The 139619-nt window shown below is 43.4% G+C and overlaps 6 protein-coding genes and 31 non-coding genes across 37 annotated transcripts; 14 read left to right on the forward strand and 23 right to left on the reverse strand.

Annotated features, from left to right (window-relative positions):
- The first annotated feature begins 1336 nt into the window (after positions 1–1336).
- On the forward strand, positions 1337–1409 carry TRNAV-UAC (transfer RNA valine (anticodon UAC)). The gene has a single exon. It is a non-coding gene; the product is annotated as a tRNA-Val (tRNA).
- Positions 1410–8294: 6885 nt separating this feature from the next.
- TRNAR-ACG (transfer RNA arginine (anticodon ACG)) lies at positions 8295–8367 on the forward strand. Its single transcript has one exon. It is a non-coding gene; the product is annotated as a tRNA-Arg (tRNA).
- A 660-nt stretch (positions 8368–9027) lies between these two features.
- TRNAI-AAU (transfer RNA isoleucine (anticodon AAU)) lies at positions 9028–9101 on the reverse strand. The gene has a single exon. It is a non-coding gene; the product is annotated as a tRNA-Ile (tRNA).
- Positions 9102–10160: 1059 nt separating this feature from the next.
- Positions 10161–10233, forward strand: TRNAV-CAC (transfer RNA valine (anticodon CAC)). The gene has a single exon. It is a non-coding gene; the product is annotated as a tRNA-Val (tRNA).
- A 531-nt stretch (positions 10234–10764) lies between these two features.
- TRNAI-AAU (transfer RNA isoleucine (anticodon AAU)) lies at positions 10765–10838 on the forward strand. The gene has a single exon. It is a non-coding gene; the product is annotated as a tRNA-Ile (tRNA).
- A 3376-nt stretch (positions 10839–14214) lies between these two features.
- TRNAM-CAU (transfer RNA methionine (anticodon CAU)) lies at positions 14215–14286 on the forward strand. The gene has a single exon. It is a non-coding gene; the product is annotated as a tRNA-Met (tRNA).
- A 530-nt stretch (positions 14287–14816) lies between these two features.
- Positions 14817–14898, forward strand: TRNAS-GCU (transfer RNA serine (anticodon GCU)). Its single transcript has one exon. It is a non-coding gene; the product is annotated as a tRNA-Ser (tRNA).
- Positions 14899–15450: 552 nt separating this feature from the next.
- TRNAS-GCU (transfer RNA serine (anticodon GCU)) lies at positions 15451–15532 on the forward strand. Its single transcript has one exon. It is a non-coding gene; the product is annotated as a tRNA-Ser (tRNA).
- A 2171-nt stretch (positions 15533–17703) lies between these two features.
- TRNAS-GCU (transfer RNA serine (anticodon GCU)) lies at positions 17704–17785 on the reverse strand. Its single transcript has one exon. It is a non-coding gene; the product is annotated as a tRNA-Ser (tRNA).
- A 551-nt stretch (positions 17786–18336) lies between these two features.
- Positions 18337–18418, reverse strand: TRNAS-GCU (transfer RNA serine (anticodon GCU)). Its single transcript has one exon. It is a non-coding gene; the product is annotated as a tRNA-Ser (tRNA).
- A 530-nt stretch (positions 18419–18948) lies between these two features.
- TRNAM-CAU (transfer RNA methionine (anticodon CAU)) lies at positions 18949–19020 on the reverse strand. The gene has a single exon. It is a non-coding gene; the product is annotated as a tRNA-Met (tRNA).
- A 3377-nt stretch (positions 19021–22397) lies between these two features.
- TRNAI-AAU (transfer RNA isoleucine (anticodon AAU)) lies at positions 22398–22471 on the reverse strand. Its single transcript has one exon. It is a non-coding gene; the product is annotated as a tRNA-Ile (tRNA).
- A 531-nt stretch (positions 22472–23002) lies between these two features.
- TRNAV-CAC (transfer RNA valine (anticodon CAC)) lies at positions 23003–23075 on the reverse strand. The gene has a single exon. It is a non-coding gene; the product is annotated as a tRNA-Val (tRNA).
- Positions 23076–24134: 1059 nt separating this feature from the next.
- Positions 24135–24208, forward strand: TRNAI-AAU (transfer RNA isoleucine (anticodon AAU)). The gene has a single exon. It is a non-coding gene; the product is annotated as a tRNA-Ile (tRNA).
- A 661-nt stretch (positions 24209–24869) lies between these two features.
- Positions 24870–24942, reverse strand: TRNAR-ACG (transfer RNA arginine (anticodon ACG)). The gene has a single exon. It is a non-coding gene; the product is annotated as a tRNA-Arg (tRNA).
- A 6884-nt stretch (positions 24943–31826) lies between these two features.
- Positions 31827–31899, reverse strand: TRNAV-UAC (transfer RNA valine (anticodon UAC)). The gene has a single exon. It is a non-coding gene; the product is annotated as a tRNA-Val (tRNA).
- A 2385-nt stretch (positions 31900–34284) lies between these two features.
- TRNAT-AGU (transfer RNA threonine (anticodon AGU)) lies at positions 34285–34358 on the reverse strand. The gene has a single exon. It is a non-coding gene; the product is annotated as a tRNA-Thr (tRNA).
- A 3087-nt stretch (positions 34359–37445) lies between these two features.
- TRNAI-AAU (transfer RNA isoleucine (anticodon AAU)) lies at positions 37446–37519 on the reverse strand. The gene has a single exon. It is a non-coding gene; the product is annotated as a tRNA-Ile (tRNA).
- A 2196-nt stretch (positions 37520–39715) lies between these two features.
- On the reverse strand, positions 39716–45998 carry LOC138097979 (thymus-specific serine protease-like). Its single transcript, XM_068994190.1, has 12 exons — positions 45929–45998; positions 45691–45851; positions 44767–44866; positions 44496–44625; positions 42828–42951; positions 42500–42577; positions 42365–42412; positions 41606–41908; positions 40625–40766; positions 40127–40306; positions 39902–40047; positions 39716–39784 (listed from the first exon to the last, which is right to left on the reverse strand). The coding sequence occupies exons 1-12, from the start codon at positions 45996–45998 to the stop codon at positions 39716–39718; spliced, it is 1551 nt and encodes a 516-aa protein (XP_068850291.1).
- A 5106-nt stretch (positions 45999–51104) lies between these two features.
- On the forward strand, positions 51105–51187 carry TRNAL-UAA (transfer RNA leucine (anticodon UAA)). Its single transcript has one exon. It is a non-coding gene; the product is annotated as a tRNA-Leu (tRNA).
- Positions 51188–57136: 5949 nt separating this feature from the next.
- On the reverse strand, positions 57137–57209 carry TRNAR-ACG (transfer RNA arginine (anticodon ACG)). Its single transcript has one exon. It is a non-coding gene; the product is annotated as a tRNA-Arg (tRNA).
- A 1163-nt stretch (positions 57210–58372) lies between these two features.
- Positions 58373–58454, reverse strand: TRNAS-CGA (transfer RNA serine (anticodon CGA)). Its single transcript has one exon. It is a non-coding gene; the product is annotated as a tRNA-Ser (tRNA).
- A 4700-nt stretch (positions 58455–63154) lies between these two features.
- TRNAV-CAC (transfer RNA valine (anticodon CAC)) lies at positions 63155–63227 on the reverse strand. Its single transcript has one exon. It is a non-coding gene; the product is annotated as a tRNA-Val (tRNA).
- A 5543-nt stretch (positions 63228–68770) lies between these two features.
- On the forward strand, positions 68771–68844 carry TRNAI-AAU (transfer RNA isoleucine (anticodon AAU)). Its single transcript has one exon. It is a non-coding gene; the product is annotated as a tRNA-Ile (tRNA).
- Positions 68845–73148: 4304 nt separating this feature from the next.
- TRNAT-AGU (transfer RNA threonine (anticodon AGU)) lies at positions 73149–73222 on the reverse strand. Its single transcript has one exon. It is a non-coding gene; the product is annotated as a tRNA-Thr (tRNA).
- A 3462-nt stretch (positions 73223–76684) lies between these two features.
- TRNAV-UAC (transfer RNA valine (anticodon UAC)) lies at positions 76685–76757 on the forward strand. The gene has a single exon. It is a non-coding gene; the product is annotated as a tRNA-Val (tRNA).
- Positions 76758–77196: 439 nt separating this feature from the next.
- On the reverse strand, positions 77197–77268 carry TRNAH-GUG (transfer RNA histidin (anticodon GUG)). Its single transcript has one exon. It is a non-coding gene; the product is annotated as a tRNA-His (tRNA).
- Positions 77269–82829: 5561 nt separating this feature from the next.
- On the reverse strand, positions 82830–83216 carry LOC138069243 (histone H2A type 1-H). The gene has a single exon (XM_068960468.1). The coding sequence runs from the start codon at positions 83214–83216 to the stop codon at positions 82830–82832; it is 387 nt and encodes a 128-aa protein (XP_068816569.1).
- Positions 83217–83547: 331 nt separating this feature from the next.
- LOC138069257 (histone H2B type 1-K) lies at positions 83548–83928 on the forward strand. Its single transcript, XM_068960480.1, has one exon. The coding sequence runs from the start codon at positions 83548–83550 to the stop codon at positions 83926–83928; it is 381 nt and encodes a 126-aa protein (XP_068816581.1).
- A 235-nt stretch (positions 83929–84163) lies between these two features.
- On the reverse strand, positions 84164–87700 carry LOC138097980 (histone H4-like). The gene is given in 3 exon segments (XM_068994191.1): positions 84164–84410; positions 84412–84531; positions 87684–87700. Coding segments are annotated over 3 exon segments (384 nt in total).
- Positions 87701–92588: 4888 nt separating this feature from the next.
- On the reverse strand, positions 92589–92981 carry LOC138069244 (histone H2A type 1). Its single transcript, XM_068960469.1, has one exon. The coding sequence runs from the start codon at positions 92979–92981 to the stop codon at positions 92589–92591; it is 393 nt and encodes a 130-aa protein (XP_068816570.1).
- Positions 92982–93300: 319 nt separating this feature from the next.
- On the forward strand, positions 93301–93681 carry LOC138069262 (histone H2B type 1-J). Its single transcript, XM_068960493.1, has one exon. The coding sequence runs from the start codon at positions 93301–93303 to the stop codon at positions 93679–93681; it is 381 nt and encodes a 126-aa protein (XP_068816594.1).
- A 10332-nt stretch (positions 93682–104013) lies between these two features.
- On the reverse strand, positions 104014–104095 carry TRNAS-GCU (transfer RNA serine (anticodon GCU)). The gene has a single exon. It is a non-coding gene; the product is annotated as a tRNA-Ser (tRNA).
- A 7221-nt stretch (positions 104096–111316) lies between these two features.
- TRNAP-CGG (transfer RNA proline (anticodon CGG)) lies at positions 111317–111388 on the reverse strand. Its single transcript has one exon. It is a non-coding gene; the product is annotated as a tRNA-Pro (tRNA).
- An 8032-nt stretch (positions 111389–119420) lies between these two features.
- TRNAS-GCU (transfer RNA serine (anticodon GCU)) lies at positions 119421–119502 on the reverse strand. The gene has a single exon. It is a non-coding gene; the product is annotated as a tRNA-Ser (tRNA).
- Positions 119503–124995: 5493 nt separating this feature from the next.
- Positions 124996–125089, reverse strand: TRNAI-UAU (transfer RNA isoleucine (anticodon UAU)). The gene is made up of 2 exons: positions 125052–125089; positions 124996–125031 (listed from the first exon to the last, which is right to left on the reverse strand). It is a non-coding gene; the product is annotated as a tRNA-Ile (tRNA).
- Positions 125090–136144: 11055 nt separating this feature from the next.
- TRNAR-ACG (transfer RNA arginine (anticodon ACG)) lies at positions 136145–136217 on the forward strand. The gene has a single exon. It is a non-coding gene; the product is annotated as a tRNA-Arg (tRNA).
- Positions 136218–139619: the final 3402 nt, after the last annotated feature.

Genomic DNA, 139619 nt, shown 5'->3' on the forward strand with positions numbered 1-139619 from the left:
ATTCTTTGCTTATGAACTTCAACTGTTTAAAAAGTACATTTTTTTGATCTGAAAAGCCTTTGTGCGTTCACGAGTCACATAAGTCAAAGGGCCCTTTGCAACCAGTTGCTTGCATAATTTTTCAGGACATCTGGTAGGGTCAGGATTGGGTACATTGTGGGGCTACTCCTTACTGGCTTAAAAATAAACTTCTAATCAAATTATGGGAAACTAAATCCCAAACTTGCTGATTGGGAAAGACTGTGTCTCTACTCTGTTTCCTGCAACGTTGTGACCAATCCTAGTTTTAGTTTTGCTGAGAGCAGGAGCTTTCAGCGCTGCTATTTGTGAAAGATGCCAACGCAGAGCTGATGCAGAGAAATCCGGAATTTCTCACATGGAATTTAATGAAAGACTACAGTTTCGCTGCTGAGCACCTTCCTGGGGCACGAGGGAAGTGAGGGGAAGAGGGAAAATACAATGAGGAAGGTCAGGTGAAATGAAGAGAAAAACAAAGGAGAGGCAAGGTGGGCATCTGTCGAACAGATTCAGATCGCTCAAAGCACAGTCCTTCCAGGGCAGTGTGAGTGACGCTGGATAATAAGTTGACTGGTGATTCCCACCTCGACTTATTCCGGCGCAAAGTCCAGTCCCATGAATTCCCAAACACTACTCCTTTTGGCACTTCTTTCGGCACTCCTTTCTGAGAGTCAAGAGGGCATAGGCCATCCCAGCCCCGCTCGGCAGTCTCCTCCAGACGAGCCTGGCCCTCTCGGAAGTTCGGTGGTCTTCAGGATTCTGTGCGTTGTGTTCTGGCTCCAACGATGAGGAAGAGAGGTGGAAATCAAAGGCACAGGACAGTATCGGGTTGTCGCTCGTAATCAAATGCCCTTGGAACCTGAGGACACCCTGCCTGATGTTTGGGAAGGTGTTTGGTCTCTGCTCCCTCCTAGCTCAGGCGGTAAAGAATCTGCCTGCAATGCGGGAGACCCGGCTTTGATCCCTGGGTCGGGAACATGCCCCCTCCGGTAGGTTGTTTCCAGATGTCCAGCCTGGAGAATCCCATGCACAGAGGAGCCTGGCAGGCTACAGTCCATGGGGCGGCAAGAGTCGGACACGACTTAGCGACTAAACCACCCCCACTACTGAGTTAGGTTTGGTTATGAGCCATAGAGTTTCGATGTTATTCTTTTAGCAAAAGTTTTTGAAACGGTGGAAAGCGAGTGAAAACATTCTGCAAGAGAAATATTCAAAATTACTAGATCGGGGGCGTGGCCGGGGGGGGGGGCAGTGGGGAGCAACCAGGGAACCGAGTATGCCGTTTTTTGGGACTTGTAATGTCTCTACTGGGCGTGACGTTTCCGTGGTGCAGTGGTTAGCACGTTCGCCTTACACGCGAAAGGTCCCCGGTTCGAAACCGGGCGGAAACAGCCCGATCAGCCGGCTTTTGCTGTCTTATAGACAAGTGCAAAGATTTCCTTCGGATTTTGCTGCCCTGTCCAAGGTTCCCGATTCCAACGTATCCTCAGAGCACCCGTGCCTCTCATCTACGGCCTTTTAAAATACTTACTCTATTTTAACATTTCTTGACGTTCCTCGGACTCCAGCAGCTTTACAATGTGTCAGTTATAATGTTCTCTCCTAGTGCAATTTTGAGGAAAAAGGGGTCGGTTTTTGTGAGGTACGGGGGTAGCTGAATGCTTATGATGTCCTGGACGCTCAGTGCTCCTTCTGTCCTGTCTAACATATAGCCGCTCGTCTCAAATGCATGGAAGTATTTCGCTACATTTTCTTCACCAAGCTTTATTGTTTTCGCTTTCACCGTTAGCCTATGGGCAAATGATTTGAAATGCAACCGACTGGCCGGAAGCAACTGAGGTAGGCCTACAGCAGTACAAGTGAATCAACGAAAGAATGCAATCAGTCAAACAAGAAGCTAAAAACAACAGACGAAAAAAAAGGGGGAGGTTTCCAGATGTCTTCCATCTCCGGCAGTTTGTTTTTCCCCTTACCAGAAATATTTTCGAAAACCTTCGACATGAAATCTGTGTGTGCAGACGGTGGAAAGGAATGGCGGAGGGGATGGAAGCAATGAATCAGAAGTTTCCTGTCCCCAGAAACTACACGGAGATCTTGTACCGGGTGGAGACCGTTGCTTAATCTCACTGTCCTTTCCTTTTTCTCCTAATTCCCCGGGTCCGCGTGCGGATCCCCACCAGTACCCTCAGGGAATTATTCCGTAGTCCGCCTGGACCCGAATCTCTGCTCAAATGTTTCCACCACGCGGTCGACGCCGACTCGCCCCTTTTCTGGGAGCCCAGGCAGCACGCGGTCATCTGCAGCCAGACCCAATTACCCACCCACCTAGGCTCGCCTGGGCGGACTGGTCACATTCGGCCACGGGTTGTCCTTCAATCGCACAGACCCGTCGCTTCCCCGGGTTCAAAAGACAGTTCCATTTAGGCACAGAACAGTACCGGCTGAGATCGGAATGGAGTTGAGGTGCGTTTGTCTGCGTGTGTGTTTCGAGACAGGGCTGTGGGACAGACATACACGGAACGGGGCCTGGCACCCTCGCAGGCAGGGTATCTAGGCCAGCAGCGGCTCTTCTCGGACGGTTCGGGGACTCTGCATCCAGATCAACAGGAAGCGCGCGACGGGCAGGCGGAGAAGGTCCGCGTCGCCCCCGGGAAACCAGAACTGTTCACGGAGTCAGGACCATGAACAGCGCACTCTGGATTTGCCGAGCGGTGAGAGGGATTTCTCAAAAGTGAGAAAGGATAGGGGGAAATGTTTTAATGGTACATTGAGTCGGTGGCGCGTGTGTTTTAGGCACAGACTTAAAAAAAAAAAAAAAAAAAAACCACACATAAAATACCGTACACGGTATTTCCGTTGTTGCTGCTGTTCAGTCGCTAAGTCGTGTCGCACTCTTTGGGACCCCACGGATTGCAGCACGCCAGGTTTCCCCGTCCTTCACTATCTCCCAGAGTTTGCTCAAATTCATGTCCGCTGTGTCGATGATGCCCTCCAACCAGATCGTCTTCTGTCCCCTTTCTCCTCCTACCCTCAATCTTTCCCAACGTCAGGGTCTTTCTTGTCCAGTGAGTCGGCTCTTCACATCAGGTGGCCAAAACATTTGAGCTTCAGCTTCAACATCAGTCCTTCCAATGAATGAATATTCAAGGTTGACTTCCTTTATGATGGATTGGTTTGATCTCCTTGCAGTCCAAGGGACCCTCAAGAGGCTTCTCCAGCACCACAGTTCCAAAGCATCGACAGGTCCACGCTCAGCCTCTTTACGGTCCACTCTCTCATCCCTAAAAGACTGCTGGAAAAACCATAGCTTTGACCAGAGAGAGGGATCATCATTGGCAAAATGCTGTCTCTGCCTTTTAATCCGCTGTCTAGGTATCTCACAGCTTTTCTTCCAAGGAGCAAGCGTCTTTTATTTTTGTGGCTGCAGTCATCATCCGCAGTGATTTTGGAGCCCAAGAAAATAAAATCTCTATTTCTGCTTGATGGTTCTGAGAGAAATGGTCACAGGTTAAGGTATGGGAAAGTCATTCTGGCTTACATATGTTCGTGCCTAATGAAAGGTTAAAAAAAAAAAAAGTCTGTTTTGCAGGATACAGCATGCTTGGGGTTGGTGCATGGGGATGACCCACTGAGATGTTGTGGGGAGGGAGGTGGGAGGGGGGTTCATGTTTGGGAACACATGTAAGAATTAAAGATTTTAAAATTTAAAGAAATAAAATAAAATAAAATAAAATAATAAAATAAAAGGGCAAAAAAAAATTTTAAAAAAAAGTCTGTTTTAAAGGTAAAGCTTAAATGCCTTTTTCCCTGAGAGGTGAATACTAGTAGTATTTCCCAGGTGCCTGGGCTAGACTGATGTGATGTGTACTGGCTGGTCTGCTCTTTTTTTTTTTTTTTTTTTTTTTGAAACCTTTAAGGAATGTGCCATTTCACTTTTGATGTTTTTTGTTCTGACAAGAAATCAGTTCAGCTCACTTGCTCAGTCGAGTCCAACTCTTTGCCACCCCATGAACTGCAGCACGCCAGGCTTCGCTGTCCATCACCAACTCCTGGAGCTTGCCCAAAGTCATGTCCATCGAATTGGTGACCTCATCCTCTGTCGTCCACTTCGCCTCCTGCCTTCAGTCTTACCCAGCATCAGGTTCCTTTCCAATGAGTCAGTTCTTCACATCAGTTCAGTTCAGTCCAGTTCAGTCACTCAGTCAGGTCCGACTCTTTGCGACCCCATGAATCGCAGCACACCAGGCCTCCCTGTCCATCACTAACTCCGGGAGTTCACTCAAACTCACATCCATCGAGTCGGTGATGCCATCCAGCCATCTCATCCTCTGTCGTCCCCTTTTCCTCCTGACCCCAATCCCTCCCAGCATCAAAGTCTTTTCCAATGAGTCAAGTCTTCGCATGAGGTGGCCAAAATATTGGAGCTTCAGCTTTAGCATCAGTCCTTCCAATGAATGTTCAGGACTGATTTCCTTTAGGATAGACTGGTTGGAACTTCTTGCAGTCCAAGGGACTCTCTCTCTCTTTCAAGAATCTTCTCCAACACCACAGTTCCAAAGCATCAGTTCTTTTGTGCCCAGCTTTCATTATAGTCCACCTCTCACATTCATACATGACTACTGGAAAAACCATAGCTTTGACTAGACGGACCTTTGTCAGCAAAGTAACATCTCTGCTTTTAAATATGCTGTCTACGCTGCTCATAGCTTTTCTTCCAAGGAGCAAGCATCTTTCAATTCCATGGCTGCAGTCAGCAACCCATCTGCAGTGATTTTGGAGCCCCTCAAAACAGTGAGAGTGAGCCCCCTCTCACCGTTTCCATTGTTTCCCATCTGTTTCCCAGGAAGTGATGGGACCGGATGCCGTGACCTTAGTTTTTGGAATGTTGAGCTTTAAGCCAACTTTTTCACTCTCCTCTTTCACTGTCATCAAGAGGCTCTTTAGTTCTTTCCCTTCTGCCATGAGGGTGGTATCATCTGCATATTTGAGGTTATTGATATTTCCCCTGGCAATCTTGATTCCAGCTTGTGCTTCATCCAGCCCAGCATTTTGCATGATGTACTCTGCGTGGACCTTAAACACGCAGGGTGACAATATACAGCCTTGACAGACTCTTTTCCCGATTTGGAACCACTCTGTTGTTCCATGTCTGGTTCTAACTGTTGCTTCTTGACCTGCATACAGTTTCTCAGGAGGCGGGTCAGGTGGTCTGGTATTCCCATCTCTTGAAGAATTTCCCACAGTTTCTTGTGCTCCACACAGTCCAAGGCTTTGGCGTAGTCAGTAAAGCAGAAGTAGATGTTTTTTCTAGAATTCTCCTGCTTTTCTCGATGATCCAACAGATGTTGACAATTTGATCTCTGGTTCCTCTGCCTTTTCTAAATCCAGCTTCAACATCTGGGAAGTTCACAGTTCGCGTCCTGTTGAAGCCTGGCTTGGAGAATTTTGAGCATTACATTGAGTGCAATTGTGTGGTAATTTGAATATTCTTTGGCACTGCCTTTCTTTGGGACTGGAATGAAAACTGACCTTTTCCAGTCCTGGGGCCTCTGCTGAGATCTCCACATTTGCTGGCCTATTGGGTGCAACACTTTCGCAGCATCATCTTTTAGGATTTGAAATAGCTCAACTGGAATTCCATCACCTCCACTGGCTTTGTTCATAGTGGTGCTTCCTAAGCCCCACTTGACTTCCCATTCCAGAATGTCTGGTTCTAGGTGAGTGATCACACCATTGTGGTTATCTGGCTCATGAAGACCATTTTTTGTATAGTTCTTCTGTGTATTTTTGCCACCTCTTCTTAATCTCTTCTGCTTCTGTTAGGTCCATACCTAACATTTCTGTCTTTTATTGTGCCCATCTTTGCATGAAATGCTCCCTTGGTATCTCTAACTTTCTCGAAGGGATCTCTAGCCTTTCCCATTCTATTGTTTTCCTCTATTTCTTTGCATTGATCACTGAGGAAGGCTTTCTTACCTCTCCTAAATATTCTTAGGAGCTGTGCATTCAAATGGGTATATCTTTCTTTTTCTCCTTTGTCTTTCACTTCTCTTCTTTTCTCAGCTATTGGTAAGGCCTCCTCGGACAACCATGCTGCCTTTTTGCATTTTTTCCCCCCTTGGGGATGGTCTCGATCACTGGCTCCTGTCCAAGTTCTTCAGGCACTCTATCAGATTCTAATCCCTTGAATCTACTTGTCACTTCCATTGTATAATCGTAAGGGATTTGATTTAGGTCATACCTGAATGGCCTAGTGATTTTCCCTACTTTCTTCAACTTAAGTCTGAAAATTGCAATAAGGAGTTCACGATCCGAGCCACAGTCAGCTCCCGATCTCGCTTTTGCTGACTGTATAGAGCTTCTCCATCTTTGGCTGCAAAGACTATAGTCAACCTATATAAATATGTATAACCAATCTATATAAATAGACAAGGTATAAAATTGCTGAAAACCATGTTTCTCTGGAGCTGTTCTTCAGAATTAGTGAGAGACACTCACATGGGCCTATCGTCCTTAGTTTGGCTCGATTCACACTTTTTCTTCTGTCCCGGGTACAGACTGCTTGTTATTTCCCTTGACACCTGAGTACAGACTGCAAAACGGGGGCTCCCGCGTTCAGGGAAGTGATACCTCGATGTCTGGACTCCCATTGCCTCTGCGCTGGTGGAGCTCAGCACCCGGGGGTGGCAGATCCCTGAAACTGCAATTGAGGGAGTCGGGCGGGTTGGCCGGGCTGTCCACGGGGACCACCGCTGTTGCCCGCTGTGGTCTAAAGGGGGCTGCATGGTTTGAATGCCTGGGAGTTTTCTCCAATATTTGGGGCAATTTTAGCTGACTTTTATTCAGATTAGATCAGACTAGATCTCGGATTCTGTGAACTTTGAGAGGACAAATGGATGAAAGGCAGGAAGCGCTGTTTCTGAAAGGGTCGCCTGCCACCTGAACATCTGAGACCTATTTTATGACATGACCCTTAAGCTTATGGCCTCAAATCTTCTCCATGGCCTCTCCTATGTCTCCAGCTTCATTTCACACTTCACTGCCCCCCTCTCTCCCCACCACCCTGTCCTCTTATGTCCCAGAGATTTGTGAATATGTTATCTGTTCCACCTCTGTTCCTAGTTACTGTCTCCTCAACCTCGAAACTTGCCCTCCATCATCACTCCTTCAGATAAAACTTCCCCAAAGCTTTCTGCCTAAATCTTCACATTTCTGTCAGCTTCTGCACACCGGGTCTTTTATTGCAAAGGCCAGTTAGGCAACAGATGGCAATGCTGGGGTCAGAAAGTGTTGCATTCTGGATTCCAGGTTTGTGCCATCAAGAACATTACTATGCCCTGTCTCTCTCAACATCCAAAATCCTTCTCTCAAGGCAGTTGTATATTTTGAGGTGTTCCTTACGCCCACCTTGAAAACCAGAAGAAACACATAACCACAGTGTCTAGAGAGAGCATGTCTGTCTGTTTAAATTTTATGTGGTATTAAGTCATTTCCTGAATTCCAGCAGTCTCTGCCTAATGTGATTTCTGCACCTTTGAGTATACCTTTCCTGCCTTCTTGCCTCTTTTTGCCTTTACCATTGACTTCTGCATGCTTTTATCCGATGCATGATTTATCATAGAATTTGGCCACGATTCTCCCTCTCAGGGAGTATTAACTACTCTTAACAGTAAGAGGAGAAGAATGTGATTCTTAGGGCCAAATGCACTTCCAAACCAAATAAGTGTACTTTATTTTATAACACTTAGTTAAAGAGCACACAGGGCAGTCAGTAACCGTCCGCAGACACATCATCAGAGCCCCAAAGAAGTATAGAATAGATGAAGGAGGTGGAAGCACGCCAGATTAACAGATAGCAGAAATTAACCAAGAGCACTCACAGCAGAAAACTCGCTTTCAAGGAGTGACTTCTTTCTATCATGTATGGAAAGTCCTAAGGGTTAGATTTGCTTGCAATCCAAAATGGAGACATGGAAAACGACGTTGTGGTACGTACACTAACCCTAAATGAAGTGAATCGGTGGGAGTCGTCAGTTTCGGGGTTATTTCTATCTTCCTAGCAGAACCACGGAGAAAGAAATGGCAATCCACTCCAGTGTTCTTGCCTGGAGAATCCCAGGGACGGGGGAGCCTGGTGGGCTACCGTCCATGGGGTCGCACAGAGTCGGACACGACTGAAGCGACTTAGCAGCAGCAGCAGCAGCAGCAGCAGCAGCAGAACCAGCGGCTTCGGAGGCCTCATTGAAATAGACATGCTTAAGCCCTCTCGTCGCAGGGGGCCAGTGGCGCAATGGATAACGCGTCTGACTACGGATCAGAAGATTCTAGGTTCGACTCCTGGCTGGCTCGAAACCTTTTTGACAACTGATCTTCCTGCACTTGAACCGCACCCAAACTCTCCAAGCTTGGCGCCTCACAAGCGCTCCGAAAAGCTCCCTCAACCTTGCTTCTTGTTACCCCGTGGGGCCCTCCTACCTCTTGTCGCAGTCCGAAGGACCCTTCAAAGGCGATCACTGGAACATCCACAATCAAGCATTTTCTGGTTTCGATCTCCCACAGCAAATACGGAGAAAGGACCACATAGGGACAGCTGAACTGAGTTTCACATCAAAGAGGCTTTAAGAAAAAAGGAGGATGAGGAACAAGAAAGAGAGAGAAAGTAGGAAGGAAAAAGGCTCGGCAAGTGTCTTCACCACTTATTCCCAGTGGGTTCCCCTTCACTTATTCCCAGTGGGTTCCCCTTCACCACCCGCTTCCCCCTTCCTAATAGAAAGACGAGTGGCTTTGACTGAGGAAATGTTAAATCCAAGAAAGCCCAGGGTGTTTCGCACCAGATATCGGAGATGGCCCTGCACCCGGACTTCCAAAAGAGCGCTGGTAGGACAGTTCCAAGAGGGAGGAGTAACACGCTGATTTTTTTTTTTTTTTTTTTCCTAAGCAACCCAAGTTACATACACGTCCAGGGTTCAAACGGTTAACACCTTGAGTGGTAAGGCGCAAAAGGCTCCTTGGCCCGTACGGGGATCGAACCCGCGACCTTGGCGTTATTAGCACCACGCTCTAACCAACTGAGCTAACCGGCCCTGACACGTCTTGCTCCACTACTTAAGGTCTCTACTTGCCGCGGTTACGCTTGTTTTTCGTGGTCCTCAGAGAGCTCCACGTGTAACCCAACAAACATCTGCTTGTGACCTCTGCACACAAAGCCAAACTCGGACAGCAGCCCTTTGGACCAAAGGGCGCCAAGCGAGGGAGCAGGAGACGAGCCTCACGTCCACTCCCTCTTGGTCTTTCAGTTAGCGGTGTTTTGTTGTTGTTGTTGTTGTCTGTCTGTCTGTCTTGTCTGTTTGTTTTAAGCGGAAGACCAAAGAATCTGGGACTGGTCACCGACTCTTGACATTTCAGGATTCAGGATGTTTCCGGTTTACCATTCGCTGCCCTGGTAGTCCATCGCTCGGAGATTCGTTAGCTCAGCTTGCCCCGGAGAAACAAACTGACTTTGGATGTTACTGATGATATCTACAACAGCAGTGTTAGTGCCTTGAGGATGTTACCGACCACAGCAATTCTAGTCTGACTCTGGTTGATTTGTGCTCAACTGGCACAGAATTGAGGTCAGAGGGGACGAGTAAGGAAGGACTGCCTGGCAGACCAGTGGGCATTTGACCCTCTCCGCCCCTCGGTTTCTATCAGCCAAACACTGCCCGTCACAGGATGGGCAGCTGCTAGAGTTCAAGGGCACCGAATCGCGCTTACTTTTCAACCAGGATCATTGAATCATCTTCAGTCACTGCAAGTCCTTTTCTGGCACTCAAGAGATGGTGATCCCAGAACTTCCGAAGGTCACACAAACCCACACAAGACAAAATCGAGCCGTTTTCCGACATCTACTGTACCCGGACGCTGCCTAACACGTCTGCTCTGCCTTTGGCAAGGAATTCTGCGCTTAGAGGCAGTATTTGCTTAGTGTGACTCGTTGACTGTAGCATTGTTGGTCGTGATAGGAGGGCGCACTAACGTCGACCATTTCCTGAAAGAGAAAACCGATTCGGTGTGGCCAGCTTGGGCTAGCCGGGAGTCTCCTTTTTCGCTCGGACACCATCAGGGGGTGAAAAAACATGACCAAGGAGCGGAGAAAGCAAGTTTCCGTAGTGTAGTGGTTATCACGTTCGCCTCACACGCGAAAGGTCCCCGGTTCGAAACCGGGCGGAAACAGTGTTTCTCTTCGGAGCTTGCATTTTGAACCGTTCTCCGGAACCTCTCAGGAAACTTCCGAGAAACTCGGTAGATGAGGAGGCTTCCGAACTCCCACCGAGTCTCACCCGTAAACCTGGGGAAACTATCGACGATCCGACCTATCGGAAGAGTCTTCGGGCACCGTATTCCATCTCGTACGGCAGAGCCTGCACTCTGCCCAGCTTAAGGCGCTTTCTGCGAGCCTTTTACACAAAGAGCAAATTCTTCCATGGATTCCCCGGGCCGTAGGCCGCAGCTTCCTCCGAAAAACTTCGGTTTCCTCGTTCACGTCGAGGAATACGACCGAAACCCAATTGTGCCTTCTTTTCCTTTGGTTTTCTTCTCCGAGAAAGCGTCTCATTCTTTTGACTAAGGATGGAAGGCAACGACAATGACGAAACTCTCTTAAGAGAAGCAACAGTAAGAGTCAGTTGGAACTTGACATTTTGGAGGGGGGAGGCGGGGGCCGTAAGAGGAAAGGAAGAGGAGAAGAGGACTTGCGCAGGCAGGGGCCGGTTAGCTCAGTTGGTTAGAGCGTGGTGCTAATAACGCCAAGGTCGCGGGTTCGATCCCCGTACGGGCCACTGTTCTCTTTGGTCAACGCCTCCAGGAGGCTGCCAGCTGTTTTCCGAGGAAACTTGCCTCTTCACCTGCGTAGAGTCCCCTTGGGCGGTTGTATCTGTTCCGTCGGGACGCCAGGCTGGCTCTTCAGTCTCCAGTCTCCTGGAGGGTGCTGTCTAACCACGTCGTCCTCTGCCGAGGCCTTCTCCTTTTGCCTTCCATCTTTCCCAGGATCAGGGTCTTTTCCAGTGAGCTGGCTCTTCGCATCGGGTGGCCAAAGTGTTGGACCTCCAGCTTCAGCGACCGTCCTTCCAATGAATACTCGCGGTGGGTTTCCTTTAGGATTGACTGCTTTGATCTCCTTGCAGTCCAAGGGACTCTCGAGAGTCTTCTCCAGCGCCACACTTCGAGAGCATGAATTCTTTCGCGCTCAGCCTTCTTTATGGTCCAGCTCTCACATTCGTACATGACTACGGGAAAAACCATAGCTTTGACTGTACGGACCTTTGTTGGCAAAGTTACGTCTCCGCTTTTTAATACGCCGTCTAGGTTGGTCATAGCTTTTCTTCCAAGGAGCAAGCGTCTTTTAATCTCGTGGCTGCAGTCACCGTCCGTATTGATTTTGGAGTTTTCCCCTTCTGTTTGCCATGAAGTGATGGGACCGGATGCCATGATCTTGGTTTTCTGAATGTCGAGGTTTAAGCCAGCTTTTTCACTCTCCGCTTTCACCCTCATCGAGAGGCTCTTCAGTTCCTCTTCGCCTTCTGCCATCGGAGTGGTATCATCTGCGCATCTGAGGTTGCTGATAGTTCTCCTGGCAATCTTGATTCCAGCTCGTGATTCATCCAGCCGGGCCTTTCACATGATGTACCCTGCATAGAAATCTAATAAGCAGGGTGCCGATATACATACAGCTTTGTCCTATGCCTTTCCCAGTTTTGAACCAGTCCGTTGTTCCACGTCCGGTTCTAACTGTTGCTTCTTGACCCGTATACGGGTTTCCCAGGAGACAGGTAAGGAGACAGTTAGAGTCCTCTAACGTGTTCCAAACCCACCACCCTCACATACCTTTTATCCACTCGTTATCCAGTTTAGCTCTCCACTTACCACAAGCCCAACATTTTTCCAGGCAGGCAGGGTTCTCTTTCCTCCGGGACCAATGGATGAGGACAGAGAGCTGGGCAGGGTCAGAGGGTGGCCTAACACGAAAAATTTGGTGGGAGGTGGGGGCGGGGGCAGGGGAAAAGATTCCTGGCAACCTTTTGTCAAAAGTGTATTCGATTTTAAATTGTCTTTCCAAAGTAGTGGCTCAATCAACGCCCTTTCTCAAATCCTCAAGAGATACAAAGTAAGGAGGCATTCTTAAAAGGTGGTTCTTTCCATGTCTCTGAAGACCCTTTAAGATGAACTGACAGCCAAGACTGCCTTGTCAGGAGAGACCGCGCAAGGTGGTGGACTGATTCGGGATACTTCCTCTCCCTACGTGTCTGCAGCACTTTGACCACCTTGAACAAGAAACACAAGACCACAAGACTGACTTTTTTTTTTTTTTTTTTTTTTGAGGCCAGGAATGAAATCTGGACTCTTGTCATCAGTTGACAGCCGTGCATTACCCATGACTGCTTCTGACTTCCAAGGACAATTCAGTATCATGGTCACTTCTCTGATCACTGCGGGGATTCCTTCCCCAGCCTTGTATGGTTTCCCTACCTGTGTGCGCTGACCAGTGTTAAGGTCCATGTGGAGAGCTTCCTGGAGTTTCCTCTTCTCCCGGCTCTCTCCTTTCCGGTGCTCTGTCCTGCCGTCTCCAGCTGTCTTGGTCTCCTGGACTTAATCCGCCCCGACACTTCAACTCAGAGAATCCACCAGCCTCTGCCTGCGCTGGGGCCTGGAAACTCTCTCAAAGCAGTAAAAACTCGGGTGCAATCCTAGATCTCACGTCAGTTCCCAGCAAAATCGCTCACTCATTTCTTTTCTGTCAAAGATTACCATCCTTCTTTGCCTGATGTTTGGTGTCTGGAAAAGTGTTTCTGATCTGTTTTGGTTCTTTCAGGCAGGAGGGTGCGTCTGATCCTTGTGATTTTGTCTTGGCTGGAAACAGGCCTTTCCACTCTTTGGAGGAGGAAGAGGGGGAAGCTGAGGCCTCTTCGGTTTGTGGGTTTCTGCTCTGGGGTTGCAGGCTGCGGGGGAGCAGAGAGGGGCAGGTTGGTTAGTGCAGCAGCCTGTCCTAGGGGCAGTTGGCATCACCTTTCCGGGAGACATGGGGCCTCCTGCTGCTTGTGGCAAGCAGTGTGTGCAGATATTGGGCCCCGGCTCCAGGTTCCAGCGGGGTCAACCTATCTGGAGGGTTCAGGCTACAGGCCCCAACGCCAGTCACATGGTCTTCTCCGTTGTACCAGTGTGAGTGTGTCAGTGTGTGTGTGTGCCAGGGCTGGTTGTGGGAGAGGAGGGCTCTGGTGGGAGAGCAGGGCCTGAGTCCAGGAGTGCCGAGAGGCTGACGTCACCAAAACGGGCATTCGGATCTCTGGCGGGCCGGCAGGCTGAAGATGGGCGCTTTCTGATGAGCGGGCGGGAGCCTTGGAAGATGGGCGATCCGCACACGCTTTCCTCACCGCCGCCTGGCTGTCACCCGCGGGACATCGGAACACCTACCTGCTGCACCAGTGCCTCCCCGCTGGGTCAATTCCAGCCGTCCTCCTTGGTGGCCGGGTGATGATTGCCACTTGGCAGAGCTTCAGAGGCTGGGACTGGATGAACCAGTGGGACCCGCCCAGCACCTGAGTCCCACCCGAGCCACCCCTCTCAGTCCCTTGATACCTCTAGTCCCCTTTCTTTCTCTCTCTCTCTCTCCCTCGTTCTCCTTTCCTTTAGGTTATTACATCTTCGTGGGACCCTTTCCCCAACACTTTATTAAAGGATATTTTAAAATGTAAAGAGCTTACGTGTAAATTGAGCTGGATGAACTTAACCGAGGAATACTACTCCCACGTGACCACCGCCCAGCTCGAGGTTCAGGACACGCCAGTTAGTCCAGAAAATCGCCTTATGCCCCCTTGCCAGTCAATATTGCCTCCTGCAAGCTCATCGCTGTCTGATTTCTAGCGCCGGGTAATGTGCCTTCTCTTGAATTTCGTAGAAGTGGAGTCATATAGCATATCCTGTGGTAAGACTTCTTTTCTTTCTCTCTCTCTCTTTTTTTTTTTTTTCTTGCCTAGGGCAATAGTTCTGAAAGTGATTTGAGTCTTTACACGTACAATAAGTCGTAGAAGTTTGATCTTATTGCTGGGAGGTTTATTCTTCCGATTTTATAAACCAACCAAACTTTATCTGTACAAGGAAATGGGACGTTGCTCATGATACTCATAGTAGGGAAAAAGCAGCCTAGTCAGGCCATCTGTCAGCAGAGTGGCGCAGCGGGAGCGTGCTGGGCCCATAACCCAGAGGTCGATGGATCGAAACCATCCTCTGCTAGGCTTTCTTTTCGTGACACCCATCCGGTTCCTTTCTCGAGCATCACAGGCACAACACAGCTCGTCAGCTTACAGATGCACCGTCTCCTTTCACCACTCCTAGAACCGTTGCCACCGCCTTCCTAATCTTTATAAAACAACGAGCGTTTTCCTTTCCCGTCCTTTTTCTTTTCTTTCTTTCTTTCTTTCTTTCTTCCCCCTAAGTCGAGGGCCCTGGGACCGGGCTGGGGGGAGGGGGTGAGGGTGTAATAGCAAAATCGGCCCTCCTCACTCATTTCCAAAGAGAGGCAAGCCCTTCTTACTTCGGAATAGTTGACAAGTTTACCGTCCATTTCCAATGGATCAGCACTACTTCTTCCAGGGCATAAAATACACACTTGACGCCAGTTAGGGTTTTATATCTTCTTTACACTCGAAAGAAAAAACTTTTCTTGACTGTTTGTTTGTTTTCCTTGATTTCTGCCCGCGGACTGGTCCGAGAGTCTCCTACTGTCTGCCCCTTGTCTTTTCACGACTATTCCCGTGTTGTGCGACGAGGTGGCCGAGTGGTTAAGGCGATGGACTGCTAATCCATTGTGCTCTGCACGCGTGGGTTCGAATCCCATCCTCGTCGGCTGGTTGAGTTTATGGCCTTCTGCTGTGGCTCAGCTGGTGAAGAAACCACCCACCCTCACTGCGGGAGACTTGGGTTCAATCCCTGTGTGGGGAAGATGTCCACTCCGGATGTCTACGCCTCTCTTTTCACTCCTATAGGTCAAATAAACGGGAATTTTTTTTTTTTAATCCTTCTCGAAGGCAATACACGTTGCTATTACTTATGAAGGCTCCAATCGCATGCACTTTGTGGGAAAAACAGAAGGAAAAGGGTTAAGTTCAAAAACGCAGGAGAATCAGATTACAGAAAATAGAGAAAACTTCGCTCTGTGACTGTGAGGCAATGTGAGTACTGAAGAAGAATGAGAATTAAAGCTGGAGACACAGCAGGTTAAAAGACTATCAAAGTGTGACAGGTTCCCCAAGGAAGGAGTAAAGAATCAGTTCTTTGTGCAAATTCTCTGAAAAAGACTGCAGTTTGAAGAATGGTACTGGGCACAGACATGGAACTATAAGGCTTTCCAAACAGTAATATTTTTAAAAAGTTTTCAGAAGTGGCAATTTTCTGTGAGACGAGGTGGCCGAGTGGTTAAGGCGATGGACTGCTAATCCATTGTGCTCTGCACGCGTGGGTTCGAATCCCATCCTCGTCGTCTGGTTGAGTTTATGGCCTTCTGCTGTGGCTCAGCTGGTGAAGAAACCACCCACCCTCACTGCGGGAGACTTGGGTTCAATCCCTGTTTGGGGAAGGTGTCCACTCCAGTATTTTGGCCCTGAGAATTCCATGGACTACAGTCCACCTGTTCACAAAAGTGGGACAGAACTGAGTGACTTTCACTTCTACATGAGTAACTAAATTTAGATCAAGTTAGCTTGAATGTTTTGTAAATCCTCCTTGAAATCAATGCATGTTGCTATTATAAAGACACCAGTCTCATGCACTTTATGGGAAGAATGAGCAAAGGAATTAAGTTTGAAAGGCAGGAAAAAAATGAAATGAATATAGCAAAATAAGTTTCTGCATCACAATTCAACTGGCAAATTCAAAGGAGGGAAACATGCACAGAAATCTTAGGAAAGTTTTCATTTTTTTTGTACAGTACTGTTTAATGAGTCCTTACACTATGACAAAAAAAAAATTCCTTGAAACAGCAAGTGGCATAAATAATGAGAAAAATTTAAAAAAATAAAATGGGAAAATAAAATCTGACGAAGTTGGGAGGATGGTTGGGTGTGTGGGGGGAGTGGAAGGGTGAGGTGAGGTGTGGAGGGACCTGCTCTCCTTTACTTATTGCTTTGAAGATGTTCTTATTTGGAAGCCCACTAAACTAACATACTTCAACCTGTTTTGTCAGGTTACCTTATGTGGATCACAACAAACAGTGGAAAATTCTTCAAGAGGTGGGAATACCAGACCCCCTACCTGCCTTCTGAGAAATCTGTATGCAGGTCAAAAAGCAAAAGTTAGAACTGGACAAGGAACAAGAGAGTGGTTCCAAATCGGGAAAGGAGTATGTCAAGGCTGTATATTGTCACCCTGCTTATTTAACTTATATGCAGCGTACGTCATGAGAAATGCTGGGCTGCATGAAGCACAAGCTGGAATCAAGATTGCTGGCAGAAATATCAGTAACTTCAGATATGTAGATGACACCACCTTAATGGCAGAAAGTTAAGAAGAACTAAAGAGCCTCTTGATGAAAGTGAAAGAGGAGAGTGAAAAAGTTGGCTTAAAGCTCAACATTCAGAAAACTAAGATCATGGCATCCAATCCCATCACTTCATGGCAAATAGATGTGGAAACAGTGAGACTTTTTTTGGGGGGAGGAGCTCCAAAATCACTGCAGATGGTGACTGCAGCCATGAAATTAAAAGATGCTTGCTCCTTGGAAGGAAGTTATGACCAACCTAGACAGCATATCAAAAAGCAGAGACATTACTTTGCCAACAAATGTCTGTCTAGTCAAAGCTATGGTTTTTCCAGTGGTCATGTATGGATGAGAGAGTTGGACTATAAAGCAAGCTGTGTGTCAAAGAATTAATACTTTTGAACTGTGGTGTTAGAGAAGACTCTTGAGAGTCCCTTGGATTGCAAGGGGGTCCAACCAGTCCATCTAAAGGAAACCAGTCCTCAATATTCATTTGAAGGACTTATGCTGAAGCTGAAACTCCAATACTTTGGCCACTTGATGTGAATAACTGACTCCTTGGAAAAGACCCTGATGCTGGGAAAGATTGAAGGCGGGAGGAGAAGGGGAGGACAGAGGATGAGGTGGTTCAATGGCATCACTGACTCAATGGACATCACTGACTCAGGGAGTTGGTGATGGACACGGAGGACTGGCATCCTGCAGTCCATGGGGTCGCAAACAGTCAGACATGACTGAGCGACTCAACTGTACTGAACTGACCCTCTAAATTGTCCAGAGGAGGGAATAGCTGGGTTCTGACCAAAACTTTGGATCTCTTGACCTGCAATTTGCGCCACAACATGATAGATATAAGCCGTATATCATGCCCTAAGAGAGAGCAGTAGAGTACTCAGTCAGGTACGGAAGAGCACTAAACTAAGATCTAAAGTGCGTGGAGAATGAAAAGATGTGAAACGAAGGCAGAAGTTGAGAACTAGAGTGTCACCAATGAGGAACGAGGTTATAGAAAAAGGAGAAAATCGCCACAGTGTGAATATGGGAGTATCCAGGATGGAAATGAAACTGCAAGAACAAAGAAAGTGAGAGGTAGAATGAGGTGAAACAGAAAAGTGTATACAGTTCTTTCGTCAAGATCAAGAGCAAAATTCACCTTTGCCCTCTACCAGAAGACCCGACGAGGATGGGATTCGAACCCACGCGTGCAGAGCACAATGGATTAGCAGTCCATCACCTTAACCACTCGGCCACCTCGTCTCACAGAAAATTGCCACTTCTGAAAACTTTTTAAAAATATTACTGTTTGGAAAGCCTTATAGTTCCATGTCTGTGCCCAGTACCATTCTTCAAACTGCAGTCTTTTTCAGAGAATTTGCACAAAGAACTGATTCTTTACTCCTTCCTTGGGGAACCTGTCACACTTTGATAGTCTTTTAACCTGCTGTGTCTCCAGCTTTAATTCTCATTCTTCTTCAGTACTCACATTGCCTCACAGTCACAGAGCGAAGTTTTCTCTATTTTCTGTAATCTGATTCTCCTGCGTTTTCGAACTTAACCCTTTTCCTTCTGTTTTTCCCACAAAGTGCATGCGATTGGAGCCTTCATAAGTAATAGCAACGTGTATTGCCTTCGAGAAGGATTAAAAAAAAAAATTCCCGTTTATTTGACCTATAGGAGTGAAAAGAGAGGCGTAGACATCCGGAGTGGACATCTTCCCCACACAGGGATTGAACCCAAGTCTCCCGCAGTGAGGGTGGGTGGTTTCTTCACCAGCTGAGCCACAGCAGAAGGCCATAAACTCAACCAGCCGACGAGGATGGGATTCGAACCCACGCGTGCAGAGCACAATGGATTAGCAGTCCATCGCCTTAACCACTCGGCCACCTCGTCGCACAACACGGGAATAGTCGTGAAAAGACAAGGGGCAGACAGTAGGAGACTCTCGGACCAGTCCGCGGGCAGAAATCAAGGAAAACAAACAAACAGTCAAGAAAAGTTTTTTCTTTCGAGTGTAAAGAAGATATAAAACCCTAACTGGCGTCAAGTGTGTATTTTATGCCCTGGAAGAAGTAGTGCTGATCCATTGGAAATGGACGGTAAACTTGTCAACTATTCCGAAGTAAGAAGGGCTTGCCTCTCTTTGGAAATGAGTGAGGAGGGCCGATTTTGCTATTACACCCTCACCCCCTCCCCCCAGCCCGGTCCCAGGGCCCTCGACTTAGGGGGAAGAAAGAAAGAAAGAAAGAAAGAAAAGAAAAAGGACGGGAAAGGAAAACGCTCGTTGTTTTATAAAGATTAGGAAGGCGGTGGCAACGGTTCTAGGAGTGGTGAAAGGAGACGGTGCATCTGTAAGCTGACGAGCTGTGTTGTGCCTGTGATGCTCGAGAAAGGAACCGGATGGGTGTCACGAAAAGAAAGCCTAGCAGAGGATGGTTTCGATCCATCGACCTCTGGGTTATGGGCCCAGCACGCTCCCGCTGCGCCACTCTGCTGACAGATGGCCTGACTAGGCTGCTTTTTCCCTACTATGAGTATCATGAGCAACGTCCCATTTCCTTGTACAGATAAAGTTTGGTTGGTTTATAAAATCGGAAGAATAAACCTCCCAGCAATAAGATCAAACTTCTACGACTTATTGTACGTGTAAAGACTCAAATCACTTTCAGAACTATTGCCCTAGGCAAGAAAAAAAAAAAAAAGAGAGAGAGAGAGAAAGAAAAGAAGTCTTACCATAGGATATGCTATATGACTCCACTTCTACGAAATTCAAGAGAAGGCACATTACCCGGCGCTAGAAATCAGACAGCGATGAGCTTGCAGGAGGCAATATTGACTGGCAAGGGGGCATAAGGCGATTTTCTGGACTAACTGGCGTGTCCTGAACCTCGAGCTGGGCGGTGGTCACGTGGGAGTAGTATTCCTCGGTTAAGTTCATCCAGCTCAATTTACACGTAAGCTCTTTACATTTTAAAATATCCTTTAATAAAGTGTTGGGGAAAGGGTCCCACGAAGATGTAATAACCTAAAGGAAAGGAGAACGAGGGAGAGAGAGAGAGAGAAAGAAAGGGGACTAGAGGTATCAAGGGACTGAGAGGGGTGGCTCGGGTGGGACTCAGGTGCTGGGCGGGTCCCACTGGTTCATCCAGTCCCAGCCTCTGAAGCTCTGCCAAGTGGCAATCATCACCCGGCCACCAAGGAGGACGGCTGGAATTGACCCAGCGGGGAGGCACTGGTGCAGCAGGTAGGTGTTCCGATGTCCCGCGGGTGACAGCCAGGCGGCGGTGAGGAAAGCGTGTGCGGATCGCCCATCTTCCAAGGCTCCCGCCCGCTCATCAGAAAGCGCCCATCTTCAGCCTGCCGGCCCGCCAGAGATCCGAATGCCCGTTTTGGTGACGTCAGCCTCTCGGCACTCCTGGACTCAGGCCCTGCTCTCCCACCAGAGCCCTCCTCTCCCACAACCAGCCCTGGCACACACACACACTGACACACTCACACTGGTACAACGGAGAAGACCATGTGACTGGCGTTGGGGCCTGTAGCCTGAACCCTCCAGATAGGTTGACCCCGCTGGAACCTGGAGCCGGGGCCCAATATCTGCACACACTGCTTGCCACAAGCAGCAGGAGGCCCCATGTCTCCCGGAAAGGTGATGCCAACTGCCCCTAGGACAGGCTGCTGCACTAACCAACCTGCCCCTCTCTGCTCCCCCGCAGCCTGCAACCCCAGAGCAGAAACCCACAAACCGAAGAGGCCTCAGCTTCCCCCTCTTCCTCCTCCAAAGAGTGGAAAGGCCTGTTTCCAGCCAAGACAAAATCACAAGGATCAGACGCACCCTCCTGCCTGAAAGAACCAAAACAGATCAGAAACACTTTTCCAGACACCAAACATCAGGCAAAGAAGGATGGTAATCTTTGACAGAAAAGAAATGAGTGAGCGATTTTGCTGGGAACTGACGTGAGATCTAGGATTGCACCCGAGTTTTTACTGCTTTGAGAGAGTTTCCAGGCCCCAGCGCAGGCAGAGGCTGGTGGATTCTCTGAGTTGAAGTGTCGGGGCGGATTAAGTCCAGGAGACCAAGACAGCTGGAGACGGCAGGACAGAGCACCGGAAAGGAGAGAGCCGGGAGAAGAGGAAACTCCAGGAAGCTCTCCACATGGACCTTAACACTGGTCAGCGCACACAGGTAGGGAAACCATACAAGGCTGGGGAAGGAATCCCCGCAGTGATCAGAGAAGTGACCATGATACTGAATTGTCCTTGGAAGTCAGAAGCAGTCATGGGTAATGCACGGCTGTCAACTGATGACAAGAGTCCAGATTTCATTCCTGGCCTCAAAAAAAAAAAAAAAAAAAAAGTCAGTCTTGTGGTCTTGTGTTTCTTGTTCAAGGTGGTCAAAGTGCTGCAGACACGTAGGGAGAGGAAGTATCCCGAATCAGTCCACCACCTTGCGCGGTCTCTCCTGACAAGGCAGTCTTGGCTGTCAGTTCATCTTAAAGGGTCTTCAGAGACATGGAAAGAACCACCTTTTAAGAATGCCTCCTTACTTTGTATCTCTTGAGGATTTGAGAAAGGGCGTTGATTGAGCCACTACTTTGGAAAGACAATTTAAAATCGAATACACTTTTGACAAAAGGTTGCCAGGAATCTTTTCCCCTGCCCCCGCCCCCACCTCCCACCAAATTTTTCGTGTTAGGCCACCCTCTGACCCTGCCCAGCTCTCTGTCCTCATCCATTGGTCCCGGAGGAAAGAGAACCCTGCCTGCCTGGAAAAATGTTGGGCTTGTGGTAAGTGGAGAGCTAAACTGGATAACGAGTGGATAAAAGGTATGTGAGGGTGGTGGGTTTGGAACACGTTAGAGGACTCTAACTGTCTCCTTACCTGTCTCCTGGGAAACCCGTATACGGGTCAAGAAGCAACAGTTAGAACCGGACGTGGAACAACGGACTGGTTCAAAACTGGGAAAGGCATAGGACAAAGCTGTATGTATATCGGCACCCTGCTTATTAGATTTCTATGCAGGGTACATCATGTGAAAGGCCCGGCTGGATGAATCACGAGCTGGAATCAAGATTGCCAGGAGAACTATCAGCAACCTCAGATGCGCAGATGATACCACTCCGATGGCAGAAGGCGAAGAGGAACTGAAGAGCCTCTCGATGAGGGTGAAAGCGGAGAGTGAAAAAGCTGGCTTAAACCTCGACATTCAGAAAACCAAGATCATGGCATCCGGTCCCATCACTTCATGGCAAACAGAAGGGGAAAACTCCAAAATCAATACGGACGGTGACTGCAGCCACGAGATTAAAAGACGCTTGCTCCTTGGAAGAAAAGCTATGACCAACCTAGACGGCGTATTAAAAAGCGGAGACGTAACTTTGCCAACAAAGGTCCGTACAGTCAAAGCTATGGTTTTTCCCGTAGTCATGTACGAATGTGAGAGCTGGACCATAAAGAAGGCTGAGCGCGAAAGAATTCATGCTCTCGAAGTGTGGCGCTGGAGAAGACTCTCGAGAGTCCCTTGGACTGCAAGGAGATCAAAGCAGTCAATCCTAAAGGAAACCCACCGCGAGTATTCATTGGAAGGACGGTCGCTGAAGCTGGAGGTCCAACACTTTGGCCACCCGATGCGAAGAGCCAGCTCACTGGAAAAGACCCTGATCCTGGGAAAGATGGAAGGCAAAAGGAGAAGGCCTCGGCAGAGGACGACGTGGTTAGACAGCACCCTCCAGGAGACTGGAGACTGAAGAGCCAGCCTGGCGTCCCGACGGAACAGATACAACCGCCCAAGGGGACTCTACGCAGGTGAAGAGGCAAGTTTCCTCGGAAAACAGCTGGCAGCCTCCTGGAGGCGTTGACCAAAGAGAACAGTGGCCCGTACGGGGATCGAACCCGCGACCTTGGCGTTATTAGCACCACGCTCTAACCAACTGAGCTAACCGGCCCCTGCCTGCGCAAGTCCTCTTCTCCTCTTCCTTTCCTCTTACGGCCCCCGCCTCCCCCCTCCAAAATGTCAAGTTCCAACTGACTCTTACTGTTGCTTCTCTTAAGAGAGTTTCGTCATTGTCGTTGCCTTCCATCCTTAGTCAAAAGAATGAGACGCTTTCTCGGAGAAGAAAACCAAAGGAAAAGAAGGCACAATTGGGTTTCGGTCGTATTCCTCGACGTGAACGAGGAAACCGAAGTTTTTCGGAGGAAGCTGCGGCCTACGGCCCGGGGAATCCATGGAAGAATTTGCTCTTTGTGTAAAAGGCTCGCAGAAAGCGCCTTAAGCTGGGCAGAGTGCAGGCTCTGCCGTACGAGATGGAATACGGTGCCCGAAGACTCTTCCGATAGGTCGGATCGTCGATAGTTTCCCCAGGTTTACGGGTGAGACTCGGTGGGAGTTCGGAAGCCTCCTCATCTACCGAGTTTCTCGGAAGTTTCCTGAGAGGTTCCGGAGAACGGTTCAAAATGCAAGCTCCGAAGAGAAACACTGTTTCCGCCCGGTTTCGAACCGGGGACCTTTCGCGTGTGAGGCGAACGTGATAACCACTACACTACGGAAACTTGCTTTCTCCGCTCCTTGGTCATGTTTTTTCACCCCCTGATGGTGTCCGAGCGAAAAAGGAGACTCCCGGCTAGCCCAAGCTGGCCACACCGAATCGGTTTTCTCTTTCAGGAAATGGTCGACGTTAGTGCGCCCTCCTATCACGACCAACAATGCTACAGTCAACGAGTCACACTAAGCAAATACTGCCTCTAAGCGCAGAATTCCTTGCCAAAGGCAGAGCAGACGTGTTAGGCAGCGTCCGGGTACAGTAGATGTCGGAAAACGGCTCGATTTTGTCTTGTGTGGGTTTGTGTGACCTTCGGAAGTTCTGGGATCACCATCTCTTGAGTGCCAGAAAAGGACTTGCAGTGACTGAAGATGATTCAATGATCCTGGTTGAAAAGTAAGCGCGATTCGGTGCCCTTGAACTCTAGCAGCTGCCCATCCTGTGACGGGCAGTGTTTGGCTGATAGAAACCGAGGGGCGGAGAGGGTCAAATGCCCACTGGTCTGCCAGGCAGTCCTTCCTTACTCGTCCCCTCTGACCTCAATTCTGTGCCAGTTGAGCACAAATCAACCAGAGTCAGACTAGAATTGCTGTGGTCGGTAACATCCTCAAGGCACTAACACTGCTGTTGTAGATATCATCAGTAACATCCAAAGTCAGTTTGTTTCTCCGGGGCAAGCTGAGCTAACGAATCTCCGAGCGATGGACTACCAGGGCAGCGAATGGTAAACCGGAAACATCCTGAATCCTGAAATGTCAAGAGTCGGTGACCAGTCCCAGATTCTTTGGTCTTCCGCTTAAAACAAACAGACAAGACAGACAGACAGACAACAACAACAACAACAAAACACCGCTAACTGAAAGACCAAGAGGGAGTGGACGTGAGGCTCGTCTCCTGCTCCCTCGCTTGGCGCCCTTTGGTCCAAAGGGCTGCTGTCCGAGTTTGGCTTTGTGTGCAGAGGTCACAAGCAGATGTTTGTTGGGTTACACGTGGAGCTCTCTGAGGACCACGAAAAACAAGCGTAACCGCGGCAAGTAGAGACCTTAAGTAGTGGAGCAAGACGTGTCAGGGCCGGTTAGCTCAGTTGGTTAGAGCGTGGTGCTAATAACGCCAAGGTCGCGGGTTCGATCCCCGTACGGGCCAAGGAGCCTTTTGCGCCTTACCACTCAAGGTGTTAACCGTTTGAACCCTGGACGTGTATGTAACTTGGGTTGCTTAGGAAAAAAAAAAAAAAAAAAAATCAGCGTGTTACTCCTCCCTCTTGGAACTGTCCTACCAGCGCTCTTTTGGAAGTCCGGGTGCAGGGCCATCTCCGATATCTGGTGCGAAACACCCTGGGCTTTCTTGGATTTAACATTTCCTCAGTCAAAGCCACTCGTCTTTCTATTAGGAAGGGGGAAGCGGGTGGTGAAGGGGAACCCACTGGGAAAAAGTGAAGGGGAACCCACTGGGAATAAGTGGTGAAGACACTTGCCGAGCCTTTTTCCTTCCTACTTTCTCTCTCTTTCTTGTTCCTCATCCTCCTTTTTTCTTAAAGCCTCTTTGATGTGAAACTCAGTTCAGCTGTCCCTATGTGGTCCTTTCTCCGTATTTGCTGTGGGAGATCGAAACCAGAAAATGCTTGATTGTGGATGTTCCAGTGATCGCCTTTGAAGGGTCCTTCGGACTGCGACAAGAGGTAGGAGGGCCCCACGGGGTAACAAGAAGCAAGGTTGAGGGAGCTTTTCGGAGCGCTTGTGAGGCGCCAAGCTTGGAGAGTTTGGGTGCGGTTCAAGTGCAGGAAGATCAGTTGTCAAAAAGGTTTCGAGCCAGCCAGGAGTCGAACCTAGAATCTTCTGATCCGTAGTCAGACGCGTTATCCATTGCGCCACTGGCCCCCTGCGACGAGAGGGCTTAAGCATGTCTATTTCAATGAGGCCTCCGAAGCCGCTGGTTCTGCTGCTGCTGCTGCTGCTGCTGCTGCTGCTAAGTCGCTTCAGTCGTGTCCGACTCTGTGCGACCCCATGGACGGTAGCCCACCAGGCTCCCCCGTCCCTGGGATTCTCCAGGCAAGAACACTGGAGTGGATTGCCATTTCTTTCTCCGTGGTTCTGCTAGGAAGATAGAAATAACCCCGAAACTGACGACTCCCACCGATTCACTTCATTTAGGGTTAGTGTACGTACCACAACGTCGTTTTCCATGTCTCCATTTTGGATTGCAAGCAAATCTAACCCTTAGGACTTTCCATACATGATAGAAAGAAGTCACTCCTTGAAAGCGAGTTTTCTGCTGTGAGTGCTCTTGGTTAATTTCTGCTATCTGTTAATCTGGCGTGCTTCCACCTCCTTCATCTATTCTATACTTCTTTGGGGCTCTGATGATGTGTCTGCGGACGGTTACTGACTGCCCTGTGTGCTCTTTAACTAAGTGTTATAAAATAAAGTACACTTATTTGGTTTGGAAGTGCATTTGGCCCTAAGAATCACATTCTTCTCCTCTTACTGTTAAGAGTAGTTAATACTCCCTGAGAGGGAGAATCGTGGCCAAATTCTATGATAAATCATGCATCGGATAAAAGCATGCAGAAGTCAATGGTAAAGGCAAAAAGAGGCAAGAAGGCAGGAAAGGTATACTCAAAGGTGCAGAAATCACATTAGGCAGAGACTGCTGGAATTCAGGAAATGACTTAATACCACATAAAATTTAAACAGACAGACATGCTCTCTCTAGACACTGTGGTTATGTGTTTCTTCTGGTTTTCAAGGTGGGCGTAAGGAACACCTCAAAATATACAACTGCCTTGAGAGAAGGATTTTGGATGTTGAGAGAGACAGGGCATAGTAATGTTCTTGATGGCACAAACCTGGAATCCAGAATGCAACACTTTCTGACCCCAGCATTGCCATCTGTTGCCTAACTGGCCTTTGCAATAAAAGACCCGGTGTGCAGAAGCTGACAGAAATGTGAAGATTTAGGCAGAAAGCTTTGGGGAAGTTTTATCTGAAGGAGTGATGATGGAGGGCAAGTTTCGAGGTTGAGGAGACAGTAACTAGGAACAGAGGTGGAACAGATAACATATTCACAAATCTCTGGGACATAAGAGGACAGGGTGGTGGGGAGAGAGGGGGGCAGTGAAGTGTGAAATGAAGCTGGAGACATAGGAGAGGCCATGGAGAAGATTTGAGGCCATAAGCTTAAGGGTCATGTCATAAAATAGGTCTCAGATGTTCAGGTGGCAGGCGACCCTTTCAGAAACAGCGCTTCCTGCCTTTCATCCATTTGTCCTCTCAAAGTTCACAGAATCCGAGATCTAGTCTGATCTAATCTGAATAAAAGTCAGCTAAAATTGCCCCAAATATTGGAGAAAACTCCCAGGCATTCAAACCATGCAGCCCCCTTTAGACCACAGCGGGCAACAGCGGTGGTCCCCGTGGACAGCCCGGCCAACCCGCCCGACTCCCTCAATTGCAGTTTCAGGGATCTGCCACCCCCGGGTGCTGAGCTCCACCAGCGCAGAGGCAATGGGAGTCCAGACATCGAGGTATCACTTCCCTGAACGCGGGAGCCCCCGTTTTGCAGTCTGTACTCAGGTGTCAAGGGAAATAACAAGCAGTCTGTACCCGGGACAGAAGAAAAAGTGTGAATCGAGCCAAACTAAGGACGATAGGCCCATGTGAGTGTCTCTCACTAATTCTGAAGAACAGCTCCAGAGAAACATGGTTTTCAGCAATTTTATACCTTGTCTATTTATATAGATTGGTTATACATATTTATATAGGTTGACTATAGTCTTTGCAGCCAAAGATGGAGAAGCTCTATACAGTCAGCAAAAGCGAGATCGGGAGCTGACTGTGGCTCGGATCGTGAACTCCTTATTGCAATTTTCAGACTTAAGTTGAAGAAAGTAGGGAAAATCACTAGGCCATTCAGGTATGACCTAAATCAAATCCCTTACGATTATACAATGGAAGTGACAAGTAGATTCAAGGGATTAGAATCTGATAGAGTGCCTGAAGAACTTGGACAGGAGCCAGTGATCGAGACCATCCCCAAGGGGGGAAAAAATGCAAAAAGGCAGCATGGTTGTCCGAGGAGGCCTTACCAATAGCTGAGAAAAGAAGAGAAGTGAAAGACAAAGGAGAAAAAGAAAGATATACCCATTTGAATGCACAGCTCCTAAGAATATTTAGGAGAGGTAAGAAAGCCTTCCTCAGTGATCAATGCAAAGAAATAGAGGAAAACAATAGAATGGGAAAGGCTAGAGATCCCTTCGAGAAAGTTAGAGATACCAAGGGAGCATTTCATGCAAAGATGGGCACAATAAAAGACAGAAATGTTAGGTATGGACCTAACAGAAGCAGAAGAGATTAAGAAGAGGTGGCAAAAATACACAGAAGAACTATACAAAAAATGGTCTTCATGAGCCAGATAACCACAATGGTGTGATCACTCACCTAGAACCAGACATTCTGGAATGGGAAGTCAAGTGGGGCTTAGGAAGCACCACTATGAACAAAGCCAGTGGAGGTGATGGAATTCCAGTTGAGCTATTTCAAATCCTAAAAGATGATGCTGCGAAAGTGTTGCACCCAATAGGCCAGCAAATGTGGAGATCTCAGCAGAGGCCCCAGGACTGGAAAAGGTCAGTTTTCATTCCAGTCCCAAAGAAAGGCAGTGCCAAAGAATATTCAAACTACCACACAATTGCACTCAATGTAATGCTCAAAATTCTCCAAGCCAGGCTTCAACAGGACGCGAACTGTGAACTTCCCAGATGTTGAAGCTGGATTTAGAAAAGGCAGAGGAACCAGAGATCAAATTGTCAACATCTGTTGGATCATCGAGAAAAGCAGGAGAATTCTAGAAAAAACATCTACTTCTGCTTTACTGACTACGCCAAAGCCTTGGACTGTGTGGAGCACAAGAAACTGTGGGAAATTCTTCAAGAGATGGGAATACCAGACCACCTGACCCGCCTCCTGAGAAACTGTATGCAGGTCAAGAAGCAACAGTTAGAACCAGACATGGAACAACAGAGTGGTTCCAAATCGGGAAAAGAGTCTGTCAAGGCTGTATATTGTCACCCTGCGTGTTTAAGGTCCACGCAGAGTACATCATGCAAAATGCTGGGCTGGATGAAGCACAAGCTGGAATCAAGATTGCCAGGGGAAATATCAATAACCTCAAATATGCAGATGATACCACCCTCATGGCAGAAGGGAAAGAACTAAAGAGCCTCTTGATGACAGTGAAAGAGGAGAGTGAAAAAGTTGGCTTAAAGCTCAACATTCCAAAAACTAAGGTCACGGCATCCGGTCCCATCACTTCCTGGGAAACAGATGGGAAACAATGGAAACGGTGAGAGGGGGCTCACTCTCACTGTTTTGAGGGGCTCCAAAATCACTGCAGATGGGTTGCTGACTGCAGCCATGGAATTGAAAGATGCTTGCTCCTTGGAAGAAAAGCTATGAGCAGCGTAGACAGCATATTTAAAAGCAGAGATGTTACTTTGCTGACAAAGGTCCGTCTAGTCAAAGCTATGGTTTTTCCAGTAGTCATGTATGAATGTGAGAGGTGGACTATAATGAAAGCTGGGCACAAAAGAACTGATGCTTTGGAACTGTGGTGTTGGAGAAGATTCTTGAAAGAGAGAGAGAGTCCCTTGGACTGCAAGAAGTTCCAACCAGTCTATCCTAAAGGAAATCAGTCCTGAACATTCATTGGAAGGACTGATGCTAAAGCTGAAGCTCCAATATTTTGGCCACCTCATGCGAAGACTTGACTCATTGGAAAAGACTTTGATGCTGGGAGGGATTGGGGTCAGGAGGAAAAGGGGACGACAGAGGATGAGATGGCTGGATGGCATCACCGACTCGATGGATGTGAGTTTGAGTGAACTCCCGGAGTTAGTGATGGACAGGGAGGCCTGGTGTGCTGCGATTCATGGGGTCGCAAAGAGTCGGACCTGACTGAGTGACTGAACTGGACTGAACTGAACTGATGTGAAGAACTGACTCATTGGAAAGGAACCTGATGCTGGGTAAGACTGAAGGCAGGAGGCGAAGTGGACGACAGAGGATGAGGTCACCAATTCGATGGACATGACTTTGGGCAAGCTCCAGGAGTTGGTGATGGACAGCGAAGCCTGGCGTGCTGCAGTTCATGGGGTGGCAAAGAGTTGGACTCGACTGAGCAAGTGAGCTGAACTGATTTCTTGTCAGAACAAAAAACATCAAAAGTGAAATGGCACATTCCTTAAAGGTTTCAAAAAAAAAAAAAAAAAAAAAAAGAGCAGACCAGCCAGTACACATCACATCAGTCTAGCCCAGGCACCTGGGAAATACTACTAGTATTCACCTCTCAGGGAAAAAGGCATTTAAGCTTTACCTTTAAAACAGACTTTTTTTTAAAATTTTTTTTTGCCCTTTTATTTTATTATTTTATTTTATTTTATTTTATTTCTTTAAATTTTAAAATCTTTAATTCTTACATGTGTTCCCAAACATGAACCCCCCTCCCACCTCCCTCCCCACAACATCTCAGTGGGTCATCCCCATGCACCAACCCCAAGCATGCTGTATCCTGCAAAACAGACTTTTTTTTTTTTTAACCTTTCATTAGGCACGAACATATGTAAGCCAGAATGACTTTCCCATACCTTAACCTGTGACCATTTCTCTCAGAACCATCAAGCAGAAATAGAGATTTTATTTTCTTGGGCTCCAAAATCACTGCGGATGATGACTGCAGCCACAAAAATAAAAGACGCTTGCTCCTTGGAAGAAAAGCTGTGAGATACCTAGACAGCGGATTAAAAGGCAGAGACAGCATTTTGCCAATGATGATCCCTCTCTCTGGTCAAAGCTATGGTTTTTCCAGCAGTCTTTTAGGGATGAGAGAGTGGACCGTAAAGAGGCTGAGCGTGGACCTGTCGATGCTTTGGAACTGTGGTGCTGGAGAAGCCTCTTGAGGGTCCCTTGGACTGCAAGGAGATCAAACCAATCCATCATAAAGGAAGTCAACCTTGAATATTCATTCATTGGAAGGACTGATGTTGAAGCTGAAGCTCAAATGTTTTGGCCACCTGATGTGAAGAGCCGACTCACTGGACAAGAAAGACCCTGACGTTGGGAAAGATTGAGGGTAGGAGGAGAAAGGGGACAGAAGACGATCTGGTTGGAGGGCATCATCGACACAGCGGACATGAATTTGAGCAAACTCTGGGAGATAGTGAAGGACGGGGAAACCTGGCGTGCTGCAATCCGTGGGGTCCCAAAGAGTGCGACACGACTTAGCGACTGAACAGCAGCAACAACGGAAATACCGTGTACGGTATTTTATGTGTGGTTTTTTTTTTTTTTTTTTTTAAGTCTGTGCCTAAAACACACGCGCCACCGACTCAATGTACCATTAAAACATTTCCCCCTATCCTTTCTCACTTTTGAGAAATCCCTCTCACCGCTCGGCAAATCCAGAGTGCGCTGTTCATGGTCCTGACTCCGTGAACAGTTCTGGTTTCCCGGGGGCGACGCGGACCTTCTCCGCCTGCCCGTCGCGCGCTTCCTGTTGATCTGGATGCAGAGTCCCCGAACCGTCCGAGAAGAGCCGCTGCTGGCCTAGATACCCTGCCTGCGAGGGTGCCAGGCCCCGTTCCGTGTATGTCTGTCCCACAGCCCTGTCTCGAAACACACACGCAGACAAACGCACCTCAACTCCATTCCGATCTCAGCCGGTACTGTTCTGTGCCTAAATGGAACTGTCTTTTGAACCCGGGGAAGCGACGGGTCTGTGCGATTGAAGGACAACCCGTGGCCGAATGTGACCAGTCCGCCCAGGCGAGCCTAGGTGGGTGGGTAATTGGGTCTGGCTGCAGATGACCGCGTGCTGCCTGGGCTCCCAGAAAAGGGGCGAGTCGGCGTCGACCGCGTGGTGGAAACATTTGAGCAGAGATTCGGGTCCAGGCGGACTACGGAATAATTCCCTGAGGGTACTGGTGGGGATCCGCACGCGGACCCGGGGAATTAGGAGAAAAAGGAAAGGACAGTGAGATTAAGCAACGGTCTCCACCCGGTACAAGATCTCCGTGTAGTTTCTGGGGACAGGAAACTTCTGATTCATTGCTTCCATCCCCTCCGCCATTCCTTTCCACCGTCTGCACACACAGATTTCATGTCGAAGGTTTTCGAAAATATTTCTGGTAAGGGGAAAAACAAACTGCCGGAGATGGAAGACATCTGGAAACCTCCCCCTTTTTTTTCGTCTGTTGTTTTTAGCTTCTTGTTTGACTGATTGCATTCTTTCGTTGATTCACTTGTACTGCTGTAGGCCTACCTCAGTTGCTTCCGGCCAGTCGGTTGCATTTCAAATCATTTGCCCATAGGCTAACGGTGAAAGCGAAAACAATAAAGCTTGGTGAAGAAAATGTAGCGAAATACTTCCATGCATTTGAGACGAGCGGCTATATGTTAGACAGGACAGAAGGAGCACTGAGCGTCCAGGACATCATAAGCATTCAGCTACCCCCGTACCTCACAAAAACCGACCCCTTTTTCCTCAAAATTGCACTAGGAGAGAACATTATAACTGACACATTGTAAAGCTGCTGGAGTCCGAGGAACGTCAAGAAATGTTAAAATAGAGTAAGTATTTTAAAAGGCCGTAGATGAGAGGCACGGGTGCTCTGAGGATACGTTGGAATCGGGAACCTTGGACAGGGCAGCAAAATCCGAAGGAAATCTTTGCACTTGTCTATAAGACAGCAAAAGCCGGCTGATCGGGCTGTTTCCGCCCGGTTTCGAACCGGGGACCTTTCGCGTGTAAGGCGAACGTGCTAACCACTGCACCACGGAAACGTCACGCCCAGTAGAGACATTACAAGTCCCAAAAAACGGCATACTCGGTTCCCTGGTTGCTCCCCACTGCCCCCCCCCCCGGCCACGCCCCCGATCTAGTAATTTTGAATATTTCTCTTGCAGAATGTTTTCACTCGCTTTCCACCGTTTCAAAAACTTTTGCTAAAAGAATAACATCGAAACTCTATGGCTCACAACCAAACCTAACTCAGTAGTGGGGGTGGTTTAGTCGCTAAGTCGTGTCCGACTCTTGCCGCCCCATGGACTGTAGCCTGCCAGGCTCCTCTGTGCATGGGATTCTCCAGGCTGGACATCTGGAAACAACCTACCGGAGGGGGCATGTTCCCGACCCAGGGATCAAAGCCGGGTCTCCCGCATTGCAGGCAGATTCTTTACCGCCTGAGCTAGGAGGGAGCAGAGACCAAACACCTTCCCAAACATCAGGCAGGGTGTCCTCAGGTTCCAAGGGCATTTGATTACGAGCGACAACCCGATACTGTCCTGTGCCTTTGATTTCCACCTCTCTTCCTCATCGTTGGAGCCAGAACACAACGCACAGAATCCTGAAGACCACCGAACTTCCGAGAGGGCCAGGCTCGTCTGGAGGAGACTGCCGAGCGGGGCTGGGATGGCCTATGCCCTCTTGACTCTCAGAAAGGAGTGCCGAAAGAAGTGCCAAAAGGAGTAGTGTTTGGGAATTCATGGGACTGGACTTTGCGCCGGAATAAGTCGAGGTGGGAATCACCAGTCAACTTATTATCCAGCGTCACTCACACTGCCCTGGAAGGACTGTGCTTTGAGCGATCTGAATCTGTTCGACAGATGCCCACCTTGCCTCTCCTTTGTTTTTCTCTTCATTTCACCTGACCTTCCTCATTGTATTTTCCCTCTTCCCCTCACTTCCCTCGTGCCCCAGGAAGGTGCTCAGCAGCGAAACTGTAGTCTTTCATTAAATTCCATGTGAGAAATTCCGGATTTCTCTGCATCAGCTCTGCGTTGGCATCTTTCACAAATAGCAGCGCTGAAAGCTCCTGCTCTCAGCAAAACTAAAACTAGGATTGGTCACAACGTTGCAGGAAACAGAGTAGAGACACAGTCTTTCCCAATCAGCAAGTTTGGGATTTAGTTTCCCATAATTTGATTAGAAGTTTATTTTTAAGCCAGTAAGGAGTAGCCCCACAATGTACCCAATCCTGACCCTACCAGATGTCCTGAAAAATTATGCAAGCAACTGGTTGCAAAGGGCCCTTTGACTTATGTGACTCGTGAACGCACAAAGGCTTTTCAGATCAAAAAAATGTACTTTTTAAACAGTTGAAGTTCATAAGCAAAGAATGCTTTAAAAAGTCAGTTTGCCCGCACCTTAAAAAAAAAAAAAAGAAGATAATTTTGTGTATTTTTTTCATTGACTGTTTTTTATCCTCTTTTAGATATAACCTCAGTTCTTCTCCTTCCAAAATTTCCAGTATCGTCGAGTCCATTTCGCATCGAAAAGAGGAAACAGTTACAACACAACTTGATTTACACTACCGTAATTTATATTAGAATGTCTTTCCTCTTCTTTTATTTCTTTTGATTTCATTTCATTTCATTCACTAAGGACAAATGAGTAAAAACAATGCTGGATTACCTAGTGATTCAGGAAGACAGCTGCAACATATGAAAGTGCAGAGCTTGAAAACACACTTGAACTAGACCAGTAAGTCTCTAGCCTTGGTTCATGAAGTATCCTCCATGGAACAGTAGTGTAGAGTCTGAGATGGTAGAAATGCTGACTTTCAGGCCCTTGGTGCAGATGCAGTCATTTAAAACCCTCATTATAATGGACCACACCAGGTCATTCATATGCTCATAAAATTTTGAGAAGCGTGACTGTAAGGCACTCCTAAAGTTGGTGCCAAATCGGGGTGGTGGGAGTTGGTGGGGGAGGGAGTGGCTCTGAAGGGGGAACATGACAATTCAATGATTCCATGAAGAAAAGCAAATGTCTCCATCGTGGTAAAAGTTCTAGGAGGCAAACACAATTGAAGAGATCCCACAAAACCAAACTGGCAACGTCTGAGACCTGATCTAAAATGCAAAGGAAAGACCAAGAGGCAGTTCTAATTCTCATCTCAAGATGTCTGAGATGATTTAAAATGCAAAGGAAAGACCAAGAGGCAGTTCTAATACTCATCTCAAGATATCTGAGAACCACCGTCGTCTTATGGCTATCGGAGACCAAGAGGCAGTTCTAATACTCATCTCAAGATGTCTGAGAACCACCGTCGCCTTATGGCTATCGGGAGAGCATTCGTAGTACTCCGAAGTACTCCGGGGCTTGATGGGAGGTAAACAAATCGCATTTTTTAACTAGTTTTGCTCTATTTAAAACAGTGTTGCCCCAGGCCCCGCTGGGATTTGAACCCAGGATCTCCTGTTTACTAGACAGGCGCTTTCACCAACTAAGCCACGGAGCCAGCTGCGGTAGACTGTTGGTTCCTAACATGATTTGAAGGAGTTTTCGCTTTCCTGGCTCACCAATGCATTTCTCAAGAACTTTAGATCAACACTACAATCTCAGGACTATTTCCTATTTCTCAAAATTTCTATCAAGTCATTTACCCTCTCTTGTCTGAAATATGCACAGAAGTTTACATGCTGAGTCAAGATGAGAAAAACCTTCTGAACCTCTGAACCTTTGAAATCCATAGCCAAATCGTTTGACCTTTGCACCTTCCTATGGGAGATACTAATACTTCTCCCTTTCGAATCTACAAAAGGAAAACGGTGGTGTTTATCAGTCTAGAAACATAACATGAAATGGAGCGCTGGAAAGGACTTCACCACATCTTTTGCTACGCTCACTGTCAAAGAGCAGTATCTTACAAGAGAGGAGTGTGCCTGTTCTTATTTATTTTAGAGCAATGTGGACGGTAAAGGCATGCAAAAGGGAAAGGGAAGGTAAGAATTCAGCAAATGTAAACATGCAAGAATGATGTTTGACACAGAAATACAGACAATTAAAACTTTGGTAGACATGTCTTACATTAAAAATGTCATAAAGTTCTTGACTTGTCTGAGTTCCTGAAATAGACACTTGGTGCATAAATATCAGAGAATAGTCCTCTCCTCTGAGCATGAGGCAGTATGCAATGATGCTTTAGAGCTCAAACTCTGATGTCAGACCCCACTGATTCTTTGTTCCAAATCTGTCATTATACTCGTGACTTTGAGAAAATGTAAAATCTCTATTTATGATTTTTATTTACTCAACTTCTTTGAAGAGGGCTGGCAGGTAGTGTAGATTATTTCTAACCTCAATCTATAAGACTGCTACGAGTGTTCTGTATCTAGGCCGCATAAACAATATTGCTTCCACAGGTGCTAGTGAATAGCGTCAGGAAGCTGCCAGTATCTCTTGCAATAACAGACTTTTGTTTTGTGTTTGTTTTTTTTTTTTTTTCCCAACAACTGTAGCTTCTCGAGTACTTCTGTAAAGGTAGGTCACGTTTTCCATTTATTTCTATTTGAAGAACTCCTTCATTGCAATCACATACTGCTATAGGATTAAAATTTTTCTGCCCAATATGATTCACCTCTCCTATTGTACTTTATCAAGTGTTTTGTGAATTAATGGGAAAACTAAGTTAGGAACCACCCACTGTTAAGCACATCAAAGGCACTTGAGTGCACACACACAAATAAGAATAAAAAAAAAAAGAAAGAAAGAAAAAAGAAAGAAAACAAACCCACCCAACATTAAAGTAACCTTTGATCTCCCAGTTCAAAGAAGAAAGGGTGAGTAATACTGCCTGGGCAAAGTATGATCTCTGGGACAACCCCACGAAAGAACAGTGAACTAGCCATTGTTCTGTCTGACAATCTTGGATTGTGTCATGGGAACGCAGGGCAAGATGTCACAAAGAGCAGTGGTTAAGATGTTTATTGACACAAACGGAAATATTTTAGGGCCAAGCTAGGAAAGAAAACATTTCAGGTGTTATTTGAAACTTTGTGAGAGAAACTCACCAAACTTCAAGTTCAACATACACCATATAGCTCCATTTCAGATGTTTTTACAGGCTGAAGACGAATGTCATTGGTCTGGTTTGCATTTCAGTGTGGGAATGGGACTCTGGGAGAATCATCTGCAGCATGTACCAGCTTGCACAGATCACCATGTAAATATCTCTGCATGTCCTTCACCAAAGAAGACATCAATCACATTCCTTCGGCTTTTAAGAACTGCCTGTCATGGACCTACTGCCCACCAGGCATTTGTCTCAACTCTGATTTAAGTGGTGGGAAGCAGACACGTTTCCTATGCGAATACTGAAACATAACTTTTTATTTTGGAGCATATTTAGAAAAGTTGCAAAAACAATAGCGTTTCTTTGTACCCATTTCAGAGTTTCCTTTCATTAGCTTCTTAGGTTACCATGGAACCTTTATTAAAGCCAAGAAACCAACACTGATATTTTAATAATAACTAAACGCATGTACTTGTGTGTGTCACATCTGTTCTTACACTAATGTCTCCCCTACCCCCCACACACGGCATCCCACATTGCGTTCAGCCTCCTCTGGTCTGTGATTGTTTCTTGGTGTGGATGAATTCTTTCTATCCGGTATTTGTATGACTGTCTTCCAGTCTAGGTTTGTCTGATAGTTTTCACACGAAGGCCTGGGGCTACAGGTTTCTGGACGAGACCACAGAGTACTTGTGCCATCACTTCCTTTCAGATGTGACTTGATAGGAGGATAGCTTACCATTAGTGATGCCAACCTCGATCACTTTTAAGGTAGTGTTTGCCATTTTTCTCCCTGGTGAAGTTTCTTCCTATGTTTTCCTACTTCTTCCTGGATATTTAGAAGCTAGTCGGTCAGGATGGCCCATATTCCAGAAGGGAGAGGTTAAAGCTCCATCTCCTGGTGAGTGGGTGGGGAGTAGTTTCTTACCTTAGCTGGAATGCATCAGTAAGAAAAATACATCCCTTCTCCTGTATTCATTGATTGACTTATTTAATCACTGATTTGTAACAGTATGGACCCATGAATACACATTTTATACTTAGTTTGCATCATTATCTCAAACTATATTATCGGTTGTTCCAAGTGTTTCAGGTTTGGCCATTGACGGCTCTTTCCAGCTCATAAAGAGACAGCTGACAAAACTGTTTCTCTCCTGCTGTGTTTGTATCAATAGAGTTTTTTCACATAGCCTTTGAAAAACCTTGTTTCATCTTTTGCTGATCTAGTTAAGACTCAAGTGTGGAAATGTAGAAAGTGTAGATGGTTTCATCGTCTATTTTAGGAGGGAAATACTCCAGGAAGGTCAGTTTCTTCGCTGGAATCAGTTATCCTGTGGATCAAAATGTGCCAAAGCGACGCTCTATGTCTTGCTGGGTCACTGACTGCTATCCTTTCGTTCTGCAGATGCGAGTCAAACATGAGGAAAGATGTACGATTGATTGCAGTTAAAGTTCTCAGCGAGAGCTTCGTGTCCCAGACATGAACTGGGATATGGCGGTGAGCCTAAAAGGGATAAACCCTCGTCTCAAGCCTGGCCCGTACGGGGATCGAACCCGCGACCTTGGCGTTATTAGCACCACGCTCTAACCAACTGAGCTAACCGGCCAGACACGGTGGTCTGCATTCGTGTTTATGCTATTAAAAGAAAAGGAATCAATACGGCTTTGCCGGGAGCTGGAAAAGGAACACAGTGAACCCAAATGACTACAAACTAATATTCAAAGAAAGAAGAAAGCACATTCTTCCTCTCCCCCGTCGTGGAGTTAGGGGGAAACGAAGAGGAATTCTTAGTATTTGGCGTGAATGAACTCTATTTCCTGAGGACTGAGGTAATCAAAAGTGTGGAATACCTGCCTGAGAGCTAGGCCTAGCACCACAGCCACATTGATAGGGAGACTCTGAGAATACGCGAGGAGACGAGGTAGCCCAGGACCAACCCCAAAGCCATTAAATAATAAATGGAGAAGCTTGCAAATAAGTATCCAGCAAAGTAGGAGGAAAATCAAGAGTAAGTGAAGATTGGAGGGTAGACCTCATTCTTTCATCGCTCGACAGGAATCGAGCACCCATGACTGTCAGACCATGGTGCACACGTTAAATGATGATGGGAATCACTGAGGCTAGACCTCAACATGAGTGGCTGTGGTTCAAGAGCAGCGTTTGTTACAGGGTAGCACCTGTGAGTCGGACACGACTGAGCGACTTCACTTTCACTTTTCACTTTCATGCGCTGGAGAAGGAAATGGCAACCCACTCCAGTGTTCTCGCCTGGAGAATCCCAGGGACGGGGGAGCCTGGTGGCCTGCCGCCCGTGGCGTCGCACAGAGTCGGACACGACTGAAGCGACGTAGCAGCAGCAGCAGCAGCACCACCTGTGACCTGCGCTAGGACTGATCCTCAGAAGAGGCAACAGTGTTACTCTTCAGGGTTTGGAGTCAAGAAAGGCAAGGAAGGACCCCTCACAGAATGGGCTTTATGCCTCTGTTTCCACACTCCTGCCCTTCCCTCCCCTCACCCCACTCCTCTTTACTTTCCCTCCACTTCCCAGCTTCCCAGAGACACTCAGGCCACTTGACTGGCTAACTCCTGGTCCTGGTGAGGGTTGAACCAACCGGTGAACATGTACTGTTGGCAGTGCTAAGGCAGGCTAAGTGGGCCCCCGTGAGACTGGGTCCAATCTCTCAGAGCTTGGAGGTGTCCTCAGCAGGAAGGCTTGATCAGAACCCTAAACCCCTTGGATTGGAAGCTGGACTTGCCCAAGAGTGACATTTGATTATGGGAAAAGATTGGTGAGTGAAAAAGAAGGAAAACTAAAAGACAGACAGAGAAAGACAAGGATGAAGTGACAAGAAGAGCAGTAGAGACAATGAGGAAGAGCCTAAGAGACAGAAACTGAGCCTCACGGAGAAAGCACGATTGAGAAGATCGCAAAGGACAGGGAAAGTCTGAAGAGAGAGGAATAGGGGCAGAGACAGAGAGTGAGAAAGAACGTGACTCACGGGACGCAGAGACCAAAAGTGAGACACAGAAATAGAGCAAGGGAGATAAGTAAGGACAGAGCAAGCAAGAGGGGAGGGAAGTAGAAAGATACTGAGTGAGAGACAAGGGCCGAGACAGAGACGAAGAGAAAGAAAGAGAACCAGACTAAGACACAGAGAGCAACAGAAATGAAGGTATTCAGAGAAACAGGAGCAGATTGAGAGACAATTAGAGACAGAGAGAGTTCAGGCAGGGGGAGACTGAGGGGGAGGGTCCAGTGAGAGGAGCAGTGAGAAGCAGAGACAGGTCAGGGTCTGCTGAAGTCCAGAGACAGACAGGCAGCAAGGCACCCAGCCCAGGACTTGAACAAAATTTGAGCCTGAAGCTGATTTGCAGGGGGAGGAGACGAGGGTATAGAGCCATGTTCATTTGACATTTGACGTTTAAAATAATGATATTCTCATTGAGTTGTGGAGAAGGGAGCAGCTACCCTCTCCAGGGTTCTTCTCTGGGGAATTCCATGGACAGAGGAGCCTAGCAGGCTAGAGTCCATGGGGTCCCGAAGAGTCGGACACGACTTTGTGACTGGACAAAAATGACAGAACATTGAGAATAATCACTTAATTTATAGAACTCTTTGTAACAAAGCACTTTTAGTCAGGAGTGAGGATGTATGCAGACACAAGATGGTTTTATGCAGGACAGTTGCTAAATGTGAATTCCTGGGAATTTCCTGTTTCAGAACAAGCTGCCTTTTCTTGTCCAATAAATGGACACAGCCAGGACTGAGGTGGCTCTTCTGTAGTTGGTGAGGGTGTAGGATTCAGACAGCACCCCTAACCTGGCTCTCCTTTGCCAGCCCAAGCCAGGTCTGCAGCTGCTGGGAGATTTTCTGTAGAGAGGTGGGGAGAATTTGGAAAGGTCAGACTCCAGCACTAGTAGAGAGCAGGAACATGCAAATTAGCATGCAAATGATAACGCAAATCACTGAGAGCTTTTTCTCTCTTACCTGTCGCGCAAGGCGGAGGCCAGGGGAATCTGAGGGTCTCTCAGGTGCCATGTCCAAGCAATGAGAGGCACTAGGGATGAGAAGGGCTGGCTCGGAGGGTCCCAAAGGCTGTGTTACACTTAGCACATGCCAGGGATCTGTATCCCCTGGAAAGAAAGGAGAGGACGGTGTGTTGAGCCACAGCCAGATAGACACTAAGGAGTCAAGTTCTGACGGCACACTCACCATTAACAAACAGCACTTGGGTGGCCCCTGGGGTCTGGCCACCATAATAGGAGTTGGTCTGGGCCACAGCCTGGGCTACAGATGAGGTTGAAAGCCCAAACACCTGTTCACATAGCTCAAGCTCGGAGGGCAGAGCTGGGAGCTGGGAGAAAGGGCACCCGGGGACCTCACAGGTGACGTCTGTGGAGAGAGGGATTCACCAATGTGGAGTATATAGCCAGCCCCCTACCTCTTTAATAATCGTGTACAGAGCTCTCCCCAGTGATGACTGAGACAGTTCCAGACCCTCCCTTCAGTGAGTTCACGGTCCTCTCAGAGACGCACTCAGCCCAAGACACTGATGGCCTAGAATGATCAGGGCTGTGATAGAATAATGTCTGGAGTGAGGTTGGGAGTGTCTCAGAAGGAGCATAATGAGCCTGGACCACCTTGAGATGGCTTGTCTGGGCACAGCAGAGACCGTACGTTTTGGAGGTGAGAGTTGGGCCAGTCACTCACAGTAGCCGAACTCGGTACAAGTTTGGTACAACCACTGCCGGTCACCCACGCTGGACACTTGGAGTTCTGTGACCCTCAGCTGTGCCACTGTCTCTGCCCGAGAAATGCTTAAACACCTCTGACCCAGGCCGTGTGTGACAACCTAAAGGACAATACACATACATATATGCAGACATACATTTCTTGCCCCCCCTCCCCGCTGCCCCCCGCCCCCACCCTGGCCATCAAGCCAGGGCAGGGCCTGGAGCCATTGGTCCCTACAGGTCAAAGGTCAGAAGTCAGAAGAGTGAGTTTCTGAGTTTTCCTGGGGTCACTGCTCAGAGTTGCTGGGGACCTAGGTCCCTGTGGGTTAGAAATTAAGGTGCTAGATGACTAGGAACTTCTCACCTGTAAAGCTGATCTTGGGCAAGTGAGAATATCTTAGATCTCAGTTTCCTCAGTTGTGTCTGGGGACAATAGTAGTGTTTACTTCCTAGAACTATTTTAAGAATTCGATGAGATAATATATGTGAAGCGCACCGCACAGCATTTGGTGCAGACATCGATGGAAAAGTGATAGCTGGATTGTAGAGGTTGGGAGTCCGAGGGAGTCCGAGGCTAGGAGCCCCGGTCTCTAGGAGAACTGTGTCCCGAGGACAACTGTGTCCCCCGGACTAATGTTTTTCCTTCATTCTACAAATACTATTTGAGAGTTTGCTGTGTGGCAGACACTCTTGCAGGCCCCAGAAAGAGGACAGGACAATGTAGGCAAAATAGTAAGCACAGTCGCTATCACCTGCCTACTGTGCTCCGGGCTCCCTGTTCCCTAGGTCATACTGCTCCTACCTCATTCCACCTCCGAGGTCCTTTTGAGATGCAATACCCATTTTACAGAGGAGGAAACTAAGGTGCAGAAGGGTTTACGCTTGCCCAAGTTCACACAGAGGAGGTGAAGCAGGAATCCTCGCTCTGCTCACTCTTGGCGGTGCTCGGGGTTCTCACCTGCACTGCCCGACGAAGCCCGCGGTAGGGTGCAGGGCCGCTGCAGTTGCCCCTGCAGTTGCCCCGATCCCCGAGGAGGAATCTGCAGAGCTGTCGCACACTCAGCGGCGCTCCAGCTTGCCCATCGTACTGCACCGCACCTCCCACGAGTGCCTGCAGCGCCCCCAGAAGCTCTGCCTGGTCCTCAGCGCGCTCCAGGGACCCGCACGCTCCCAGCTCCACGCTCAGCGCTGCCCGAGCCCCACGGCTCGCGCGCAGCCGCCGCTCCACCTCCGCAAAGGCTGCGGACGCCGCCGCCCGGCACTGCGGAGAGCGAGAGGCGGCGTTGGTGAAGACCTGGGCCAGGGGTTCCGCCTTTCCCTTTCCGTGACCCTCATCCTCCCTGGGCTCCCCACTTTTCCACATTCCGATTCATACAGGGGGCAGTTGAAAGTCGCTTTTGCTCGAGGCCCTGCCCTCTTCCCGGCTCCTCCTCCGGGCCGTCCCACCCCAGGCCCCGCCCACACGAATACAGCCTCCTGATAGGGTGGTCCGTCCTCAGGCCCCGCCCCCGTATCAGCCCCGCCCCTGTTGGGTCCTCCCTTCTTAGTACCCAGACCCATCTTCAGCTCTCGCGTTCTTCCCAAATTCACCCACCTCTCGGGGCTCCCAAGTCTCTGAGACCCCAACACCTTGCAAGCTTCAGCCGTTTTCTCTGGCCCCCATCCTCAAGGCCTTTTCTCTTTCCCTATCCCCCTCCGACTGGACCCCAACTCATACCTCCAGGGATCCGCCAATCGCAGTGTTCATTAGGCTTCTAGACACCACCTAAAGTCGGGTCGCGGAAGAATATCAGGTGCACCGCACCACCGAGGTCTTCCTCCCCCCGCCGGCCCACCGCCCCGCCATCCTTACGTCGTTATACTTGGAGAAATCCAGTGTGGCCCGCACCGGAGCGGAAGAGGCGATGGAGGCAAAAAATAGATGGGGAAACTGAGGGAGAACAAGTTATCAGCCTGGGGGCTGAAGGACTGGGATCCCATATCTGCCCGCCCCTGTGTCACTCACTCGTCGTGTCATCTCAGGCAAGTCCCTACCTTCTACACACTGAACTCTTATGAAGGCAGATTGGGATGGGGGGTTGGGGGGAGGAGGGTGTGGAAGGAGGTTTTCCTATTATCTGAGTTATGGACCTCGCAGTCCAAGTTCCTTTCCCCCAGTCCACCCAGAGGGGTCCCAGGACCTTCAGCCGGGCCCAGGCAGCCAGGGAGCCAGCATAGGAACCTCCGAAGCAGATCCAGCGGCTGGTGGAGGAGACGTTGAAGAGGCGGGAGAGTGTGAGGCGGGCAGAGGCCGCATCTGCCAGCCTAGGGTCAGAGAAGAGGCCGAGTCGGTTCCCATGGGTAGGAATCCCTGAAGATTCCCCAATTTACAGGCAGGGGTCCAGAGACAAGAATGGAGACAACCCTGGCCAGAAGCTAGGGTTTTTTCTCATGAGGTATTTCTGAGGATTCCCCATACCTACACGTTTCCGCACAAGTGCCTAGGTCAGGGGAGACTCATTTGGAAAGCTTCCACTCTTCACTTCCAGACTAGGTGGGAGAAGAAAAATCTTCAAGACAGTTTAGGTGAAAATCTAAATTATAGGAGGGATTGGAGACTGTCAAAGAGAGCTACTCAGGAAGAGGAGGGGGCCTAGGCTGGATAGGTTAGGAGGTATTGGCGAAGAGGGAGACACGATTAGAAAAAGAGACAGAGATATTGGAATATATCTAACGCCCTTCCTTTTTTTCTTTCCCCTTGGCAGTACCACAAGGCTTCTGGGATTTTAGTTCCCCAATTAGCAGTGATCGAACCCATGACCCCTTCAGTGGAATCGTGAAGCCCTAATCACCTAATCACCAGGGAATACCCTAACATCTTTTTTTTTTTTTAATCCCAAATGCTTTCTCCCCTCCATAACCTTTCTGAAACAGTTTGCAGTTAGTGTCATCCTACTGCAGTTGGAAACTAGTTTAGCTTGTGAAAAGATTAAGAGATAGAGAGGAATATACAGGCAATGTGATACAGACGGGGACACACAAAGATGGAGACAAGAGTGAGGCAGAGAAAGTCAGAATGATTACAGACAGATACAGAGATAGAAAGCAGAAAAGGGAGAGATAAGTCTGGGGGAACAATAAAGTAGGTGAGGGAGGAAAGAAAGAGAAGGGATTTGGCATAGGAGTAGGGTGCACTGAAGGAAGTGAGAGAGGGAGCTAGACAAATATCTGGGGGAAGCCCACTCTGAAGAAGGCAGAGTTCAAAGGCTCAAGGAAGCGATGTGCCTGCAAGTCTGGAGAACAGCAAGAACTTCAGTGTACCTGGAGCCCAGTAAGAGGGAGAGAGAGGCCAGAGAGCTAACTGGGGAGCCTCCAAAGCCAGCATAGGAGCTTCCACAGCAGATCCAGAGGCTGGTGGAGGAGATGTTGCAAAGGTTTTGTCTTTGCTCTGAGTGCGATGAGAGACGTGAGGGATCTGAGCCAGGAGAGAGATGATCTGGACTGTGGGCTAATGATCACTCTGGCTCTTCATCTGGAGAATAGACTGACGGGATGAAGGACAGAAACAAGGAGACCAGTGAGGAAGCTGTGTAATCCGTCTAAGTGATTCTGGTAGTCTGGACCAGCAGGTCATAGTGTAATAGCAAAAGATAAGAATACAGTGGAAGAGGTGGAGAAATAAAGGATAGGGAGGGAGAGAGACGGAAAGACAGAAAAAAGAATAAAACACTGAAAGACAGAGAAGAAAACATGGGACCAGGGACTCAGAGGTCAACTTTGGGCAATGCAAGAAGAGACAAAGATTCAGAGAAGCCAAAATACAGCCACCTTCAGTCCAATGACCCCAAACATCCCCTACCCCCACTCACGCATGGCGGCTGGACAAGAAGCGGAGCTGGGCCATGTCCAGCCCCTCGGCAGGTATACTCAGGCCATAAAATCTATGCTCCAGACTTATCACCAGGGCCCCCCAGATTGGGGCCAGATTTGCAGGGTGCCCTGTGAAGAGTCCAAAGGGGATATGTGTGAGGTGGGTGTCAACTCTTGCAAACCTCAGGCTTCACAGCCCTTCACAGTATACAACTCCCCTTCCTCGCCTCCACCAGCTTCCCCTTGTCTTTCCTCACGCTTGCTTCTTACCTCTCATCACTGAACCAGGTCCAAGGCTGCCTTCACCTCCCAGATGCAGGAATACAGGTCCATCCTGGCTGGTCCAATGTTGGTCATTTACCCAGTACCGCTAAGAGGTGGGACGGGGAGGAAGAAATGGCATCGTGAGAGTTCTGACCTACTCTTTATTTCCTGTTCATTCTGGTCTCTTTCCCTAATGGATCTTTTTTATATGATGTTGACTTGTTTATTTACATGTTCATTTCTCTCCTGTTTGTCTCCTCATCTAGAATATAATATCTACAAGGGGAGATATTTTTGTCAGCTCTTTCACTCTGATAACCCAGGGTCAAGAATAGTGGCTAGGAAGTGGTAGGCACTTGCTCTATATTGAGATAATTATTGTAGAATAATTAATAAATGCAGGTGGATTTAGAAATAAGGCCTGTGTGAGATGATCTTTGGAGACTGTGGGGAGAGCAAGTGTAAAAGAGTAGGTATAAAAGTGGTAAGTCTGTTCATTCATTAAATACATATCTCCAAGTGCCTATTGTGAGCCAGGTCTGGTTCCAAAGCTGATCCAGATTTTTGCTCCATACTGAGACTTGGTGGTGCATTTGGTGATTAATCTGAAGGACAGGGAGAAGGGGGGTGGTAGTTGAGGGGCAATGAGGGAGTGAGAGTGAATGACAGGGAAAAGGAAAGACTGAAGGATAGGACCTGAGGAACAAAAAAAGTGGGAGGCTAAAGAAAGGAAGGGGAGACTAGGGGATAGAGGGCAAATCTAAGAAACAGAGGGGCTAGACTAAAGGGCCATAGGGATACTGACAGCAGATATCAGGTAAGACTGATTGGGGAGAGGACGAGGTGACAGAGGTGTAGAGATAGGAACAGAAAGCAGAGACTGAGGGGCGGAGTAGGGTGGGCAGTGGATCTCCTCTCTCCCGGCCTTACCTGCAGGAAGGAGCGTCTGTCAGAGGCATTGAAGGGGTCTAGTGGCTGCTCCAACCACCCCTCTTTTGGGAGGGTCACAGAATCTGGGCCCAGCCCCAGGCCCAAGGCTGAGCTCTCCTGAAACCTCAGGATGTGCTCACCAAGGCGCCGAAGGAGGGAAGCTGTGGGACGTGGAGGGGAAAGAGTCAGGCCGGGGCTCCCCAAGGGGGCTCCGGCCTGACTCTCAGGATCCTCCTACCTGGAGCTGAGGACACCCAGAGGGAAGCCAGGAGCAGAGGGCCCAGCCATGGCACGGGCCCGATGTCCATGCTGTCCAGTTCTTTGTGGGCGGGCTCCAGGGGCTATGTTCCCTCCACTCCCTCAAGACTTCCTCTATTGTCCCAAGCGCTGGCCTTTCAGTTTATAGTCTTTGATCCGTAGCTCAGGTATGTTTGCAGACTCTTGTCTTGGAACAGGTCAAGCTTCTGTTGGAACCATTCAAGCAAGGCAGGGACGCCAGAGTCTGTATATAGAGCCCTGTGGCTGTGGCCCCTGGATATCCAATTCTCTCTCTGCTCTTGATTTTCTCCTTTCTTGTCCCTTGATCTTCCTTCCCTCTGGCCCTCAGTCTCCATGCCTGTGCCTCACTCTCCCCTCTCCCTCAGAAGCCATCACTCTCTACCTCAGGAGCCCCTCTTTCCCCCCACCCCCACCCTCCAGCATACTTTCAGTCCCCCTCATTTGCCTCAATACTCAGTCTGTTCGTCTCTTTGTTCCTCAATTCTCTTTCCATCTCCTCTCTACTTCAGTCTCTCTGTTTCCTCTCTCTCTCTCTCTCTCTTTCAGTCTCGGCATGTCTATTTTCCAGTCTCCCCGTTATTTCCTGCTCCCCATCAATCTCACCCCCACCCTCTGACCCGCAATCTCACCCCCACCCTCTGACCCACAATCTCACCACTTTCCTTAGATCCCTTATAGCACTTTGAATATTTCTGCAGCAGCAGAATATTACTCCTGCCTCAGAATGCTTGCCCCTGCTCCTCTCACTCTGTGGATTCCTGCTGCTGCTGCTGCTGCTGCTAAGTCGCTTAAGTCGTGTCCGACTCTGCAACCCCGTAGATGGTAGCCCACCAGGCTCCCCTGTTCCTGCGATTCTCTAGGCAAGGACACTGGAGTGGGTTGCCATTTTCTTCTCCAATGCATGAAAATGAAAGGTGAAAGTGAAGTCACTCAGTCGTGTCCGACTGTTTGCGACCCCATGGACCGCAGCCTACCAGGCTCCTCCGTCTATGGGATTTTCCAGGCAAGAGGACTGGAGTGGGGCGCCATTGCCTTCTCCGCTGTGGATTCCTGTTTCTCCATAAATCTTCATGACTTCCTCCCCCACCTCAGTCAGATCGCTATTCAGAGTCCAGAAAAGGTCTTCCGTGGGCATCTCTTTAAAAATTGTCAAACCTGAGCTCGCCAGCCCAGAGGAACATCACAGTTACGTAGGGAGCCTGTTACACATGCAGATTCCTGGCCCTACTCCAGAGATTCTGATCCAGTGCGCCTGGCTGGAGCGGAGGACGCTGCGTGCCTACGAAGTTTGCTTGTAGTAATTTTCTGGCAAACAGGACCAGGAATCGGGCAGGGAGCCCAGGGTAACAGTAGAGTCCCCATAAGAAAATAGAGGTGAGGATGAAACAGCCATCTTTGGCAATAACGACGAAGCAGGTTAAAAAAATCCTCTCCGAGCATCTTGACCAATAAGAGACAGAAAAACAAAGATGTGGGAGGCGCTTGGTTGAAGCATCTACATCCACAGAGGCCAGAGCAGGGAGGCGGGACAGCTTCGAGCTCCGAGCTCCGAAGTCAGCAGAAGGCCCTTGGGGAAGCATCCTGGACTTGCCGCTTTCTAGTTCAGTGACCGTGAGGAGGTTTTGTCACCTTTTAAAGGCTGTTTCTACATGGTGTCAACCGCCATTCTCTGCCTCTTCCTACTCATGTCTTTGGTTCAAAACACTGCCCTAATCCAAAGCTGAAATGAAGAAAACACTTCCATTTACATGAGTATGGAAAAGAAAAAAATACTCAAGAATAAATTAACCAAGGACGTTTAGGACATGTACCCTGAAAACAACAGAACATTGAAATTAAAGAAGATCTAAGTAAATGGAAAGTTATCTTGTGTTCATGAGTTGGAATATTTTAAAATGTTAAGAAGGTATTAATAAAATGGTCCAAATTGGGGGGGGGGGGAGGTCAAACCACTAAATCTTCTCTATTCTTTACTCTTCTTCATAGCAACGTATCATTATCAGAAGTATAAATATTTATTTATATAGTTCATCATCTGTCTCCCGGATGAGAATAGTAAGCTCCACAGGGCCATGGATTTTTCATCTCCTTTGTCCATTGCTCCGTGCCTGGTTCTTACAAGAGTGTACACAATGGGCAATCAATAAATGTTAAGTGAAAGAAAAATCCATCAACCAATGTTGATGGGATTCTACTCTAAAAGTTTATCTACAATCCGACAACTTCTTTCCACCTCCAGCGCTATCATCTTCTTCTAGCCACTAGCATCTTTGACCTGGACTATCACAGAAATCGCTTAGCTTTACCTCTATTTTCAAAGCAGACATATTTTACTTCTGGACAATGCACTCTTCTTTAATGATTAAAGCAAAGCATACCAGATATTTTTGATCAGCCACAAGACAGGCTGTTCTAGTTAACATAAAGTTCACCGCAAAGTCATGTATAAGTCAGCATACCGTTCCTCAGTATGTGAGGTGACATCCTTTTCCTTGTTAGGTATCAGGGCAATGCTTGTCTTGTAAAATGTGTTTGGAAGAGTTTCCCCCTCTGTGATTTTTTTGGATGAGTCTGAGAAGGATTGGTCTTAATTTTTTGAATGTTTGCTAGGATGTATTAGTGAAGCTACTGGTCCTAGACATTTGTTTGTTGGAAGGTTTTTGATTACCGATTCAACTTCTTGCTAGTAATAGGGCTGTTCAGATTTTCTGTTTCATCAGTATTCAGTCCCAGTAGATTGTATGTTTCTGGGAATTTATTTCTTTCTATCTTGTCCAATTGGTTGATGTATTATTTTTAAGCAGGTACCAGAATCTGAATCTTTGTATTACTTTTGTATGAAAAGGTTTCTTTGCCAGCTGACTAAGCAGCCTAGTTGGTTAGAGCATGGTGGTAATAACACCAAGGATGTGGGTTCAGTCCCCATGTGGGCCAGTGCAAGCCTTTTATTACTTACTCACTGAATAATTTTGCTGCAGTCATCTAACAAATTGGAGATAACCTCACAGACATCAAGTTGGGAATGATTGTTGACTTCATTTGTTCTTCAGCAGTGACACTACCTTCCTTCCCCTCCACCCCTGCCCCCAGCAAACACAGTCCCAGCAAAAAAATGAAATTTCAGCATTTCAGATTTGGCAAAGGGGCATTTTCACCACTCACTGCTTGAAATCCAAAGCCGATGTTCATTTAAGGAGGGAGCAGTGCTGGTAAGGCACCATCCCTTTGGAAGAGCTGATGACTGATATTTTATGAGAGGGGGTTTAGGGTAGACTTTCAGAGGGTCAGTGGATTGACATATTCTGTGGAAGCATGGTTCTTCTGGAGAGACTCTTGTTGTTTGGTTGGCACTCAAAGGGATGTTTACTGAAGTGAGTGCATCCCTGGCTGGCTCATTTCAGAAAGCAGGGGTTGATAGTGATTGGTTGTGCAAATGTTCACAAAATGAGTATCATGGATAGATCAACTGGTTTAAATTCGGGTCTAGTGGCTACTTGTTACCACTGCTATAGAACAGTCTTTTCCTAAGTTTGTGATTAGTATGTCTTCTCAACATTTTGTTTTGGCATAAAGCAAACATTATTTGTTTGTTTAACTATCCACGTAATGAAAAATAGTGGGCTTTCTGGTGGCTCAGACGGTAAAGTGTGTGCCTATAATGCGGGAGACCCAGGTTCCATCCCTGGGTCGGGAAGAGCTCCTGGAGAAGGAAATGGCAACCCACTCCAGTACTCTTGCCTGGAAAATTCCATGGACGGAGAGGCCTGGTAGGCTACAGTCCATGGGATCGCAAACGGTCAGACACGACTGAGTGACTTCAATGTCAATGTATAACAAAAATACTGATTTTACTATTGATGACCTTTCATTGATTTAGGCCTTGAGAGAATTATACTAAGTGAAATAAGTGAGACAGGAAAAGACAACTCCTGTATGTTTTACTTACATTTGGAATCCAAAAAACAAAATAAGTCAAAATCAAGTTTTTAGACACAGAGAACAGTTTGGTGATTGAGAGGGGAGTGGAGGATGGGTTAAAGGAATGAAAGGGGTCAGAAGGTACAAATTTCCAGTTATAAAAGGCATGTTATGGAGATGTAAGGTACACCATGGTAGTATAGTTATTAATAATAATACGGTATTGAATATTTGGAAGTCATTAAGAGAGTAGACCCTAAAAGTTTTCATCACAAGAAAAAATATATATAAGATGTATATAAGACGGATGTTAACTAGACCTACTGTGTTTCATTAGTTTTTCCAAGAAGCATTATAGGGCTTTACTGTTTCTCTTTAAAGCTTGGTCTCCAATCTCAAGGGTATAAAATTATTCATAATGTTCCAGGGACTAGAAAGTCTAATTAATTTCCAGGTCTCCTACATTGCAGGAGGATTCTTTACCATCTGAGCCACCAGGGAAGCCTAATCAATTAAAAAATTTTATTTAGTTGGAGGCTAATTACTGTACAATATGGTAGTGGTTTTTGCCATTCATTGACATGAATCAGCCATGGGTGTACATGTGTCCCCCATCCTGAACTCCCCTCCCACTTCCTTCCCCATCCCATCTCTCAGGGTGGTCCCAGTGTTTCATACTTCGAACTTGGACTGATGATCTACTTCACATATGGTAATATACATGCTTCAATGCTATTCTCTCAAGTCATCCCACCCTCGCCTTCTCCCACAGAGTCCAAAAGTCTGTCCTTTTTATCTGTGTCTCTTTTGCTGTCTCACATATAGGCTCATCGTTACCACCTTTCTAAATTCCATATATACTGCTGGGCATACACACCGAGGAAACCAGAACTGAAAGAGACACATGTACCCCAATGTTCATCGCAGCACTGTTTACAGTAGCTAGGATATGGAAGCAACCTAGATGTCCATCGGCAGACGAATGGATAAGAAAGCTGTGGTACATATACACAATAGAATATTACTCAGTTATTAAAACGAATGTGCTTGAATCGGTTCTAATGATGTGGATGAAACTGGATGGAGCCTATTATACAGAGTGAAGTAAGTCAGAAAGAAAAACACCAATACAGTATATTAACACATATATATGGAATTTAGAAAGCCTAATGAATTTTAACCCAGTAATATTTGACTTGTAGGTACTACTGCTCACCACCAGGATGGCCGAGTGGTTAAGGCGTTGGACTTAAGATCCAATAGACATCTGTCTGCGTGGGTTCGAACCCCACTCCTGGTAGAATTGGTTTTGTTGATGCCTAGTCATGTCCAATTCTTCTGGGACTCTGGTGACTGTTGCCTGGCAGGCTCCTCTGTCTGGGATTCTCCCAGTCGAGAGTTCCGGCGTGAGTAGCCATTCCTTCTGTAGGGGATCTTCCTGCTTAGGGATCCAGGTACTTTAGCAAGTATCTTATCTGGAAATGATAGTTTCTTCTGCAAAGTGGATAATAGTCCAGCATATAGTTGACTCTGAACTCTTTTTATCCAATCTGACAGGTTCTGTCTATAATTGGTGGATTTAGGGAATTTAGATATAATGCAAATGATATACTTGTATTTTTAAAAAATCCACTGTCTTATTAGTTGCTTTCTGTGTTCTCCTTTCTTTTATCTCTTTCTTCATGTCTTTGAAATATGTGAAAATCTTAAAAAAAATAGTGTTTTCCCTAGGGTTTTCTATATATAGCTACAATCATTCAAAATCTACCTTCAAACTGTACTATGCTGCTTCCTTTACAATGTAAGAAGCTTGCAATAATATACTTCCTCCTATATTGTGTGTCATTGCTGCCACAGATTTTGCTTTCATGTATGCTATTATTGTACAATATGCCACTACTATTTTTGCTTAATGCAGTCAGTCGCTTTTAGAGTGATTAAAATTGGGGAAGACCTTCCTTATATGCACCTCTGTTGTATTCATTACTGTGTATATTCATTGCTTTGTATTCTCTCTTCCTGAGATCACCTTATAACATTTCCTGTTTTGCAGGTCTGATAGTAATGCACTTCAGTTTTTGTTTGTCAGGAAGGACTTTTATTTCCTATTCAGCTTTGGGAAATATTTTTTCCTTGGTAGAGCATCCTGGGTTTACAGATTTTTTTTTTTTTTAAGTAGCCTCCCATCACTTTCAAATGCTATTCCATTATCTTCTGGCATACCTAATTTCTGATGAAAAGTCTGCCGTTTCAGATAGATAGAGAATTAGATAGCTTGGAATTCTCTGACCTTGGAGCTGAGGTTTGACGTACAGGTTTCCTCCACTATCAGAAAGCAGAGCATTCCTATAAAACATTTCACAAGCTGAATTGGCGTGAAGTGAAGAAACAATTATCTTAGGACACTTCTTACATATGAATGTACAAAGTTAGTGGAGATAAAGCACAGATGCTCACAGACACAGTCCAAATCTGTGGCAGCCTGAAGCTGAGATGCAGAGTATAGTTCCTGGGGGAGGAGCTTGGCGGCCCCACCCTTGCCGCTTCTGATGCGCTCAGCCTCTACAAAGGCTCCCTGCAAAACTTGCTGCTGTTCAGTCGCTCAGTCGTGTCCGACTCTTTGCGACCCCATAGACTGCAGCACACTAGGCTTCCCTGTCCTTTACCATCTCCAGCTGCTTGCTCAAACTCATGTCTATTGAGTCGATGAGGCCATGCAACCATCACATCCTCTGTCGTCCCCTTCTTCTCCCGCCTTCAATTTTTCCCAGCATCAGGGTCTTTTCTAATGAATCAGCTCTTCTCATCAAATGGCCAAAGTATTGGAGCTTCAGCTTCAGCATCAGTCCTTCCAATGAATATTCTGGACTGATTTCCTTTAGGACGGACTAGTTGGATCTCCTTGCAGTCCAAGGGACTCTCAAGAGTCTTCTCCAACACCACAGTTCAAAAACATCAATTCTTCTGCATTCAGCTTTCTTTATGGCCCAACTCTCACATCCATACATGACTACTTGCAAAACCATAGCTTTGACTATAAGGACTTTTGTGGGCAAAGTAGTGTCTCTGTTTTTTAATAAGCTGTCTAGCAAAACAAGTACTAAAGCGGGTCTTTCCTAAAAAATGAAGTGGCAGCAAAGTGAACTTTTGAAAAGTGAGATATACCTGTATTTCATTATCTTGGGAAAAAGTATTCAATCATTAACTCTCCCAATATTTTTTCTGCTCTTTCCTCTCTTCTCACCTTCTGGGATTCTCATTACAAATGTATTAATCAGTAACTCTTAACTGCTACTTTTTATTTTTATTTTTCCATGATGTTTCAGCTTGGATAGTTTCTGGGCCTTCAGGTTGATCATTTCTTTTCTCATCCCTATAGAGTCTACTAGTTAGTCTATCAAAGACATCCTATGTCTCTTAGTCTCTCTGTGTGTGTATGTTTGAATTTAGCATGTTTATTTGATTCGTAGTTTCCAAAAATCTACTGAAATTTGCCACCTGTTTATGTGTTGGGATAATGTGGGTACCTACTATGTTCCTTTGGCATCTGAAATGGGAGCGGTCTCGAGGGACTAATCTCATCGTAAGCTTTGGGATCTGAGGCTATTTCAAGAAAAATAATGTCAGCATTGAGTTAAACTGTAGGACACTTGGTGTTGCAAAATTGCTTGGCTGGGGAGAAACTTCCACATATTTACTGGCCAGAAGTGTCTGAAGTAAAGTGTTCTGTGTGAGTACTGAAGAAGACACACAGGAGGAAAAACAGTGTTGGTTTTTTTTTTTTTCTCTAATCCACTTGTCAGCTCCAAATTCACCATTTTAGCTTATTTATTTATTTTTGCAGAGGGATCTGGGCCTTTTAAACTTCTATTTTCTTGTGCTACGTGGCACTGAAATTTTGTCAGTAGAGGGTGCAGAAGAGACACAATAAGAGGAAAGAGTTTAGCTTTCTTGGTTCTAAGAGTTCCTGCAGCCATCAGTATCTTCAGTGTACAGCTCCATTCTACTGACTTCCACAGTTGTACAGAAAAGAAATTAGGTATTCACCAATCCATTCACAAATATTTATTGACCATTATCAGAAAGAATTAAGACTGGTTGTGGGGATTATATACAAAAAAGGAAAAGAAAAAGCAGTGGTTTCTAGTAACTGCTGGAGCTCTCATTGTAAACTCTCACATGGATAGATGAAACCTCATAGATGAAAGCCAAAATATCTGAAGATTGCAAAGTAAATCACTGATAATCTCGCACATATGAGAGGGGCATTGTCATCCAATGAGAATCTGAATTGTTTGGTGTTCAAATAGTAATTTATAGTGCTTCAGTCATACCTCGTGTGAAATGATTTTTCATGCAACTTTTTACATAGTTCACTCAGTCTTTACTTCTCTTCTTATAAAACTTCCAGTGCCTGCCATCTTCAGAAACCACATCGATGAAGTAAACATTAGACTCTTAGTTTCCCACATCATTCAGCAATTGGACAACATGGGCTTGATCAAGGTTAATTCCCCAGACTGTGTTCAACAAAATGAAGACTAACTTTTCAGAAGGATAAAGCCTATGAAGAGAGCTCTGCTAAAATTCATTTCAGGATCTTTTACTTATGAAACTAGCTCTTTAACTGGCCCTCTTCGATAGAGAAAAAGAAAAACATAAATTATTGTGAGAAAGTTTTCATTTTCACACACTAGGAATTGCCTCTAGAGAATAATACACATTTTTTTGAAGTGAAAATCAACTGGAAATTCTTTGGAATATGACACTGCTGTGGAGCCTGCTCAAAAGAACCACTTCCCTGGCAAATTGATCATATTTTACTGATGTTACTACATCAATAACAATAGGATGATGTGAGAGGTAACAAAAAAAAAATCACATAAGTTTAATTTTTCTAGTAGTCATATTTTAAGAAGTAGAAATAAACAAGTGGAATTAATTTTAATGTTTTAACTCCAAATAACATTTTGACATGCAATCAATAAAAATTATGAGATATTGCACGATGTTTCTTTTAAAAATAAACTGAATTTAGAAGCGTGTGTTAATGTCTATTGCTTTGGACTGGGCATCTTAACCCTAACCCAACATTCTGGGGAAAAGGAAATAATACTCACTTCACAGTATTATCTCTGTAGCTTTTTTTTTAAGGAGGGGAAGAACTTCCCCGCAATTTTTGAAAGAACCTGTTTTCTCCTTTAGGTCCAAGAGTGATCTGATGAATATATCAAATGTGTTTTGTTTATTTGAAAGGGAAGTTGAAACGGACTTCCTTTTACAACAAGCCTCCACCACAACCAAAAAAAAGAAAAAAGAAAAAAAAAAGTCCCAAAATCTTGGGAATAGAAAAGTTGGTTACCTTGGTTGGTTAAAGCCTCGTGGAATAATATTAAACAATCTATTTTAATACAGACGCTTTATTTTTCCCTTCTCCATATAGACGCTCTATTTTTCCTTTCTACCGTGGAAGTTCCCTGTCGTTACTAGTTGGAAAAAGAGGATAATAAAATACAACATCAGTTTGCTGAAAATTCATGAGCTGCATCCTAGAATCACTATAGAATCTCCGAGGGTTGAAATCTAGAAAACTGGGCTTAATAATCCTTCCTAGCGATTCTCCTCCGCGCCAAGCTTTGAGAAGCGTTTGCATCAGTAAGTTCCGGATTCTTTGGGCCATTCTATCCTCCCCATTCTGCCCCTACTCCAGCCTTTAATTGGGTAATAGCCCAACAGATCATATAGCAAACGAGGACTAGACGCGTGCAGGTTCATTCTTTTAATTGCCAGCACCGCTTAGAACGCACATCGTACGGAGCCAATCAACTTCCGTAAGATGTGAAGAAAAGTGTTAGTCGCTCAGTTGTATCCGATGCTTTGCGACCCCATGGACTGTATCCAGCCAGGCTCCTCTGTCCATGGGATTTCCCTGGCAAGAGTACTGGAGTGGGTAGCCTTTTCCTTCATCCAAGGAATCTTCTTGACCCAGGGATTTAACGTGGATCTCTCACATTGCAGGCAGATTCTTTACCGTCTGAGCCACAATACATAAGTACTACCAAATGAAAGTCTTTGCATGTTTTTGTTCCTTTCTATCTTCACCTTGATTTCCTTCTCAGACGCCTCCACTTTGCCCCAAGCGTCTGAAGTCACGCCCAGGAACACCAGGAAAGGAGATCAAGCTGTTGAAAGAGACACCACCCCCAAACTGCTCCTTTGCTTGACTGGTTCGACATCCTTGCCCTCTTCCTGACGGTTTAATTTCTGCCTCGGACTAGTCTTAGTTTGGTGGTGAGGCTGCAGCGCTCTTCTGGTTGAGATCCGGGGCTGGGCGGGGAGATAAGTGTCTGAATAGCTTTCTCAGGTGTCAGGGCGGATCTTTGCCAAGATCGTTAAATTGAGGGGGACGCTATGGTTTCATCTGTCCACAGAAGCGTCTTTCCAGATTCAATTTTTCCAGTCTATGTCCTTTATTTTCTCTCTAAGACCGATGCTCCGAGACAGAAATTGTGCAGGGAAGAGCTTAAAGAGGGAGAACCCTGCCCAATGGGGACAATTAATGAAGAAAATGTTAGTGATATTTTTCTTTTCTTTCTTGCTTTTTCGATTTTAAGAAATTAAGATATACTTTATATACTGTAAGATTCACACAAAAGTGCACAATTCAGTGTTTTTGAATATATTCCCAGAGTTGTGCAACCTTCATCATTATCGTGTTTCAAAACATTTCCATCACACAAAAATCAACTCTGTACCCTTTCCCCAGCTCTTGGCAACTACTGTCTCTGGATTTGCCTATTCTGGACATCTCATATAAATGGAATCATACAACATATGGCTTTTTGTGTCTGGCTTCTTTCTCTTTGCATGTATCTTCAAGGTTCCTTCATGTGTAGCATGTATCAGAAATTATTTTGATTTTATGGTCAAATAATATTCCATATTTAATTTTTGAAGTTATCTTTCCAAAGACCTTTCTGTCAACTCGCCTTCTCAGTATCATGGAAAGAAACGAGATAAAGGGGACATTTTAGAAGACAGATACTGTAAGCATCCACCCAGACTTTAAGCGTCCATTCAGACTTAAAAGCCGAAATTGCTCTGTGTGGCAGGTAGCACGGATGGTTAAAAACCAGATCACATGATTTACTTTGAAGAATTTTAAGAACTTAGAAATATTTTTTTGTTTTTATCAATTTGTAAAATGTACAAAGTTTTTTTTTTCTTCCTCGTAAAAACAAACGCGCGTCGAGCCAGCCAGGAGTCGAACCTAGAATCTTCTGATCCGTAGTCAGACGCGTTATCCATTGCGCCACTGGCCCCGCTTTGATTCGACGTTTTCTACCAGTCTTTGTTCACTGGAATGGTTGAGAAAATAGTTGTTGGACGATGAAGACGGAAATCAGTTAGACAAGAAGGAGCTGTGGATTCTGGTAAAGCTGATAGGTTATATTCAGGGTCATTTTGCATGGTATATTCACTTAAAATATTTATAATTATGAAAGAATTTTCTGCCTTGGAGCATCATGTATGTGACTGAACGACAGTGTTTAGCGCCTGCTGCCCCCCCACCCCAACCCCATTTACGTACATGCTTGTTTCTATTGTTTCTACTTGTGAACGCTTAATTTCTGCAGTCGTTCATCTATTCATTCCTCAAACCATTTCATTTTTCTTTAGCATTTAGATACTGATGCTGTGTATGGATCAATTCTTAACGACTCGTTGAATTTTCAATTGTGATATAGTGAAAGTGGAATAAAACACATTCTTGAGGTATTAATGTTTTCAATCTCACTCTCCAAATAGCCAAAACTCTTTCCAGAGGAAATAATTTCAGACACTGCATCAGAGAAGACATTCTGAAATACCCACCTTCTCAAATTAGGCGAAATGAAAGTAATAATTCAATAAAGGTAAACTCTTTAAGAACTAAGTTCACATAGCAACTTAGACGTTCAAAGTTAATATAATTATAAATTTAAAAAATACCAGTCATCATTACATAAACTGGCTAGCAATGTTTAAAGGGCTCAAAGTAGGCGAAACAGGCATGTGGAAATACAGAAGTGTTTGTAAGCGAGGGCAGTCCTTTGAGAGAGAAGTGCAGTAATTTGGGTCTGAGTGCAGCCACGGTGCCCACAACTTTTATCCGTACTCTTCCTTGGTTAGATTTATTGCCTTGGCCCAAGCTGTGTATCTTCTCTTTGCCTCAGCTTCCTCATTTCTATAGTTTTAAAAAGCGCGCGCGCACACACACCCCCCACAAGGATATTTATGACCTTAGGTCTTTATAGTTCTTGCTAGCCCGTTGCATGGTTGGCTGGTTGCTTTTAAATACCAGAGAACTCTTTAGGGAAGCTACCTGCATTTCTCTTATCAGAGCGTGGAATCTTATTACAGGTTTTTAAAAACTAAATCTGAAGCAGAGATTCACAGCGAAAAACAAATCGCCTCGCAAGTTCAACAGGAGGCTGCTGAGTAGCGCTGTGAGCAGGATTTGAACCTGCGCGGGGAGACCCCATTGGATTTCGAGTCCAACGCCTTAACCACTCGGCCATCACAGCTCTGCTTCCACCGTTCATTTGGACATTAAAAAAACACATCGTTATAGGGCCCTGACTTACAATCCTGCCTACCAATTTTGGCTGCTCTTGCTTATTTGGTATGTTTACTTTAAGTATTCATCAGATCTGTCTGCTCAGCGTCATCCAGCTTGTCCCCATCCTGCCAGGCTCCATGCTGCGAAGTCTCACCTCTGAGAGAAGTCAATATTCCAGCATCACAAGAATCCTTGATTTTCTAAAAGTTTCTACAGTTTTCATGGATTGCCTGGTTGTGCTTCATACGTGGGACGAAATGAAGTAAGTCGTATTAAGGGTGCCTACGATCCTATTCATTTCTGTTTTCCACAGACAAATACACTATGCTTTTGAGGTTACAAGGACAATTGGGCAGGATCTACCAATATTTCAAATGCATATACTCTTTGCCATAGCATTTCCACAAATGTAAGAGATAGACTTGAACACATTATATTGTGTTCAAACTTATTCTCTGAAGCATTCATTGAAATAGTAGGATTGAAAAAAACTTAGTCAGAATTATTTAGTTAGATAAATAATGGCACAACTACACAGTGGAATGCAATGCATATTTAAGACAGAATGATAAAGACTACTATATACATACATATAAAATAAAAGAAAGGTTCAGAGCAATCTCTGTAGAATTCTACTGTTGGAGGTATATTCATGTTAGGTTAAATACACATTTTACAAAAAAATAAAAAAATAAAAACCTCTCAAGGATAATCAGTAAACTCATGGCAAAAGTTCCCAGTTGAGGGGCTGGAGACTAAGGAGGTGGAACTCTTTGAAAGCAGGGGGGAGAAATTCACTGCATGTCCCTTTAGACTTTAGATGTTATCTATTAAAAAAATCAAATAAAAGTTCAAGAAAACATTATAAATGAGGAAGTAGGGGAGAAAATTTTTCTAACCAGAATTCTCTGAAATAGAGCTTCCTTTCTGGAACTCAGCAATAGTCAGCATTCTGAAGGAGGCCTCACTTGGAGCCTCAGAAGAAGCAAACCACACAGATGAGATCTGAAGTCACTCAGGAAGCCTGAGGCAGAAAGGCAAAAAGGTTTTAGAATGCTGTCCAAGCTTAGACCTGGACACACAGGCCACAGGAGACATGGGGGTCTCTGGGAGAATCATGTGATCCAAGATCAGATAGTTCTGGAATGTTCTTCAGACACTGAATTGAATCTCCTATTTGTGAGCAACCAGGACCAGCTCAGTAGGTCAGACTCACCCTGACTTCAAGGTCCTTGATTTGCTCTAGGATGTTCTCTTCACAGTGTAATCTCAGTGGCTTTTTTTTTGTCCAAAATTGCAGAATGTAAATAGCTAAAACTTCCTCCTTTGGGTCTAGGAATACAATTTTTAGCAGTTGTCTTTGTATGTGTTTTGTTGCTTTGTTTTTGCAGAGAAAGTATCATATCTTTCTTTTATTATCTGTCTTGGCCAGAGTGTAGTTCTATTTACAGTGGACAGTTTCCCAGAAATTGTTTTCATGAGAAATCCTTTCCAGTTTCCTGTCCCCAGTTTTGCCGCTTAGCCAGTTCACAGTTCTGGCGGTTTCACAGAACTTCCAACAGAGCGCTTTGGAGAATTGAATAACCTTGGGATGAAGATGTAAAATACACTCATAAGTTAAGAAGTTCTTTTGAAATGTGCTTTTTTTTTTTTTTTTCCTCACCTAGATTTTGATCTTCTTCCTAGTACTTCTACTCTACTAATGAATTTGGGAGACCCAAAGAGGGAGGGAAAACAGGAAAAGGAAGCTGTTTAAAATAACCCCATCCCAAAGCAGTCACACAGGCAGGTCTGGCTCAGTTTCCTTGGGGCGGGTGGGTCACTGCTCCTTTACCTGGGTCCTGCTGTACACAAGGTTTTGCTTGTGCGTCTCTTGCGAGTATGGGGTTTGATTTTAAACGTGACTGCACCCAGTGGCACCCCACTCCAGTACTCTTGCCTGGAAAATCCCATGGATGGAGGAGCTTGGTAGGCTGCAGTCCATGCTAAGGGTCGACACGACTGAGCGACTTCCCTTTCACTTTTCACTTTTATGCACTGGAGAAGGAAATGGCAACCCACTCCAGTGTTATTGCCTGGAGAATCCCAGGGATGGGGGAGCCTGGTGGGCTGCCATCTATGGGGTCGCACAGGGTCGGACACGACTGAAGTGACTTAGCAGCACCCCTCCTACCATCTTGCTGCAGCTTCTCCTTTGCCCTTGGATGTGGAGTAACTTTTTTTGGTGGGTTCCAACATTCAGAGGATGAGATGGTTGCATGGAATCACTGATTCAATGGACATGAGTTTGAGCAAACTCTGGGAGATAGGGAAGGAGGCAAGCCTGGCATGCTGCAGTCCATGGGCTCACAAAGAATCGGACACAACTGGGAGACTGAACAACAACAAAAGCAGTCACTGTTCACCCCTTCCTCCCTGTCTCCTCCTTGGGAGTTTAACTTTCATCAGAATTCTAAATGGTTTCTCAGACTCTCTGTGCCACTGAGAGGCTTCCATACTCTTCCACACATCAACATTCCCCCTAGGAGATGTTCTTTTTCTTTCCTCCTGGATGGACACCTGTGGGTTTGGAGCTGTAAAAGGTCAAGTGAATGTGTATGGATACTATCCAGTGGGAAAAAAAAGTTGGTGGGGAAAATGCTGGTAACTTATTATCATGTTTTAAAGCTTCTTTGATTTTAAAATATGTCCAATCTTCTTTCTCAGTCAACTTTCTCAATTTTAGGAAGAAGTGGGATGTAAAAAAATCTTAGAAAATGACTCCTTTGATGGCTCTGAAGACTCAGACTCTACTGACAGGACTGTATGATGGGGCAGCAGTTCCAGATGTGAAAAATCAGTTCAGGATAATTTTCATTCAAAATGTCTTAACAACTGATCTCAGCATCACCTATTGACCACTGGCCTCGTCACACAGATGGTCAATATTATCCGTGACTAAACATAGTTGAGGATAGAAAAGGCAATGGATGTTTTGGGGATTGCTATAGACTGAATATGCTTCCCCCCACTGCCCCCAATATGTTGAAACCTAATCCCCAATGTGATGGTTTTGGGAGGCAGGTGCTTTAGGTCATTAAGTCATTCATGAGTAGAATTAGGTCCTTCTAAAAGAGATGGTAGAGAACTTCTTCACCCTTTCCTGCATCTGAGGATATAGCGAGAAGACAGCTGTCTGTGAGACAGGCAGCCAGGAAGCAAAATTTCACCAGAGTGAGAATCAACACTGGCCTCCATAACTGTGAGAAATAAATGCTTGTCTTTTAAGCCACTTGGTCTATGGTATTTTTGTTACATAATCCATATGCACTAAAACTGGGATAAAGACACAAGTGAGGCTCACAAGACTTAGCCAGTTCTGGAAAGGTAAACCCATTCATTTGTGATCAGTTTGCACAATATAAATTTGCCTAAAATATTCATGTAAAACAACAATAATCAGCTTTCAACTTTAGAACACATGGTAAGGTGGTGACGGTCTCTGTAGACTAATTTATAACATATGATTGAAGAGTTGATAGGTAGGGTAGGTAAGCTATACAGTTAATTCAGCCAGCTGAAAGCTCAGTTGCTTCTGATGCTCTTTCTGACTGAATATAGAGAAAATGGCAATCAGTAGCTGCATACCAGGTGCCAGGGTGTGTGTACATTTTCTCCACTAGTGAAAAGACATCGGGCTAACAGATGCAACTGACATAATCACTTAACCAGATTTACAATAACTGTCATTCTCTATAACAGATTTATCTTCTATACTTGAGTAAATGAATTGAATAGAAATTTGGTGAATCTGTGACCCTGTACATTTCAAGCTGTTGATGTTGGCACTAATCTCAGCTATCCCTCCAGGAATATCAGTTTTGTGCTTGGTTTAATTATTTTCATAGAGAAAATTCTGGTGGCATCTAATTGGCCTTTTATTCCATAATAACCTTCACTCCACCAGTCATGGAAATGATATAGAGATTCTGTCTGGAGTTGGGAAAGTAATCACAGGGTGGACTCAGAGACCCACTATGCCCACAGTGAAATGGATCGGAGGCAAAAACAAACAAAGAAACAAACAAACAAAAAACCCAACCTTCATAGGTTGTCTGATCTTCATGAATACGTACTTTGCCCGATGGACAGCAGTGATATCTTGTATCTCTAGCAGTTGATGCCAGTTCAGAGCCATTGTCTAGTAACCCCTAAACAGTCTATTTCCCTTTCCCTAATGCACAATCGCTTTGGTGCACAAGCACAGATCCCTTTAGGAAAAGCTGGGGGGAAGAATAAGATTTCTCTTCAGTTAGAACTGATTTAAGTTGGGAGACTTTCCTGCTAAGATCAAGGAGCCTTCAGAGTCAGTTCCTGGTGAAGCCTCTTTTCGTAGAAATCCCAGTTCCAAAGAGAGCAACTGTTTCCGTGGCGCGGGCTCATCTCCGTCCTCTGATTTTGTCTCAGAGACGCGAGCTCGCAGGCCGGGTGGGAATCCAGCCAAACAGAGAAGGGGGAACGCTTCAGCGTGTGCACAGCGAAACCAGGCATCACGGCGGGACTCTCGGGATAATTTCTTTCAAACAAACAGCAAGTGCAAAGACTTGTGGGCTGTGTTAGTTTTTACATATAAGGAAGTTGAAATCTCGTAAATGAAGTAGCGGTGTCTAGCAGTTTAGGAAAATATGTTTCCGCCCGGTTTCGAATCGGGGACCTTTCGCGTGTGAGGCGAACGTGATAACCACTACACTACGGAAACAGCTGACCCAAGCGCTTCTCCAGCCCTTACATAACTGAATAGGCTGCCTGTAGAGCCCAGGTTTGTTCATGTCTGTGAAGTTGTTTACTGTTGCAGGGCATTTCCCTCCTTTTTTTCCCTCTGTTTATGAAAACAATCAAACAAACAAAACCCAACTCCTTTCATAACCCCAGTTCTTCTTTTTTTTTTTTCTTGAAAGTATTTTACTTCAGGTTGAAAAATGAACAGCTTCCTCACTGTTCATTGCAAGATACACAGTATTCACGAATACAATGCTGGTCATTTGAGGAAATGTACACACCTCAATTTCTCCTTCATGCTTTTCTTTTAGAAAGATACTGTTTACCAAAAAGAAACGTCAGCAGTACAGGAAAAACTATTTTCCCAATAAATTTACGAAAACCTAAGATTCCCAATGAAATCAAGATTATCTTCCCGATACCACCACCTTAATATAATCACATGCTTATTGGAACACTAATATCCGCACCCTAAGAGTACATTTACTTTCAACAATGAAGGTGATTCTTGAAAAAAAAAAACAACAAAACAAAACTTCAGTGTGGTAAATGTAACATGGATCTCTGCAAGTATTAAATGTCTGAAATAGGCAGCTAATACTGGATTTAATATTATTTTATAAATAATTGTTCCCTTAGCAGTAAACATAAGTCTACACATTCACAATAATCCTAGAAAATAAATACTGTGATTATGCACAATATGTTATGACAAACTACTTTCAAAAATAACCCCAGTTCTTAAATAAATTCCAGGAGTGGAAAGCTAAGGCAACATCCTGGAGATTTTTTTTTTTCTTTTTTTGTGTATTAAGGATATCTGTTCAAACTACCGCACAATGGCACTCATTGGTCTTCCCTGGTGGCTCAGATGATAAGTTTCTGCAAGGAATGCGGGACACCCAGGCTCTATCCCTGGGTCAGGAAGATCCCCTGGAGAAGGAAATGGCAACCCACTCCAGTACTCTTGCCTGGAAAACTCCATGGATGAAGGAGCCTGGTAAGCTACAGTCGATGGGGTCACAAAGAGTTGGAAATGACTGAGCGACTTCACTTCACTTCTTCACTTCACACTCTAGCAAAGTAATGCTCAAAATTCTCTAAGCCAGGCTTCCACAGTAGGTGAACCAAGAATTTCCAGATGTTCAAGCTGGATTTAGAAAAGGCAGAGGAACCAGAGATCAAATTACCAACATCCGCTGGATCATTGAGAAAGCAAGAGAGTTCCAGAAAAACATATACTTCTGCTTTATAGACTTCGCCAAAGCCTTTGACTGTGTGGATCACAAAAAACTGTGGAAAATTCTTCAAGAGATGGGAACACCAGTCCAAAATACCAAAATACCAGACCAAAAGGCTGACTTGCCTTTTGAGAAATCTGTATGCAGGTCAAGAGGCAACAGTTAGAACTGGATATGGAACAACAGACTGGTTCCAAATCGGGAAAAGAGTAGTCAAGGCTGCATAGTGTCACCCTGGTTATTTAACTTCTATGCAGAGTACATCATTTGAAATGCTGGGCTGGATGAAGCACAAGCTGCAATCAAGATTGCCCAAAGAAATATCAATAACCTCAGACATGCAGATGACACCACCTTTATGGCAGAAAGTGAAGAACTAAAAAGACTCTTGATGAAAGTGAAAGAGGAGAGTGAAAAAGTTGGCTTAAAACTCAACATTCAAAGAACGAAGATCATGGCATCTGGTCCAATCACTTCATGGCAAATAGATGGGGAAACAGTGGAAACAGTGACAGATTTTGGGCCCCAAAATCACTGCAGATGGGTTGGTGACTGCAGCCATGAAATTAAAAGATGCTTGCTCCTTGGAAGAAAAGCTATGACCAACCAAGACAGCATATTAGAAAGCAGAGACATTACTTTGCTAACAAAAGTCCATCTAATCAAAGCTATGGTTTTTCCAGTAGTCATGTATAGATGTGAGAGTTGGACTATAAAGAAAGCTGGGTGTGGAAGAATTGATTCTTTTGAACTGTGGTGTTGGAGAAGACTCTTGAGAGTCCCTTGGACTACAAGGGGATCCAACCAGTCATTCCTAAAGGAAATCAGTCCTGAATATTCCTTGGAAGGACTGATGCTGAAGCTGAAACTGCAATACTTTGGTCACCTGATGCGAAGAACTGACTCCTTGGAAAAGACCCTGCTGCTGGTCAAGATTGAAGGCAGGAGGAGAAGGGGACAACAGAAGATGAGATGGTTGGATGGCATCACTGACTCGATGGACATGAGTTTGAATAAGCTCCAGGAGTTGGTGATGGACAGGGAAGCCTGGTATGCTGCAGTCTATGGGATTGCAAAGAGCCAGACTGAGTGACTGAACTGAACTGAAGGATATTAGTTTTGTTGTTGTTGTCTGTTGTTGTTGTTTTTTTTTTTTAAGCTCTGGTGCTTGGATTCAGACTCCACTGCTCTCCATAATTTACTGGTGTTATGGAATGAGAATTCTGCATGGTACAGTTTCCAAGACAGAATTTAAGTTACTCTTGTGAGGCCCCATTGGGAGTGATTTTTCATGCAGTCTTTTGTATAAATGGTCTTCCACCTCAGCACTTCTATACAAAATAGCACACTGTCATCTCCTGACCTCAAAATTCTCATCTCCTAGGTGACAACAAGGTTCACAATTTCCTTCACTATTTACTTCTAAAAATTGTTGGTGATATTATTCCCCAAAATTGCAAAAAGCAAGAGATAAGGATTACAAACGGATATTATGTTTAAGTATATATGCCAAGATAGTGGAAGCTATGTATCCATATACAGAACTTTTCCATGGCACATAGTATAAGTGCTTTCATTGGATAATGTTGCTCATCTGTGCTGATCATTTGTGTAGAAAATATACCAGTATCAGACACAAAAAACTGAAGAAAAGATCTTTTTAAAGGTAAAATGAAAATAATGCCTATGTGGAGAAAACCATCTCTGCTGTTTGACAGTCAGAAGTCATGGTGGTATTGGATTTTAAGCTCTAGAAGGGTGTGGGGAGGACCATGTGTGACTTTGGGACCATCATGTTAGTAATGAAAACTAGACTTGATCATGGTAGATTATTAATAAACATTTATCAAATCAGGGGACAATATTAGAGGTAACTTTCTGAAATGTATCCAAATTTCATGTGACATTCTTTTGCCATGTAAATGCCCAGCAGTCTCACTTGGAAGTCAAAGCAAAATCTGGCAACACACCTTCACGGGTCAGCCATTTTCCTTCTTGAAGTTTTCATGGTGTCATGTGGATATTATATCTCACTTCTAATTTAGTAAAAGAACAAAGCTAGCTATTTTAAAATACCAGTTGAATAAATGATATGTGATATAAGGATAACCTGAAACAATATGCAAAGCACTTGGCAACATTAGGCCCTTGAACGGTTAATTTCCTTACTGAGAGAGGCTAGTCTGTTCCATATATTCTAAAGGAAATCATTTCAAGGAATGACACAAGCAGTTTTGGCACAGAAATCTGGAAATATTTTAAAAATATAAAGGACTGAGTTCCATTTTTGGTTAAGTTGTAGGAGGTTGCAAGAGTGTTGTCCTCTCAACCTACTAACTAGGTTGTCCTCTCAACCTAATAACTAACCATAAGCTTTAGAGGAGTAGATTTTCTGAACCCATCAGGAGTTGAGGATACAAAAGAATCAAAGTAAACTGAATTCTAGAAAGAGGCCCTCATTGAAGAAAAGAAGTCTCTGGTTGTCTTTTTCTCTGGCAGATGGGCAGCCACAAAGGAGAAAAAGCCTGTGAAGACCAGATTAAGAGAAAGCAGAAGAAACTAAGAAACTTTAAAGGTATGCTGTGGGCTTGCTTGACCCAAACAGAAGTACAAGTAGCCAAACCAGTTCTGGTTATTTCTGCTAGGGATGAGTAGGTCAAAAGGGGGTGAGGGAAAAGACCAGAAAGTGGAAATACCACTGAGGCACTCTCTAGTTCAAAACCTTCTGAAGTTGGGGAGCAGGGAAGAAAAACAAAGAGCAACCAGTACAAGGTACTTTGTATTTTAGCAGCCAACAGCCAAGACTAGAGAGCTGAGAGAAACCTCTCCAGGACTTAATGAGTGGAGAGAGCTCCCAGAGAAAAACAGCCTGGGAGAGGGAAGGAAAGCAAGAGATTGCCCAGTCACCCAAACAGCTGACATTCTGGCCTTTAAGCAGAGGGAGTTTTCTCAGGGTTTGGCAATCTGGGACAGTAGCAGTAAAGCTCAAAGAGAGGAGAAAAGACTACAGATCAAGAACTGTAGTAAAATTTTTTAATGAAAATAAATAAACACATACAATTAAAATTAAAAAATTGGTTTTCCCCACTCACTTTGCACCAAATTTTTACTAGAGGGCAAAGAAAATGAAGATAGCTACTAGTTCATAGGGTGGATGCTGATACAAAGTTAAAGATATATATTTCTTTATCAGTGTATCAATACTAAAGATAAGAAATACCATCTTACAGCTTTCTAAACAATTAAAAAGAAAATTTATAAATTGCATAATATAAGTAAATGAGTAGTTAACTTGTCTCATTAAAAGAAGTAGCTCTTTTTAGAATAATCTTTCAGATCTTACTCAATATAGTGTATACATACATAAAATGAGTCAATTAACTTCAGATGCAAAAAAGTACGGGGGAAAAAAAAGAGAGAGAGAGAGGGTTTTAGGGTCCAACAGAGAAAAGAAAGCAAGTAGAAATTTGTTGCACCGCTGGTCCCTGACAGAGTTAACACGGCTTGCAGGTGGATCAGGCCAGGCTCAAAAGGGCAAAGATTTCCTAACTCCTTACTGTGTGTTGCCTGATCTTGGTTGGCTTTAGTTCCCTTGCCCCTTTCAGATTCCGTTGTTCCTCCCTGGTCCGGATCACGGGCCCTGACCCGGACTCACCCTGGTCTCGACTTGTCTCGTGAAAGACTTGGAGGTTTTAGGATGGAGAAGTCAGTCCTTTTGCCTCCGGAGACCTCAACCCCGTTCTCTGTCGTCACCAAGTGTCCGATGGTCGGTACTGCAGCGTCAGGTCACGGTCCCGCTCGGGACGAACAGCTAGCTACAGACTTAGCTTTAGAGCAACCAGGCAACCCACCCTGAGGCCAAACGGCTAGAGGCCTCTAGGAAGAGGGGACCCGCCCGGAATTGTCTCCCGGAGCAGAGAATTCGTACCCCGCGGGCGGAAGCCGGATCCTCTGAGCCCTGCACTGCTGGGGTTCTGTGATGAGTTCTGTGATCCTCCCGCCGCCATCTCAGGCGTGCAGGAGCTTTGCGTTTACCCTAGGCCTTCTGGGAATAGTTGTAAGGAAGTAGTTGTTTCCGGACATCGATCTGCGTCTGCCTTGGTCGATTTGAGAAATAATGTTTTCCTGGGGAGGAGCAAGGTTCATCTGTGCCGGCAGCTGGGATTTATCTTTTCCTTTTATGGTAGAAAAAAAAAAAAGCATTTTTAAACCTTTCGTAAAGACGGCCTGCTTTAATTAGATCACCCTTTAAAGGAGGTAACTAAAGACTGTATGCAACCGTGGCCGGTTAGCTCAGTTGGTTAGAGCGTGGTGCTAATAACGCCAAGGTCGCGGGTTCGATCCCCGTACGGGCCACAGAGGGAGTTATTTTTCCCCTTCTTTTTTATCCATAGACCACATCTCAGATGGAAAGTGCTGCTATGTCTCCAGTTACAGATAGTCCTAATATCACCAGCACTGAAAGATTTGTGTGTCTGTATTTTTTCTTTATAAAAAATAACGTACCAGAGTCAGGATGAAAAGCTTTCAAAGAAGCTTGAACGAGGTAAGGTGGCTGTATTTAGGAAAGAGGAGATAGGGAGAGTTAGAGAATTTCTTGCATCATCCTGGAAAAAACTTAAGGCAATTATGTTTTGATGTAGTTTATATTTCTGAAATGTAAAAACATCATTCCTCTGCATGGTAAGCTGCTCAGTTGCTTAGGGTATTGTTTTTATAGTGTTAAGGTCGCTGATTCGATCCCTTCGGGCATATATGCCCGGGGTATTTCGGTTTCCTTTTTCTCAATGTGGGAATATCTCAGGCTTGTTCCCGTAGCCTCAGACCAGCAACCGCGAATGCGCCGTGGTAAAATGGTGCAATGGTCAGCCCTTTGGGTTGCATCTGACCGTTACTTCCGTGCTGCCACTTACCAAGTCATTTAAAACTCGTCTAAAATTTTTTGTTTTGAACGTTTATCATAAAATCTCTGGACTTCAGATGTGAATGACGAAAACGGGGTGTGCAGTAGGAGGTCAAGAGGCCCTGGGGCCGCTCTCAGTCGAAGCTCCTTACTCTCCCTGTCGGTCCTTTTTCCTGAAGTATGGCTCCTGGCTCTCTGTGTGCCCAGCACGAGCCTCCTCCTTTTTCTCCCCTCGACCCTTGCACTGTCCCTCAGACTCCCAACATATTTTTACTTTTTCTCTTGTTTAAAAGTACGGGGTTACTATGAAAGCATGTATGATATTAAGTAATGACCTAAGTAATGTCTCAAGCACAGTTCCAGGGACATAGTGGGTGCTTAACAAGCCCAGGATGGCAAGGCCTTCCTCTGTTTCAGTCAGCTCTGCATCCTTGGTATCAAAGCCAGCACCTGAAAAACTTTTTTTTTAAATTAATAAAGGATATCTATTACTCTATTGCGTATTAAATAATATACTTATAGATTTGAAGTACAAGAAGGACTCAACAGGTCATTGCTATCTTTGGAGATGAAGGAGGCCACAGGCCATGAAATGTGGACATTCACTAGGAACAGAATGTTAGCTGACAGCCTTCAAGGAATGAAAAATTCCTACAGATTTATCAGTGCCCACTGTTCATAATATGTTTGGAGTTCTGGTATCGTTTTGCCTGATATTAGGCAATGGCACCCCACTCCAGTACTCTTGCCTGGAAAATCCCATGGACGGAAGAGCCTGGTGGGCTGCAGTCCATGGGGTCTCTAAGAGTCGGACACGACTGAGCGACTTCACTTTCACTTTTCACTTTCATGCACTGAAGGAAATGGCGACCCACTCCAGTGTTCTTGCCTGGAGAATCCCAGGGATGGGGGAGCCCAGTGGGCTGCCATCTATGGAGTCGCACAGAGTCGGACACGACTGAAGCGACTTAGTAGCAGCAGCAGCAGACAATAGCAGCAGAGTACACTGAGAGATAATTTCAGTTACTTTTCTGCGGGGAGCCACCGTGAGGAACTCCGCCCTTAGCAAAGGGCTGAAGGAGGCTCAGCATACGCAAAGGCAGGATCGAGCCTCAGGAAACCCCCTGTTCCCAAGCAGCTACACCCAAAACCAGAGTCTGTTTTATGCTCTCACCTACACCTCTGACTTTACAGGGGGCTCTCCCCCATCACCATTTCTCTCGGAGAAGGAGTTAACTTACAGCTCCAGTTAATAAAAATTCCTGGGCATGACAAGAGTGTTTCAACTTACAAACTCCTCTGAAGGTTCTCTAGCCTGCCTGAGCGGGTTCCTCGGGCCGCATGTGATTGTTTACAGCCTCCCAACCGTGAGAGGCATGAGATGCTTTAAACTTTCTATATGCAGACTCTTTTGAAAAGTTAGAAAATTATTAGTATAGTATAGTGGATTGATTAGGAATTATATTGGTGAAGGGTTTTTCATTTATTGTGCCAATAATTACTGCTAATTCCCTGCCCTAGGTGTGACCAGGGTGTCTCAGGTCAAACCTCTCTGCTGGCAAACTAGCTTGTGTGACAGGATTATCCATACTCCTGCCAAACACATGATTGTTTACTACCTCTCAACCATAAACAGCACAGAGAGTTTGGAGTATTTTGAAAGTCTTAATTAGCATAGGGCTTTTCTCATTGTTGAGTCAATGATTACCGCCAGGCCTCCATATCCTTAGGCATCTGGGAATATATTAATCAATGTATTTGGAATATAGAAAAGGAAATATAGTAGTTTTTGATGTTAGCAATACTAGACTTTTTGAGTTAATGAATTTTCTCTTTTACTATAGATCACTGTACTTTGTTATAAATCACTGTGTCCTTGCTATGTAAAAATGTAACTTTATCACTATCTTAAGACTAAATAGATCTTAAGGGGAATACTGGTGAAGGGTTTTCATTTGTTGAGCCAATATTTGCTGCTAAATCTCCATATTCCTTGCCCTTATAATGAATATAACTAGCATATAGGAGAAATAAGTATTAACCTTTAAGATTAACCATGTTAAACCTTAGACTAAGTAAATTCCTTTCTTAATTGTAACCCACTACACCCTCACTCTACAGGAATGCAACTTTATTTGGAGGGTGGCGCCTGGTTTAAGAAAAAATCACCCCTGGAAAAAATAAGTTTTCTGGTTGACTGACTATTATCAGAAAGGATCATAAAATATCAGCAAGCCTCATGGCCAGAAGATGATGTAAAACCCCTAAGACCTTTATATGATTTTATATGAAGCACCTGATTGTGACAAGGGTCAGGTCTGCTGACCCCCGCGTGACTCTGTATTCATCCCTATGTATAACAAAAAGTATATAAGCGAAACTGAAAAATAAAGAAATGGGATCAGTTTCTGGAAAGACTGATTCCCCCAGGTCATTCTTTCTTTCCCCTTCTGGCTGAATTCCCATGGTACTCACCAAGCCTGCTAATTTTGCCTGGGCTTCTAAGATCGGACCGGGGAGGCCTCAGTGCCTCCTCTCCTTCAGGAGAACGGAAAGACGCCTGTGGCCTACGTAGGTGGTGATTGGTATTCCATGTAAACCAAGTTATTCAGCCTCTTTTTCTCTACTAATCTTCCTACTACACTATCCGTTTCTAATCTCTCTATATATCTGTAATTAAACAAGTTTTTTCCTAGGACGCCTACTCCGTCTCCCCTTCGAATTAACCTGGATCCACCAGGGCTGGACCCCGGCACTTTTCAAAATGTTAACTTGGTTGCACTTTGAATCTAACATCTAGGCAATTGGCTTTCAACTGAGGATTTACATTACTTACATATGAAGTCTTATGAATATATAAATGTGTAGGACCTACTGCAGACTTACTGGAATGGCATAATCCGCTACTCCTCTTGACTACCGTTTTTGCTCACATTCCTTGGGAAGGACATGGGTAAGAACTGCTATGGATAAACTAATGAAAATGACACCAGGTTTCCAATGAAGTATAAACAGGGTTTCAGGCATAATGCAGAACTACTTCTATGAAAGTGAAAAGACAATGACTCTGGTAAAACTCCAATTATAATGTTTGAAATATTTTTTTTAATAAAAGGGAAAAACCCAATGTGTAGGCCAGTGCTATGCAGTGACATTTTAGCTAATAAACTCTGATATCATTTAACATTCAAGAAATCGATAACCTATTTATGATTTATTTCCCCAAAATATCATTAAGCTCCCAATTTCCCCTCCCAGAAGCTTCTACTAACACACAAACAAATACAGTTTTGAGGGCTGTACAAAACCAAAATGATGAGGCTCTAAATTTGACATTCTTCTCTTACTTGTTCTCTGAAATAAAAATGAGTCTGATTCTAAAAATGTCTTATTAATTCTTTGCCTGATGCTGATAACCAAACTCCACTGTTTAGCTGAAAATGTTGGATGTCACAGATTAAGAGAGCTGAAAGTGAACTTCCAAGACAGAATTTGAAGTTTTGCTTTCAGGTACTGTAAGATAATTTGTGCTCAATCCACACACGGATCATTAGCAAATCCATCACTTTCTATCCTTTACAGGAAACTTACTCACTTTTCCCTTCACCACAGCTCTTCATATTGTGATGCTGGAAAAAGACTCTCCACATTGGAATAAGAATTTAATACAGGACTTATCAGTAATATAAATTGTTCAATGCATCTCCAAGATGTTTGGTGGCAACAACTATGTTGAAATATAAAAATCGAACGAGGAAGGCCCCGCTGGGATTCGAACCCAGGATCTCCTGTTTACTAGACAGGCGCTTTGACCAGCTAAGCCACAGGGCCACTTTTCTAACTGAGATTCAGTTATATCGTATTTGTAATATTTTCTGTGAAATGCAGCATTTTGACAGAAATGTACATGATTTCGTGACAAAGAGAACGAATATATATTTCCAAACCATATTTCTATACGAAAGCAGAAACTTCAACATATAAAAAATAATGCATTCTTCAGTGCGAGGTTTTAAAAATTATTTTACATTGGCGTGAAATTCCTATTTCATGGTGACTTCCGCCCTCTAGAGGAAATATTGGATATTGCCACACATTAAAAAATTTTATCCATTAATTCATTTTGTTCACAAATGTGGTCACTATTGTACCTCATGTAATTTACTGGGTACTGAAGATAGAACAGTGAACAAAACAAACAAAAACTTCTTCATCTTTACGATTTATATTCTAGAAACAAATAAATAAAGTGAATTTTAAAAACTTCCCTCTCCATACAAACGAGAAACATAAGCACCAGTTCCCCAATCTCCGGGTTACAGACTCCAAGATGCTACTTTCTGAGCTAATTCACTGCACAAGAGCAAGACTACCATGCTTCCTTCGATTTTATCTGACCTGTCACAAGAAAGCAAGCAAAGATAAGGACACACTAATGCAGAGAAGATTCTGCTCATTGCACCAGTGAGTTAAAACTGACTTGATCTCTGTCTTCATTGACTGTAAAAGTGAGTGAAGGATTCAGAGAAGTAATGAAAATTAGGGTGCAATGTGGTAAATACCTCCCACAGGATGCAGGAGGCAGGAGGCAAGGTTCAGGGTCTTAGCAGAGTCACATGACCTCTCTTCCCAGTTTCCGTGTCAGGTTGATGATTGCAGAAGGGTCTGTGGCATGTTGGCCAAATACAGCTTAAGGTGGGGAAGGAACAGATGAGGCCAACTTTTGGAAATGTTTACATAACTTCCTTGTGTTTTGTGCTTTATGGAGAAGCACTGACAGCTTATGCATTCACTGAGCACCCACCAGCTCTTCTGGAAAGACCCTGGAGAACAGAGAAATCACTGAGGTCCAGTGACAAATCGATCTAATTTCCTCTGGGCACTCACCAGCTGTTCTCTGCCAGTGTAGCCTGTACCTAAACGATTCACCCTTTCTTACAACAAGATTTATGCATTTCCTTTGTCCTTATGTCCTGCTGCCATGCCTCTCCTTACATAAACAAGTTTTCTAATTTGTTCATTATGTATTATTTTGATCATATATACATACACATATATACCAAAATTGACATTTTTGTTTTTTGCACATATAGATTTATATGAATATTATATACTTATGCCTTTAAAAAGCATTTTGACTTTAAGATCCATCAAAATTGCCCTGTGTACACTTAAATCATTGCCTCTAATTTCTGTGTAAAATTCCATAATAGGCATCGTATTTCTTATCTTTTGTCCTTTTTCACCCTAATGGTTTGTACTTTTGAGGTTATGCTTAAAGGATTTTCCTCACTACTAGGTTAAAAAATATTCTCTCTTTAAAAAGTACATATTTTCTTCTTTTAAATTTGAGACACGATCTGTCTAGCCATATAGGGAAGTCTACTGGTTTTTTATATGACAGTCTGTTGGAGGTGTGTCTTCTAGTGCTTAAAGTTTTGGTTTAGTAAGGGTCTTCAGAATGTGTTGGTGGTCATGTAGCATCCTATACTTCCTTTAACTTAGCCTCCTTGTATTTTCATGAAATTATGTATTTAGTAAAATTATGTGTTTTTCTTGTTATAATATACATCTGCAAGGTCAGGGAGAGTTCTAACAACCCATCAAAAGTCATAGCGCATAAATAGTAAATTTTATGAAAATAATTCTTTGAATTATGTTTTATGATTTTCCCGTCAAAGAGCCTTCCAAAGATTTGTTCTTTGTTTATATTCTTGTAAGCTTGGGTCAATGTCTCATGAGCCTATGAAATCAATCCTAGACTTTACAAACTGTAAACAAACACTTTTTGGTTTCTTATCAAAAAAGATATGAGAACAAAATCCTATTGCTGTCATTGGTGAGTGGGAAGGTTTTGAAATTAGTTTGTAAGTTGTGTGTCTACTTGGGTTCAATCCTTGCTCTGGTGCATGAGCTTGTTTTTTTAATTGATCCTTTTCATTAAGAACTGGAAACTCCTTATGTTTGGTCCAGAAACTCTATGAGTTTCTATCTTGTGCTCAAGCTCTTTGGTTATTTTTTGCTCTCCTATAATTCTAAGACCTTGAACAACTAGGATTATGTGATCCTCAAACAACCTTCTCACCAGTGACTTGACTTCTAAAAGGCTCCCAACTCTTCACTAAGGCTCTGGAAATCAGGGCCCAGAATTTGAAGATTTGTTAGACCACTAATATATTACAAGGAAGGAGGGAGAAGAGACAAGAGATTGTGTAGGAGAGGTAAAATTTCTCTACTCTAAGGGTTTCTGATTGGGCCTAAGAATTAAACTAGCATAAAACAGATTGATAGGAGAAATCCAAACAAATTTTATTAAGCAAGTTGTACATGGGAGCACTCACAAGAAAAATGAAGACTTAAAGAAGTAATTAGAGTCCAACACTTATGTATTAGGTTGGACAAACATGAAAATGTGACAAGACAAAAGGGTTTGGGCTAGGGCAGTTAATTGTGGAAAAGAGACTTAGAAGATAAGGGTTAGTTTAAGGAGGTTTTTCTTTTTTGGAAATATTTTTCTCTGCTTGGACTCCTCAGTCTCTGGTAATAAGAATGCTTCCTTCTTCCTGGTACAGGGAGGGCATATTGTATTTCATCTCTTGCTTTCAGAATCAAAAGGAAGTTGAGTGCCCTTTTTCTCATTTGCTGTTTTTCTAGTGTGGTTAACTTTTAGAAAAATCAACATATCAGAGGAGAATATTTTGAAATGGCATGCTCTGAACCCCTATAATTGAAAACATTTTATTTTTATTTTTTGCCTTCCATCTGCGTTAATGCACAGACATCCTAAGTTTAACTTAGTGAGCAGTCCCCCTATTGTCTAGCTGTAACTCAGCTGTGAAAAAGAAAGGTCATGAAAGTGCTGCTAATTTTGTTTATAATTTTTTTGAAATAGATACATTTATTCAGCACCTGTTATTTGCTAGGAACTATAGCATGGTAAGATAAGGTGATGAGGTGTGTATACACAGGGGTTTTGATTGTTGCACTGCTCTATCCTCAGCACTTTGACAAGTGCTTGGCCCACGTGTTCAACATACATACTCTTTGAGTGAATGGATAAATATAGGTTAGTCTAGAAGTGTTCAAAGGGGCACAAATCAAGAATAGTGTGTTCACAAATGATGTAACTTGAAGATATTTTAAGCTTGTGTGAGAGTGAAATGCAGTAGAAATGTAATTAAGCACCAAAAGTTTCCACGTTCAAAGCTGCCTATCTTTGAATCAATAATTATGTTTGCTGATATAGTTTGCCAGAAACTTTTCTATCTGGGGACGGGAAGCCTGCTAACTCATGGTTCCATAGTGTAGTGGTTAGCACATCTGCTTTACACGCAGAAGGTCCTGGGTTCGATCCCCAGTGGAACCAGCTGAGAAGACCTGTATCTTTTCTTTTCTTTTTTTTCTTCTACAGCTCCAAGGCAAAGAGTGAGGTTTCAGAGTTTTGTAGGTTAGGCTTCTAATAGCTATTTATGAAACAGAATATATAATTTTCCCCTGACTTCTCTTTGAGAGATCCACTTTCATATACTGTGTAGCTCTGTGAGGCAATGTGAAGCATCAGGTTGTCACCTATTTCTCCTAGACTTTTATGATGACTAGAGATAAATCTGGAAGAAAATGAAATCCACCATAGAATCCTATATGAAACCTAAGAATCCATAAAGTATGAGTGTAAAAGAGAGCCGTTACTGGCCAGTGCGGGCATGATGCAGAACATTTGTCTTCTATCTCGCAAAGGCATTTCCGAGGATGTCTCCATGGCAATGTTGTAAAAACAGTGAGGTGTTTATGAGCAATGCAGCTCCTGCCGTGACTTGGATTCGAACCAAGGTTGCTGCGGCCACAACGCAGAGTACTAACCACTATACGATCACGGCAAGCCATGAAGGAACACCTGCTTCTGGGCTGTACCTCTGCTCTTTTCTCAGGAACATCCATTCCCATCATCCATAGAAACAGGCACTTTGTTTCCCGTCCTTATTTAGAAATGCCTTCTCAGTTAATTGCCTTATTCTCTCCTCCACTTTCCAACATCTTGCTCCTGGCCAACAAACCAAAAGGAACAAAAATTGTTTCACTCTGTGCAATTTTTCAAACATGATGGTTCCTCTCTGGGTTGCTAACACTTGTGGAATCACAGCTCTCACTTCCACTTCTAATCCATGCACGTTTCTTGCTTAGTTTTACAAAGCGTGGTCCTCAGACCTCCAGCTATGAAACAGGGAGGGTGGTTGCTTTGAAGTGAATCTTACTGATTCCCATTTTTGGCCAAACTGGTCAGAATCTTTGTGTGCTTGGCATATAATCTGGCTTCATACCAGGTGCCAGAAGTCAGTTCAAGGCAACAAATATGGGTTGATTCTGCCCATACATCTGTGAATTCAGCCCCACCAGGACTCATCCTGCCCAATTGAAACCGTCAGAAAATGTGGTGTCTAGGGTGCTCACATCTCATTGAAACTACTTTCTCCATTTACTTAGGTTTGGGTTGCCAGAGGCGGAAGTGCTTCTTGTGTGGCCTGGAAGCTCTATGTCCCACCCCCAGCCCCTCACAGACGGCTCTGCGAACACTGATCCTAGAGTCAGAGTCCTGGAGTGCTCCTTCCTTGGTAGGAAACGATTTCCCTTCTCTATACCTGGTTAAATTTCATTCCTGCTTCATTCAGCTTTCCACTGAATTCACTGGGGAAGCTTTTCCTGACTTCCTGTCTCCATACAACATATTCCTCTCAGTCTAAGTCAAATTTTATTTTCTCTGTTCCATGATCTTTTTTCTTTTTTTGCTTTTCCATCAATGTCCCTATATCAATTTCTTATGATTAATTAGTTACTGGAGTTATTCAAAATTAATGTCAGTCTCCTTCCTTCTTCCCTCCCCGCCCTCACTGTGTTCCAAGAGGAGATAATTGTCTTGTTCAATAGTTTATCACCAGGCTCCATGTTAAGTTCTTTATGAATATAGTTTGGCCCCACAATGAATGAATTAATATGCAGAGATTCCAAACCAATGCTTTACGAAAGCAATCTCCCAACAGTATGTGGCCAAGCACATGACTTTATTGTGTGTGCAGCACGTTATCAGGTAGGGCTGTGGGGAGGAAAGGATCGATAGAAAATGAAAGCAAAGCGGTCATATAACAGGAGCTGTCCATAAAAAGCTTCTCAGCAGAGCCAAAACGATGTCCTTAATTTTCTGAGATTTTCTGCCTCCTTCCTTCTAGATCACACAAAGCCATCCTAATTACTGGCAGGTTTGCTGAAGAATTTCCAGTATTAATTTGACCTGGGAAGAGAGCTAGGGATTTTCTCAGTCTCAAGGAAATGAGCTCAGTTAAGTTGAAGGAAAGAAAATGCTGCTCTACAGAGAATGCAGGCCGCTTCTGTCTCAGGCTTGTGTGAGTTGGGCCTCTCCTTCCTTTCTTTCCCTCAGGGACTTTCTCTCACCGTATTTAGAAAGCACCCTATTTATGGACACAAGTGCTTTTCCGTATTTTCTGCTTTGGTGTTTTTAGCAATGGGATTGATTTGCATGTGGTTCCCTATACAGAGAGAGAAAAGCTAATCCTGTTGCTAGTTTGTGGTGGGGCACAAAGCCTAGAAAATGGCCTCTTTTCTTGTGCTTTTTATTTCTGAAAGCCTTTCTGAGGGTTCTGTCTGACACGTTTACTACGGTGATTCTGAGTACGATAAAGAGTGTGGCCTATGAACTTCCTAGCTCTATGCTTATCAATACCATGGACTTTTCTACTTCTGATTTTCATAAGTTTTCTATAAAAAAGTAAACTTAAAACTTTCTCTCTTAGCTTACCATCTCCCTTTCCTATATTATTTAAAAAGAAAAAAATCTCTGTAGGTGGCGTTTTCTGATGATCCAGTAGTTAGGTTCCTCTGCCCTTTCTAAATCTAGCTTGTACATCTGGAAGTTAGTTCTTGTACTGTTGAAGCCTAGCTTGAAGGATTTTGAGTGGAATTTGATTACAGAACTTCCACAGGACTGGGAAACAGAGACTCTTGGAGGGCACAAGCAAAACCCTGTGCACACCAGGACCCAGGAGAAAGGAGCAGTGACCCCACAAGAGACTGAGACAGACTTGCCTGTGAGTGTTTGGGAGTCTCTGGCGGAGGTGTGGGTTGACAGTGGCCTGTCGTGGGGTCAGGGGCACTGGTAGCAGCAGTCCTGGGAGGCAGTTGCCATTACCTGTACCATAGAGCGTGTAGTCTACTATAGTGACTGCAAAGTCTAGGACTGGGCCGCCTCAGGCCAAACTACAGGGAGGCAGCAGAGTCCCAGCCATCAGGGGTAAATTGGATTGAAGATTTACTGAGCATGGCCCTGCCCACCAGAGCAAGACCCAGTTTTCCCCAGAGCCAGTCTCTCCCATCAGGAAGCTTGAATGAACTTCTTATCCTCACCCATCAGAGGGCAGATAGAGTGAAAACCACAATGAGAGAAAACTAACCAAAATGATCACATGGATCACAGCCTTGTGTAACTCAGTGAGAAAACTGTTGCTGCCTGTCCTTCAATTCTTTTTAATAACCTCTTGGTAAACTCTCTATGACCGGTTAACAAAAGGTTAACAATCTTGGGCCTGTTTTGATTGACTGTGTAGAGCATTTTGGCACTAGTAGAACTGGATGGCTGTGTACTGCAACTTATACCTCCAACTTAGAGATGGGAGGCCTTGAGGGAGAGGAGAGAGGGACAGTGAGCCTGTAAATATAGCATGGTTAGTTTATGGGCAGGGTAATTTCATAGGCTAATGAGTGGATTATTCCAATTCTTTGGGGAAAAGGGCAGAGATTTCCAGGTATTGGGCCACGGCCCACTTTTTGACCTTTTACAGTTAGCCTCAGAACTGTCCTTGTGGCTCAGCTGGCAAAGAATCTACCTGTAGTGCAGGAGACTCTGGTTCAATCCCTGGGTTGGGAAGATCCCCTGGGGAAGGGAAAGGTTACCTACTCCAGTATTCTGGCCTGGAGAATTTCATGGACTGGGTAGTCCATAGGGTCACAAAGAGTCGGACCTGACTGAGTGACTGTCACTTCAGAACTGTCATGGTGCTAGTGGGTGTGTCATTTAACTGTTAAAATATTACAATGAGCATATGAGGCTCAAAGTCTATTGGAAGTTGAATCTTCTGCCATCTTTGGATCCCGTTGGTTCTAACCAGTCTTTGTCATGTTTTATGGCCATGTCATTCTTTTAAAGGCTGTGCCCTACCCTCTTCCTTCCAAGGAGGATCTGGAGAAGGGAGAGAAGCCCAGTGGAACTCTCATCAGTTCAGTTCAGCCGCTCTCTTGCCTTCAGTCTTTCCCAGCATCAGGATCTTTTCCAATGACCCTCTCATATTCCTTATACTCGCTCTATATCACCTTCCATTTGCAATGACTGAAGCATCTAAAATCGTATTGGAGTACATGGAATTAGTAAAAATTTATAGAAGGTTTTCTCATTTTTCTCAAAAGAAAACACATCTCTTTTAAATTCTCTCAGTGAAAACAAAGAAACAATACTAGCTATGCATGCTAAAGTCAGTTTTACAAATACTATCATAGACATGACTCAACACTGATACTTATATTCATGTTAATATATGTCATAGACAAGCAAATGCAGTAGCTTGATCCCCACCAAGGAAAGACTTGCTGCCCAATTGCAGAGTGCACTTAGTAGATAGGCAGCAGTTCTTGCCTCCTTCAGTGTTCCTAGAGTTTCAGAGTTCCACCCAACTCAAGGCATGCCCTTTCCTAGTGCAGTCCGTATCAGTGGCAAAGCAAGGTGGGGAAGTAAAACCTGATCCAGGGACGTTTTCACCCAACGTGGGGCAACTCTGAAAGGTAATACAGGCTCCATTGCTCCCCATATTTGTCTGGCCTGTATTACAGTTTGACATCCTCTGTCCAATCCTAGTTCCTTCCTCTACCAATGTTGGTCCCTGATAAACATCTTGCACCCCAAACTGTCTGAAGCATCTGATTCTAGAGAACCCAACCTGCACCACTATATGATCATAGTTTTTTTCCTTGGCCTTTTGCATTTTACTATCATTTCATTCAAAAACGCTTCTGCAAACAAAGACTAAGAGTAATAAATAAATCCTGTACTGAATTATAAAGAATGTTCTCCAAAATCTTTCAGGTTTTGAACCACATAATAAGGTGAGGTCAATACTATTTCTATGGTGTCTTTTTTTTTTTTTTTAAGTGGGTTGGATTTCATTCTTTTTCTATTTAGCTAATTTGTATTATCAAATTTATTATCTCAAGAGATCAGGGTTGCTGTTGTTTTTGACTACTTATACACATTAAGTTGCACAGCCAAAGTCCTATATTATAGTGGCCCTCCCCCTTCAAGTTCATAACCTCATGGGCCTTCTGGTTATTCCCAAAAAAAACATATTTTCTGTCTTAAGGCTTTTGCACTTTGTTACTTCTACTTGAAATTCTCTTTCTCTGTCTTGTTTCTTTTTCGATTTATGTAGGTCTCTGATCAGATAAGTCCTTTAAAAGAGGTTGTCTCCACTTAGCCACTATCTAAAATGAGTCCCCATTATGCTTTATGACCTATCTCCTCCCTATGTTCTTCGCAGCAATATTGTCTTACATATTTACGTGTTTGCTTGGGGCTCCCTCACCTAGTGGTGGACCAGTGGTAAAGAACTTACCTGCCAAAGCAGGGGACCTAAGAAAGATCACTGGGTGAGAAAGATGCCCTGGAGGACGGCATGGCAACCCACTCCAGTATTCTTGCCTGGAGAATCTCATGGACTGAGACTTGCAGGCTAAGTTAATGGGGTCGCAGTCATAGACTGAAGCGACAGCACGCACGAACAAAACTAAGATAACTTCCAGGGAGGCAGATTTTAAGCCGCATTTGACAGTCTACACAGGAGTGCATTAAACAAATGTATTTATCCCAAAGAAATAGGTTCAAGGATTTACACGAGCTTAAGAAAATACTGTATGATTTTAATCAAGCTAATTTCCCATTAGGATAAATCCTCAAGAAAATGAAAGTAAGCAGAACTCAAGAATTTCACGATAAAAACTATCCTTTAGTTATGTCACTTATTCAAAATGTTCTCAAAGGATTTTCCTACTATACTCAATACTGCTAAATGTTTCCTAAAGGTAACCAGTGCCCCCCATATTAACTACGTAAGAACACTACCAGGCAACACTAGGGTTATCTGGTTTCAAGAACCTACCTGTTGATTCACCCCCCAGCTTCTAAGTAAGCCCCTCGTGAACATACTAGTCCACGTGAACGTCAATTCAGACCATATTTTAAAACGCCGTCAGAATTGCTTCACAGCCTCAGTGTAAGCATCTTACAGCCTTATCACTCAAAATACACAGTAATCACAGCTTTTTCTTTGACAATGTAGGTTGGCTCTGAAAAGAGCCGTTGTTTTCTTCACCTTTCCTAACCTCTTTATTTGGCCTTGTGGTGGCTCTCAGTTTTCTTAGGCAGTAGCACGGCCTGGATATTAGGCAAGACACCACCCTGAGCAATGGTGACCTTACCCAGCAGCTTGTTGAGTTCTTCATCGTTGCGGATAGCCAGCTGCAAGTGACGCGGGATGATTCGCGTTTTCTTGTTGTCCCGGGCCGCATTGCCCGCCAGCTCTAGGATCTCGGCCGTCAGATACTCCAGCACCGCCGCCAGGTACACCGGGGCCCCAGCACCTACCCGCTCGGCATAGTTGCCTTTGCGGAGTAAGCGATGTACGCGGCCTACGGGGAACTGAAGCCCAGCCCGCGAAGAACGGGTCTTAGCTTTAGCACGAGCCTTACCACCTTGCTTGCCACGTCCAGACATTTCGGACTCTACAGCTACAAAACAAATAAACTTACTATTGTAAGGCTCCAGGTGCAGCGTCTTTTATAAGCCTAATTGGGCGCGAAAAAGAACATGCGTCATTGGTTACGTTAGTGGGTTCATTTTAACCAATGGGAATGAGAGATTGGGATTCTTCCGTTCTGATTGGGCATAACTAATTTATGACGTCTTTTTCAACCACCACCAATCGACTAAGACTTTAACCTATGACCTTATTTGCATAGGAGGTTCTATATAAAAGAGGCATTTTGCGTTCTGTGTCACTTTTTTCTTGTTTGCGTTTTAGATTTCGGCGTTAGTTTTTACAACCATGCCGGAACCAGCGAAGTCCGCTCCGGCCCCGAAGAAGGGCTCTAAGAAGGCGGTGACCAAGGCGCAGAAGAAGGACGGCAAGAAGCGCAAGCGTAGCCGCAAGGAGAGTTACTCCGTGTACGTGTATAAAGTGCTGAAGCAAGTCCACCCAGATACGGGCATCTCGTCGAAGGCCATGGGTATCATGAACTCCTTCGTGAACGATATCTTCGAGCGCATCGCGGGCGAGGCATCGCGTCTGGCGCACTACAACAAGCGCTCGACCATCACATCCAGGGAGATCCAGACGGCCGTGCGCCTGCTGCTGCCTGGGGAGCTGGCCAAGCACGCGGTGTCTGAGGGCACCAAGGCCGTCACCAAGTATACCAGCGCCAAGTAAAGTTGTCCTGTGACCGTTCTGAAACCAACCACAAAGGCTCTTTTAAGAGCCACTAAGTTTTCAATATAAAGAACTGTAAACACGTAGTCAACTTTTTTTATAACACCGCAGCGTTCTTGGTAAATATTGGCCGTTATCGCTAAATGTGTTCTGTGGTGTTATTTTAGCCCTTTCAGTGAAAACTTCCGGGCCCTAAAAAAGGCCTTTGAGTAAACAAATAAGGTGAAACTTTCTTTCAGCCGCCGAAGCCATAAAGGGTGCGTCCTTCGCGCTTGAGCCCGTAGACCACGTCCATGGCGGTGACAGTCTTGCGCTTGGCGTGCTTTGTGTAGGTAACTGCATCCCGTATCACATTCTCTAGAAACACCTTCAGCACCCCGCGGGTCTCCTCGTAGATGAGGCCAGAGATGCGCTTGACTCCCCGCCGAGCCAGGCGGCGAATAGCGGGCTTAGTGATGCCCTGAATATTGTCTCGCAAAACTACGGTGATGCTTGGCGCCCCCCTTTCCCAAACCCTTTCCACCCTTACCACGTCCAGATATTTCGAGACCCGAGAACAGTAAAGTATCTTCAGTTTGTTGCAGCCCCTTTAATGCGTAGAGTCTGCGGACCAGAATGAAAACCCAAAGTGCTTTGGCGGGAAGCTCTCTGGGTTGGGGAGGGTTCTTAAAGAAACAAGCCAGCCATTACTCCCTTTCTGTTCTTTCAGTGAATTCTTTTCACTAGCCTCAAGGCCTAGGCTGTATATTTCCCCTTTTCTCATGTAATGTGTTTCTCTCCTCATCCTCGTTAAATCACAAAACCTTAACCTTGTAGATGATACATAAAACCACAGAATATTCTTTTATCTTTACTTTCTCTAATAGTATTTGCATAATGTTATATCTTGTTTTTTTTTTTAATATATGAAGAAAACATACTAACTTCCAGAAATAGAACAAGATGTTCTGATAAAATAGAGAATTTTGAGACCTTCCAGATGTATTGCTGAACTCTCTTCTATTCAGTGTCAATTTTCATTTTTAATAAGTTCCTATTATTTTGCTGATAATGTGTAGAACCGTTTAAAAAAAGAGAACTCTATAATGATCTAGATTTGGTCTCTGTGTAGATAACTTAAAAAAATTTTTTTTTAATTAACCAGCCCGCTAATAAGTATAACGTAATAAATACCACTGATTGGAGGAACTTAATTGATCGTTTATTGAGTATTTCACTTAAAATTATTTCTAGAGTTTTTATTCTGATCAGTCTATGATAGTGCTCTAGGGTTTTAATTCTTTGTAATGTTGTAAGTATTTGCCAGTGAACTCATACTTCACAATTGTTTATTTCGAGTTAATTTTTACCATTATACTATTCTGGACTGTGAAGAAGGCTGAGTGCCGAATAATTGATGCGTTTGAACTGTGGTGTTGGAGAAGACTCTTGAGAGTCCCTTGGACTGCAAGGAGATCCAACCAATCCATTCTGAAGGAGATCAGCCCTGGGATTTCTTTGGAAGGAATGATGCTGAAGCTGAAGCTCCAGTACTTTGGCCACCTCATGCGAAGAGTTGACTCATTGGAAAAGACTCTGATGCTGGGAGGGATTGGGGGCAGGAGGAGAAGGGGACGACAGAGGATGAGATGGCTGGATGGCATCACGGACTCGATGGACGCGAGTCTGAGTGAACTCCGGGAGATGGTGATGGACAGGGAGGCCTGGCGTTCTGCAATTCATGGGGTCGCAAAGAGTGAGCGACTGACTGAACTGAACTGAGGTGCAAGAATGAAATTCTTTTAGTACTCTTAACTGTAATAAATTTATACATTTATTAGGGTATATTTGTTATTTTTGAAATAGTTTGTCCTCCTAATCGGAAAAATACTGAATCCGAGCCTTTAAATGTCTTGTAGATGTTTTTCTAGGTAACATATAATTTTTTAAAAATTTACTTTCATTACTTAGAAGAGCAGTTAATTTTTCATTAGTGAATAGTACAAAATTCAAATAGAGAAAAGAAAGTCTACCTTTGTCTTTCTAAGAAAGTCTTTATAAAAAAAGATTATGTATTTTAAACATTCCTGTTTATACATGCTTAATTTAAAATATATTTATAATTTAACTATTGCTTAAATTCTGAGAAATTTTAATCTCCTTTCAGCATTAGCATGTAATCCCATTGTTATTCAATGATTTTCTTACTTTCCTTTATTTCAGTGAGTTACTTTTAGAAGCTTGCATTATAGAATTTTCAAAGGACTCCTATAAACTATCAATTTTATGGAATTAATAACTTTTGAAACAACAAAACTGATTCAAACAACAGGAACAAAATTCAGTATATTTTATAGGGGGGGTAGATAGCTAGTATAGGTTAATTCAAGTTAAGTGAAGTTGCTCAGTCGTGTTCGACTCTTTGCGACCCCATGGACTGTAGCCCACCAGGTTCCTTCCATCCATGGAATTTTCTAGGCAGAGTACTGGAGTGGGTTGCCATTTCCTTCTCCAGGGAATTCAAATTAATTTAAGGGCAAATACAAACTGAAAATAAGAGGCTTAATTATCCGTCCCTTCTTTTTCCTTTTTCTCTTTCAAAAATTCTTTGTCCTTTTCAAAGGTATGTAAATTTTCTTAATGGCTAAAAACACCCTTTGGCTAGCCTCCTATCTCAAGAATGTTTCCTCAAGGACCTTGGAGTCCTCTTTTTGAAATGTAATCAACAAGGGAAAGTGCTCTGTTTCCCAGTTTTCCGACTCCAGATTGCAAAGCCTACTAATGTAATGGATGTACCCTCTTACCTATATAACAGGTTTTTTCCCCCTCTTTTGAAATCTCTTTAATAAAACATTGCCTGTGTTGAGCACAATGTTTTTAATAAGCATGAAGCTTAGTCTATAATAAATTTTCTCTTCTTTTGTTTTAAATTCTATTTTCCCAACATTAGTTAACTGGAATATATTTTACAAACCCTTCTCTACTTTAAAATAAATCAGTAAAATTCCCACCAACTACTAGCCTCTCTCCCTATCTGGTTTCATGAGTTTTTGCATAACAGCTAGTGATTGTAAGACTAGTAATGAATGTATATGTGAAAAGTCTGTCAGATTCTTTATAACTTCTGAAATTGAGAGACAAAGGTTTATTATTTTATAAAGATACAATGTATTATAAAAATACAGTGCTCTTCCTATTATATAGTATTTTATACAATACTATGTTCAAAAAATACATAGTAACTGACTTAATAGGTCAAGATAAACTTTAGTTTAAATCAAGTGTTTTCTTTATATCTTTATGTTCTTTCACAGTTGAAGTGTAGCTGAACATGCCACCCCAAACTATGCCACCCCTCTTGTCATAAGGATTATTTTGAACTAATTATTTTTGAGAAACAGCATAGACAGGAGAATTTCTGAAAACAAAAATTATACTTTTGTAAGAGACACTTATAGAGGAAAGCTCCATTTATGTCTCCCTCTCCATACTATACAGAGAAGGATGATTCTAAATTGAAAAAAGAAAAAAAGGATTCTGGGACAAAGCACCCACTTTAATCTGCATTGTGTTCAGTGGCTTCAGTCATGCCTGACTCTTTGCGACCCCATGGACTGTAGCCCACCAGCCTCTGTCCATGAGAGTTTCCCCACAAGAATACTGGAGTAGGTCGCTATGCCCTTCTCCAGGGGATCCTCCAGACCCAGGCATCAAACCTGCATCTCCTGCATTGCAAGTGGATTCTTTACCTGTGAGCCAATGGGGAAGTCCCTTACCTTTGTTTACTATGCATTTTTTGGGAAAACTTCTAATGGTAACCGTGCCCCAAACCCCTGCCCTCATACAACTTTGTTTTGTCTTTCATTTCAGTCCCCAAAGGTGTTCAATCTACTGTACAATTGAGCTCATTTCATGTTAGCAAGGTTATGCTCAAAATCCTTCAGGCTAGGCTTCAACAGTACATAAACCAAGAACTTCCAGATGTACACGCTGGCTTTCAAAGAGGCAGAGGAACCAGAAATCAAACTGCAAACATTCGTTGGATCATGGAGAAAGCAAGAGAGTTCCAGAAAAACATCTACTTTTGTTTCATTGACTATACTAAAACCTTTGACTGTGTGGATCACAACAAACTGTGGAGAATTCTTCAGGTGAGGGGGAAAACAAGACCACCTTAGCTGTCTCTGAGAAACCTGTATGCAAGTCAAGAAGCAACAGTTAGAACTGAACACAGAACAATGGACTGGTTCAAAACTGGGAAAGAAATATGACAAGGCTGTATATTCCTTATTTAACTTCTATGCAGAGGACGTCATGTGAAATGCCAGGCTGGACAAATCGCAAACTGGAATCAAGATTGCCAGGAGAAATATCAACAGCCTCAGATATGAAGATTATACCACTCTAACAGAAAGTGAAGAACTAAAGAACCTCCTGAAGAGGGTGAAAGAGTATAGTGAAAAAGATGGCTTAAAACTCAATATTCAAAAAACTAAGATCATGGCATCTGGTACCATCATTGACAGATTTTATTTTCTTGGGCTCCAAAATCACTGAGGACGGTGACTGGAGCCATGAAATTAAAAGTCATTTATTCCTTGGGAAAAAAAGCTATGACAAACCTAGATAGCATATTAAAAAGCAGAGACATCACTTTGCCAACAAAAGACTGCATAGTCAAGCTATGGTTTTTCCAGTAGTCAAGTATGGATGTGAGAGTTGAACCATGAAGAATGCTGAGCACCAAAGAATTGATGCTTTTAAAACTGTCATTTTAAAAGATCCTTGAGAGTCCCTTGGACTGCAAGGAGATCAAATCAGTCAATCTTAAAGGAAATCAACCCTGAATATTCATTGGAAGGCTGATGCTGAAGCTCCAATACTTTGGCCACCTGATGTGAAGAGCTGACTCACTGGAAAAAATCCTGATGCTGGGAAAGACTGAAGGCAAAAGGAGAAGGAGGAGCCCAAGGATGAGATGGTTAGACAGTATCAATGGATATGAATTTGAGAAAACTGAAGGAGATAGAAGAGGTCAGAAGAGCCTGGTGTGCTGCAGTCCATTGGGTGGCAAAGATTCAGATTTGACTTAGCAGTTGAACAACAACAAAGATCATATATAAGGTCGTGGCTTGGGTCATCTTGAGGTGCTTACTCATTTTTCCTAAGTGTCTCTCATATACATATGAGGTATATATGTTAATAAAAATTTGGTGATTTTGAACTTGTCTTATAGGAAGTCTCAGCCAAGAATTCAAAGGGAAAAATATTTTCTCCCCTCTCCTACACAGTATGAATCAAATCCAGCAGCAAACTATCAGTCACACTTGTGAAATATATCTATACCAAACCATCATCTATTGCCCCCAGTTTAGGCCAAACTGCCATTATCTCTCAAAAAGACCATTGCAATAGCCTTCCTAATTTATATCATTACTTCTAAACTTTGTATTCACCATATAATTGCCTTAGTGAACTTTGAAAGAAATATAAATTAGATTATGCCATTCCTTCATTCAAAACCCTTAGAATGATTTGTAAAAACATAACATAGCATATAAAACCTACATGATCATAAAGCCCTACATGATCTGATCTCTTCCTGTCTCTGTGAACTCCCTTTCTACCCTTGTTTTCTCTGGTCTTGATCTTCCTTAAATATTCTTGATCTTAAAGTTGATCTTTACCTTCTCATCTCAAAATGAATAGATGCCCAAACTGTCTGTAATGGAGCAGAAAGAAAGAAAGAAAGAAAGAGAAGTTGCTCAGTCGTGTCCGACTCTTTGCGACCCCATGGACACCATGGCTCCTCCGTCCATGGGGTTTTCTAGGCAAGAGTACTGGAGTGGGTTGCCATTTCCTTCTCCAGGAAACTTCCTGACCCAGGGATCAAACCCAGGGCTCCCACATTGTAGACAGACGCTTTACCATCTGAGCCACCGCATAAATACTTACAAATATAAGGGAAAAAATGTTTAACTACATTATCAACCCAGAACTTTGGATTTGAAATGAAAAACAAAAACAAAAACAAAAAAACCCCCACAAAACTTAAAAGTTATTGCAATGGTGGAGGTCCTCATCGACTGTGGTCCTCCAGGCTCCTCTTCAGGGCATTTCCCAGGTAAGCATACTGGAGTGGGTTGACATTTCCTTCTTCAGGGGATCTTCCTGACCCACTCAGGGATCGAACCTGAGTCTCCTGCATCTTACACTGCAGGTGGATTCTTTGCACCTGAGCCATTGGGGCAGCCTGTATTGTAACGAAAGAGCTTTAATTTACTTTAAAACTTTTGTTTACAAATATTTTCTGTGCATCATTTATAAATATAAGGTTGAATTCAGATTTTTTACTAATACAGACAACAGTATAAATCAACAAAATATTAGTAGTTGGTGTTGAAGGATAGAATAGGCCACCCCAAGATACTCCATTTAGCACAAAGATTGATTTGCCCAACTGAAGTATTTGAGATGAAGCAGATTCAAGAAAGTCTTCTTGCCTTCCTTTGATTTTCCTAAAAGTTGGACACAAATTGACAGAGATGTCCCTCCTCTCTACCAGGAAGGATAATTTTAATCCCAATAGACAATGGAGAAGGTATCAATTTAAATATGCCTAAGAGAATCTACTCTTGTTTCCCTGGTAACCTCCTCCTAACTGACCTCCTCACATCTTCAACAGCAAATAGTATTTATGGTGGAGTTCTTTTTCTTTTTTTGTGTCCATACCTCATAAGTTTGAGGGATCTTAATTCCCCAATAACGGATTGAATTTGCGTTATCAGCAGTGAAAGCCTCCAGAGAACTCCTGGCCTTCTAAGGCACCTTGGGAGGTATTCATTTTTCCCTGGATTTCTTCCATGTTTACATGAGGTACACATGTTAAGAAACTTGTTTTTCTCTTTAGAATTTGTCTTTTATTACAAGACTTGTTATTTGAAAACTGGGTTTTGCCCCTTGGTGGGTATCGAACCAAAAGGTACAACCAAGCCAAAGATCAGAAGGAAGAAAGGATTTATTATTACAAAAAGCAACTAAAGAAAACACCAGGGATATTCCCAAAGCAGTTTCTCCCTGAACAGCAAAACTGGGGGTTTTAAGCCAAGGGAACATGCATATTCATAAAGGGTATGGAGCAGAGGAGAAATCAGCATAGAACTGGGGCAAAGGTTGATTCAAGTCACCAGGGGCAAAATTATCATTCTATCCTCCACCTAGGTGGGGTCTTTCCTGCAGAACTCAAAGACTTATCAGATTATCTATATGCCTTGAGGAACTAGAACTCTGTTTTACTGCTGAACTGTTATCTCTTTACTCGGACAAGGCAATGGCACCCCACTCCAATACTCTTGCCTGGAAAATCCCATGGATGGAGGAGCCTGGTTGGCTGCAGTCCATGGGGACGCAAAGAGTTGGACACGACTGAGCGACTTCACTTTCACTTTTCACTTTCATGCATTGGAGAAGGAAATGGCAACCCACTCCAGTGTTCTTGCCTGGAGAATCCCAGGGACAGCGGAGCCTGGTGGGCTGCCGTCTATGGGGTCACACAGAGTCGGACACGACTGAAGTGACTTAGCAGTAGCAGTATCTCTTTACTGCTTTTCCTTTATTCCTGCATTCTCTTACTTCTCTTCAGATCAATTACTGAGACTGTTAAACGACAACCATTGCCACTAGGCTTATATAAAAAAATGATTTTGGCCAAAATGGCTCATGTCACAAAATCATTCCTGGGAAATTCTAGTGATCCAGTGGTTAGGATTTCACTCTTTCACTGTCGAGGGCCAGAGTTCAATTCCTGATCGAAAAATTAAGATCCCACAAACTGCAGGGCGATGCCAAAAAAAAAAAAAAGAGAGAGAGGGAGAAAGCCATTCCTGGTTCTTTCTGGGGAACCCCTAACCCATCTGCTTACAGGCTCTCTGTCAAAAACTCACAAGGGTGCGGAAAAGTAACTCCCCTCCCCCCTACAATTGGAAGACATAAACACAATTAAACACAATTGAATAATGAATGAAATCACTTGGGTTACATAGCTCCTGAACAACCTGTTAAAAGTCAAACATTTTACTTTTTTGATAAGCCGTATCAGTGTCAACATTTATTCCAGTAAGTCTTACTTATGTTAATACGTAAGGGTCTCCTGGCTCAGAGAGTAAAGTGTCTGCCTACAATGCAGGAGACCCGGATTCAATCCTTGGGTCGGGAAGATCTCCTGGAGAAGGAAATGGTAACCCATTCCAGTATTCTTGCCTGGAAAATCCCATGGACCGAGAAGCCTGGTAGGCTACAGGCCATGGGGTCGCAGAGTCGGACACGACTGAGCGACTTCACTTCACTCTACTTCATGTTAATACCAGAATTTTACACATACAATAGGATGAGTGAGGTTATTAGTAGACTAAGTGCTAAAAAATTCGACGTAGGAAGAAGCAATTTTAGTGAAAAAAATAAGTTGAAAAAGAATGAGCTAAACTGACCAAATTTTACACTAAGAGTTTTTGACCTGTAATCCATATATGCCACTATATGAAGCCCAAAGTGTTCCTACTAAGTTTTGTATTTTTCTGTCATCCAACATTATTAACAAATGTCAAGCTCTTTTACTGAAACTATGGGTGGCCCTGAAAAGAGCCTTTGGTTTGGACTCATCGGAGTTACTATAATCCAGGCAACTACTTGCCCTTGGCCTTGTGGTGGCTCTCGGTCTTCTTGGGCAGCAGCACCGCCTGGATGTTGGGCAGGACGCCGCCCTGAGCGATGGTGACTTTGCCCAGCAGCTTGTTCAGCTCCTCGTCGTTGCGGATGGCCAGCTGCAGGTGACGCGGGATGATACGGGTCTTCTTGTTGTCCCTGGCCGCGTTGCCCGCCAGCTCCAGAATCTCGGCCGTCAGGTACTCCAGCACCGCCGCCAGGTACACTGGCGCGCCGGCCCCGACCCGCTCGGCATAGTTACCCTTGCGGAGCAGCCGGTGAACACGGCCCACAGGGAACTGGAGCCCAGCTCGCGAGGAGCGTGTCTTGGCTTTGGCACGAGCCTTGCCGCCTTGTTTACCTCGCCCAGACATTATAAACCTAACTTCACCCCAAACGGCTACCGAAAGAGTGAAATTACAAGGGTAGCATTTCTTTTATAACCCTCATTAGGCGCGAAAAGAAGGCATGTCATTGGTTAGGATTGTGGCTTCATTTTAGCCAATGGGAATGCGAATTGGTATTCTTGCGTTCTAATAGGGCAGAACTAATTTCTGACGTCTTCTGGAACAGCCATCAATAAGACTGAGACGTTAACGTATCACCTTATTTGCATAAGAGCTTGTATATAAAAAGGAGTCATCGTATCTTCTGTGTGTTCTTCCCTTGAACTTGTTTAACCTGTTATTCGTCATGCCTGAACCGGCTAAATCTGCTCCGGCCCCGAAGAAGGGCTCCAAGAAGGCGGTAACCAAGGCTCAGAAAAAGGACGGCAAGAAGCGCAAGCGCAGCCGCAAGGAGAGCTACTCTATCTACGTGTACAAGGTGCTGAAGCAAGTCCACCCGGACACCGGCATTTCGTCCAAGGCCATGGGTATCATGAACTCCTTTGTAAACGACATTTTCGAGCGCATCGCGGGCGAGGCATCGCGCCTGGCGCATTACAACAAGCGCTCGACCATCACATCCAGGGAGATCCAGACGGCCGTGCGCCTGCTGCTGCCCGGGGAGCTGGCCAAGCATGCGGTGTCCGAGGGCACTAAGGCTGTCACCAAGTACACTAGTGCCAAGTAAACTGTGAGTCGGTTGCAAACGATTCTAACGGCTCTTTTAAGAGCCACCCATGTTCTCAGAGAAAGAGCTGATGCTTCTTCTTCTGCCCTGGGTCTTTGTGAGTCTTTACAGTATGTGATCTGGGAGGTAGAGCAGTTCCTGAACAATCTTAGGAGTTTTTGTCACAGTAAGCTCGCGATCCACTAATATAACGTTGCCTGACCCTGGCAAAGCTCTGAAGTTCCTTGTGTAACCTTGGCTCTGATCTTTACTGTTTGTTACTCAGGAATTTCCTGCATGTAAGAAGAGCTTTGCTACTCGTTCTGATAGCCATTAGGGTTAAGTAAGAGAGAACTTTAGTTCATGACACAAATACTTCCTAGTCACCGGTCTGGGACAAGGAGTTTTGAGTCCTGCCTGGGTGCAGAGGTTAGGCGGGAAGTTTAAATTTGGCGGGTGAGCGCCAGCCCTTCCTCCCAGGTCCTGATTTGTTGCCGGCATCGGGGAAGGAACCACTGGTTTCCAAGCGCGGGACAAACCGACTAACTGCCGCCCAGCCCAGGCACTCACAAGCTCCTTGAATAAACATTTTCGGCTAGTTCATCCTGCTTTTCATTTTTCCGTCTTTCTTAGCGCTTAGTCCCTTTCGAGAATAAGATGTATCACTTCCTCTCGAAATGTTCGTTGGAGAGTAAGGAACCTGATGGATATTTTCAGACTGAGAAATACTATCGCTTTGTTTCTAATTAGGATACTGCTTTCCTTTTGCCCTATATTCATAAAATAGGAAACAGCAAGAGACGAAACACGACTTTTGCGGTTCAATGAACGCAGAGAAACTTGAGGCCGTTTTTCTCAGACTTTCCTCTAAAACAAAGATCAGTTTCTATTGTAACATTCCTTTGGTTGGTATTTTAAATCCTATTTTGACTTTGCCTAGAACCAGTGAAGAGGACCAGCGTTATTCAGGTTGTCACAAAAGAGAACCAGGCACTCAAAATGCTTCTCTAAATTATTGTTCAAAATTATGTGTCCCTTTGGGGTAAAAAGCCATGATTTATAAATCATTTGGACAAGTCCACCATGGCTGTTTATTTTGTTGTTTGGTTTTTGTTTTTTGGTTTAGGTGGTAATTTTCAATGAAATTACCTAATTTATCTAAAATGGATCTAAAGTTAGCATAGTAATAATGCCTAAAAGCAATTAATGTTTTGTTAAATACACTATCAGAGGTACTCTTCCCCTTTGTTGACCCAAAACCATACCCATGTTTCAACCCGCAGTTTTGAGTTTTGCCTGTCCAAAATTTCCTCCCATTTTTGAGCTTTTTCTAACAGCTTATCCAGCATTTGGAAACTGCCTCCATAATGTCTCATATATTGATCTCTGAGAGACAGCAGTGAGCAGCCTTAAAGAGACATCTTAGTTCCCTGCCCAAGAATCAGACCTGTGTTCAGTTCAGTTCAGTTGCTCAGTTGTGTCTGACTCTGCAACCAAATGGATGCCAGGCTTCCCTGTCCATCAGCAACTCCCAGGGCTTGCTCAAACTCAGGTCCATCGAATCAGTGATGCCATCCAACCATCTTATCCTGTCATCCCCTTCTCCTCCTGCCTTCCATCTCGCCCAGCATCGGGGTCTCTTCTAAGGAGTCAGTTCTTCACATCAGGTGGCTGAAGTATTGGAGTTACAGCTTCAGTATCAGTCCTTCCAATGAATATTCAGGACTGATTTCCTTTAGGATAGACCGTTTGGATCTCCTTGCAGTCCAAGGGACTCTCGAGAGTCCTCTCCAACACCACAATTCAAAAGCATCAATTCTTTGGCACTCAGCTTTCTTTATGGTCCAACTCTCATGTCCATACATGACCGCTGGAAAAACTATAGCCTTGACTAGACTGACCTTTGTTGGCAAAGTAATGTCTCTGCTTTTTAATATGCTGTCTAGATTGGTCACAGCTTTTCTTCCAAGAAGCAAGCATCTTTTAATTTCATGGCAGCAGTCACCATCTGCAGTGATTTTGGAGCTCAAAAATAAAGTCTCTCCTGTTTAAAGTCTATCCCAATAAAGTCTCTCCTGTTTCCATTGTTTACCCATCTACTTGCCGTCAAGTGATAGGACCGGATACCATGATTTTAGTTTTTTGAATGTTGAGATTTAAGCCAGATTTTTCACTTTCCTCTTTCACCTTCATCAAGAAGCTTTTTAGTTTCTCTTCGCTTTCTGCCATAAGAGTGGTGTATATTTGCAAATATGCATATCTGCATATTTGAGATTATTGACATTTGTCCCAGCAACCTTGATTCCAGCTTGTGCTTTATTCAGCCTGGCATTTCACATGATTCACTCTGCATATTAGTTAAATAAGCAGGGTGACAATATACAGCCTTGATGTACTCCTTTCCCAATTTGGAACCAGTCTGTTGTTCCATGTCCAGATCTAACTGTTGCTTCTTGACCGCATACAGATTTCTCAGAGGGCAGGTAAGGTGGTCTGGTATTACTATCTCTTTAAGAATTTTCCGCAGCTTGTTATGATCCACACAGTTAAAGGCTTTGGTGTAGTCAATAAATCAGAAGTAGATGTTTTTCTGGAACTCTCTTGCTGATCCAACAGATGTTGGCAATTTGATCTCTGGTTCCTTTGCTTTTTCTAAATTCAGCTTGAACACCTAGAAGTTCTCAGTTCACCTACAGTTGAAGCCTGGCTTGGAGAATTTTGAGCATTCCTTTACTAGCATATGAGATGAGTGCAATTGTGCGGTAGTTTGAACATTCTTTGAAATTGCCTTTCTTTGGGATTGGAATGAAAACTGACCTTTTCCAGTATGTGGCCACTGCTGAGATTTCCAAATTTGCTGGCATATTGAGTGCAGCACTTTCACAGCATCATCTTTCAGGATTTGAAATAGCTCCATTGGAATTCCATCACCTCCACTAGCTTTGTTCATAGTAATGCTTCCTAATGCCCACTTGACTTTGCATTCTAGGATGTCTGGCTCTAGTCCAGTGATCACACCATCATGGTTATCTAGGTCATGAAGATCTTTTTTGTACAGTTCTTCTGTGTATTCTTGCCACCTCATCTTAATATCTTCTGCTTCTGTTAGGACCATATAATTTCTGTCCTTTATCATGCCCATCTCTGCATGAAATGTTCCCTTGGTATCTCTAATTTTCTTTAAGAGATCTCTAGTCTTTCCCATTCTGTCGTTTCCCTCTATTTCTTTGCATTGATCGCTGAAGAAGGCTTTCTTATCTCTCCTTGCTATTCTTTGGAACTCTGCATTCAGATGCTTATATCTTTCCTTTTTTCCTTTGCCTTTCACTTCTCTTCTTTTCTCAGCTATTTGTAAGGCCTCCCCAGACAACCATTTATTTTTCTTGGGGATGACCTTGATCACTGCCTCCTGTCCAGTGTCACAAACCTTTGTCCATAATTCTTCAAGCACTCTGTCTATTAGATCTAATCCCTTGAATCTATTTGTCACTTTCACTGTATAATCGTAAGGGATTTGATTTAGGTCATACCTGAATGGTCTAGTGGTTTTCCCTACTTTCTTCAATTTAAGTAGGAATTTTGCAACAAGGAGTTCATGATATGAGCCACAGTCAGCTCCCAATCTTGTTTTTGCTGACTGCATGGAGCATCTCCATCTTTGGCTGCAAGTAATATAATCAATCTGATTTTGGTATTGACCATCTGGTGATGTCCATGTGTAGAGTCATCTCTTGTGTTGTTGGAAGAGGGTGTTTGCTAAAATCAGGGCATTCTCTTGGCAAAATTGTTATACTTTGCCCTGCTTCATTTTGTACTCCAAGGCCAAATTTGCCTGTTACCCCAGGTATCTCTTGACTTCCTACTTTTGCATTCCAGTCCACTATGATAAAAAGGATATCTTTTGGGGGGAGTTAGTTCTAGAAGGTCTTGTAGGTCTTCATAGAACTGTTCAGCTTTAGCTTCTTCAGCATTAGTGGTTGGGGCATAGGCTGGATTACTGTGATATTGAATGGTTTGCCTTGGAAATGAACAGAGATCATTCTGTCATTTTTGAGATTGCACCCAAGAACTGCATTACAGATTCTTGTTGACTATGAGGGCTACTCCATTTCTTCTAAGGGATACTTGCCCATAGTAGTCGATACAATGGTTATCTGAGTTAGATTTGCTCATTTCAGTCTATTTTATTGATTCCTAAAATGTTGATGTTCACTCGCCATCTCTTGTTTGAACACTTCAAACTTATCTTGATTCATGGACCTAACCTTCCAGGTTCCTATGCAATATTGCTCTTTACAGCATCAGGCTTTACTTCCATCACCAGTCACACCCATAACTGGGCACTGTTTTTGCTTTGGCTCCATCTCTTCATTCTTTCTGGAGTTAGTTCTCCACTCTTCTCCAGTAGCATATTGGGCATCTACCAACCTGGGGAATTCATCTTTCAGTGTCATATCTTTTTGCCTTTTCATACTGTTATTGAGGTTCTCAAGGGAAGAATACTGAAGTGGTTTGCCATTCCCTTCTCCAGTGGGCCACGTTTTGTCAGAACTCTCCACCATGACCTGTCTGTCTTGGGTGGCCCTACATGACATGGTTCATAGTTTCACTGAGTTAGACAAAGCTGTGGTCCATGTGATCAGTTTGATTAGTTTTTTGTGATTGTGGTTTTCATTCTGTCTGCCCTCTGAGGGATAAGGATAAGAGGCTTATAGAAGCTTCCTGATGGGAGAGACTGACTGTGGGGGAAACTGGGTCTTGTTCTGATGGGTGCAGCCATGCTCAGTAAATCTTTAATCCAGACCTGGGTAGCTTGGATGAAAACCAGAAATCCACCAGGGGCTAGAGGCTAGAAGCAAAGTTCCTCTGGCTCTTGCCCTATTTAAAAAATTTATTTCTCTAAGAGGCAAAAACTTTAAAAACAGTTTATTATTATTTACTCTTTATTAAATTTATTATTTAGAGACACAGCATAAGTGGGAGAGCACACTGAGAAACAGTTTGTCTTTTTTTTTTTTAAGACAAAAACAAGATAGAAACACCCACCCAGAGAGAAAGGGTGTGGGTATCCTCCCTAATGAGGAGTGTAGTAAAGAGGCAGTTAATTTATATAGGGCAGTTCTTTCAAGTCTTTGTTTACCTTTGGCCAATTACCTTGATTCTAATCCAACATCTGACCTGTTCTAGGACACGCCTCAACATGAGCATACATCTTTTCTTCAAGATGGATTCCACCACTGAGGCCTGTGGAAAGTTTGGCATCAGCTGTTATGGGATGGCACTCCCTCCCTTTTGACCCCACCCCCACCCCCGAGCGTGTTTATGTGCAGGGAGGTCTCCCTAACCTCCTGAGTGATCATCTTATTTCTTTACTCCAGCATCTAATGGAATGCAAATCAGAAAAATCATTGTAAAAAAATAAAATATTTGAGGCAGTTGAAGTTTTTTTTCTAGTACTAGTTATTGGATGATGTTACAAATCATTTAAAATTTTTCTTTGGAGAGAAAATCTTGTATTTTGTTTAATTCTGTATCTGTTGGGATGTTTGAAATATTCATGATTGAAACAACATGTTTATGATTTCTTTACACTGTAACCTTCTCCCACAGTGTACCTCGTGGGTGGATAAAGAAACAACACAAGGAACGTTGGTTAATTGTTGAAGCTTTGCCTGATGGGCACTTGGAAGTACCTCGTTCTCTTGTCAACTTCTGTGTATATTTCAATGTGTCCCTTCCCTGCCTCCCTTCCCCTTTCCCCGAAAAATGTTTCTTTAAAAAGCTGGCCCGATTAACGAACATAATTCTCTTCCAGTCAATAAGGAGTGATAATAAGAGGAATCAAATGTTGGTGAAGAGAAATTCTGGAGACTAAACTAAGGAAACCAGGAGAGAGGCGGTTTGCACAGAGGAGTTCATAGCAGCAGTGGTCCCCTTCTTCCAGCGCACAGGCTCGACAATCAAGAAACGCTGTCGCCATCTTGTGGCCCTTTAAGATAATACAGTTAATATTTTATTCTGTGGTTTCTGTTAGGCAGTCCATTGCTAGACTTTAATAACTGTGTATGTAAAAATACAAGGAACAATACTACTTCAAACACAATTCTCATCTGACCAAGTCCTCTCATCAATAACAAAGAACCACGTTATTAGTTTCTTATGTTCCTGTCTGGAATTTCTTTATACAAACGCAAATATAAAAATGTGGATTCTCTATGTCCCCTTTAACTCAAATGGCCAATGGCTATATTCCTCTCAAGTTCTGCCCCTGATTTTCTCATTATCTAGCTTGGAATTCTTTCCTATTAGTAAGTAGAGTAGCTAAGACTTCTCAGCAGGTGCACTTGAACCAGTGACCTGAGAAGGGTAATCAGAGGCCAAAGCTGTTATTACACTGGCTGCATCTTCCCTGAAAAGAAGCCTGATGCTCATTTGAGAGGAAGCATGGGTCTCTTGACAAACTGCTCAGGAGCTGAACCTGGTCAGGAGAGTTGTGGGATGGCTGAATTCATGTTCCTTCCCTTCCTGGAATGGGACCACTGTGCTTTGTAAGGAAGGGACATTGAAGTCCTAACACAGGTATTTGTCCTGTTGGTGAGGCATTCTTTGAGTGTCATCTTTCTATCTGAGCCACCCCAAGCAAATTTCCAATTCCTACTTACTGTTCTTCATAATATGTATCAAGATCTGACATGCTGTATACTTTACTTATCCTCACCATACCATCCTCTTCACCAGAAAGTCAACTGAGAGCTGAATTTCTCTGTTTGAGTCTACTTTGATCATGATTGTATCCCCCAGCTCCTAGAACAGTGGGTGGCACACAGTATATCTCTAAATAAATGGATGGAGTAATATTCTCCCCTTTTGTTATGGGAGACCTCAAAGACTTTACTTTCTTGGGTGGATGATTCAGCGGAAAAACAAAACAAATTGTCTCCACTTCCTGCCACTCTCCGAGTGCTTCTTCTGGTTAAACTTCCAGTTTTCTTCCCCTGCAGAAAAAAAAAAAAAAACCTTAGGTTTTGTTAAAAATTCAGGTTTCTCCTTCTTCATGAATTTTGCTTATTAATGATTACTATTACATACATTATTTTTATTTTTATATGCCAAAAAAAAGGGAAATGTCATATTGAGTTACTTCAAGATATTCTGTCTTCTCTGAATCTCCATTCTGTCAGGAAAGACATGCACCCTTGCTGCTTCAGGGTTTCGATTAACAAGAAATGACAAATCCACTTTCCTCAGAGTACTGTTTACTGGATTAATGTTTCTCTCAGAAGAGAAACACCACCAGTGTCTAAGGAATTCTCCACATGGGTCAACAAGACTTCCATTTTACCCCTACAGTTAGAGGAACCCAACGTTAGAGGGTGGTGCTGTAGATGACATCCCATGCTCATCTAGCAGTAGAACTTGGTGGACTTTTGACTGAGGACAGTTGTGTTTGTCTTTGGCTAGTTGTTTTTTTTTTTGCTTTCTTCACCAGCTCTCATTTTCTCCAAGTTTCTTACCTTCTGAAATTTCAGTCATCCTTTTTTCCCTACCCATAGTCTCCTCCCTGGCCATATTAGATGGAGTATTCCATCTAGTCCAACCAATGAAGGAATGAATTACTTTGAATTTGTCTCCAGCCTAAACTCATTCTTACTTTAAATCTGCACTTGTAAACAAATGACCTGAGATACTTTTTGAAATACGACCAAAAGGACCTGAGCAATAATTGCCACTATCTGTTCATTGGAAGGACTGATGCTGAAGCTGAAACTCTAATACTTTGGCCACCTCATGTGAAGAGTTGATTCATTGGAAAAGACCCTGATGCTGGGAGGGGTTGGGGGCAGGAGGAGAAGGGGACGACAGAGGATGAGATGGCTGGATGGCATCACCGACTCTATGTACATGAGTTTGGGTGAACTCCAGGAGTTGGTGATGGATAGGGAGGCTTGGTGTGCTCGCAAAGAGTCGGGCATGACTGAGTGACTGAACTGAACTGAACTGAACTGATTCAGGACTAGATCAGGGAAAGATAAAAAGTGAATCACTCACATTGTTTTATTGAGTCCAGTTTAACTTTTCATGAACACATATCATTATCCTCATTTAAGATGTGAAGCTGAGGCTCAGGGGAAATAGCTTCTTCAAGTCACATGGCTAACTGGCAAAGCCACTAGTGGAAAGCAGACTTTTATTTTTACTCTAAAATGCGTGTTCTTTCATCCACCTCATGTTCTCTCCACATTCCTTCTTCACATGTGCTTGCCAGTTCTCTTAATATATATTTACAGATTTGAGGATTTCTTCACCAGTTAAATACATATCCGAACTCCAAGGACTTGCCAAATCTTGTAGATTATTCCTGCACATTCTTTTCCTTTTCACTTATTTCTTCATCCATTCGTGGCAAATAGTACTGTAGAGGAAATTCTGTGTCACATATAGGCCACCTCTGACTTTAGAGGCTGATAGAAGGTACATAGTCTGGCATCTGGGGCCCTTCCATGTTTGAATAACTTCTGATTTCTGCACCTCTAGTTACACCATCTTGCAATCTTTCTGACACAGCTAAAGAAATGTGATTCAAAACTCAGCACAGGGGAGAGGAGAAAAGAAGTACTAAAAGGGACAGTGAGATTTCAGGGACAACAGATAAGTTCACTGTCTTGATTGGGGTCATGGTATGTGTATATATATGTCAAAATTCATTAAAATGTACCCTGTAAATATATGCAGTTCATCATATACCAGTTATACTTTAATAAAGCTATTTTAAAAATAAAAGTAAAAATTCATTTCTTGGGTCAAAATATAATAGGAAAAAGCAAAACTGCAATATATCTTTTTAAAGTTAGTTATGAAAAGCCTGCAAGTAAGGAACAAGAACTCTAACTCACCACTGGAAATGAATTAGAGCCTGGGAAGTACACCCAGGAAAATTTGTCTGATATCTATTCTGTGGCTTATGAGAGTCTCACCTTACGTATAGTCAAGGATATCACTTAGCAGGCCAAGAAGATTAAGTGAGTATGTCAGGGAAAGAGGACACCCTTTCTTTCAGTTTGGGGTACTTTAGCTGCAACGTGGTAGAGTGAAAAACATGTGTGTCATGTCTATTACCACAAAGAACAAATTTTAATCTCCCAATGGGGTAAAATATGACTTTATTGACCTTCAATTCATTGAAAGTCTCAGATGGAGTCCTGCAAGTCACTCTACCCAGACTTTCCCAACCATTTCCCCTACCAAATCCTGGGATTCTGACAGTCTCTAAATGATGCTTCTTTTCATGTGGCCTTTACACAGGGTGTCTTCATTTTCAAGTTCTCAGGGGCACAATTTGGAAATATCCAATCCAATCACTCTTCAGCAACTGATTCTTGGTTCCACCCTCAAGCTGCATACTGAATGTGGCCTCTTAGAAAGTGGTTTGTGTGGTTGTCATCTGACACTAAGTTACCTCCAAATTCCTTTATCTTTTAACTCATGTTCTCATCTCTTCAGTGCTATCAGTTCAGTTCAGTTCAGTCGCTCAGTCTTGTCCGACTCTTTGCGACCCCATGAATCGCAGCACACCAGGCCTCCCTGTCCATCACCAACTCCTGGAGTTCACTCAGACTCACATCCATCGAGTCAGTGATGCCATCCAGCCATCTCATCCTGTGCCGTCCCCTTCTCCTCCTGCCCCCAATCCCTCCCAGCATCAGAGTCTTTTCCAATGAGTCAACTCTTCGCATGAGGTGGCCAAAGTACTGGAGTTTCAGCTTCACCATCATTCCTTCCAAAGAAATCCCAGGGCTGATCTCCTTCAGAATGGACTGGTTGGATCTCCTTGCAGTCCAAGGGACTCTCAAGAGTCTTCAACATCACAGTTCAAAAGCATCAATTCTTCGGCGCTCAGCCTTCTTCACCATCCAACTCTCACATCCATACATGACCACTAGAAAAACCATAGCCTTGACTAGACGGACCTTAGTCAGCAAAGTAATGTCTCTGCTTCTGTGCTATACATTTCTTCAATTTTGGTCAGTAGATTTATTCTTGAGAATCTAATTCAAATTCTGCCTTGGTCTGCTTGTTCTGCTGACTATATCTGTTGATAAACTTATTTTATTGCTCATTGGAGTAATAACTTTTAAAATGAGGGACTGGAGAGACCAGATTCCAGTTTCTACCAGCTTTGTCTTTTACTTATCTCTTCCTCCATTTCCCTGAACGAAACTAGGAAAATCCGCACATATCACTGTAACAGTTGTGAGTAGGGAAGTAAGAGCAGCTTTCTCGTAGGTAAATTCAAACTTTGGATCTGGGTAGGTGATCTTCCTTTCTCCTTTCTCCTTACTAAAAATGCCAAGTCGACGAAGGTGGGATTCGAACCCACGCGTGCAGAGCACAATGGATTAGCAGTCCATCGCCTTAACCACTCGGCCACCTCGTCTTCACACTTCAGGTACTTGGCAAGGTTTATTTCAGAGTTCATACTCAGGAACTCACTATTTCAGAGAGAAAGACGGTTAGGAGATGACTGGGAGACGTGGAGGCGGCCCGTTTTCACACGAATGGACAAAGAACTGGATTGGAAAAACTGCGACGGGGGAAAAAAAACAAAACCCAAGCTTAGCGCTCACAGGAGACTTGGTAGAAACACATTTGCGTGTACCTTCATTCGTTTTCTCCCGCTGCGGGCAGGGGACACCTCAGCATCAAGTCCGAGCTTGCTGTCACTGTCTCGCGTCCGGGGAGCCTGGTCCAGCACCCCCAGAGCGCAGCCGAAAAGACCGCAGGGAGCAGAGGTTCCCAAAACCAGTTCCCCTGGAGTCGTTGTCAGGGAAGCTGGCGAATGTGGACTCCTAACGCGGGGTTAATAAAATAATTTGGAAAATTAAACGATGAACTCTGATTAGGGCTCAATTTCTATTCAATGTTATTGCCCCTTTTGCAGTACTTTAGGGTGAATTGTGTAGAAAAGAATCCTTAATTCTTGGGGTTCTCCTCTCGGATCATCCGCATCAGAGGAACCATTAACTCTGTTTTCCTTCCGAATACCCGTGTGTTTCTTGAATGGTTTTCTAGAAGAAATGTTTCCCAATTTTCATTTGCTCTTACAAGGGGTGCAGTGCTAAAAATGTTAAGTGACTCATTTTTTAAAATGAGTTGAAAAAATGTTTCTGGGAAACAGTGAAAAAACCTATTTTAGCTGTTTTGGGGAGTTTTGATTGGTTTGGTTGTTTCATGGAATGAGTAACATACACATGAATGAACATGAGTACAGACTAACTCTAATTATAATGAATCATAAATGCCTGAGAAAAGATGGTAATACTGAAGGTGAGCCTTGTGGTGAGAAATTTTCTAGAGGTGAGAAAAATGAGCATGTCTCATGTTCAAAGGTGAGGAATATTAAGAAAACTGTTGGAAATCACTGTGGCTGGTGTGCTGAAGCACATGAGAGGCTGGTCAGGAAACATCAATAAATCTGAGAATGTAAGTTGGTCATGAAGATTTTTCTTGTGAAGATTAAGTAAATCAATCACAGGATGAACAACAGCAAACATGGAAGAAATCCTGTAGGAAGAGATTCCTGCTTCATTTTTGCACTCATAGTGTGAGTGTTACCTAAAGGTGCATGGGAAGAGGGGTGGGGTCCGGCAGCTTACTGCTCAAAAGCCAGTAAACAGGCCAGGTTGGTGGAAAGGAAAGTTTGTTTTATTTCAGATGCTGGTAACTGAGCGTAGAGGTGGCGGACATGTGTCCACAGGCCGACTGCCCGCTCTTCCCCCACCACAAGCAGGGGATGAGAGCTTTTATAGACAGAGTCCTTGGTGGAGGGGCTACATGCAGAAAAAGCACAGTCATCTCTAACAGTTACCTTGGAATTCATCATCAGTGGTCTGACCAGCATCATCCTGGTTGTTTTAGGTACAGTTACTCTTCAGTTCCAGGGTGCACTTGTTCCCATTTCTTTGCGGTCAGCTCTCAGAATTGTGGCAGCTCATATCCTGGGTACAGTCTGGCCATCACATAGTTAACTTCTCCACCTGGTGTTTTGGTATCTATGACAGCTCACAGGACATGGCTCAGAATATTATCTATAGCCTTTGAGGAAAGGTCCTTAACTATGCTTAATGACTGCATTGTTATTATTTAGTCTCCTTTGTTTCAGCATTTGTCACTTCTCTGATTAAACATTATTCTTTGACTAAGTTTTCACAGGCAAAAGGCAGGCAGAAGACATGGAGGGGGGTGTGTGGGGCAACCATCATATGGTCCTACTCCATTTCATGAGGACACTGCCTTAGGTTGCTCTAACATTTTCTTCAGTGAAAACCATCCTTAACTTGTCCCAGAGAACCAATCTCTCTTCTTGCTTGGAAAAGTCCTTTAGAAAAAAAATAAAATTGGGGGGTGGGGCTGGGAGGAAGGGACAAGAGGTAGGGGACATACCTATGGCTGACTCATATAGATTATGGCAGAAACCAACACAGTATTGTAAAACAACTATCCTTTGAGTAGAAATAAATAAATTTAAAACATTTTTTGAAAAGTCCTTATATTTTAATGTAGGCTGCATTGTTCTGCCTGGATCTTCACCTCAATTTAACCCATATCCCTCCACCTTATTTTTCATGCTCAGTCCAATTCATGATTTTGTATCAAGAAAAGTTTTATTTCCCCTTTCTTCCAACAAGACATCTTCCCTCATAGAGTGCTCTTGCCCTTTTTCATTTTAACCTGGATAAATTTTTTCATCCACCCTTGGTTCTCAGCTTGAAGCTTTTTTTTTTTTAAGTTAAAATGTTTAAATTAAAGTTAACCACACGTTTCAAAATCTCAAGTACTTCAGAAATCTGTGTGTGTTAGAAAGTGGTTCTCTTCCCCCTTTGGTGGAGGCAAAGATTTTCAGTCATTTGGCTTTTTGTTTGTGTTGTTTTTGTTTTACCAGCATGTTTCCAAATATCATGCTATGGCAGAGATGGCTGGTTACCATCAGTATTTGTTCTTTCCTTTCAAGAAATGGAAATTTGGTAGCGTTCATAGCCATCCATGAAAAAATTACAGTGCACCACTTTCCCTGATGCGTGGTCATGGGGCCAATTTCTAAACCAGGGCATTAGAGATAAAGCGGATGTAAAGCTTTCAAGTTATGTTCAGAAGAGGAAATAAATACCATTCATTTCTCTCTTCTGACTGTATCTGCTTGCTGGAAAAGGCAGCATTATAGGAATGAAGGTGTCATGAAATATAAAGAGATTGGAAACAGTAACCCATAAGAAGGAGGGAACCATGAGATAGAAGATTAGAACCAATACCCTAGAGGTAAAATATCACTCTGGGATTGATTATACCTTCAGACGGTTACATGAGAGATCATGAGGGCTTCCTGTGTAGCTCAGTTGGATAAAGCAATGTGGGAGACCTGGATTCAATTCCTGGGTCGGGAGGATCCCCTGGAGAAGGAAATGGCAACCCATTTCTTGCTTGGAGAATCCTATGGACAGAGGGGACTGACAGTTCATGGGATTGCAAGAGTCGGACATGACTTAACGCTATTTTTCTTTTTTTCTGCTTCCTTTAATGTACAGTTCATTGGGGTCTTTGTCACAGAGACCAAATTGTGTTTTAATTAATACAGATGCTTTTATTTCTACTTTAAAAAATTTTTTTCAGTTTAGTATTTTCTATTATTTCTTAAATAAAAAAAGATTCATTTCTCTTTTCTTGCCTTAAATATCACCATATACAGACACCCCTACTACTGATTTTTCTTCTGAATTTACTTATATCATAATATTTATTGAATTAGTATCACTCTTCATATATTATGATTGGAAAATACCATTCACTGGTCTCTCATGATATTTTTGTTTCCTGAACATTACAGCTTTTTCTCAAATTACCACAAATAATATAAAAGCTTTGACAAAAAAAGAAATTGGGTGTTTTCTGTACTAGCTATACAGTTTATAGCTACACAGTTTTCATCCTGATGTCTTCCTGAGAAAGATTTCATTGGAGATAAGATTTTTTTCATATTTTGGTGTTGGAGAATATCTTTTATATTTCTCGTATACGTGCTTAAATGTTTGGTTGTGTATGGAATTCTAGGGAATATTTTCTTTCAGGATTTTGAAAGAGTTCTCCATTTTCTTCTAGATTTCAGTATTGCTTTTGTGAATTACAAAGTCATTCTAATTACTGTGTTTCATTTGTAATTACTTTTTCTTTCTTTCAAGATGATTTCTTTGTCTTCACTGTACTAAAATGTCTGAAAGATATGCCTTTGTGTGTGTCTATTTTCATTCACTGTTCTGGGAGCTCTATTACTTCATTAAATTTGGAAAAATCATCTATTTCAGTTTGAGAAATTAACTTTACTTTTTTGTCAGTTTTCTCACTTATGTGTTCTGTATTCTCTTGCTTTACCTTTTTCTCCCTAGAATTTTTTATACTTGGATTTTAAACCTCCGATATGTTTCTACGACTTTTCAAAAGTATTATTCTCTCCTAGTTACAATCTGTTTATATATATATATATATATTTACTTTATTTTAATTTACAATACTGTATTGGTTTTGCCATACATTGACATGAATCCACCACGGGTGTACATGCGTTCCCAAACATGAACCCCCCTCCCACCTCCCTCCCCATAACATCTCTCTGGGTCATCACCGTGCACCAGCCCCAAGCATGCTGTATCCTGCGTCGGACATAGACTGGCGATTCGATTCTTACATGATAGTATACATGTTAGAATGCCATTCTCCCAAATCATCTCACCCTCTCCCTCTCCCTCTGAGTCCAAAAGTCCGTTATACACATCTGTGTCTTTTTTGCTGTCTTGCATATTTTTAAGGCAGTGCTAGGTGTACAGAAAAATTAATACAAAAGTACAGAGTCCACACATACCTCCTACTGTCCCCCACAGCTTCTCCTATGATTTACATTGTATATTATTTGGTACATTTGTTACAACTGATGAACCAATCAGTTCAGTTCAGTTCAGCCTCAGTCGAGTCTGACTCTTTGAGACCCCATATTAACATTCTTCATGTTAAGGTTTACCCTTCACTTTAGACATTCTTTGGATTTGACAAATGTATAATGACATGTATCCATCATTACAGTATTGCACAGAATAGTTATATTGCCCTGTGTTCCACATCTTCATCCATACATCCTCTAGAACTACTGATATTTTTATTGTTTCTATATCTTTACTTCTCCCAGAGAGTCATATAGTTGGAATCACACAGTATGCAGCCTTTTCAAATTGGCTTCTTTCACTTAGTAATATATTTTTTAAGTTTTCTGCATGTCTTTTTGTGACCTGATACCTTATTTCTTCTTATTAGTAATATTCCATTGTATGGATGTACCATGGTTTGTTTATTCATTAATTTATTGAAGGGCATTTTGGTTGCTTTCAAGTATTGACAATTATGAATAAAGTTGCTTTAAAAATTCATGTGCAGGTTTTTTTTGTGGATGTAGATTTTCAGCTCATTTGGATAAATATGAAGGAGTGCCCTTATATTATTACTCCACATTCTGGAAAATGTCCTTTACATTTTATTTCAACTATTCTATTAAGCTTTTCATGTCTACTCCCACAATTTCAACTTTGAGATTTCTGTACCTAAGAGCTACCTTGTTGAACAGCAGCCTCTTTTAAAACAAGAATAGATGTAATAACATGCCTTAGATTTTTTTTCTCCTCTCTGCATAATATTTTCCTCTTTTTTTTAGTTCACATTCATCTCTGTCTTTCATATTAGACATTCACTTTAGATTTCTAGTGATCTTTGATTGCTGGTCTGCAGATAAAATTAGGCCCTAAAAATGACTGAAAATGAGATTATGAGTCTAGTTTATTGACTGTGGGCTTCACTTATAAATATCACTTTACAAGTGATAATTTACTATCAGGCAATATCTTTAACTCATCCTTCTTGGGATAGTAAAATCCCTTGAAAAAGGATAATTTAATCTGCTCAGATGATGTAAAACTGACTTCTTGAATTCTGAGAAAATTGTTAAAGGACAGAGGTTGGAGGAAACCCTTCTCCAAACATGTACCTTCATACTTATTGGGTTCCCAAAATTGATCAAGGAAAGACAAAAAATAATAAGGATAGGTTAAAAAAAGAGATAATATTTCTGAATACCAAGATGAGCAGGGCAGGTGAGTCTCTTAAGTTATCAAGAAGCAAGGAAGAAACTGTGGTGATTTATGTGTGTGTTCACTCCAAGTTTCGACCACATAAGATGGTTATCCTGAGGATATATCTTAATTTAGCTAGCATGAGCAAAGTAACTGGATTAATACCTTCCCTCTCCATCTTCTTCATCTTCCAAATTTCATTAATCAATTCACCTGAACGTTTTCAACAGTTTCAAATTGAGAGGTTTTCCTGGGGTCAAGGAGAAGGTATGGCAAGTTTCCAGGTTTGGGGTAGAGAAGCCCTCGAACTTCCAAGTGTTAGTGATTTTTCTTCTTGGTTTTTCTCTCCTGGTGGACAAACTGTGGCCGGCAATATTCCCCGGAAATCCAGAGGTGGGCTCTGGATATTTGTGCTGGATAATTGCAAAATTTAGTTACTTGCGATATTAAATCCCATAGAAACAAAAACTGTTCTGTTGTTTTTTTAAAATTTTTTTAAATTCCTGGTCCCTCATCGCATCCCTGGAATCCATCAGAGGCTGACACGTAGTATTCACTGAATATTCATTCGTTCAATGAATAGGTAAATAAACTCTGACCAGGGAGTGCAGCTCCAAGGTGCAAGGCAGGAAAAGAAAGAGGCTTACATCCTAACCGTTGATTACAGTGGGAGTGGCGGCGACAGCAACTAGGAGTGCCTTTTACTTTAGTCAGTGAGGTACCTGTAACTGCTGCCAGTGGGAGAATGATCACTCAAGTCGGAGAGAGCAGTGGAAACGCAAATCCACATCTCTACCAGAGGAAGTGAGGTACTGCTGCTGCTGCTGCTGCAAAGTCGCTTCAGTCGTGTCCGACTCTGTGTGACCCCAGGAACGGCAGCCCACCAGGCTCCCCTGTCCCTGGGATTCTCCTGGCAAGAACACTGGAGTGGGTTGCCATTTCCTTCTCCAACGCATGACAGTGAAAAGTGAAAGTGAAGTCGCTCAGTCGTGTCCGACTGTTGGCGACCCCATGGACTGCAGCCTACTAGGCTCCTCCATCCATGGGATTTTCCAGGCAAGAGTACTGGAGTGGAGTGCCATTGCCTTCTCCGAGTCAGGTACTGGTTGACCGTAATTCACACTCCCCCGCTCCGCCCCACCCAGTCAAGTACGCACACGTACGTACGTAGGCGCACACACACACGTAGGCACAAACTAGGTGCCCAAGGCCTTCGTTCTTGACTTTTGGGAAGAGATCCACTGGAGAACAGGAACTGGGTGGGTGCGGGGGTGGGGGGTTGGCGGGGGCGGGCGGCGGGGAGGAGGGGAGGGGTCGTCTTCAAACTAGAATCAATACTCCAGATACCTCCCAATCAAGGGGATCTGGAATTAAGTACCCAGCCGCTCGGAAGACAATCCCATTGTCAATGCAATGAAATCCCATCATTTTGGCAAGAATATTAGAGAAAATACTTTCCCTCATTATTTAATGGATTTGTTCGAAAAGGAAACGGGCTCGTCCGGGATTTGAACCCGGGACCTCTCGCACCCGAAGCGAGAATCATACCCCTAGACCAACGAGCCACTTATATGGTCCAAATTCCCATGTTTAATATAAGAACCAGAATCAATTTTTTTGCCTTCACACTGAATCAAGTATGAGCCCCCTATATTTAAATAACAACTAATATACATTTGGGGGGTCTTATGATGACCTTTTAATTTAGGCCCAAGTTACTAAAGTTTTCATCCTTCCTCCTGTCAGTTATACAGTAACCACTACAAAGTGAGTTCCACCTGTATACTAATCTATGATTTAACTGACAAGATTACATCGTAAAGGTCACATTAGGAAAGTACTCTGTTTTTGAACCATATTTTTTAAATTGAAATATAACTGACCCACAATATTGTTAGTTTCAGGTTTTATTCGTAATTTGTCTAAGTATATATTCCAAATTTCAGTATGTACTTTGTGATGTGACAGTTTGAGTAACATTCATATTAGTTTTCTATACTTTACTTTCATAGAGGAAATTGACATTTTCTTTGACAAGTCCCCTGAAAACTTGCTTAGTCATAAGTAAGAATTTTTGTCAAGATATTATTTTAATATGTGGTCCCCTAAAACAGTATTGTACCCCAAGTACAGGTCATTGTTTTTGCATCTGTTTTATGACTTTGAAATCTCTATATTCTGCCAGAACTAAGAACAAAATCCTTCAAAGATCTAACACTTTAGAAAAAGATTCCCAAAGATCTCTTTGGTACAAGCAGCTGTCTTCAAATTCTTTATAGATTGGCATCCCTGCTTTCTGAGTTTCTCATAAGACTTCGCTGGAAAAAAGGCAATGCTGGCAGATGAATGCTTAGTTTGGTTTTGGCATTTCAGTAAGGATTCAGAGAAAGGAATTTGAAGTGCCAGCTCCTTTGAAAGCTGGTACATCAACTCAATTAACTTTTTAATAAAGTTTCTTACCAATGTTTTTCTACTTTACCCATAACACCATGTATGCAGAAACATTTGATCAGCAAAGATGGAATATATATTTGAAAGGCATAAAAATTGGAATTTTATACAAAGTGCACATTAAAGGCTGGTGTTTTCTGTGTAATCAGAGAGTGCCTGAATTAATCCTCAAAAGGACATGAAATAACTCACATGGCAGTTACAGATTCTTTTATCTTTTAATTCTAAAATACTTTACAGTTTCTGTAGTTCGGTCAAGATTACATCAACATTTTAAACTGAGGATATAGAATTCGAGTCCTAGTCTGCATAGTAGGCACATAGATTACAACTCTGAATTTTTTTTCCACCACTGAAGGTTCCATGAATTCCGTGGGACAGGCAGTGACTACAACAGGATGAAATTACAAGGAAGTGGTTTACTTTCCACCCTCACTCTCACTCTGTATCTCTTGATTTTTATTTTGATTATCCTTTGAGAAATGCACCCAATTTTCTCTTCTCCCCATCCTACTGTGTTAGGTAACAGCTTCAAAATTGGGTGATAGAAAGTGAGAGGTAAAAAAAGAAAAATTCAAACCTCCCAGATGCATATTTTAAGGCTTTTTCAGAACTTAAATACTTTAAAATAATGGATTGAGTCATCCTGTTAACGAACCTAACATCACAAAACTGTGTCCTTTATCTTTATTACAAGTCTTAGCCTCTAATTTATTCTGGACAGAATTTTTTCTGGGCAAAATAAAAGTGACTAAATAATCTTACTTTAGTTATTGGAGGAATCCATATAAAAAGCAGTTTTCCCAGTTTTCCAGTGTGCTAGCAGTTAGCTAGGTAGACATTCCTGCTGATCAACATGAAGAGGCTGAGACTAGCATAGCCAAATGTTAGAAATATTTTAATATTTGATAATATGTTATTATTTAATCAAGAACAAACCTAAATAGGAGGAAAAAATGGAATCTATCCAATAAAAGAAAAAGAAACAGATCATGAGAATGAGAACACTTTGAGTAGCTCTCATTTCTGGGGTGGAGTGTTTTGGAAATCTGGAGCTCTGAAATTAGAGGCCATATTTATGCTGCTTATACAGATGAAAAGCCATTACCCACTGCTCTAGTCCATGAGAACCTGGAAGAAGATGTCCTGCAGAGACATGATAGTAAGGAAAAGCCACTTAATTTTTTGCCTAGATGGTAGCATACAGCAATACTCAACATATGATTTATTTCCAGATTTGTTCATACTATTGACTGTTGTGATGTAGTGGAACAAGTTAGAGCTTATCAGGAAATTAAGGACCCAGAAGAGGAGGAGATAGGGAAGAACTTGCCATGCAGTCAGTGGTTTGAGCTTTCTCCATAAAGTAGTCCTAGGACTACTGGTGATGACTTGAAACACGCTGAGGAGACAGATGGTACAGATTGAAAGACCATGCGCCACTCTCACCAGATACACCACAGCTTTACAACCACCACCACATGGAGAGTTACTGAAATGAAAAGCTGATATTATATCTGAGATTCCTTTGGTACAAAGTGTCATTGTGTTAGCAAAAGGCAGGTGAATAAGAATAAGGTCTACAGGTTTTTTTCTCTCTTCTTGCGACAGACACATATACATGGCCACAAACAAAAAGAAGTTCCCTCCAATGCCAGATATAGTAATAGGAAAACTATTCCCTGGATGAGATCACTCCAAATCATCTTCTAATTTCATCGACAGTCCCAGGAAAAACCGTTTGGATAAAACAAATACATAAGGATGATGTATCTCATGTCTGTGGCTTCTTTCTGGTTTACTAAAAAGGAAAAGAACAGCTGGAACAGTGAAGAGTAAAAGTACATGGTTCTGTTTATGCATTCTTTTCAATTCGTGCCCTTTCTGTCTGTCACTTTATTTTTCTGCTCTCTCAGTTGATTTATAGAAGGTGGTGACTCCAATATCTACATGTCCAGCACATTATTTCTCTCCCACATTACACAATATACCTGATTCTATGACCATGACCTTCTGAATGTTTCACACAACCACATACACGTGATTTAAATTACCCAGTCTATGATGTTCTTTTATAGCTGCCTGAACAGATTAAGACACAAGCTTAGACTTCCCTTGCGTAATAAGCTCTCACTGAACTCATTGAACTGTGATGCCGTTGCTTCTTGTTTTTCACCCTCCACTTAAGTGTGAGGCCTGGATATATAAACTACATGGGTAACTTACTCAGTTCAGTTCAGTTCAGTTCAGTCGCTCGGTCGTGTCCAACTCTGTGTGACCCCATAAACCATAGCGCACCAGGCCTCCCTGTCCATCACCAACTCCCGGAGTCCACCCAAACCCATGTCCATTGAGTCGGTAATGCCATCCAACCATCTCAACCTCTGTCATCCCCTTCTCCTCATGTCCTCAATCTTTCCCATCATCAGGGTCTTTCCCAGTGAGTCAGCTCTTTGCATCAGGTGGCCAAAGTACTGGAGTTTCAGCTTCAACATCAGTCCCTCCAATGAACACCCAGGACCGATCTCCCCTAGGATGGACTGGTTGGATCTCCTTGCAGTCCAAGGGACTCTCAAGAGTCTTCTCCAACACCACAGTTCAAAAGCATCAATTCTTCTGCACTCAGCTTTCTTTATAGTCCAACTCTCACATCCATACATGACCAGTGGAAAAACCATAGTCTTGACTAGACAGACCTTTGTTGCCAAAGTAATATTTCTGCTTTTTAATATGCTGTCTAGGTTGGTCATAACTTTCCTTCCAAGGAGTAACCATCTTTTAATTTCATGGCTGCAGTCACCATCTGCAGTGATTTTGGAGCCCAGAAAAATAAAGTCAGCCACTGTTTCCACTGTTTACCCATCTATTTGCCGTGAAGTGATGGGACTGGATGCCATGATCTTAGTTTTCTGAACGTTGAGCTTTAAGCCAACTTTTTCACTCTCCTCTTTCACTTTCATCAAGAGGCTCTTTAGTTCTTCACTTTCTGCCATAAGAGTGGTGTCATCTGCATATCTGAGGTTATTGGTATTTCACTCACTGCCTATTATCTAAATCACCAGGCTTTGTGCCTGTAAAATAATATTAAATAAACAGTTTATAAGTAAATAATCATATGAAACATGGAATTATCATTGTGAAAGTGTGTGTTAATGATGCAGAAGAAGTTAGGGGACAATTAGGAGGGACAATTGAGGAGATTCTTCTTCTCTATGAATTTAAAAAGCTGATGACCTGAGAACTCAAGTCAACCCATGTTGAATGATATTTTTATTAGGGACCTCAGTATCTCCTCAAATAAATGGGTCGATTTGAATTTCAAGATTCCCATTAATGGTATCAGCTCCAATAAGAAACATGTGTCATCTTTCAAGAGACACAATAAACTCTGAAAAATTTACATTTCCTCTTTCTCTGTTTCTGATTAAGTAGTTACTTGACAGGCACCCCACTCTGAGACATCCATAGGAGTTTTCGGAATGAGGATTTTTTCTTTGCTATTTACAAGATGGACTGGGCAGGTGATACTTTTATGTCTACTCTGGTTACTGGGAGAGATGAGAAGTTACATATATTTCTTAAAAGAACAAACAAAAACCTTTGCAAGGCTTTTACAGCTGGCATTTAAGGATCAACTAAAGGCAATCTGGGAACATGATTTACTCCTCCTGAAGTTTTTTGGCACAGCCTTGCGTATGAGAACCAGCATAACCCCAAAGTTCAGTGAGATATCTGTCCAGGCAGCCAAGTGATGTTTAAGTCTTCACTAGTGAGATTATTTTTCAAGTCTGTAATTAAGGAACATGGGTTCAACATCAAGAAGAGAGTTGCCAATGCAGGAGATACAAGAGAACTGGGTTCAATTACTGGGTCGGAAAGATCCCCTGGCAACTCACTCCAGTATTCTTGCCTGGAGAGTGCCATGGACAGAGGAGCCTGGCTGGCTATAGTCCATAGGGTTGCACAGGGCTGGACACAATTGAAGCAACTGAGCACGCATGCACCTGTATATCTATATCTATATATGTCACTAGTAAGCATTTTTCTGGTTTGAGACTTTCAAAATGGGTTAAAATGAGATACTGCCCTGAAAAATCTAGTGGGTCAACTCCTTCATGGACCAGAAAAAAAGCAAATGTTTCTGTATGGCAGCTGGGAAATGATCAGCTGTTCTTTCCCTGAGTCTGGCACCTTCCTCTCCAGTAAGTGACAAAAGAGCTCAGACTCCTCTCTTACAGCCTGTTCCTCACCAGCCTTACCCCAAATAGCCTCCCTTCCAAAGACAAAGGCAGTCTCATCCACAGTTGGTAGCTCTGTGCAGCATTAGGTGGTGTTTTGGCAGAACAGCACCAGCCAGGCCCTGTTTATATTTTCCCAAGCCCCAGTATTCAGAGCCTAACTCTCACTGTTGTCAAGATGTCAACATCCTAAGCTTTGACTTCAACATGGGTAAAGGGCTCCTTGAAGAAGGAAATGGCAACCCACTCCAGTTCTCTTGCCTGGAAAATTCCATGGATGAGGGAGCCTGGTAGGCTACAGTCCATGGAGTCGCAAACAGTTGGACACGACTAAGCAACTAACACACACACACACACACACACACACACACACACACACACAAAGGGCTCCTTAGCCCTAGAGAACATCTCTCTCCTCTCCCTAATGCATCATAAGTTGCTGAGCCCGGAAACATTCCAAAGTCAATTATAGTAAATGGTTAATAATGAGTAGGAGGCACTGTGAGGATGAGCAGTTGCCACAGCACAGCTCCCGAAGAGATTCAGTTTCCTATTTTGATCACTGGAGAAGGAAATGGCAACCCACTCCAGTATTCTTGCTTAGAGAAGTCCATGGACAGAGGAGCCTGGCTGGCTATGGTCCATAGGGTGGCACAAAGTCAGATACAACCGAAGAGTCTTAGCACTCATGCATACTCCGGCCACACCTTCCATTCACACCAAACGTCAGGAACAATTTGGAAGAAACATCTGAGAACCTAAAGTGGCCATCTTAATAATAATTTAAAACTACCATATTCATTGATAATGAAAAATCATTCAGTGCTGGAAGGATACTGGATACCCAGGATAGACAGTGTCTGCTGCTGCTGCTGCTAAGTCGCTTCAGTCATGTCCGACTCTGCGCAACCCCATAGACCGCAGGCTCCTCGTCCCTGGGATTCTCCAGGCAAGAAAACTGGAGTGGGTTGCCATTTCCTTCTCCAAGACAGTGTCTAGAAGATAGCAAAAGAGATCACTGGTGCTGGTTTAAAAGATCCATAAATTCCATTTCCGTTAATACAGTTGTTTTTTCTCTTCTTCATAAATAGCCAAAGACTCTAAATGTTAAAGTTTTCAATCAAGCTTAATGAAGTTTGAAGATGGTAATCACTGGGAGTGTGGGGGTGGGGGAGGTACCGCAGGCTTGGGAGGGGGGGCGGGTTGGGGCGGGGGGTGGGAGGGGATATGAAGAAGTTGCTACCAAGTTTCAGTTTCCTGATGATTTTTTAATTTCCCAAAGAGAGAAATTGGGAAAAGCAAACCAGGAGACCGATAGGCCAGGTCAGGCAGTAGAGGGGGTTATTTGAAGATCTGAGATGAGTTTGCAGATATTTTAAAATATTATGTCTAATTTTCAATGTGTTTTAAAATTGCCACAATAAAATGCTTTTACCTTTACTTTTTTTTTTTCCAAAAAGGAAGAGTTTAGAAAAAATATTTTTACTAAATAATGTTAAAGATAATAATTTGAAAAGAGAAGATAATGTAATAGGAAAAAACTATTTGAAATTTGAAGAGGGAAAAAACCTCCAATCGTTCTCCTAATTGAATAGACTTGAAACATTTATGCAGACATACCCTATACTTCTTGAGTGCCAAAATCACGGCAGATGGTGACTGTGGCCATGAAATTAAAAGATGCTTGCTTCCTAAAAGAGAAGCTATGACCAACCTAGACAGCATATTAAAAAGCAGAGACATTACCTTACCAACAAAAGTCTGTCTATTCAAAGCTATGGTTTTTCCAGTAGTCATGTATGGATGTGAGAGTTGGACTGTAAAGAAAGCTGAGCGTTGAAGAACTGATGCTTTTGAACTATGGTGTTGGAGAAGACCTTTGAGAGTCCCTTGGACAGCAAGGAGATCAAACCAGTCAATCCTAAAGAAAATCAATTCTGAATAGTCATTGGAAGGACTGATGCTGAAGTTGATGCTCCAATAATTTGGCCACCTAATGCGAAGAACTGACTCATTGGAAAAGACCCTGATGCTGGGCAAGATTGAAGGCAGGAGGAGAAGGAGACGACAGAGCATGAGATGGTTAGATGGCATCACCAACTCGATGAATACGAGTTTGACCAAGCTCCGGGAGTTGGTGATGGACAAGAAAGCCTGGCATGCTGCAGTCCATGGGGTTGCAAAGCGTCAGACACAACTGAGTGACTGAACTGAAGTGAACTGAACCCTGTACTCTAATGTTGTATAAATATACTAAAATCATTGTGAAACTAGATTGTCCTTTGTAAGGAAGAACCTGGCTTACTCAAGTATGAATGGCAGCATTGGAAGAAAATAATAAACAACAAATTTGGAAAAAAAAATTGATTACTGGTTAAAAAGATACATAGAGTTCAAAGTGTTAGTCACTCAATTGTGTCCGACTCTTTGAGACCCCACAGCTTGCGTGACTCCTCCATCCATGGGATTTCCAAGGCAAGAATACTGGAGTGGGTTGTCATTCCCTTCTCCAGGGGATCTTCCGGCCCCAGGATCTAACCTGGATTCTTTACTGTCTGAGCCTATATAGAGTTCAAAACCCTTAGCCAATTAATTCTCCTAATTATGAACTGGTTGAAAACAAAAGCTCCTTCAAGGAGTCTGCTAAATGTCAAGAGAACAATATGTTGGATTGGTTAAAGCTGAGGAATAATCTTCAAAACCTGTTCTAGGCAGTCAGCGCCCTAAATGTAGGAACTTTCACAGTTTTAGAGGGGAAGGAAATATGACAGAGTTAATAGAAAATGGAGAGAGAGGTAGCCTTTATCAGGCCAACTCAGAATACTGAACAAATACTTTAAGAGAGTGTGACCCAACTGGAAATGCAAGGAAGCTTTCGAAACGGTTGCTCCTATCAAAAGTACACCCCCGACGAAGATGGGATTCGAACCCACGCGTGCAAAGCACAATGGATTAGCAGTCCATCGCCTTAACCACTCGGCCACCTCGTCGTCGTGCTTCTCGTTTCTTGGTGTGCTTTATTTCAGAGTTTACACTTGGGAACCGTCTACCCTAGACAGAATGATGTTTAGTAAGGAGATGGTTTGGAGACGTCTGGGAGACGTAGCTTCCACGCGAATGGACAAAGCACCGGATTGCAAAAGCTGCGACGAGGGGGAAAAAAAACAGGCTTAGATTTCACAGGAGTCTTTGTAAAAGTGGTGGGGACGTGGTAGAAACACAGTTGCCTGGGCTTTCACTTCCTTTCTGGGGCTGCCTCGTCCCCGGCAGGAGGCGCCTCAGCGCCAAGTCCCGGCAGGGACTGAACCTGGACTGAACCACAGTTTGCTGTCAGGGGAGCCTGGTCCCGGGTTCGAGCGCGCTGCCGGAAGTCCACCGGGGCAAAGATGCCCAGAGCCGGGTCCACTGGAGTCGACCTTAGCGAAGCTGGCGAATTTGGACTCCTAATTTGTGGTTAATAAAACAGTCTGGATAACTAGACGATGGATCTGAGTAGGGCTCAATTTCTGTTCAGTGTTACTGACGCTTTTTCAAAAGTTCAGGGTGAAACTGCATAGAGAAGAATCATTAGCTTCGCGGTGCTCTTCTCCCCGGTCATCCTCATCAGAGGAACCACGAATTCTGATCCTCCTCACTCGCTACCTGAGTGTTTTCTAAGGAGAGTTTGTCCAACTTTCACTAGATTTTCCAGGCGTTCTGGTACTGAAAACAGCAAGAAACACCACTAGCGAGAAATAATTCAAAGAAAGAAAGGCGGGGCGGGGGGTAGGGGAGGTGGGTAGTGTTCAGCTCCATCCACTTTCTTGTTTCATAAGAATAAACACAACAGACAGATGAACGAATAAGAATAGGAAGTAATTCTGACTACTCAGATCGATCATAAGTGCCTGCGAAAAGAAGGTAATATTAAAGGCGAGTCTTGACCAGCAAGTTTTCTAGTGGGCCTGAAGAATGCGGTTGTCTCAGGCTGAGACGAAAGGGCCTGAGCAAAGGCAAGCAGGCGTGCAAAGTAATCATATGACTCATCCTGTTGTCAATTCTAATAGCAAAGGATAAAGGAGTTATATTCTTTTCACAAGGAAGGACAGTATAATTAACAACAACAACAAAATGTCAAAAATACATAGTCCTTTCTCAGGAAGTAGTGGTGAATCATTGGGAAAATAATACACTAACTCACGTATTTGAAATTATTAAAGAGGAATTTGAAACTCAAAGCACTGAAAACATATACATTAACAGATTTATTAGACAGAGCAGAAGAGAGAATTAGGAAACTGAAAGTAAGATTTGAGGGAACTATGTAAAATACTATCCACTGATACAAATAGTTGGAAATTAGGGAAGAGGTATAAGGAAAATTAAGGTTAGGAGAGAAGTTCTACCGTATATCTAATTAAAGTCCCAAAAGAAATTATTAAGAGAATAGGAAAGAGTTAAGTGTCTCAAGTATGCCTGATACATGCTTTAACAATTATCAACATGTTGTCAAATTGGTTTTCCATATTATTGCAATGTTAATCTCAGGCAGTGTATTATTTTGTATATCCTTTCATTTGTTCAATAAGAATACTTACTAGAATATTTACTAGTGTTCATTTCAAAACTTCTAGAGTATAATTTGTTGAATAAATCATTTTCAATCAGCCAATTCTGCCACTGTTTTCAGGAACAACAGTGAGGAGAGGACAACAGTTTTTGTCTGTTTATAATGCTATTACCTATGTTTCTATTTATTTGCTCTTGTCATTAAAACTCTACAAAGTAGGAATGATTCTAGATTTAGCTGTTTAAAATGAGATGGTTGGTGCTTAAAACAAGAAGCAAAATTATTCTTAGTGAATTTCTACGAAAGTGCAAGTCTTGAGTAGCATAAGCTTGCGAGTTCAAGACTACTACCTTCTTAATAGTCTGCTCTTCTCCAGCATTTAAACATCAAGATTCAGTCTATAATTGCTCCTCATCGCTTTCACTTCTTCCCTCTTTAAGTATCCAGTTCTAGGCTTCTCATGGTGATTTAGCTCTCAGATACCTCGAACTGAGTTATCTCACTCTCTGGCCATGCCCCCTGGATGTTAGAGGTCTTCTGCTTAAGTAACCAGCATGACTGTTCCAGCCCTCTGTCTACCCAGACATCAAGGACTGTAAACCCAGATCCTGAGCATACTATAAAGCCTGCTTAAAAGTCTTTAACAACTATCAACCACTTACCCCCTGGTGATAGACCTCTACCCTCTCTCACCAGCCTCCTCTGCCCTCTTCCAGTCACACTTTGGCTGCATTCTCTATTTGGTAGCAATGTATTTAGGGAAAATCCAAGTATCTTCTTTGGGGAAAATATGTGAGAGTAATTCTTATTTTTTCACAAGCCACATGTGGAAAAGCCTGGACTGTGAGGCTGTGCTTGAGCATTTCTTTTCTTTCTATCTGCAGAAGTTTCTAAACTGTTCTATTCAGTGATGGCCTGGCTCTCATTACAAAAGAGAACCACAGAGCAATCGGAGAGACCTAAATAATGAACCCAGTTGTCCTGCACAGGGCCTCTTCTTCCTCTACAGAGAGGTCCAGGAAATTAAAGTACCACAAAGCTAGACCTTTTCTAGAGTAACTTCCAGGTCGAGCTGTTTTTCACTTTCCTTTGCCTGGTGGTTCAGAATGCCTGTCCAAGGCTGCTTATGAACTGTCTCAATTCCATTCCATACAATTTGGCTTTGATGAGCATATAGTCACCAATGGATCCTGAAGGGTCTGAAAAAAATTTGGATATAGAGATGAAATTGACAACTGCTGTCACTGGCTGAAGACAGAATTGGCTCAAATGGCAGAACACTAGCTTTGCCAGAGAGAGGGGTAGTGGGATCATTGCCTGCCTTCTCCAGTTTTGGGTAAACCACTTATAAGGCAGATTCAAAGCCAGGAATAACTGGGTATCTTAAGGGAGGTAGTTAAACTGTTCATTTTGTTCTTTTCTGTTAGATTGCTTACCATTCTACAGCACCCAAGACAGGGGCACAGTGGTGGGGGAACAAATCCAGGGCAAGTGATAACATTTAATGAGGAAAACAAGAAGGCAGTGGGAAAAAATTCCTTGTGGAATTTATTTTATTCTCTGTAATCATAAAACCTTTAAAGGATTAGAACTGAAACCTAAGTGGAGTCTTGACAGAATCATATAAACTTTAAGCTGATAATTCCTTTTCATTATTTTCTGACTACATTATGCTCTGACTACATTTTTCTTTTTATTCAAAAAAATGCATTTGAAAATATGTTAGTAGATTTACTGTTTTCTATGTGCTATGGTCTGAATATTTGTGTCCCTTTAAAATTCATATGTTGAAAATGCAATGATCAGGGCGATGGTATTAGGAGGCAGGGGCTTTGGGAGATGATTAGCTAATGAGGGCAATGTCTTCATTAAAAAAAAAAAACAACCCAGAATACAACTGATTCATTTTGCTAATTCACCTCTGGGAAGTTATTTTCAGTTCAATTCAGTTCAGTTGCTCTGTCGTGTCCGATTCTTTGTGACCCCGTGGACTGCAGCACGCCAGGCTTCCCTATCCATCACCAACTCCCGGAGCTTTCTCAAACTCATGTCCAGTGAGTTGGTGATGCCATCCAATCATCTCATCCTCTGTCATCCCCTTCTTCTCCCACCTTCAGTCTTTCCCGGCATCAGGGTCTTTTCCAATGAGTCAGTTCTTCGAATCAGGTGGCCAAAGTTTATTGGAGTTTCAGCTTCAGCATCAGTCCTTCCAATGAATATTCAGGACTGATTTCCTTTAGGATGAACTGGCTTGATCTCCTTGCTGTCCAAGGGACTCTCAAGAGTCTTCTCCAACACCACAGTACAAAAGCATCAATTCTTCGGCACTCAGCTTTCTTTATAGTCCAACTCTCACATCCATACATGACTACTGGAAAAACTACAGCTTTGACTAGATGGATCTTTGTTGGCAAAGTAATGTCTCTGCTTTTAAATAAGCTGTCTAGGTTGTTCATAACTTTTCTTCCAAGGAGCAAGCATCTTTTAATTTCATGGCTGTAGTCACCATCTGCACTAATTTTGGAGCCCAAGAAAATATAGTCTGTCACTGTTTCCATTGTTTCCCCATCTATTTGCCATGAAGTGGTGGGAATGGATGCCATGATCATAGTTTTCTGAGTGTTGAGCTTTAAGTCAACTTCTTCACTCTCCTTTTTCACTTTCATCAAGAGATTCTTTAGTTCTTCTTTGTTTTCTCCCATAAGGGTGATGTCATTTGCATACCTGAGGTTATTGATATTTCTCCCAGCAATCTTGATTCCAGCTTGTTCTTCATCCAGCCCAGCATTTCACATGATGTACTCTGCATATAAGTTAAATAAGCAGGGTGACAATATACAGCCTTGACGTACTCCTTTCCCAATTTGGAACCAGCCTGTTGTTCCATGTCCAGTTCTAACTGTTGCTTCCTGACCTGCATACAGATTTCTCAAGAGGCAGGTGAGGTGGTCTGGCATTTCTATCTCTTTAAGAATTTTCCACAGTTTGTTGTGATCCACACAGGCTTTGGTGTAGTTAATAAGGCAGAAGTAGATGCTTTTCTGGAACTGTTTTGCTGACCCAGCGGATGTTGACAATTTGATCTCTGGTTCCTCTGCCTTTTCTAAATCCAGCTTGAATATCTGGAAGTTCTCGGTTCTTGTCCTGTTGAAGCCTGGCTTGGAAAATTTTGAGCATCACTTTGCTAACATGCGAGATGAGTGCAACTGTGGGGTAATTTGAGCATTCTTTGGCATTGCCTTTTTTTGGGGATTGGAATGAAAACTGACCTTTTCCAGTTCTGTGGCCACTGCTGAGATTTCCAAATTTGATGGCATATTGAATGCAGCACTTTCACAGCATCATCTTTTAGGATCTGAAATAGCTCAACTGGAATTTCATGACGTCTACTAGCTTTATGCAGTAGTGATGCTTCCTAATGCTCACTTGACTTCGCATTCCAGGCTGTCTGGCTCTAGGTTAGTGATCACAAATTAGTTAGCGATTTTCAAGTACCCACCAGAGGATACCTGAAGAACGAGGGTTACAAGACCAAAGATGGGGGTGGATGTTCTTTATTAGAAGTCAGCTTGCAATACAAGGGGGCTTTCCTTGTGGCAATCCGCCTGCAATGCGGGAGACCTGGGTTGGATCCCTGGGTTGGAAAGACCCCCTGGAGAAGGGAAAGACTCCCTGGCCTAGAGAATTCCATGGACTACAGTCCTTGGTGTCGCAAAGAGATGGACACGACTGAGTGACTTTCACTTTATAAGACAAGGTGGGGGATAAAGAATTACAGAAGCTAGCCCACTGCAGCACAACAAAGTCTTTGCTTGGTTCTAACAGTACTAAGGAACAGGTAAGAATAAACTGTATAGAACAAATTCAAACACATCAAAGATGGTGTAGTAGGAAAGGAGAGCAGAAAGGCGTCTCAGAGATGTTGTCAAAACGATGCTCCAGGTGAGGATCGAACTCACAACCTCGGCATCACTCGCACACATACTGCTGTATAAGTACCGCGCGCTAACCGATTGCGCCACTGGAGCTCTTGTGTCTTGCTTCCGGTCACTCATTACACGGCCTATGCACCCCAGTCCCTGCATCTCCGCCACCACTGTCTCTGAGTCCTGCAGCTGCACCCTGAGCACAAAGACTGAAGTTCAGCTGCAGACCCCACCCAGCCACCAATCCTGAAGGGCAGAGGGTGCTCTGCTAGCGGAAACGAGGGTGGATACTTTGAACACAACTGCGAAAAGTGCAGACACTTGGGAGACTCTGACTGCCTCGAGCATTCCGAGGAAGACATTTGGGGGGCTGACTGGGCTGGCGAACTTCTGCTGCTGCGTGGATCCCGGAGTCCTTCCTTTTGCCTCTCTCCGGGATGCTTTTCCTTGGGGCGTCAGAAGAAGGTTTCCTGTCTGAGCCTGGGGAGGGGGTGAAGGTGGGAGAACCACGAAGCCGTTTGCAGGTTATCTCAAAGTGTGCGAGCATCCAGAATTCCTGTGGCTTCCAGGGCACGTTTACTTAGTTCTCTTCAGTTAGGTGGCAATCTTCTTTCAAGATTTGGAAGACAGTTTATCCCCAAGGTATATATACGTCTTGTAGAAAGTCTTTGACTCTTTTAAAATGCAATATTTGGATAACTTAAGAATACAGTATTTGACTCTAAAACGTATTTGTACCATCAGCCAGCTGTGACCCAGTTGACTTTTAAATGTTATGAATCCAAGTATATAGTTTCAAGCAATGATAACTCATTCTAGCCTGTGTGCTGCTAGATTTTAAATTTTGGCAAGAATACAAACCACTTGGTATGTAAATTTTTATACTGTCCTGCATTGGAGAAGGAAATGGCAACCCACTCCAGTGTTCTTGCCTGGAGAATCCCAGGGACAGGGGAGCCTGGTGGGCTGCCGTCTATGGGGTCTCACAGAGTCGGACACGACTGAAGCAACTTAGCAAGATTCTTTAAAACTGTCTTATTTTCCTTTTTTAAGTTAGTTTTCTTAATAAGCTAATAGGGATCTCCATGGAGCAATACTTAATATCAAATTTTAGTATGATGTTTAAAGAAGGAGCAAAGGATTCAATTTCCAATAGTAACTATGATGATGATTTGAAGTAGAGTTTATATAGGACTTCTTTTTTTAAAAGTACTTTTACATTTACTTTCTCAATCTAGTTATATAGCAATCCTACAGAGGTAGATTTTTTTTATTGAAGTAATATATAAATGATAGTCTCTAATCACTTTCTGTGATAAAAAAAGAATAAGTGTAAATGAACAAAACGATCAATCTCTTGTGGAGTTTATATGTAAGAAACCCAGAAAAGTCATACAATTTTAAAAATGTATTAGTGAACACATTTGAATATAATAGAGAGCAGACAGCATTTTCACTCATGTGAGCAGATTGTTTACTAAAGAAAAAGAAATTAGCTTCTAGCCCTTTAGGTGACTGAGATGTCAAATTTCTATTTGTAAACTTATGGAAATTTTCAAACATAATGAAGTTGACATAATTAGGTAATGAACTCACATGTAATTGATTTTACAACCAACATTTTACTAATCTTATTCCCTCTATCTTTTCACTACTATTTTTGTTGGGTGGTCAGGGGTAGGTGATGAAAGGTGGGAGCGGAAGTATTTTAAGGTAAAACCTATATCATCTCACCCTAACTTCTTCAGTCTGTATGCCTTAGAGATAAGAATTCTTTTTATTTTATTCCACTTTTCCTTTTTTTTAATGTACATGCAATATCTTTATCACATTCAGCAAATTTGGCAGTAATCTCTTACTGAAAGAAGTGACTTGGCCAAAAAGTAAGTGGCAAAACTAAGATTTGAATCCAGGTTCTCTGCCCTTGGGGCTTCCCTGGTGACTAAGATGGTAAAGAATCTGCCTGTAATGTGGGAGACCTGGGTTTGATCCTGTGTTACCCACTCCAGTATTCTTGCTGGGGAATTCCATGGATACAAAAGCCTGGTAGACTATAGTCCGTGGTGTCAGGAAGAGTTGAATACGACTAAGCGATTATACTTTTCTCTGGCTCTAGCTTCTCATACTTGATTTCTTTTCCAAGCCATTTTAAACAAAGAGTTGTCTTATTTAAAGGAGTATGTGGCTTCAAGTGAATGTGGAATAATTAACAATTTTTTTAAATATTTAGACCGAGAGGTTGTCTATAAGGGAGAGAGTAAATGACAACTGTTTAAAGTAAACAATTTGCTTGCTAAATATCTGTTTACGCGTGTACTTTGTTTTCTGGGGTCAGTTCAAAGCTCAGGATAAAATATGGCACTCTTCTCAATGGGGCCTTCTGCCAACATTGAGTCTTAAAGATATCGTCTTGCAATAACTACTTTTCCTAGGTCTCAGGGCTGGATTGTCTAAAGCAATCTTCACTTCGTTTCCTCTGATTTCATGAATAATCCTTTTTTCAACAAATAGCATTATCATGCTATCTTCTTTTAATAGTTCTACTGATTGACACATAAACCTATAATTCTAAGCTGGAAATATATGACTGTTGCACACTCTAACAGACTAGTTTATTCTAGAAATATGTAGTACACATACAACAAAAATTCAACTAAGAGAAACTAAGAGATATATCAACCCTCTGTCCTAAAGATGATCCTTTTGCTCCTAGATTAGTCATTCATTGAACAAATATTTACTTAACACCTGCCTTGTGCCAGAATCCATAAGTGAATAGAATAGACAAAATCTCTGCCTTCCCAGAGCTTACATTTAAGAAATTTTTAAACAGAGGTTCTTAGGAGCCCTCTGTTTTGTCTCACTTTCATTTATCCATTTATTTGTTAATTCATTTATCAAAAAACACACAGAGTGTCCATCATTGCCAAGTGGTATGTTAGACAACAAGGTTGAGATTAGAAAGTATTTCATGTCTTCATCATTTGGGTGAAGGAATTGAAGAGTGTAGTGTGAACCACTGTACTGTTAACACAAAACTGGTTTCCACTTAAATATTTCAATTATTTCCCTGATTATCCTGTTTTCTCTCTATCAAGGATTCTTTAATCTTGTGCAGAGATATAGTATTCCTGCCTATTCCATATTAGAAGTCAGAACTAAGGGCACAAGCCATAACTTCTGAGGCACACATGTACCAAAGAAAACAAAGGCATTGCTGGGTGGAAGAGTGGGAAATGACATATTTTTTAAAAAAACAGGGCCAGCAGGATAGGATCTCACATTTCTGTTGGGATGTAGAGTTCACATACTTATGATGTCACTAAACATTTCTGCCAATGAGGAGATAGGAAGGGACCACAAGGTTCTACTCTTGAAGAGAAGGCTAGGATGGGCCTCAGTGTTAAAAAGTACTATAGAAAACAAAATGTAATCAAAAGATGAAAACTGAAACAGAAATATTAAAAGAAGAAATAAGAGAAAAGGTAATCTTGGATCTTTAACAGTAAAAGAAGAGGGGAAAGGGGCTATGACTTGAGGGGAGTGATGATGGAGGGCAATGTTGAGACTGCAGAGCATAGGAAAATTTTTACTTCTCTTGACATTACTAGGGAATGTATTTGGTGTGCACATTTTTTTTTCCTTTCTGTTAACAAATATTCACTGAGATCTTGCTACATGTAAAGCACTATGCTAAACGTAGTGGAAAATTAAGAATTCAGTGCTATTGTTCTCCAGGGACTTCTAGTGTGGGCGGTGAGACACAATACCCAGCCACCCAGGAAAAGCATAGTAACAAAACAGAGTTGTGCATGGTTGTGTCCAAGTGGTTTAGACACGATATACAGAAAAAAGGAGAAACATATCAGTTCTTGTTGGTGAGGGACATAGGGTCAGTCTGTGACCTGGGGAGGATTTGGTTAAGAGATGAGAAGGGGAGTTCTGCAAGCCTGGTTATGAAAGGCAAGGAGGTTGGACTTATATGGGCTTGTACGGGTGTTTCAGAATGGAGAGAAATCCCAAAGTAACTGAGGGCATCTAACTCGTTCACCTCCCCTTTCCGTTTTTTCAGTCAGCACCGTTTTGTGTGAAATGTGGGATAGTTAAACCATACCGAGTTCTTATCCTCATCTGCAGTTTCACTGGTTCTGCCCTTCTGTGGTGGGCCTTCAACCTCTCAACCTGGGTGAAGATAGAAAACTCAAACCAATCCTTATTCAGTGCTCTCTTTGCAATATGCAGTGATGAGATCAAATGTTGGGTTCCACCATCAAAATCAAGTAAGTTCTGGCCTTGAAAGGGAGAGCCCTGCTTCAACCCTGTCCCTTCCCAGAAGTTTCAACCTCTTTTTCTGCCCCAGCATACCTGAAGGAAGCAATTATAAGCCCACCAGTAACAGTGGCTCATTTCAGAATGAGCCAGGGGACCAGGCCTCTCAAGGGATACCAGCCCAGCTAAAATCACTATTTTAGATCTTTTGGCAGCTTACTTCTCCTTCCATCCCTAAGCTTCCCACCAGTTGTCATTGATTCCTACCACTGCTTTTTTAGTATTCTGGGAATTCAGACCCAGAAGGAAGGGGGCCCTAGAGGGAGCTCCTGGCCTTTCTCCCCTCTCCCTCCCTAATTCAGACTACTACATATTTGGTCAGATTTTCATGATCAGCGCCCTTCTTCTCTGCTTCTTCCTGAGCTTTATACTCCTGGCCTTCCCGCGTTCCCTTCCTGATACCCGGAAACAGTGCTTCATCTTCACAACCACCTTCTTCATCACAGGTAAGGGATGAAACGAAGAGGATCCCTTCAGTCATTCTGGTTCTGGGCTGGGGTGGTAGTCCATTGGCATAACCTCTTAGAAACTGTTGAGGGACTGTTAAGGGCAAAGGTAATACAATGACAACAAATGGAATGACAACAAAAGGAAAGAAATATAGAGTATGGGGAGTTAAAGCAACAATTTAAGTCTTGGAAATTAGTCCTATGGTCATAGATTAAACTAACCAGATGGGTTGTTGTCCACCCCCCTCCTTTTTTTTCTGCAAAACAGGTATCTGTGTGTTCCTTGCACTACTACTGCATTATCTGTATATTTTGAAAACAACTAACATTTATAAGAACATGAAAATCACCTTTCTCTACCCCTCTTTCCTCCTCATATTCAGCACCATACTGTTTTTCTTATCTGGTGAGTGTTCTTAGGGCTTAGGGAGTTTGTGGGGGTAGGTACTGAATTCAGAACAATTATATTTATGGTGTCTCAAGTCTCAACTATTTCACTTGAGTACTGCTAAATTTCAGACATGGATTTGGTGCAATGATATCTCATTTGCTCATTGCAGCTCCTCCTACTCTACAGTGTTAGAATGTTGCCTTTATAGAAGACATAGAATCCATTCTCCTGTACATACTGTGAGAACCATGTCTTGGAGATTGAGAGAGAAATTATAAGAAAGATTGTAGTAGAGTAAAGGGTGAGCGGGGTGAAGATTGGTATTGACAGATTGGTACTTTAGGTCCTAGACCATACTGTCGTTTGTTAATCCTGTTTAGAAACTAAATTGCATAGTAAATATCAAGTTATAGTCATTTTCATCTTCAACATGATCACCCTTTCCTCAGGAATTCTCTGCTTGTGCAGCACCCATCATTGTTGGCTTCAGTGTGTCTTAGTACAACCAATCCAAGTGAAACCCATGCAACTCTCAGTGGACAATGGGAACTCAGTCACAGAAAGGATACCGGGTAGAGATGGCTAGCCCAACGTCAGTGATGGTGAGAAGGCTAATTTCTGAAGAAAAATCATGTCTACCCTGTAATTCAAGACTTCACAGCTATGCACACACTGTTGTTTAATTACTAAGACTAGAAAGAATTGACTTGTTACTAATCATTATTCAGATATGGATTAGGATTCCAGGAACTCAGATCTTTCATTAGAGAGAAGACACAGTTGGGATGTGGGGATGGCTGAGTGTGTTTGGCTCTGGGGACTTGAAGCAAAAAAACTTTGCCTCACCTTGAAGACCTCCCAACCCTCTCACTGGTATTCCTGGTCTCCTGGAAATAGATTTTTTTTTTTTAAACAGTAACAAAACTTTCTCCTGTGAAGCCTTAGTTTTGATTAAAAAAAAAAAATTTCCCTGAGAAATTTTATGAGTGGAAGCTTTTAACTGCTGTATTGTTCAGGCCTTTTGTATTGCTCAGACTAATATGTTGTTGCATGTAACAAAACCTTATCCAAACTACCTCAACAACAACATAAAATGAATATATTGGAAAAGATGCAGAGGTGGCTCATAGACTCACAGAAAGTTCTGATATAATTAGGGTTGCATGAGAGATGTTGGGGACTGGAATTGGAACTCATTTCCTTCAAGATACTTTCCCCCCACTATTTATTAAAGGTTAATGGAATTTCCTGATCCATAAATACTAAAGTCCACAGATCCGCTATCCTAAATTCCATTTGTTCGTCACTTTCAATGAATCATCAAAGCCTGTCACTTCCACCTCAACCAAACCTCTGTTCCCCTCTCTGAGCCCTCCTCACACCTAGTTATCTGGACCAGGCCTTTGTTATTCCTGCTCAGACCATGGTGTCTCTACATGTGGCCTCTCCCTGCACTTTGGTCTACCTCTACGAATACTGCCCAATTTGATCTTCCTCAAACCCAGAGCTGAGAATGTTCTCCTTGAAGACCTATTTTGCCTTCTTCTGTCTTCAGGATAAATTTTTTATCTTGATTATCTTGACAAATAAAGGTATTTACAAATTGGCACCAACCTATCTTTTGAAATGTTTTAATTTTTTTTTATTGTGATGCATCTCATACATGTCACATAAGCAAAAATTATCAAAATATGTACAGTTGGAAGGATAAGAAATTAACCACCATATCTAGAAAAAAAATAATATTGCTGGTATATTAGAAGCCTCTAGTGCGCCCCAACAAGCTGTCTTTACAGCTACTTTTCCTGCTCCTCCAGCTCCTCTTCTCTATGCCAATTAAAACTATAGTTCTACCTCAAGAAACTGCTTTCCTCAAACAGACCTTTTGTAACTTCTCCTCATACAAATACTGAATACTCTGGCTTTTTATTTCCTCCTTCTTTACAAGGTCAAATTTGTTTCTCCTTCAAGATTAAAGTCAAATGTGATAGCAAGAAAAACTTCTCCTGACTTCCCCTCCAGAGTTAATTGCTATACTTCCATTCTGCTGGGAAGTCCCTGGCGGCTCAGCAAAGAAACTGCCTGTGATACAGGAGACCCAGTTTCCAGCCCTGAATTGGGAAGATCCCCTTGAGGAAATGGCAACCCACTCCAGTGTGCTTGCCTGGAGTGAAATAAGCACCTGCTCTGTAGCGCAGGGAATTCTACTCAGTACTCTGTAATGGACTATAGGGGGAAAGTATCTTTAAAAAAAAAGACTTTTAAACATATATGACATTCATTTTGCTGTACTCCCAAAACAAACACAACATTGTAAATCAACGATATTCCAATAAATATTAAAAAGAAAAAACTTTAAACATACAAAAAAACAGAGTAAATTTTAAGACAGAAAGTGTTCAACTATGCTTATGCTGGAAAGGAACAGATTGTGATGAAGAAATAAATTTAAAATGTCAACTGTTAAAGAAGCTGCAAAAATAAACCTGGGGATCAGTGAGAATTATATCTTTTATAGACAAATTTAGGTAGCATAAATTACTGATTTCCAGAGTTAGGAATTTAAGACTCCTGCCCTGCTCTGGAGCTGTTTAAGGTTGAACTTCAGATCTCTACACTATTATACACTTGTTAGCCTCTGACACTTTAAATTCAGAAACTGTAGTGTCATTTTACTATGCAGTCATGATAAGATCTGTGATGTATGGCATTATTAATAACCACTCTTTTACAATTCTGATTTATAAGTCAATATGTCATCATGAGAGACTCTTGAGAGTCCCTTGGACTATAAAGAGATCAAACCAGTCAATCCTAAAGGAAATAACCCCTGAATATTCATTGGAAGGATTGATGCTGAAGCTGATACTCCAATACTTTGGCCATTTGATACAAAGAGCCAACTCATTGGAAAAGACCTTTATGCTAGGAAAGATTGAAGGAAAAAGGAGAAGGGTGAGATGGTGAAGGGTGAGATGTTTAGATAGCATCAGTGACTCAAAGGACATGATCTTGAACAAACTCCAGGTGATAATGAAGGACAGGGAAGCCTGGCATGCTGCAGTTCCATGGGGATCACAGAGTCAGACACGACTTAGCAACTGAACAACAACATGTAATCATGTACAACTAATGTACTTGTTCTAAATACAAACACTGAATATAAGCTGTATATCAGATGCTTTTTGTAATGGTTAGCTCTGGAAATTTATGTCTAATGTTGACGCTGACAACAGTGGGCTTGGCAGCAACAAGGGTTCAGTTAGTCCTTCCCCAAGAGGGTGTTAAAGTATTAGGTTAAAAAAAAAAGAAACTTTGCTGTGCAAGTAAGGTATGAAAGCAAATCACAGAAGTGTGGGAGAGAGAGTGAAAGGAAGGAGTCTACAGTCAGCGGTTTGGACAGGACCAGCAGTTTTCCTTGAACTCCTGGGTTTTGATACCAAATGATCTCAGAGGGAGAGCAGTGAGCAGTCCTGAAAAGAGATCTTAGTTTCCTGCCCAGAAAATAAACCTGGGGAACCTGGATGAAAACTGAAAGTTCTAGCCACTAGACCACTGGGGGCTAGAAGTTAGAAGCAAAGTGGCCCTGGCTCTTGCTCCTGTTTGAAAGCAAGAGTGTTTCAAGGAGGCAAAAACTGTAAAAACAGGCCCGAAGTTTATTATTAGAGACACAGCACAATGTATGGGAGAGCACACAGGAAAACAGCTTCTACCTAACTAGCTTAGATAGAAGACTAACTAACTTAGATAGAAAACTAGCTTCTATCTCACTCAGAAGCGAGGCAGAGATACACACCCGGAGAGGAGTGCAGGCGACCTGAGTGTGGAGGAGCTCAGAAAGGAGGTGATGTAAACCACTTATATAGGACAGTCCTTCTGGGTCTTTGTTACCTTTGGCCAATTTTCTTGCTCCTTTCTTCACATCTGACTGGTCCATGGATCCTCTCCAAGATGTGTGCGCGACATTTTTCTAAGATGGATCCCACCGCAGAGGCCTATTAAGTGTGTCCACACTTATTATGAAATGGGGCCCACTCCCTTTTCGACCCGCAAGAAGCCCTTCCTGCGTGTGTATAGACAAGGAAGTCTTCCTTGATCTTAGGAGCGGGCAGCTTATCTCTTTAGCAGAGCTCAATTTTTAGCTTTGTTCTTGGAGTGTCTGGATGAGAACAAAGGCTCCATTTTATTCCACTTGACAAACACCAAGTGTCTGGACCAGAGGCCCACTGTCTCCTACCTCAATGTGAGGTAACACGATAAGGAATGAAGGTCCTGAACAACTAAAAAATGCCTACTTCATTTTATTTCAAATATGGGAATGGTGTAGGGTATAGCAACTAATATTGCTTGTTTGTTCCACCACCAGTCAGCAACAGCAGAGCCCCTATTCCTCCTCTCGAACAGAAACATGATTCCATTCACATAACTTTTTCTATACTGTCTTGGCTTTGCAGGAGGTGGACCCTATCTCAGCTGCAGAGGCAGAGTTATGATTGATCTAACTGATCACAGTGGTCACATTCTTGGCAGTACTTGGATTAGGTAAGAATGTGTGATACAAAGCTAGCCAATGTGAGGGGGAAATCCACTAAGGAATGTATAAGAGAAGTTGTTCTTAACAAGAGATACAATAAAGAAGTCTGCTTATTTTCCTGGAGTTTATCTTGATATTATGAGAGTCAGACGTACTACAAGGAAACCAGCTGGTGTATAAGATCCATATAGTGAGAATGACATAATGCAAAGACTCGGTAATTCAAATAATCTTGGTTCTGAATAACATCATAGAGTTACTGAATTAATGAGGCTCATAGCCTCCCTACCTTTTTGACTTGTCATGTATGAGAGTAAATCCATTGTAAGTCAGTTGAATGCTGTCGTTCAAATAATTGTAGAGCTATTACCGAAAGTGTCCTTTATTGGGGAGGAATCTTCGGGCTAGATGTCTTATAGTTCTGTAAGAATTGTGTTCTAAGTCCTCCTGATCATTGGCATTATGAAAAACTTGAAACAAGCTACATAAATTATATTAAAAATATTGGTCTGGTGCGCCCTTGGTTCACTAAGTTTTTTCATTGCTGTCAGCAGACTCTGCATTCTCTTCACTTAGAAGGCCTACTTCTCAGCCAGTAGCTCCAGCCGAGTCCTACTGTCTGATTGTCACTGGCTTCAGACTTAATGGACACATGCCCAGCCTCCACCCCTGAGTACATAAACAGCCACCATGAGCCTCAAAGTATATTCAGGAAACTAGAATTCTGCCGCTGTACATAGCATGCCTTTGCTCTTCCATTTAAACATCTGGGTTGAGACAGCATTGAATCACAGACTCGTGATGCCTACCTGTACCATAAACTGTTTTCCTGATGCTTACAGGCATTTTTCTCAACTCTTCGTTCATGCATGCAGAGTTTTAATGTAAAATTAGTCATTGTAGATACGGAGTATGCTGGCCTTAAGAAATATACAATTGAGTGGGGAGCACCACTGAGCAAACAGCTGTCCACAACAATGTGATAAATGCCGAAATGAGGGGTGTGCTCTGCACCCTAGGCGTACAAGGAAAGAGCAAGATCCAAACTGGGGGGGGTGGGGTGGGGGGGGGGTGGGGGGGGGTGGGGGGGTGGGGGGTGGGAATTAAGGACTCGATTAGGTTTGCGAATATTTCTGTTATTTTATTTGTTTACTCTGGTCCCTGTTTTCCGATTTCCTTCCGTTCTCATTAGCAAAGTCCTAAGAACTCCATCATTCGCTCCTTCCAGCCCCTTCACCAGGAGATCAAGGACTTTAGGCTGGCAGGTTATTGCTATAATGAGGCTTCAAAGTAGACCATAATTCCTTATATCGTCCCATCTGGGAAAGTAGAGGGCAGAGAAAACAAAAGAAGAGCGAGTGTACATCGGCTACATCCAGAAATTCCATGATATGAAAGTGCAAAAACCTCTTAAAGGCTAATTAATGATGATTTTAAGAGCACCCATACCGATAGGGCCAGTGGCGCAATGGATAACGCGTCTGACTACGGATCAGAAGATTCCAGGTTCGACTCCTGGCTGGCTCGAAGTCCCCTCTCCCCTCTTTAGGGGGGTGGTAGGGTGGTGTGTTTTTACAACCCACCTGAGACTCTCTTAGTATGAGGGAGTCCTCTTAAAACCTTTATTGTGACTTGTTCGATCACCACAAAAATGGAGGGAAGATGACCTGAGCGGGGCTAGAAAAGATACACAAAAGAATAAGACAGGAATCTTGCACATCAACTAATATCTTTTGTACTATAGCCTGTTAACATGGAAAATCTCTCCCTTTTGAGAACGCTTGCATTTTGAGAATATAGTGCTCTCTAGAGAATAGAATCCTCGACGAATTCTGCAAAAATTTCTCCAACGTTCAGCTGTCAAAGTCCACACCGAAATAAGCAACAGCGATGTCATAAACAACAAAGGAGAGAACCGTAAGTAGGCAGGGCAGTTCAGTTCAGTTCAGTCGCTCAGTCGTGTCCGACTCTGCGACCCCAGGGAGGGCAGAACGCGTGGGAATCAGCGGTCAGGTCTTAGAAGAACCTCGAGTGAGGAAAAGCAGTTCGTAAGCGTTCAGATCTTCACACAGCAAACAAGGACAATTTGGATCTTGTATCTGTCAAGGATTGGGGGATGAGAACGGGATCTGCTGGGAGGAGCTGCCAGCATATTTCCCTGCCCCGCAGATGTCTGCAGAACGTCAACCCAATACCGCGCTTTAAGCGCATCAAGCGCAGTCCGGGGTCGGCGACTCAAAGTTGAGAAGTCCCTGCGGTCGCTGCCCTCGAGAAGTGACTCCTCGTGAGGGTCGAGGACGCTCAAGCAGCCGGGTCAGCTAACAGAAGGGCAGTAAATGGACGAATTTTTCTATCCTTGTCTACTGAGATCCATGCTGAAAGAGCCCTGGAGGCGGCTGAAGGAATTCGAGGACAGACAAGAAGAGAACAGAAAACAAAGAAGAGAAAGAGAGTGGGAAGAATGGCTCCTTTCATCCTGGCTGCGTTGTGGCCTTTTAGGATACTGTAGATCAAACTTTTTCTTTTAAAGCCTGGAATAGGAGGTACATTTCTAGAGTCAAAAGACAGATACCACCAATACCACTGCCCACCCAGGTTGCTGAGCCAAAGTGTGCTGGGCAGGAGGAAAGTCTTGATGAATTTGCATTCTTATTCCCTTCCTGCTTTCATACTCATCAGGACCGACCCCTCCCTCTACCGAGCCACCCGTTGTAGCTATGCTTCACTCTGTTCAGGGGACTTCTAACAAGGTAATAGCTTGATTATCCAGATTACTAACCAACTTGTAGCCAAACGCTTCGGGAAGGAAACCCACTTAGAAGGACAGCGTGAATAGTGGAATGCAGTTTATTACACCTGCGGGTCCAAGGCAGAGTTTCCTCTTTAGCCAGGGACCCCGACCGATTTTTGTAACAACCTTTTATACCTAAAGTGTACGTGCCCAAGCCCACATCCCCAAATTTCTTAAGCTGCTCTGGAAAATGTTAGAGATACAATCAGGTTACAGCCATAATTCACAATCTGAAGGTCACCTAGTCATGCAGAGTAGCCCACATCAATAGGCATTACAAAGATCACAGAGATGATTGATTATATACTGGTTTATTACACTCTTCCTGGCTCCAGGGAGTCTAGGTGTGAGCTCTGCCTGGTCGGGTGTTTGTCCCTTGAGGGGTGGGGGAAACGGTGCGGGGAGTGAAGGAGCTGCCCGGCCATTTGGTATGTTGTCTCCATGGTTACCGGATAAGAAGTCCAAAGATCATTGAGAGGGCAAGATGAAATTCTTTTCCTTTTAAAAATGGAGTCAGTCCAGCCAGCGCAACCTGTTCCTTTCCTCCTTCAAGGTAATGGAGTTAACAGCAGGTTGTAACCAACCTAACTGTGAGAAAACTAACACCCTAATCAGATCTCTCAAGTGTTTTCCAGAAAGCTGAATAATAAATCACGCTCCAGTATTTTCCCCTCCTTCAAATTCATTAGGAAGACTTTATCATCTCTTTATTATTAGCCTGCTGCTGCTGAGTCGCTTCAGTCATGTCCAACTCTGTGCGACCCCATAGATGGCAGCCCACCAGGCTCCCCCGTCCCTGGGATTCTCCAGGCAAGAACACTGGAGTGGGTTGCCATTTCCTTCTCCAATGCAGGAAAGTGAAAAGCCAAAGTGAAGTCGCTCAGTCATGTCCGCCTCCTAGCGACCCCATGGACTGCAGCCTACCAGGCTCCTCACTCTATGGGATTTTCCAGGCAAGAGTACTGGAGTGGGGTGCCATTGCCTTCTCCTTATTAGCCTGAAACTATGGCAACTATGAACCTTGACAGCAGGAAAGTTCAAATGTCATCTGCTCAGTCTGATGACCTCAGCTAAAATGCAACCTACCCTGTTACCCCCATAGCCCTCACTGTTTCTAGACCCACTTCCTGCTTTATTTGTCTCCATAGGGCTTGAATGACACTCACTGATGGAAAACCAAATTTCCTCTTCTTCCTCTCCCAGACAGTCATGTTGATCAAAGGCAAACAAATAAATATATACATTCAGCCCCTCTGCTCCTGGATTCTTGTCCAAATCCCAGTTTCCACTCCAGCCATTTTTCATAAAGGTAAATATTTTTATTCTCCTGAAGTTTGTATTAACTTCTCATTGCAGTCCCAAACCTGCTATTTGTAAAAGGAAGCATGCTGCTGCTGCTGCTACTGCTAAGTCGCTTCAGTCGTGTCCGACTCTGTGCGACCCCATAGATGGTAGCCCACCAGGCTCCCCCGTCCCTGGGATTCTCCAGGCAAGAACACTGGAGTGGGTTGCCATTTCCTTCTCCAATGCAGGAAAGTGAAAAGTGAAAATGAAGTCGCTCAGTCGTGTCTCTTAGCAACTCCGTGGACTGCAGCCTACCAGCCTCCTCCGCCCATGGGATTTTCCAGGCAAGAGTACTGGAGTGGGGTGCCATTGCTTCTCCAAAAGGAAGCAGAGGTTATCTTAAAATTTCTGTTGATTCGGATTCCCTTTCTTCTCAAAACAAGTTGATTCAATTGACATTCTGTACACAGAAACATAAATTCACAGTGAACCCCCACGTTAGTATCTTCAGAATGGGAAAGGAAAGCTTCACTGATCAGCCAGCTGGATGAGGTTGTTGCATTCAACTTCAAAATTAACACCAAATTCCTCCTCCAGAGACAGACACCAGCCTCACCCCGTGTCCCCCCTAACTCTTGTTTGTGAAAAAAAAGAATTAGTATCTGAGATCTTCTCTCAACTTCAAAAAGCAAATTTAATCAGAGAAGTGAGAAAATGCAGAAACAAAGGAAAGCGGTCAAACAAGACAATAGTTTAGCCATAAAATAGAGCCCTGAGCCTTTAGTTTCTCCTCAAGGGATATGGTTAATATTATGAGCCATATCCTTGAATTATTTTGCAGATACTAAAACTCC

This window comes from Capricornis sumatraensis, chromosome 22 (genome assembly GCF_032405125.1).
Source record: "Capricornis sumatraensis isolate serow.1 chromosome 22, serow.2, whole genome shotgun sequence".
Taxonomy (NCBI): domain Eukaryota; kingdom Metazoa; phylum Chordata; class Mammalia; order Artiodactyla; family Bovidae; genus Capricornis; species Capricornis sumatraensis.

Excerpts from the sequence above, each read along its gene's own strand:
- LOC138097979 (XM_068994190.1), bottom strand. The coding sequence starts at position 45,998 with ATGGACATCGGGCCCGTGCCATGGCTGGGCCCTCTGCTCCTGGCTTCC. Across the intron at positions 44,867-45,690 it reads ACAGACGCTCCTTCCTGCAG|CGGTACTGGGTAAATGACCA; the intron begins GTAAGGCCGGGA and ends CCCACCTCTTAG. Across the intron at positions 41,909-42,364 it reads CGATTGGCGGATCCCTGGAG|TGCCGGGCGGCGGCGTCCGC; the intron begins GTATGAGTTGGG and ends CGCTCTCCGCAG.
- LOC138069243 (XM_068960468.1), bottom strand. The coding sequence starts at position 83,216 with ATGTCTGGACGTGGCAAGCAAGGTGGTAAGGCTCGTGCTAAAGCTAAG.
- LOC138069257 (XM_068960480.1), top strand. The coding sequence starts at position 83,548 with ATGCCGGAACCAGCGAAGTCCGCTCCGGCCCCGAAGAAGGGCTCTAAG.
- LOC138069244 (XM_068960469.1), bottom strand. The coding sequence starts at position 92,981 with ATGTCTGGGCGAGGTAAACAAGGCGGCAAGGCTCGTGCCAAAGCCAAG.
- LOC138069262 (XM_068960493.1), top strand. The coding sequence starts at position 93,301 with ATGCCTGAACCGGCTAAATCTGCTCCGGCCCCGAAGAAGGGCTCCAAG.